Source organism: Poecile atricapillus, chromosome 3, assembly GCF_030490865.1.
Source record: "Poecile atricapillus isolate bPoeAtr1 chromosome 3, bPoeAtr1.hap1, whole genome shotgun sequence".
NCBI lineage: Eukaryota > Metazoa > Chordata > Aves > Passeriformes > Paridae > Poecile > Poecile atricapillus.
Window position 1 is genome coordinate 34,999,102 of NC_081251.1, and position 144,179 is coordinate 35,143,280.

Sequence of the window (144,179 nt, forward strand, 5' to 3'; positions counted from 1 at the left end):
TCTCATTTGAACTTCCCAGAGGCTGTGCACAATGGGTGCAGATTTACATAATCACTGTGGAAACAAACAGATGTTTCAGTTTCTACTTAGAGATAATCGGTAATAGTCCCCAATTCTGGTTGTTTTTCTTGTCCATTTGTAGCTTTCTATTCAGGTTCTTAATCAGAATGTCAAGATAATTTTGACCACAGGAGTAAATGCCTGGAAAAATGCCAGGGGAATGGCAGGTCTCCATTGACTGAGTTCAGCCTGGCTCCACTCTTGTAAAAAATAATGAGATATTCTGGGTGTATCAATCACAACCAAATGTGTATCAATTAAATCAAGCTATTGCAAGAATTTTCATTTTTTTTTAAGGAAAAAGCCTCAGAATATTAAGTGCTGGACAAAGTAATTTGCTGCCTACTCTTTCCCTGGTCACCCATGTACACTTTGTCATGGAAAAGGTGAAGCACAGATCATACTCTTTCAGCTTGTTCAAGAATTTAAATCAAATTTAAATTCTTTGAATCTATAATAGCAGCAATTACTGGCAAAATTATACTACAAATCTTATTGCAAATTAATGAAGGCTTTATTCTGTGTACTCACTGCGATGGGCTGTGGTTGAACTGTTTCAGTGATGTTTTCTTGGCATCTAGTTACTTATAACACAGAGACATGGCAGGGATAAGAATGGGAAAATTCAGACACGTGCCTGTGAGCTGTCCAATTTACCTGAGGAGAAATTTGTATTTGAGGCACTACAATAAATTGTTTGCTTCTTCAGCAGTGCAGTGGAGGGAAGACTTAGATTTGAAGACGGGGGAAAAAAATCCCCCAGGTCTTGTTTGAAACAATCCCAGACCTGTCTGACTTTGGATGAACAGCTCCATTTCAGTGAGTGCTTAAAATTGTCACTGAACCATAAAGACAATATTTCTGCATTAATTTGTAGAATAAGTCCAAAAGTTAAGAAAATATTTGTCATATAGGTGTGGAAATTTTAAAGAAAATATCTATAATTTTGTTTTATTACTTCTTGATGAAATGTAATATGTGATTCAAATGAAGAAGCTCATGTGTTACTTTGCATCTGAGAGATTATGGCTTCCAGACCCTGTGTGGGTGAAAGCACAAGCTGAAGTCTTTTCCACCATAACACTGTCAGACCCCAGCTGTGAGATACCTGAGTGTGGGAGTAGCTCTGATAAATTTATCATACTGTTTTGTTTGGGTTTTATTTTCATCCCTCTCAGCTGGTTTATCTTGCTCTGGCTTCAGCAGGGGCTGGGAACAGAGCTATTTCTGCAGGGAGAACATTGAGAAGTGAAGAGGTGCTATGGGAAGCGTGCTGTGGCTTGTACTTCAGACCAGAGGAACGCTGTGTGAAGATTAGAGAATTATTTTGTAATGGGAGAGGGGGAATTGTCACTGGATTCCGCTCCACTTGTCAGCCTCAGCTTTGTGGTGACATTTCACACATGCAAAGCTGAAACAGAGCTATGAAATGAGGCCTGAACACACTCATCCATTTTCTGGGCTGTGCAACCCTACAAGCACTGCATGAAAGCTGGAGCCTGGCATGCTGCAGGTTGGTGCAGCTGTCTGTGCAGCCCCAGTGCCTCTCTGGGGCCCAGGCCACTGACACCAGGGGAGCCCAGGTAATTTTAGCTGTGAATCCGTCCTGAGTTTCCCAGGATCAATCACACAAGGGTGGTTCCTTCCTTCAGCCTTGCCCCTGTTACAAATGGTTGGTTTAGGTGGGGTTGTTTGAAGCACACCTGGGTGTCTCTCTTCTTGGGTACGGTTGGGTTTTCTGGCTGCACTGAGCGCTCTGCTTCCAATATTCCTTCATGACTTGCACACTAACCAGATAGAGTCAATCTAGTTTGGTAACCCTCTGCAATGAAACAGTTTCTCAAGAGAGGTTTTTCTGCTTTCAAATTGAATGCCATCTTTTAGTTACAAAAAGTGGCAATGTTTGTTCTGTCCCTTCTGTGCAAACTGGATTTTTTTTCAATAGGTTCTTACTTGGTAGCACAAATAGGAGGTATTTTAAAAGCAGCTCTCACAGGTAGGTCCTATTCTGATGGAGCCATTCCAGTTGACCTGCAGTGTGCTGATCAGTAAGAGTGGATGGAGGGAGCTTTCCCTTCTCTCTGCTCAGAATAAGGCATTGGATTGACAGACTTCAGCGCTAGAAAGGAACTCAGAGCACCCCCCATCTCAGCACTGAGCTTTCTGTGAGAATACAGCTAATAAAAAGAAACATTTAATAAAACTTGATTTACAGTTTAATCTTACCTCATTTGTAGATATGTCAGGGATCTTTCACTGAAGGGTTTTCTACAACAAATCAGCCTGAGAGGTTAAAAAATGGTAGTGAGAAAGGTTAAAGTAAGCAATATGGTAAATAGCTGAGGGAAAGGTAGCCTTTCTTTTGGGAAGTGTTGAATATACATATATATACCACTGATGTCAGGATTTATAATATTATAGGACTGAAAAAGTCTCAGTGTTTTAATGCTTACTGTTAGGGCTTCCTCTAGTCTGGTTGGTCTTGAGGGAACTTGGGTTTGCAGCTGCCATACCCATACATCTAAGAGGAGGCTGGCTTTTAGTGGGGAGAGTAAAACGGGCTCAGCACTGATTATGTAATCCTGCCCTAGATGCAGGAAATAAATGGAATTATGGCTAATCTTTATTACATTTAGAAAATGCTGTCTCTTAAGACTGTATGTTCTGGCTGTAATCCAAAGCTTTTGGTACTGGAGTTAAGCTAAGCTTCAGTGTGCTTTGGGAGCAAGTCCCTGCTAACAGTTCCATGTCCCTTTACTGTCAGTGCAGGCCTGAAACTTCTTAAGAATAATGCAGACATTCTGTGATACCATGCTAGGTATAATTCATCTGCCCTCTCAGACAAGGCTAATGAGTGGTCTTATGTAATATTTGCTTTATTTATTTTTTGAATCATAGAGTTGTCAGTGAACTCATAGTATGGTATGATTTTATATTAGTTTCTGCCTTAACTTCCAGGTGGCACCTGCTGAGTTGTACTGCTAAGTGGGCATTATTGTTTGCTTATATTGTTATTTTCTATAGGAAAATAGTAGGCAAATCCTTTTAGCCTTTATTAAATTTCACTTTAAAGTCATAATCTCATCACTTTTTAACTAGGTACAAACAGTAGCTATACAGTTAGCATGCAAATTGTATATAGTGGTGTGGAGTTTGTGTGGGGTGTTTAAGAAGTTTGTTGTTGGAGTTTACATTGCACAGTTATAAGGATAATAAAATTCATGTCATATGATGTGTAATGTGGTGGTATGAGGCAAAGATATCTGTAACCTCTCATCCTTTGTTCACAGTTTAAGCAGTGACTAAACCAGCTTTTTTCCTTTCTGTTGTTATAAACTCCTTTTGTGATGGATCCAACATTACTCTTGTGACTTTAGTGCAATGGCTCAGACATTGCTGTTTGTGAACATCAGTAGCAAACATAACCACGGTTAACATGGTGCTTTCTTTTCTCTCCAAGAAAAGACCTACATATCAGAGTTGGCACCCATGATTGATTTTCAATTGTAAAGTCAGTTTTCAGATCTTTCTCTCCCTCTTTCTCTCCCTCTTTCTCTCCCTCTTTCTCTCCCTCTTGCTCTGCCTCTTGCTCTGCCTCTTGCTCTCCCTCTTGCTCTCCCTCTTGCTCTCCCTCTTGCTCTCCCTCTTTCATTTTTATTGCTTGCTTTCCTCTCTTTTATTGCAGGTGGGATTGGGCATTCCCCTGAAAAGACCACAAATTTGAACTCAAACCCTGCTCACCTAGGGTATTGACAATTAGCAAGAAACAAGGACCCTTAGGTGAAGTATTTCCTGCAGACTTTCCTGTCTGTGCTTGGGAGTGGCATAGCTTGTTCCAGGCCATGTGGTAGGGTTGCAGAAAGATGGGGTCTGTATTGCTTTTCAGCTGATGCAGTGCAGCAGTGTAAATAAGTTTGTGCTTGTTTCTTTCATTTGATTTTTTTCTCTGACTTCACCTCCTAGTCTTTGGGATGGAGTAAAGAGGAATGTGGGGGTGGCTGACTCCCTTTTCCCTCATGCAGAATATTGGTGCTGGTATGGAATGCAGAAGATATGGGAAGCCTGAGTTTTTAACTTCTCATAGCCAACAATTCTGGGTTAACTGTGCTGCCTAGCTGATGGAGCTGATGCAACAGGGTGTAGTACTAAGCTTTCTCAGGCTTGGACTCCTTACAGTTTGCAATGTTCCTTCTTTTTTGCCCCTGTCTGGGTCTTGGGATCTTCAGAGTTTGCAAGAAGACTTTGGTTTGTTCTTTTAAAAACCATTGAGTGCTTAGATTCTGTGTCATTAAGCAGAATAGAAGTATTTGGAAAAATAGATGTAGTTTGTGACTGAAAATTCACCACGCTGCTTGTGTCTACCATCCTGGCAGTTTCTCTTGCTCCAGAAACAAACAATACATGAATAATCCACATTATTTTCTTTTTGTGCATGCAGGTCAGCTTTGGAGGTAGTTGTTGCTGGTTACAAGGAGAGTTTCAGACATTCACAAAACCAGATATGCCTTTGTGGTCTCAGTGGTGGTGTAAGCCATGAAGTTGTGTTGCAGACGTGGTGTATGTTCAGTTTTGCTTTCATTTTGAAAGGTAGGTGGCTGAGAGTCTCATGTAATGTATCAGTGATGTCCAGATTGGAGAAAATAGTCCAGCTGCAGAGCATTTGATAGCCTGCTGCTGCTGTTCAAGGGCATGGGTTTGATGCAAACATAGCCCAACAGCCACACTAGCTTGCTCAGGTGCCACTGGCAGCTGCCAGGCCAGCTGAGACCTTACAAACTTCACACAGGTTACAAACAAGTTCTCATGAAGGCATAGTTCAACTCCAGGAGTTGCAGTTGGGTCTCCATGGGGAACACCTACTTACATTTATCTTCAGAGAGCAACCCAATGCTCCAGAAGAAAGCCCTGAGCACTTGCCATTTCTAGTTTCCAGGATACCAGCCTCCCTAAATTTCAAAACAGAGTCCTGCTTTGGGGTTCCTTGAATAATCAAAGTGAAGCTTTTTGTTCTTGACTTACTTGCTCCTGGAAGAAGAGAGCCAGAGTGAGGAAAGCCTGTCTGCATCCATACACATCAAAATCAATAGAGGGGCTTTCATGTTTGCCTCAAAAGACTCCTGTACCTTCCAGAAAAAAGCCTCAGCAAAGTCAATTATAGGAGATCCCTGTGAAGCTTCAGAGCTGTGGGATGAATCATGGCTCTCAGAAAGAGTGTTTGAGAGCATCTTCTGGAGGAGTTCCTTATTGGAAACGCTTACCTCTTACCTGAATCCCTGCATGACCTGCTTCAGCCAGGCAAGTGCACCTGACAGGTGCTACTGTGCCAGCTCAGCCGGCTTTGCTCTTCCTCAGGAGGTGCAAGGTCTAAATAGTCACTTCTTTCACTGTGCTGGTCCTTGTACCACCATGCTGGACTGGCTTCTTAAGGAAAGTAAAAGGTTTTTGGATGCTTGAGGCTGAGTTTTTGGAGGTATTTGGACAGAAAAAGCTTATAAGTGAGCTGGAAGTTGGTTTGGAACAGTGCTTATGCTTAGCCGTACTGGTTGATTTAGCAGCATATTTATATGCTTCAAAGCACAGATTAACCAGAGAGCTGGTGACTCACCTTTTCATTAGCACCTCTCCCTCTGATAGTGGCTTGTCTGCAGTGGAAGCAAGTCTCCACATGCATGCAGCCAGTGGTGAAAGGCTGGAGCTTCTAATCCCAACCTAATGCTATACTGGGACAGATTCCTTGTGTCCTGGAAGTGGCTATGCTCCCTGTAAATCATAAACAGACACTAGTGACTAGACTGGGAGAGAGCTCTACATGTGGCCCAATGAATCCCAACTGCTTTGAGGTGGGAAGAAGCACTTGAGGTGGAAGAAACAGCGTTTTTCAGATTGCTCCAATACTCTGTTCTGAAGTTTGCTGCAAGTGGATTTCAGCTGTTTTCGCAAGACTAAAAGGAGGGAGGTGACAGTGGCCATTAGTGATGCCATGTGAGGAATATTTAAATGAAAGGCTTCTCTGGAAAGTGATAAAAAAAGAAAAATAGCCTTTAAACGGGACTAATCAATGTTGTCAAGAGACATGTCATCAACGAAACATTGAGGAAAAGGGGAAAAAAAGATGTTGGGAACCCTGTGTAGTCTGGAGCACCGTCACAAAATGAAACAGAGTCTTGTAATAAACAACTGACAGAGCTGAGATGGAAGCAAATTAGCACAGGGATCCTAGGGTTTTCTCTGTGTCACTTCCTTCTCCCAAAGCAGCAGTTGCTTTAGTTAATTAAAATAAGAAAACTTCTGTCTGAAGCTTAATCAGACATTCTGTCTTTAATTTGAGGAAATGGAAAAGTCAAGGAGGATCTTTACTGCCAACACAGGCACATTTAGTTAGACTTACCTCTTTCTCTCTCTCCATTCTGAAAGGGTTGGAAGTACAAGATGGGAAACATTCTCAGCCATGAACTGGGTTGTCTACAATATCCATGTTTTTTTCCTTCTCCTCTGTGCTTCAGGCTATTGTTTCATTCTGGAGGCTTTCTGAGTGGCTAAGGGGAGGGTGAGGGTAATGTGAAGCTTCTTACCCTGATCCAAGAATGGAGTTGGTCACTTCTCAGCCCACCCCTTCACCTTTCCTGCTGTCAGGTTGCTCATTCTGAAAACTAAATTGGTTTGGGTTGAAGAATAGATCCATTTGTTGTTTTAAAATATTTATAACTTGCCAGTCAAATTTTTTGGTATGTGTTTAAATTTCTGAACGTTAAATTTAAGTTGAAGTTTACTTTTTCAGGCATACTGCTTATTTAAAATTGCTTTGAGGCATTGCTGCCGGCATTTGGTCATGGTAGAATAGCTGCAGAAAGCTATTTTACAAATCTGAACTACTGTTCATATTCTCTGAGTGAAAGTATTTCTTATTTTTTGTTCTTTTTGTGTGGGCCTCCTAGTACTTGAAGCTTTAGTCAATCCTGCTGGGTTTTAATTGAATTCAAAATTACCCAAAGCTCAGCTTTCACAAGAAAGTATTTTGTAATATGTTTCAATTTGGATTTCCTGACTCCAGCTACTGCAGCAGATGTTTTGTGCAGAGATGTGCTTTCTTTTGGTGCGCATAAAACTGTCTCATATTCTGAGAAAAAATTACTCTGCAAAATGCAAGGCTCTAATACAGAATGGTGGAAATGACAGAGATACCAATCAAGACAATTTCATGACGCTCAGTGTTGCCTTGCAATTTTTGTTAATTTATGAGGGAAATCACTCCTGTTTTATTTTCCTTCTATAGTGGCATATTGAGCCTGTTTATCAGCATAGAGAAATTTAGGTTGGAAGGGACCCCTGGTGGTCATCTGGTCCAACCTCCTACTCAAAGCATGTTCGACTAGATAAGGTAAATTTTTCCTTGTATCTAATATGAATTTCCTGTTTCCCAATTTTTGTCCATTGCTTCTTGTCCTCTTACTGTGCACCTCTGAGAAGAGCCTGGCAGCAGCATCTCTGCACCCTCTAAGTGCAGACAGCACTGAGGTCTCTCTCCCTGGAGTTGTCTCTTCTGCAGGCTGAGCAAACCCCGAGGCTCTCGTGCCTCCTGTGCTCTCTGAACACCTTGGTTGCCTTTCACTGGGCCCTAGTGCCTGTGTCTATAATTAGGGGAAGAAGTGGGAGGGGATGGGATAGCCTGTCTGGTGAGGCAGTACCTGCTTCTGGGAACAGTGATGAGGAAGTGGTCCAAGAGATGAGAGAACAAAACCCCGAAAGCTGTGCTAGGTGTAGCCTCCATTAACGCGTTTCATATCCACAGGTCTGTGCTTGCTGAGGTGCGAGATGTCTGCCCTGAGGCTGGTCTCTAACAGAACCTCCCAGCAGGCCCTGTCTAACTCTGATTACACCTGGGACTACGAGTACTATGAGTATGGACCAGTGTCATTTGAAGGCCTGAAGGCTCATAAGTGTAAGTTCAGTAGAGACATACGTCCTTGCAGCTGAGCTTCCTGTCTGCGTGTTCCTGTTCTTCATTTGTGACTGGACATTGTACAAAAACACTTCCAATGCCTTCCAGTGCCTTCTCTGCAATTAGCAATATCCCTGTATTTATTAGATCATCATTATTGCTTATTATTCGATATCCTTTTGCTGATTTTTTCCTTGTTCATGTGACAACCATGGATTTATTTGCTGTGGTAGAAATTTGTCAATACTGAGGAATCTGTCTGGAAAAGTTAACCACAAATACAGATAGACTGCTGCTTCTGCTGACTTCTTGTTAAGATAAGTGTTGCTTTGTTTTGGTTCTATTTGTTTGTATTTGCTTCTATTAATGGTAAAAAGGCAGTGGTGGGGAGCCTTACCTGCACTACCTGTGTTTGGTTTTCCTGATAGAAAATAAATTTTAGGTTTTTAAAAGGTTGAAAATAAGAGAAGAATTTTCTCCTTCTGAACAAACTTGCTATTGGTACTTTCTTCATAGGAGGAGTGCTAAATTCAATTTTCTGTTAATACTAGAGTTTTTTACATTAGAAGCAAAAAATAGAGGATAGGTAAGAGAAATATGAAAAATGTGGATGAGAATTGGGAGAAAATCTAATTAGGACAAGCTAGTACAGCTGGACCAGTGTTTTTCTAAAAGCTAGACAGTGGATTTGATGATCTTTCCTTTTAGAGGAGATGATTGTGAGGGACAAACAGTAAAAGAGGGGGAAAAAAGTAACAGAAACCAGCTAAATTACCTGATGGTAATTGAGTAATTCTGCAAACACTTTGCAGAAGAGAAAAACCCATCCTGTTTCTTTGTTTCTGAGCTAGGTACACTGTGAAGGGGTTTGATTCCCAGACTTTAAAGTTTTGGGGAAGGGTCCCTATCCAGTGCTGGAGCACTGGTCCAGGATGAATCACATACTTTGTGTCTCATTTGTCACGATGAGCATTCTGACTGGGAAAAAGTAGTCCCTGCACTGGCAAATGGCAGCCCAGGAAGGCTGATCTCCCTTGCCTCTACACAGTCAGAAGGTTTTGGGAAGGCTCTGGAAGGGACAGAAGAAACTTGCTGAAATTACTAACACTTCTGAAAAAAAAATTAGAGCAGAATTTACTTTTCTTTTTCCCCTCCAAAGAAGTCTGCTGATTACTTCTTTGGAAGTAATTTTGGAAGTAATTTGGAAGTAATGCCTGTATTTTTACAAATGATAGGTACTTGAAAAATGTGGGCTAGCTTTCATCTTGTTTTTAATTTATCTTCCATTCTACCACTCAATCAGAGGTTAAACCTGATTACAAAGATTACTAGTTGCAAAAATCAGCTGAAATGTTATGTACACATCTTCTTTTCAGCTCAGTGTCTCAAACAGCATGATGGGACAAAGAGGTATAAATGACAGCTGCCTCTGGATTGCAGAAGGCACAGTTGCAAATCAGGTCTTGGATTGCCATCAAAATAATGAGCATGGCAGCTGGGCTTCCCTGTCTGGCTGTGCTGTTCTTAGAGCAGAAGGTCCTGGACAGCTCCTAGAGAACAGGACAGAAGTAACAACTGCTTTTCAGGTGGAGCTTAATGAAAGATATCATTGGTAGTACTTGAATCAGAGATCTAGGAAGTACCTTCCAGTTATGGTGGATTTTCTTTAGTTTTTGTTTGTTTCTTTGTTTGTTTAAAGTGCTGGATTGGAGTTGGCTCTGTTTCCTTCACTTTTATTGCATGCATTCCCCAGAAGGCAGAGTTTAATCTACTAAAGGAATAGTCTGTGTTGTGTATGGAATGATACTTCTTGATGTGGTGTGTTCTTGTTCCAGCTATTGCTAGCTGAGCTGAGATCATTGTGAAATGTGGAGGCAATGTGATCAGACATGAATGTCTCTGAAATCCTAAACTGGGCAGAAGGAGAGGAGATTAAACAAGGGTTGTATGAGGAGGGATGCCTTGAATACCTACAAAGAAAAGGTGTCAATGAATGCCTGTAACTTATGTTGGAGAGCTCAACAGGGAATGGACTCCAGTTTAGGTGATTTGATTTAAATATAAAGGAATTCAGAAGCCTGTTTTCTGAAAGCAGAGAAAAATTTATTCAAAGTGACCTGTGAGAAAAAGGATTGCTAAAATAATCTACTACACAAAAATACTTTTCTTTGAACAAACAAACAAAAAAGATGCCACAATGATGTTTCAAATATATGACTGCAAAAGAAGAAAAAAACCCCAAAAAGTATGTTCTGCTGGAGAAGTGAAGGCCGGAACTAGAAATCAAGAAATCTGGAAAAACAGAGACCAAATATTTTGTACATTAAAGATTCAGAAAGTATACAGACAAAGATAGCCAGGAGAGACTCATGACTGGCAGAGATAAGGAGAAAAATCACTTTTTGTGCCTTTGAAAATGAGGAAACCTCAGTTATGTTAGCGAGAGGCAAAATAGGAATGATCAGAGGAGCTGAAACTGCTGACAGGATGAGTCTGTATTATGAAGAGAAGGAAGGCTGAAACTGCACTTGAAAATGTTAAAGTATCCCATAATTGTTTATTTGTAACTTTGGGCAATGTAAGTGTCCTTCATACCATATTTTTTGAACAAAAGTTGGGTCAATTTTGAGTAATTGTTTAGAATTTAGTAGGTTTGAATAATTTCCACTTAAGTGAGTGAGACCTAAATGAAATATTGAATAGAACTCAGGACACCTGCTTGAATTTTAAGCAAATTCAAACAATGTAATTTATACAGCAGAGGGTTGGAAGTGTGTCAGAAGCCACAATAAAGCAAGGAAGATGCAGCATTAGGCTCGGTAAACTTAAGAATTCTGCTGGGAGCAGGAACACCAAACCAACCACAAAACAGGCTTGTTACTCAGCACACAATAGGCAGTGTGATTTTTGTGGGAATCAGTAGTTTATCAGAGCCTTGATTTTCTTTTTTTTCTTTTTTCTTTCTTTTTTTTTCCTTTTATTTAAGTTTTTCAGCTTGAATGATATAACCTATGTGCATATTTTTTAGTTATCTTGATTGGATTTTACCTTCTGGTTGCTAATGAAGCTGCATACCATCCAAGCATGTCTCACTGGAAGGTACTAATAGCTGTAAATGTTTAAGTAGTAAATTTTTTAAAGGGAGTATTTCTTTTTAGATGAAATCTGCATGTACTACAAAGTCCAGCAGGATGAGCTATTTTATATTAGGAAGGTTGACCATTAGGTATATCTTTAACCAGTGAGTCCGGGCTGTGGTTACAGAATGATTCTGAAAGTAACTTAGTGCACGTAATATATGGAATTACAGAAATAAACTCATGGCAGAATGCTTTAAGCAGAAAGGGATATTAAAATCTCTTCCCCCTCCATCACAGAGACCTATACTCAAACCACATTCCAATTACTTTACACAAGGTATTGAGAGGGGAAGATACAGCATAAGAGAGATGGAATAAATATTTCAGTGGGAGACTGGAAACTAAATCTCCTTAGCTTACCTGAGAAAGGGATTAAGGAGGGACTTCATTGTGATAAAGTATTTTCTCAGGGACAAAATCTCCAGTTGCAGAAGGCATTTTTGACTTTGCAGGGAAAGAGAGAATGGTTTGAGTTGATTTCCAGTTTCCACATCTGCCTTTTAGTGTGGAAGATATTTCCCACTGGGAGCATGATTAACAGCTGGAGTCAAGCACAAGGTAGGATAGCTGATTCCTTTTTTTTTGTGTCTTTAGTGAGTCCTGTAGGAAATTCAACAGTTCTGTGCTGTGCCTGGTGCACTGGGTCAGACATTACAGCCAGTGAGGATCTCTGAGGTTTGGTAGTGGCTGTGTAATGAGAGGTGAGGGTAGAAAGGATTCCTGTCCTGACCAAGCCTTCCCTCTTGCATGTTTGTATGTTCATGTTGTGGACTTCTACAGTGGAAGTTTTGAATGCTTGAATAAGCAAAGAATAACTAATTGAAATGACAGGTGAAAAAATACCTGGGTGCTGATGGGTCCCTGGTGATATTGAGTGTTGGTGCTCTGTGACTTTGGGCCATGCTAATCAGTTGATATTTGTCTGGAAATATGTTTGTCCCACTTGAACCTCTCTAAATCAAGTTCCTGGAAACTTTGAACTTCCCTCAGGAGCAACTGTGGATCCACCTTGAAGCTGTAAGTGGACATAGATTTGTTTTTAGTAGTACTGGCAAATTGTCTACAGTCTATTTGCTATAAATGGGAACAGTAGATACAGTTTGTGCACACAGGCAAAAAGCCACACTCTTCCCAATGACTGCTATATGGGTCATTCTTCCCAATGAATGCTACTGCACTGGTGTTTTCCTATTGATTAACTGGTGGTTTGACTTTTTTGTCTAAATCTGTTGTGCTTCTCTGACACTGTGTTGCTGTACTTAAGTTGGAAACCCAAATTGAAAAATATTCAAAAAAATCTTGTATCTCTTGGTTAGTGATATTTATTCAAGTAGCAAAGATTTTTATCTGTGGTTCTGTTTCATGCAAAACCCTTTTTCTTGCCACTGAAAGGTCTTCCTAAACATATTTTGTCAAATAAGTACATTTAAATCCAGAAACTTAATGGTCTGGAGCAGAAATAACTTCAAATAGCAGGAGTTCAGTTCTACAGAGACAGAGGATTTTGAGGAAAATCAAATAATCCTCTATTCCTAGTTCTAGCATTGAAGTTCCAAAGCAATGCTTGAAAATGGGCCTGGCATCACACAGGGACCTCGTCTTAGTTTACTAACCAAGAGAATTGTCTTCCTCTGTTATCTAGATAACAGAGTTTGTCTAGATAACAGTAAAATTTGGTCTCAAAATGAGATTTTCAATGGCAGCTTTCTGTTTAAAATTAGATAAAGATACATTTGATTTTATCCCTGCTCTTTGTCACCCAGAAATAAACTTCCAGTTGTTTTGGGTTTGGACTCATGGTGCATGTGGAAGGCAACTTTTTGCAAGTGCAAGTAAAATATTGATCATCTTGTTTCCTCTTTTTTTTTTTTCCCCACCAGATTCCATTGTGATTGGATTTTGGGTTGGTCTTGCAGTTTTTGTCATCTTCATGTTTTTTGTCCTGACCCTGCTGACAAAGACAGGAGCACCACATCAAGAGTGAGTCTGAAAATGGGAATGACAAATCCAGCCTGCTAAGTGGCACGCCTGGGCTCTTGCAGCCCCCAAAGAAGCAGTGACAGTGCTGACACTGTACCATTTTATTCTAGTCTGTTCTTATGAAACAGTGCAGTCTGTCTTCATTTCAAGTAATTTTAGCATTTTCATTCTAAAAGGATGTTTTGGGTAGGCTGCCAAACAGGTGCCTTTGATCACTGTTTTGCAAACAGGTGGGATAGTTCTAAGTAGGCTCAAGTTTTCATGCAGTGATTCTGTGAATATCAACTGAGTACATACAAATAAAATGCAGTGCAGATGTTGAATTAAGGAAGCTGTAGCCTGGCTGGTTTCCAAATGTTTGTGTGTTCAAGCCCAAAGACAGATATGGGTAGTATTTGCAAAATCTTCCCTTAAACCCTGAAATCTGAGAGTGTCTCAGGTTCTGCTGAGAAATTGCAATAGATGCTGAAGTAGGGATCAGCTCAACATTTCTTTAAAGCCAGGGTCCCTTGAAAGTCTTCTATCTTTTATTCCTTCTGGCTGATAAGTATGTGCAGACCATGTCTTGCCCCAGTGGTTTATCTGCATTTGCACAGGATGCAGGCTGTAAGTGTCCCTTCCTCTGAGAAAGTTTGAGCCCACTTCCCTCAGGTTTGTGTGCCATAAAGTGGAAATAAAAAGCCTCTCTGGAGCGTGCGATTTCTTGCAGGCAGACAGCAATGATGAGAAGCTGATTGTAAAAGGCAATTCCTTGTGCTTATCACTTCCTAAAGCAGCCTGTCTATGCCTCCTGGAGCCCCTTTGCTATTTAATCACATGTAAACTGGCTCTGTAACTCCATGTAATAGCATATCTTGAGAGACAAGGCCGCATTAGAGAGGGCAGGTGTGCATCCTGAGCTTCCCCTGGAGTCCTAAAATTTTGCTCTTGCGAGAAGAAAACAGAGGCAGAAAAATCCAGCTTACCAGAACTGACCTGCTGGTATTTTTGCTTCCTCTACAGACTGTTATGAAATAGCCAGATATTGCCCCCAAATAGATTTAAAATCCCTGTCATTGTTCATGTGCTGTCTCTTTCTCCTAATGATCTTATTTATTAGCTAAGCATGAGTCTGGATCTCATGTGGATAATTTGAGAGGGAAAAGTGATGATGTCAAAAATACCAATATAGAGAGAATTTAATATGGATATTTGTCAAAAATTTTTACACTTGTAAAAATTTACTTCCAGGTAGGAGAGGCCTCCTTGATATCTCTCACTTTCTTCTGCTTTTTTCATCAGTCATCTCAGAGCAGTGTCCTAGAGAGTTTGTGAAATGTCCACCTTTGGTCAGCTATCATCCAGATAACGTGGTCAGAATTCAGACTTGCCCTTGTCTTCATCATTAGACTTGAGACTTCCAGAAGTCCCTTCTGTTCTACACTTTAATATAATTTTTCTTCAGCTGCTGGAGTGAGACCGATTATTCCTTTCTGTATTTATTATAGATCTCTTTGCAGCTTTGGGAGCTGTGTGCCTGAGTGCTTGCCCACTTGCTATGTGTGCTAGTTGGCATTTTTAACAAATTTGAGCACTGTTTTTTTGATATTTGCTATGAAATGTGCATGGTACTGAACCTGGATCCTCTGGAAATATGCTAAGGGCAGTGACTACAGTTGTGTTCTCCTATTTTTGATACTTGTATATAAAAACTGGAGAACAGCTACCTGTAAAACCAGAACAGACTGGTTTCAGTTTGTCTGCATTTTCTATTTTATACCTGACTGGACACTTCATGAATTGGCATTTCATTAGTGGGCTGCCTTGAGCCCTCCTTTAGAAATAGATGTTAACGGGATTCCTTGGTCCTGGGAGAAAGCCAGCTTGATTGATGGATGAAGTCTCTAAAGTCTCTGACTTCAGTAAGGCTATTTGGCTGTTCTTTAAAGTACCATTAATGTGAGAGATTAAGTGGATCTGGGCTCAGATGGATGGATCCAAAATAGAATACTCTGATTTTTTTTTTTTTTTTCCTAGTAGTATGCTTGGCTCAATATAAAGGGGCCTGATAGCTTGTACTTTTCAAAATTACACAAGATGTTCAGAATTAGGTACATTCTCAGACCAGAATGGACAGGATAGGGATGGGGACTGGCAGAAATTTAATCAGTTATGGAAACTGTCTGTTGCATTTCTCTTTTGTTTGCTTGCATATTTAACTGTGTGTGGAACATTAGCTTGTGCAACTGAAAAAAAAAATTAGTTGGCAATATCTGAATTTCCGAAAAACGCTCTCATTCATCAACTCAGGAGTGGAAAACATGCCATATTTGTTTCTGCATTTGAAAATGTCCTTAAGAGCACATTTGTGCAACAAATGCAAGAGATCGTGCAACCTATCTATGCAAAATATTGGCTGATAAAGCAGTAAATGTTAGATAACTGATTTTTTTTTTAACAAATCAGTTGATCTTCGTTAAATAAACCTGGGATTTTTGAGGCTGCTTTTCTTGAGTGTTCCGAAAAGATATCTGCTGAGGAATTCTTGAAGATTGTAACGAGCAAGACTATGCAAATTTCTAATTTTTAAAAAATGTAATAAAATTCCTCTCTGAAATACAAAAGTGGTGTTTGTGAATTTCAAAATCCAAAAATATCACTGTATATTAGATCATGTGTATGCTTCATCATATATCCTCAACATTCTGGGTCATTGTAAAATTTATTTGCATCTTCTCTTCTTCCAGTTAAGATTAGATTGCCATTGCCAGTCTTGTGCACCCCTCTGCATGGTCAGCCTTTGTTCCTCCATAGTTCACTGGTTTATGAAGCACTTTCCACATCTGTGGAGTAATTCTACTCTTGTAGTGGATGCATTTTAAACTTTCTTCTGCAGTCATTTCTTCCTGGGCTTACAGTGCTTGTCCTTCCTTCTGTGCTTATTTGCTATCTCTATTGCCTGTGCCACAACCTAGAAACTCTTGGGACAGATTTGCCAAATTATATATGAAACTTAATCAGGTGCTTTTTACTGCATTGTAAATACATACATGTCAGTTGTCAGTTCAGAATTATTCCAGGCTGTTTTCCCCCTGATGTGTTTACAGTAGATTATTATTTAGTTACTGGTCAGTCTTACATCAATTTAAATGTTATTCTTCTGCCTGGTTCACTTTGAAATGCAGAGTGAGCCAATACAGTTTTGAAAAACTAGAGAACTGCTTTGATTTCTAGGCTAGTAGAAGCGATTTTCTGAGGACAGAATTCTCCCATCATGTAATGGAAGTGAATTAGCTTTTGAGAAGCAGGGATCTTTAACTGTGCCTGAAAGACTAATGGTAGGTATCCTGTGAACTGGAAAATTTTAGTGGGTAGATTTCTGAAGGTGTCATCTGAGGCTTTCAAAAGCTTGTAGGCACTTACCTCCTACTGCAGGCTTGAGGAAATTAAATTACACTGAAAAATTCTTCAGTGCTGAGTGGACCTTTAGATGTCCAGTTATCTGACTCCAGTGTCATTTGGAGCTTCTTCAGATGTAAACAGTATGATTTATTAATTCTTAACAAAATTAATATTCTCAGAACATGTATCATTGCTCATTCTCTGAATACCTCTACTGCCTTCCAAATGCAAATAACTTGCATTTTGTGATGATAGCATATAAATTCAGCCTGACACAGAATGAATCTAAAATTTGTTACCTAGCCTTAGCTCTTCTCACCCCCAGCTGCAAATAGCTCCTGCACAAGTCCATGTAGATTGGTGCTGGTTTGAGATAAGATTGATAGAAAAAACTGCCAAAAAACATGTGAAATTATCCTTCTTGGGCTGCCTGGATTGTTAAGACTGCCAGTATTTAAAGCAACTTTTAGTTCCAGCTCTCATAATTTGGAAATCTGAATGTCATTGATTGAAGTCAGCAGAAAAGATGGTTTGATGTCTGGACAAACAAGCACTCAATGCCCTTAGTGAGAGCAGAGCTGCCTTTGCCTCAGAAACATTCTGTCTGTCAAGAACATTTTGTTCTTACGAGCCATTTAAAACAATTGTTACTACTTGAAATCAAGAGTGTTTATAAACTCATTCAGTGAGGTGATTATTATAGTGTATTGATTACTAGAAGTGCCATTTACGAGTGCTGGCTTTAACTTATTCCCACGGAAAATTATCATGACAAATGAAGACTTAAAATTATAGTGCTGGCTTTAAAAGTCTGTGGTAGATAAAAACTGTAGGGTTTCCTTTTCTCCTGACCATAATAGTTGCTGAAACCAAACTTATTGATAAGAACTCAAATAGTTCTACTTTTGTGTTTAATGTATTTTTCTTTTTCCTCCATAGCAATGCAGAACTTTCTGAAAAAAGATTTCGAATGAACAGCTTTGTGGCGGATTTTGGAAGATCTTTGGAGTCTGAGAGGGTCTTTTCTCACCAAATGGTTGAAGAATCCCAGTCACTTTTCCATTTCTGCATTAATGAAGTGGACCATATGAACAAAGAAAAAGAGAGTCAGAAAGGTCCAAGTCTGGAGAGTAATACTCACTTCCAGGAGGTTCCCAAAAGCAGTGGAACATTCGAGGAAGACCTACATTGTCTTACAAAATTTAACATTCCTAACTTTGTGAACACTGAGCAGAACTCTTCACTAGGTGAAGATGATCTCCTCATCTCAGAGCCACCAATCATTTTATAAAGCAAGCTGGTTATGCAATCTTCCCATCGGATCCTTTACTGAAAAAATATTTTACTTTAAGGTAAACATTCCCGTTACTGTCCAGTTTGAAGCCTTTCTTGGCCTCCTGCTCTTTTGACAGAAGGTAATTCAGATGTGCTTTTTATTGTATGCAAGACTGGCTGTACTGACAGAACTGTTTAGCCAAGAAGTAAGACATTGAATGCTTTATTCTTATGCCTTCTGTGATCTAAAACTTCTGCTCAGTATTATTTTTGCTTTTTTATTTATTTTTTGTTCCTTTCTTGTATTGTTCTTAATTTTTAAATGACTACTTATGACCAGCTTCTGAAAGATAATAATTTACATGGACTGTGAAGGCTGGAGCCTGGCATTGGGAGGTCTATGAAAATTCATTGGCCAAGAAAAATGCAAATCTCAAAGACTGAAGAAAGGAATAAACAGCCCCTGGGGAGGTTCTGTAGTTTCTGCTACTCCCAATAAGGATGCCTGAAGCTGAGCAGCACAATAAGTATCTGCTTGGGACTAACTTCAATTTCTGACCCCTAACTGCTTTCTGGTGCAGGTTAAACCCAATTTACAAAGCTTCCAGAGGGAATACCTTGGAAATGAAATAGTTTGGTTACAGTGTTTACAAAATGCTATCACTAGCTGCTGCTGAGTAAAAGCAAACTGTTGCCTGTAATTATACTTCAGAATGATACCTCAGCAGCTGACCCATGATGACATGGAATTAGTATTCTACACACTAGCACAAACTGTGATTTTATTTTATTTTTTTCCCTGTTAATTGCTGATATGAACTTCCAGTTCAGTAATTACAGGATTCAGTAGTTAAGTCACAGGAAATAAGAAAAAAACTATTTTTCTTTTGCCAATAAAGTTATTACATGCATATGGTGGTGGTGGTGGTGGTATGTTAAGCTGGTGTTATGTGTTGCTAATAGTCTGAACCTTCCTATGCTTTCTGCCTTTATAAAAGATAATTTACACATTGGCCAGTAAAGTGCTAGCAGGCTTGAAGTTGAGAGAACCAACTCCACAAGTATAGCTAAGCTGTGCTTGCTCCATCTTTTGTGCTCAATTTGGGATAGTGTTGCAACCCCAGCTGTCCTCGCAGTAAAAGATTTGGTAAGGATTTGAATAGGTATAGTTTCAACCCTTATTTTTTAGAGATGGAATTAAATTCTGAACCTTTGAGAGTACTTAAAATTGTATTTCAGTTGTCTTCTAAGGATGGTAACTAATGATTAAATAGTTTTAGAGCAAGCATGTAAGATGCAGAGGTATCAGGTTCAAACCCTTTGCTGGATTTCAAGTATGCTCTGCAGGAAGTTCTTAATTGAGATGAAAAGAGTGAATTCTAGACACTGTGCCTAACTGGATTTTCTTGAAATTAATGTGCTTTATATCAAACACATGTGTGTTTGAGGTTAGAGACTTGCTGATACATTCTTCAGTCAATGCTGATTAAGTAATTCATCCCTTCTTCACCTTACAAATAGAAAAAAGATTGAGCATTTAAAGAATACAAACTGTGCAGGAAGAGTGCAGGAAACATCTTTTGTGCCCTCATTACACACCACTTACACACTAAATTCCTATTTTCAAATGTAATTCTTGCAGAACTTGCTGGTGTTTAAAGCAACAGGATTACACTTAAAACAAAGCAGAGACTATTTAAAACGAGCAGGTTATTTCTGAAAGTAGTTCCCAGAGGAGACTGAAATGAATGAGCACAGCTCCAGTAAAATATTTCAGGTACAGAAAAGGCCTTCTTTCACAGGAACTACATAACTACAAGTATGAAGGCTGTAGGTGTGACTTTTCTTAAATTTGGGAAATCTGTCTCTGAATATGGCATCTACTTCCTGCTGAGGCACCTCAATAACTATTAGCTCTCTGATGTTTAAACTTTGAAACTCAATATTGTTCTTGCTAACATGGAGGACTTGTACTAAATGGGGCTTTTATAGCTGATTTCTGGATGGGTGAGCTGCCTTCAGTAATGTTTGTGCTATTATTTTTATTTTTTTCTTTGCTGTGCTTGAAAACAGCAATGCTGCTTGAAGGAAGGGCAAATCTATGTGGAATCCATCTCCTTTGCATCTGAGAAATGAAGGGTACTTGAAGGACATCTAAAACTATGTTTCATAGATCATTTAGGTTGGAAAAAGACCTTTAAGATCATAAAGTCCAACCGTTAACTCAGCACTGCCAAGTCCCCCTCTAAATCACCTTCCCCTGTGCCACATGGCTTTTTAAAAAAAAACCACAACACTTTTTTCTTTTCCCATTCTTGAGTGGGTGACTCCACTGCTTCCCTGTCCCGTCTGTTCCCGTGCTCCACAACCCCTTTGTGGGGAAAAAAAAATCTCAAAAGTTTCGGAAGTTTCAAAATAATGCAGATGGGGTTTTAGAAAAAGAAGATGCTGCTACTCCCTGTAAGTTAGCCTATGCTTTTCTTCTGCTACCTTAAATCTCAGTGGCTCTTCTTTGGGTATATTAACTACTACTTTGGGGAGAAAAATGAAGAATTTTGTGTATGGATACTGGCAATAATGCCTAAATGTAAGGTACCTAATAACATGAGCCAGAGATGATGCCAACTTAACTTATAGCACATTTGAATTGCATAGTTAATATCCTTCTGCAGCATGTATTAATAATGTAAAGCTATTTAAGTGTTTGGTTCCTGCTTCTGTTCTTTCCTGATGATGTTTCTACTTTTTTCATCTTATCTCCCTTCTATATTTAAAGTCCTTCATGCTGCTTCTCTCAGAAAAATAACCTGTCAGTTCCTGCTGTAGAGCTCCCACACCACTTCAGAGACACTTCAGTGGCAGCAAGTCTGATTCAGATTTCTTGCTCTGCCCCTGCCTTAGAGCCAAAGGCAAATGCAGAATCATTCTGCAGTCTCAAAACCAGCTATTTTAAGGCTGTCCTTCCTTCCTTTTTATTTTCCTTTTTAAGAATGACAGACATATTTTGCCTCAGGGGAAAGGGCAATATATAACCTGTTTAAAAAAAATATCATCTTTTCTCACAAGATAAACACATTGGTGCACTAGAAACACAATAGAAAGTATTCTGATCAAAGTAGTCTTCAAAATGAGTACGTGGATTTTCAAGGTGTTTGAAAATGGAATTTTTTTGAGTTTTCTTAGTGCTTGGCCTCAAGCCTCTTCGCAAAACTCAGTATAAATGCATCACCTGTAGCAGATTTAACTGCAGAGCTCCTCTAAACCAGCTACATGTTTTTTCACCTAAACATGTCTTGTATTCTGTAAGAACTTACTAAGTTATTTATCCCTGTTTTAAAGGCAAATACTTGAAAAATGCTCCTCTGTGTAAATAAATTTTAGTTGTATCTTTAAAAAACAAAAGGCAAAACCCCAAAACCTATAATGTAAATCAGTAAATGCCTGCTCATAGAGAAGAGAAAGAGAATGGTAAAACTGTGACCATCTACAATCAAGGTGAAGTAAAGGAGGTATATTTGTCATGACACTGACATTTTTTGCCACTTTTTAGCCTTGGATATTGACAGGTAGCAAGGACAGCAGAGAAGAACCTTCTAACCAACACGTTGTCCAACGAACTGGCTGAGAACTGACTGTACAAATTGCAAAAAGTGTTAGAATTAACTACATGAACATTAGGGTAGCCCTCTCCTAATGACTGCAGGATCATACATGGGAGAGGCTTGCAGTAACCAGAAATGATTCCTCTAGGATTCCTGTCCTAGGAACCCCTATCTAGGACCTGGCCTCTCTGGAAACACAAGGGCTGCAGTAGTTGAAAAAACATCTCTCACTTCAGGTCACACACTTTTAATACAGAGTTACATAAATAGCAAATTGTACAGGAAATAAATTAGTTGAAATGATTCAGTTTTTATCCTTTCCATTTGCAGAAGAGATCCAAATCAAGAAAATGTGTAATATTTACACATAGCTGATATTTTATACACAAAGCATTTTTATATTTACACATTTTATGAATAAAGACTAATACTTTTTTAGATGGGGACAGAATAGAAATACTGAAAATACCTGGACATGGAACAACCAAGCTTACCGTATTAATTAGCAATGTCCATCCTTTTTTAATTACTATATATAAATATAATATCTATGTGTATACAGGCTCATTTTATGTTTGTGTATGGGTCAAAAAGAAAAATCCTTGCACTTCAGCACTATGTCTATATGGTATAATTTGTTATACTATTTTGTTTTTTATGCATGCTAAGCCACATGCTTGTATGAGAGAAAATGCACATTTACTGCTGGTCCCTGAAGAACACAATACGTAAACACACACACACACACACACACAGACCTGAACTGTTTCACATCTGACTTAAATACTAGTTTCAACCAATACTGCAGGTCCTTGGGGACCTAAGGAGTACATTCTAGCTTTCATCTTCTCTTTGCCCTAAATAAGTATATTTGATTGAGATACAACCTCAATATATGTGCTTCAGAATTCTTAAGGACTTGTAGCCAGCAAAACTTCAAACTAATAATGTACTGATTTATTGGGAAAGCATTCCTTCCAACCACCAAATAGACATCATCATCTATTTTGAATTTTCTTTATTTTTAGTTGCTGCTTCTTCCTTTTATCAGCAGGTTTTTCATACATGTTAAGTGTAATAGCCATGCTCATCATCTTCCCCCTCTCTCAGTCTCCTCTCTGGAGCTGTGCAGTTCCTATGGCTTCAGAGGTTCCTAGGGCTACATTTCCTGGAGTGATGATTCTTCTTTCCCTCCACTGGGTCCATCTCTTTCTTCAAAGAAGAGCCTAAAAGTGTAGCACTCTAAGGTACATATATGCACTGCAGTAGTAATTGCTCCTATGTACCTGCTCTACAGCATAGGTGTGTAACTAGGCCTGAGGAGAGGGAGAAGGCAACAGCCTCCAACATTCAGTGTGTTACCTGCCATGATGCCTGTCAGCTCAGCAGAAAGTTACCTCCAAGTTTGGTATTTTGGTTGGTTTTTGGCTGGGTGGTGGCTCTGGTTTTTTGTTTTTGGCGGTGTGGTCTTGTTCTGTTTTCATTTTGTTTTTGTTTCCCTGGCCCCTTTCCTAACTTGCTCAGTATTTTAACTCTAAATTTCCCCACCTACACATCCCTCAAGTCTGAGCTTTAGCACACTGTAATTACATCTGACTGGTCTCTGTCTGTCAAGATCACCTACAGAGGTGCTTACTATGTCAGATCCTGAACAGCCCATTATAAAAACGGTATCAGTACAGCCTTCCCTTTAAAAAGGGACACCAATAACTACTCTCACACTGTATTTCATAGGTTTTTTTCTGTATCTGCCCTATAAGAATTCAGCTAGACCCACTCTACCATCATTACCAGCACAATAGGAATTATGTGAAAAGGAAACAAAGAACAGCTTGAGTCTAAGCACCAGCAGGGAACGCCTGCCCTGCTCCAGCCCTCCAATAATTCATTAAAGTGGAAAGAAGTCTTAAAGATAAGTGAAGGAATATTACATGAATTGGAGGGAGACAAGCAAATATTGGAAAAAGACACTTTTCCTGCACTATGGAATGAAATGCATTTATGCTATAAACTAAACATACAAACCAAACAGCTTACTACTCAAATTTTTTGCAAAGGAATCCCTATAGACCAGGTTAGAAATCAAAGTTAAAAATATTCAGGCATATTCTAAAGTCTGTGGAAGAAGAAATTTTTCAGTGGTAGTTGAATTTATGGAATAACCTCACTACTCCTATTAAAAAAATACACAAATTTATTACTAATAAAATAAAAGACATACAATATGACTAGAATATTGCTCAATGCAAGTCTGCCTCTGGACATGAGAGATTTCAGAGACGATCAGAATGCAGTGTGATTTATGCACATTACAATAATGATTTTCGATAACATTTTCTATACATAACTTAGAATATTAAAATTCTGCTGCTGTACTTAACTACTACCTAATCATGCCTTCCAACAGCTGTCTGTCACTCCGAATCCACTGGAATCAGGTGCAGGAATAATAACCCCTTGTTTCTGCAGTTCACGTAAAACATCTAGTATTGAATCCAATTCCATTCGAAATTTCTCCAGTTCCTGGTTCTTCTGCAGTGCCAGCCTTCGCCACTTCTCAGCCTCCTGGGTTTGCCTTACTTCAGAAATGTGCTGTGTTAGTTGGGTTGCCTGCAAATTAGAAGAAAGTCAGCACTGTGATTTTCTATGCCAATACTCAGTCAGTGCTGCCACTTTGCAAAAATCTGCTACATCATTTCATCTGATGCTCTGTCTCAAAGCTGAATGCTCACATTAAGTTAAAGCAATTTGTACTGAATATTACAAAAAATTAATTTTGATAGCAATGAATTCCTTTAAATATTTGCATTAATGACAGAAGAGTAGTATTGATTATTGACTAATGAGTCCCAGGAGAATTTAACTTATCGTCTCCAAAGCAGCAATTAAATTTGAATATTTAAGACAAAGCTCAGCATATAACATAAAACCCTCTACAAATCAAAAGAAACTTTTTGAATTGCCACTTAAATATGGTAATTAAAATAATGCTCTGCGTAACATGAATGACCATGTTTTAGCCTACAACTCTAGTTTTAAAAACCACAAGTTCTATAAATTATGAGAAATTGTCCTGTGGTAACAAAGATCTGATGCTGCTGCAGATAAAGGTCTGAATAACTTTAACATGAATCCCTTACATAATCCTGTTAAATTACACAACATAAGAAGTGTCATAAGATATTAAAATCTCCACACCACAATTAATTGTAATAGATTATTTAAAGAAAGACTATCACTTAAAGACCATAATTATCATATTTGCAGTTTGATACTCGGGATAACCTGTTAACTTCATGCTCAGCAATTTCCTTTTCTACACTATTCATTTTAATGTAATTCATTTGGGCAACTGTTCAATGCCCCAGTGCTGATGGTTAAAGGAGAAAAACTAGAACAAAATAAAATTCAAAGCTTAATACATAACATGGGTAAGAGCACCATAAAAAGATGAAATTATTTGGTACTAATTATGTATACTATTATTTCTTTAAAAAAGCACCCAAAACATTACAAAACATCTTAGTAAATACTATTGGTATTCAGTGGAGCTAGATAATGGAGTAGGCAGCAGCAAACGCTTCACAGAAATGGTAAAGACATCCTCACATTATATAAAAGAAAATTAATAGCAAAAAATGAACTGTATTGCAGTCACCTTTAGCAGGACAGAATGTGAACAAAAATAACAAAAACAACAGTGGCAACAGGATTTGTTTTTAATCCAATGACTTGTTTTATGCACAGGTCTATTTTGAAAGAAATTAAATATCTGATATAGAAATGTACAAGAAATTCTTCTATGACAAAAAAATCTTTATATTAAAAGTATATTTCTTGAGATCTGATTTTAAAATTTAAAATAAGATATTTCTACACTTTCAACATAGCTTTTATGAATAGGGCTGCTGGGACTACATAATTACAGTTCAATTAAGGAATATATCATAGCTTAGATCTGCATTCCAAACTGTTGTCAGTTTTCAGTAGCTTGCTTTCACTGTGTAACTGAAGTATGAAATAATGATATTGACCTCAGAGGTCACACTGTCCAACCTCTGGAACAGCAAGGCCTTAAGACCAGGCTGCAAGGAAGTTACACAAGTAATTTTAATTACCACAGCAGTGTCAAGCTGACCAGGCCTGCAACTACACTCACTTGCATTAGCAGCCAAAGACAAAACCATGGCTGTATAAAAGCTACTTCCCTCCTGCAGTGCGAGCTAAATAAGCCTGAATAAATACCATAAAATCACAGTTAAACCGACAAATTGCTCTTCAGAAAGAAATGCAGTTACACAGTGGTGTACCTTTTGAATTTCATGCTCTCTTTCTGCATGTCTGCTCTCTATATGCTTGATTTTCTTTTCCAGGCACAAGAAATGTTTCATTTCAGGACTCTGGCTCTCCCTAGCCTCTCTCAGTTCTTCCAACAATTTTGTCACCTACAGTCAAAGAGAATTGATAAAAATTGTTATCATTGTGTTAGGCAATGTATAAACCAGATTCCCTAAAAAAATGTATTTGCATTGTTTAATCATTACATCCAAAAGCTGCTGAAAGGAGGACATAAAAGAGAAATCTCCTTTGTTCAAAAGCTTTAGCAGGGACTCAGGGATTTATATTCGGATTTTTCATTTCTAAAAAGTAGCCTGAGGACACAAAAGTCTAGTTCTCTTTGATAAATTCAGTTATGTTAATAATTTCATGAAGGAATTGTGTTCTGTCAAATTTTATACTTCACACAACAAAAGTTAACAGAATATTATGATTAGATCTTCTTACACTATTCCTTATCACATCCAAGATACAAACCAAATATAAAAGATACCAGTGTATTTCTAAGGACTAAATTAATTAAAGATATGTTGCTGGAGATGATTAGAAGCCTGCATTTAAGTTTAATAATTACCAGGTAAAATCAACTTGACAATGACTTAAAACTGATTTCCTAATCCTCCAGAAATTGAGGGAAGTTTCCTTATAAAGCTCTACTGGCTTACTCTCATTCTTTGCCTATTTTAAGTAACTTGATAGTCCTTCATTTAACATCCAAAGTATATTTGATCACTCTTAATGTGTATAAGTAAACTAAAGTGAAAACTTTGGCATATTTGTCCTTTATGATAGTCCTTAGCTTCCATCAGCCAATATATTTGAGAGCTGCTAACCCTCTTCAAGCACTCAGCCACCCTTGGCTCTCTGCTGTGAACTCAAGTAGCTGGAAGCATTGTGTCTTCATTGTGTTACTCTTACTGAAGTGACTCTAAGGCAGCTTATTATTATTTCCATATTTTAAGGTGGCTTTCTAAAATAACAAGGCCTATGTCAGTGCATTTTTGCCTGTCCGTTACTCCAGCAGCTTTTAACCCGTTCATCCACGTTTGTCAGAGGAGCAAGACTTAGTTTCAAAAGGCCTGTGCAACTGAGTGTCTGCTGTTTGGCTGCTAAGTTGCCCCACTGAAGGGAAGGGCTGATGTGTGGTCTCAAGTATAAAGTTAAATACAATTAAAAAAATCATAGTGGAAAGATCTCACGAGGGGAAAAAAGCCCAGGGAGAAAATGGCCTCTCTGTATTTTGCCAGTAACTTAACCACGTCAAATACAATGCAGTGCTACATGCAGCTGTTAAGGAAAAGAAGTACTCAGTTAATGGAAAACATTCATGAACAGCACTTCTGAGATTAGAATTCAAATAACAATCTTCCAAGAAGCCTCAGGAAAAACTGTCTTTTTGGACATGCCACCATTTTAGACAGAGGACTCAGTCTTATGACCAGTGAAGTGCTTTCCCCTATCACTATTACTTAGATTTGCAGGTTTGGTTGTCTTCTCAGCAAAACTTATTTAACCATTTAATGCTTAAGATGTATTTTAAAAGAAACACAGAAGTTGTGCTAGAGGGCAAAAGTGAGGCTTGACATAGATATTTCTCTGTACAGCCTTGCAATGATTTCTGTAACAAGGATACTCCTTTACATTTTCTTAAATACCAGAACCTTGAAGTTGGCCTCTACCACGTGGGTCAGATTGGATGATCACTCTCTTAAACCATCACTGTCAATAATCTGTAAAGCAGTCACAGAGGAAACAATAACACTTGTCTCACTGTACTCTTGCCTTGTTTTTCCAGGAAGAGGTATTACTTATACTGACACCACTGGAATGAAACAAGCTTTGTAAGGAAATCCAACATCTACATGAAGCCAAAGTCTCAGCCTCTATTCTGCAAACACAGAACATTATTTAGTAGGACATCTTTTTTCTCCCCCTACAAACCCACAGTTTTATACAAGTACATCACAACAGAGGTGGAATTTTTATATGTGTAAGATAAATACCCAGGTAAATCTGAGTTTCACGAGATTGAGATTAATCACTTTTAATAACCCTTGCAGGTTAGAGTATTATCAAAATTAAGTTAAAATTAGTGATGTTCATACATTAAGGAGATGGTGAATGAAGCATAGGCACAATGCTGAGACAGGCTACATTCTCCTCCTGAGCAGGAGGTGCCAACAAACAAACCAGCAGTACTTCAAGAATAACAAAAGCAGAGCCAATGATTCTAAAAGTTTGAGCTAAAAATGGACAGCCATTTGACATAACATTAACCCAAAAGTAAAGATAAGAACAAGCAAAAATTTTAGATTATATGCTATTGATAGAAGTAGAAGATTAGAAAAAAAGTACTTTTCTCAAAACCCACTAAATTCCTTAACTTTTATAGCTAACTCTCCCTTCTTAAGACACATTAAGTTTCAGAGACAGCAGAGGACTAAACTAAGAATATAACTGCCTAAGTCAGTTTTATGGCAATGGAGGATGAAAAAAGAAAATCTTTTGAGAACAGTAATAAAAAATCTTAATAAAGAGGAATGAAAAAAAAGTTCATAACTCAGAGGGTATGAAAATCTGGATTAACCTGCTGATTAAACTTCATACAGATGTCAGACATTTCAAACAAAATAAAAATACTAATAAAAATATTAAAATCAAAGAAGGTCAAAGTTCTGATCTGTATTGTTCCCCTGGTCACACTAGAAAAACCTTGCCTTCTCAGGGATAATTGATGTAGAAGCAACTGATGGAGATTTTGTTTCTAAGACTTATTTTACTATATATTACTTGAGGCTTGACATGAATTAGGATGCAAACTCTTACTAGACTAAGATACCCCCATTGGAATTTAAATTTACCTCTTTCTGTAGGAGCTGCTCTCTTATCTGTGAAACTAGAAGTGCTTCTTGACGTCTCTCTTGTTCACCAAGTTGTTCTTGAAGATGTTTTATTAATATCTACAAAAGGTTTAAAAATATTTTGTTGTTAGCATACACACCCATGACAACATGTGAAAACCTAGGCAGGAGAAGTACAGAAAAAAATAAGCAGCACTGAGAAAGCTGGGGCTGTTCAGCTTGGAGAAGAGAAGGTTGTGTGGAGACCTCACAGCAGCCTCCCAGTATCTGAAGAGGCCTACAAGGAATCTAGAGAGAGACTCATCATCAGGAACTGTAGTGATAGCACAAGGAATAATGGGTACAGATTGAAAGAGGGGAAGTTTATATTATATATTAGGAAGAAATTCTTCACTGTGAGGGTAATGAGACACTGGAACAGGCTGCCCAGGAAGGCTGTGGACACCCCAAACCTGGCAGTGTTCAAGGACAGGCTGAATAAGGCCTTGAGCAACCTGGTTTAGTAGGAGATGTCCCTGTCCATGGCAAGAAGGGCTTGTGAGTAGATGATCTTGGAGGTCCATTCCAACCCCTTAACATTCTGTGATTCTGTGATTATAGTACTGCAGGTATAAGTGATGTGTGTATTAACAACACTGCCTCCAACATGTGTGTGGGCCTGGGCTGCTAAAGAGCATGCAGGTACATATGCAGTATATGAAAACAAGCCTCAGTCTTCAAATTCCTTTCCTCATTTTACAATGTTCTTAAATAATCTGAATGAAACAGCTCTTTCTACCCTTTATACCATGTGTAAAGCAGCCAAGAGAAGTGGCTCTACTTAAAGATACTCAAAAGCCATGTGGACATGGTCCTTGATGACCCTCCTGAGCAGAGCAGTTGGACAAGATGACCTTCAGAAGTCCCTTCCAACCTCAGCCATTCTGGGATTCTGTGAATACTGTGGCACAGAATGATTTTTAAAACAACAGATCCTACTTCAAAGAAAGTAAGTTTATAGTAATACAGAAAGAAATAACTTTAAGATATATCTACATGTAAGTAATATATCTACTGTATCTTACCTCCTGTGTTGAAATTCTGTTCTTTAGTTCAGCTACTTTAGAAGTAGAATGTTCCTTTGCATGCTGGCAAACAATCTTCTCGACTTCCCTCTGGTGGGAAGCTTTCAGAGATGCAATGTATTCTGCTGTGTCTTCCTGCATCCTGAACAGAGCAAGAGAAAAGTGAGATGTAGTAAAGCAGCTACAGACAGTTCTTCAAAAATGCAGCAGCTTCTTACTTGAACACACAAAATAAAAAAATGGTAAAGGTGGCATATCTTTGATATTTCATAACAAAATCTTTCAAGACAGGCTCACCATTTATTCTCTCCTATGGAAGGAGTAAAAGGTGGGAAACCTACAATGGTGGATATGTGTATCATCTAACTAGAGGCAGTTAGGATACAGAAAATTCAATCATCTTTTCTTGTTCCTCTTATTAAAACAGTGGCAAGAAAACAGATGCTTTTTAATCATAATGCACCTATCTTCTTTTAGGTATCTATTTTAGAAAAGAACTTGTTGCAATCTTAATATGCTAATTTCTTCTGCTTTGTGAAGGGATGCAAGGGAGACTAAGGCAAGTATAAGGTTTCTACGGTCGGCCAAATAAATCCCACTGAAAGCATATCCCAGGTTTGAAGGAAAGAACACAGACCAAATATTAATGCTATACAACACAAAGCATTAAGGACATGATGATTAACACTAAGATAGTTTACTTAACAGCATAAGAAACTGTAGTATTAATAAAAGCATTAATACAGGTTTGCCTGTAGAAAGAACTGTGACAGTGCATTGCTTAAAAAACCCACAAAGTAACAAAAAACTCCCCTAAACCCCTCCCAAAGCCAGGAAACAGTATAAATGAAGGGATAAGCAACCTTCACATATGGCTGACACGTTAATGTGCTACTTTAATACTATGTTTGACAACACTTTAAGAAGGTTTTTAAAGGAATATGTCGAGCATTTACCTTCGGATGTTACTTTCAGAATAAGCCAGCGCTGCTTGAGACTTCACCCGCTGCTGGCTCATTTCTAGGGACAATCTCTCCAGCTCCTCTTTCAGATGTGCATTTTCTTGCAGAACTTCCGAGAGACGAGAATCAGAAAAGATATGTGGTTGGTGTACTTTGTCATCATTGAAAATGCTTAGACAGGGTTCAGTGTTGGAATTCCTTCTATCTGTTGCTGAAGTACTCTTTTTTGAGACCTCTGTAGAGTTTCCATAAGTGTTTGTTTTATTTCTCAAATTATTATCAGACAACATCACCATCCTTTCTTTTTGAAGTTTCTCTACTGTTTTTGTGAGGTCTTGTATTTCTCTATTTTTAGTGACCAGTTCTTCATTTAGTTTTAACAACCTGTCTTTTGTGTTACCTTGTTTCATCTTAGAGTCCATGGACTCTAAGTCTTTATTATCATTTTTACTTCTGAGTTTTAATTGGGAATTTTGACTTTTAAGATTTTCAATTTCTGTTTGGAGGTTTCCAACAGTGATCTGATGGGTTTTCTTTAAATTCTGAAGCTCCTCTTCAAGTTCTGCTGAAGTGGCTTTATCACCATTCAGTTTTGGTGTTTCATTCATAAATTCATAGGCAAGTAGCTGCTCAAGCTCTGCAAGTCTTTGTTCATACTGTATCTAGGAGGGGAGTATAAGGCAGGGACAAAAAAGCAATTTCGTAAGTGTACTGTTATTAGCTCTTTCTGTTATTCTTTAAAGTTACTGCCCATCTGAAAGAAGATTTCAGAAGACAGGATACAAATCAGGATTACTAACAAACTACTCAATCAGTTTAGAAATTAATTCCGCTGTAAAACAGGATTACTTGAAACATTTACTACAAAATAATCTAATCACAATGGATGCAGTAACTATGGGATAGAAAATTAGATTGACAAGAAAATATTTCATTTTTATGTAATTGAGTTCTCTTCAGATGCTACCAATGTTAATTTTATCATTATGTACTTGTTATGTCAGCTGGCAAACATTCATGTTATATGTCCAAAACTGTACTTTACATTTTTCAAAACATCTTAATGTTTAAAAGAACAGATCTTTCTTTTTAGGTGTTCATAAGTATGAACACAGAGAGACACAAAATCTTTCCTCCTAATAAGCTGAGGAAAACCTAACCTTCTTAATAGCTTGGATGGCCTTTGAGAAAAGTACAATGAGCAACTTGTGGAGAAAAGGTGGAACAACTGGCCAATGCTTTCTTTCTTGCTCATTAGGCACCTGTGCAGTTCACCTTTTCCTTGAAGTAAAATGCCAGACTTCCACGCTTCCTAACCCGAGTCCTTAGGCTCACTATCACGTGATTTTTGGACAGTATGTTTAGTGGTTCCCAATGCTCTCTGCAGAAATGCTCAGAAGACCTTTGAAGTCATAGTCTTTGGTACAGCAAGGAATTAGATAAGAAGCTACTCTGACCCAGAGGGTGAAAACCACTTACCTTAATTATTAAATTATTATTATAATTAAATTATTGTGCCTCAAGAACATATCCTCTTTGTTTCAATACCACCCTAGCAATTTCAATGCTATTTTTATCTTAGGTGCTGAAGGTGCTGAAATTCTGGTTCTAAATCCTTTGAGTATTTTGTTCCCCTTGAATGTGGTCTTTGCCTTCAGTTTTAACCACTACCCTATCTTAAACAGCTGTGAGTCTTACTTGCGAAGTAGACAACTCAACTTTTACCTTTATTTTTTGAAACTGTTGTTCCATGGCACGGAGGCTTTTCTTAGCTTCATCATCTTTACCTTCAAGTTCTGTTTCTAATTTCTTTATTCTTCTCTCCAAAAATTCAACTGTGTTTGTTTTAGCTGAAAGATCATTTGTTTTCTCAGCAGCAGCAGCAGCAAAAATCAAAGCAGGCAAAGAATTTGGATACCTTCTTTTTAGAATTCCTTCCATTTCTCGGATCTATTAATAAGAAAATTAAGTCAAAGGTCAAAAATAATAAAGTTCTAATCAATCAATTAAGGTGGAAAAATTAAAACTATAGATGCATATATTGAGAATTATTTTATATTCCTCCCATTTATGTTTTTGTTTACAGAAAAGCCAGACTCATTGTCTCTTACTGACTAACTTACACATGATCTTAAACAAAATATTGCTCTGGTCTTCAGACTGCCTTATGTCAAGAGCCTAAAGAAAGTCAAAAAAAGGGATTTGAGTATGGTTTTTAATGCTGTGAATATGCTTTTTTTCTGGATTTGCATTCACATTCTACTTTTCCAACTGTTAAAGATATTTCATAGCAATACTGGAATTATTGTCCCAATAACAGATTATATGCCTTTTATTTTGTAGTCTGCAATAATATAAAACTAATACTTTGCATGCAACATTAATAACAAGTCCCCCTCTTATCTATGGATAAGATATTCATATCAGAATTCTGCAAAAGCAAGAGCTTGCCCACATCCCTAACTAAAGCAACCGCCACCTCCTAAAATTCAGGAAGGCCCACTTCCACTTGTTGTTTCTTTGGTGGAAACACTGGAATCCAATAGAATTTAAACCCGTACTCTTGAATCAACTTGGTTGAAATTCACCATACTGTTAAGGAATTACTGAACATGGAGAGGAATCTTAGAGGATAGATAGCAAGCTTTGGCTTTTGCCCTCTTGCCCCTTTCAAAGAGACTCTGAACAGTTATTTTAAAAGATTTTATAAGGGATATCAGCTTGTTAGAACACAGTAGCAAGAAGAGCTCTTTCTAAGTAAGTAACTGCAGCTTGTTGCATTTTTAACACAATAACACAAGTTCAATTGTTACTGTGTTCAATAACACAAGTAACTTCATCACAGAACTTCATGCTATGCTTTATCCTTATGAAAGCACTAGGGTTTTAAGAGACCTTATCTGAAACAAAGGTTAAATGAAAGACAGTTCTTTTATTGCATACCTGTCGCTCAAGATCCTGAATTCTTTTAGCATCTGCTGCTCTGTCTCGCAAACGTTTCTTCTGTTGCACACACTGATCTCCTGCTTCAGCTCTGAGCTTCTCAACCTGTCCAATTAACAAGGAGACAAATTGAAATATGTATTCAGAGACATTGTCCTGTATTACAAAAGCATTTCAAACACACACAATACAGTGGAAGTATTCTACCACTTAAAAACTTGTAAAGGTAATTTCAGTACTAAATGATTCTTCTGACTCTTAACCCACATGACAGCTTCCTTCTCCAAAGCAATTGAAACTAGATACGGAAATACAAAAGAGAATTTCACCTCTGGGACACTCTTGTCTTCAGTAAAACTCTTTCTTTCCTTCATACTGCCAGTATGCAGGCTTGATTAATAAGCTGTCATATAAAGTACTACAGTGCATTCCATGATTTCATGATGAATTTAGGAAATGGTTTGTGATTTGCAATGCTACACTATGTGGTGAAATATAGAAACAGCCGAAAGGCAATCTTATGCAGTGCCTAAATAAAAACTCAGTCCCTGAATCAGGGGAAGGAGGGCCTGGATAACTCACATTCCTGCACTTCTAAGCCTGGCCATGGGGACTCAAAGCTATAGTCTAAAATTGAATTCCCTACCTTTATTAGCCACTATGATCTCTGTAAAGGGATATTACACCCTGGATATTTAAAAATATTCCTATCTTGAATTCTCTCCCACATCAGTAATATTAGCATAAGTCAAGCTTTTATGCCAGCATTTTATAGTTTGACTGATTTGATTATTTCTATGAAGTCACAGCTCTAGGCACCAGAATTTTTATACACCAGTCCAGCCCAGAGAAAATGCCAATAAAAATATTTTCTTTCACAGGAATGGTATCTTGATCAAAGTTTGATATGGGGTGTCTTCTGAAGGCTGCCCCTTCAGAAGCAGCTCCTTTCATCTGCAATCTCTCTAATAAAACACCATAAAAAAATCCCAAGATCAGTTACATTTTAGCATTGGTGAAACTTTCTGGTTTTGTGAATCCTAAGTCTAATGTACTGACAAGTAGACAATGTAAATCTCAGCAGTATTCAAGATTCATGTATTAGTTTTGTTTTAGATTTCAAGTGTTGGGTTTTTCCTCCCTACTGATGTAACCAGGGAGTTTTTCCTGAGAAAGAATTTAGAACTGGCACTTAAGAGAAAATATAAGTGTTGCCTAAGTTACTATGGAGCACAAAGGAGGGAAAGAGAATGAGAAGAGAGGTGCTCCTAGTTCTTAACATAACAATATACTTCTTTCCCTTAGGTCAAGAAATTTGAAGATTTTAGGGAAGTATGTTACTTTTGTTCGCAGAAGCATAGCCAAGATGTCCAACAGAACCAATCTAATATATTTATGTAAAAAAAGGGATTATTATGAAAGAAATAATTACATTATACTCATCACCAGGAAAAGAAACAATTTCCAGTTCCAACTTTTACATAAAGCTAGATACTATCACCTCTAGTCTTAGTTTTTCAACTTCTTCTCTTGCATCTTTAAGACGGGCTGCATCTTTATCCAGAAGATCTTGATTTTCTGCATACCACTGAAGTCTTTTTTTTAAATTAGTAATTTCCTGTTTGTATGAATCTTCCATAACTTTAAATTCATAAGACTTCTCACCTACAAAAATAAAACATTCTTAGAATTGTTTTATTAGTAATTGTGTATTGAAAGAGTAATTAGTCAACACTGTCTTCCTCAACATAATTCATACATTTACCATTTTGACAACACTGTTACTATAGTAGCTTTAAAACCAGATCCTAGTTAGGATTTTAAAAGCAACAGTATTTGTAAAAACCCCTTTATTTCTCTCATACATACTCAATGGCTCAATGTACTCAATGGCTTACAGTTAACCACAGAAAGTATTTAAAACAGAATCTATTCTTGATCTATTCTTGATCATGCTCTAGTAAACCAACCTTCAGCATCAAGATGAATGACAACACAGAATATATTCTTAGATGTGTATTGATCATACTCCTCCCATTAAGGGTTCAAACATTTTCAGAAGAGACATGGAGGTAAACAGTACTGCACTCAGCATTTGTGCTACCTGACACTGGAATTGAGAGAGTCCAATTTTGACTCTTCTCGCATTAATTCAAACTGGAAAAAGCCCTGGTAAGAATACTGAAAAAAGTCCCAAGGCGTATGTTATAGCTGAAAAATGGGCAAGACCTAAATAGGAGACTAAGATGTAACATGGTAAATCTTTTCTGATGAACAGAGTTGTCACATTATTGAAATAATCTGTTTTCCATGTCTAGTGAAAGATGGGCAAGAAATCAAACTTAACAGGTCATAACAGAGTTTGCTTGGATACAGGATGGCATGCTTCTAATAGCACACCAGAAGTACTGCAGCATGCCCTTCACCATATGCTTTTGTTAGACATTGTTTGGACATTGTTAGACAATGTTTGGAAATGGTCTAGATGCATTTCACTAAGCAATACATTATTAAGAAACAAGTTTTTGTTACATATTTATTTACTGAAATGCAAAGTAAGCAAAATTATTCAACAAAATAAAGGTGCTTTACTTGATGCAGATGCAATCTGGACTTTTGCTAAATCTCTCTCTTTCTTGGCTTGTACCAAGTCTACCTCAAGAGCTTGTTTATCTTGTTTTAGACGTCTTATCTCTTCTTGTAATTTAGCTTCTTCTTTCTGGGTTTTAGAGAAAACATTAAAACATGAATAACTAAACATGTAATATCACACAAAACCCCTTGCATGCCTTTTCATCATACAACAATTAAATCACAACACTTGCATCCGACCACAGCAACAATAAGATCTTTTAATTTTGGTATTATTCTCAGGCCCTGCTATAGCAGAGCATGGGAAAACATATGCTAAACATTAAAACAAACACCTGAACTCCAGATTTTTTAAGCCTTACTCAACTGTCATAGAAGTAGGAAATAATCTGCCTTTTGAGAGGGCCAATAAAAAAAATGGCTTCTGAGACTGGAGACTGTAAGTTACATGGAGAGATGTACTGTCCAACAGTTCACCTTACTACATTCAACCTGCCATTTTCTGCAGGCAGTCTCTCTTCTTTTTGCTACACATGAACACTACCAAACTTCAAGACCAAGTAGGACTCAGTGCCAGAGCCACCTCTAGAGATGGAGGTTCTTGGTCCTAAGTATGCACAGGTACAGCAAAGATCAGCTGGGGGGCAGAGATTTTGGGAGCAGCCAGTAAACAGACTGAGTGTCTAGGCATGTACAGGTAGGTTTGTTACTGCTAGTGAGCTCCTATCCTGATCTGCTGAGCAGGCCACATCAGGCCTGTGTGCTCCTCATGTTTCCAGCAGTTATTATTTGTATCTCTGTGCTACAAGCAAAGGCACTACTCTGTGATCTTATAGGCTTGGTATATACCTACCTGTGCTGCTCGAAGCTCTGAAATCAATTCTGTGAAACTCTGATTTCTGGCTGACTCAGAATCCTGCATGATTCGTGACTGGTCATTGGTCTTCTCTATCTTTTCTCTAAACAACAATAGCAAAAGCAGTTATGCAGAGTGCTGACTCAGCATACTATCAGTGGCTACTGAAAAACAAACACAATCCCCTGCCCTCCAAATTGTACCAAAATTATATAATATATATAATAATATATTATATATATTATTATAATTTACCAAATTGTAAAGTCAATCTGTGCAGGTTCAAAACAAAAAGAGAAGCAAACATGCACAACATTTATATACAAACAAAATTCACTGTAAGGTGAAGTCTTCTCACCTCCAAATGAACTAGTTTATTTGGACTACACAAGGGAAAGAAATAAAAATCGACCCTGCATCAGTGGAATTCATTTACAGGCCTGTCCAAAGCAAAGATCTGTAGATTAGGAGTACACAGAATTACTAGGTTGTTTTTCCTCATTACTAGCACAGGATGCAAAACTCACAGGACCTACAATGCAGTGAATAGAATGGTTTCTCCACTAGCAGAACCTCTTGTGCCCCTGATCTACTGTGTATCTTACAACAGAATCAAAACATCTTAACAATATCAGCAGAGCCATAATATCAGAACAAGTAGTGTATAATGTATTATGCATTCTGATATGAATAAGAACACTGAAATATTTCCCAAGTGGAAGTCTCTAGTCTTCCCATGGGCTTGCAACACCATCAAGAAAACAAATAATTAAGTGCCCATAATCAACACAAATCAATTCTCAAAAGAAACAAAAACCACAAACCTGAGAAATGCTAGAAAACATGCATCTGATAGACTCTGCAATGGTGTATCATAAAAAAAAATAAACAGCAGAAAATTCCAGAGATTTTAGGTCAGATATGTAAATAAGCCTACCTTAAGTGTATTAATTCAGACTTTATGCACTGATTCTCCTTAAACATTCGTTCCTCATTTTTTTTATTTTGGATTTGTAGCTCTTTCATTTGTTTGTATAACCTCTCATTTTCCTAAGTTGAGACAGACAAAGTTAAAGAATGTTCATAAATGACTGTTTTCTACAGTTATAAAACAATTTTGTATGGATCAGTTTCCCTGCTGAAACAATGGAAGAAAATGCTACATATTTCATTACTGAGCTTCTAAAATGGGTATCTACTTTCATTATCTACAATCTCATCCAAGTATCTGCTCACTCTGCAGGAAAGAGCTAAGACAGATCCTCCACAACCTATCCCAACTATATTCTAAAAACATGTTCATGGGTGGGTGCTGATATATCAGAGCTCAGCCTGCCCATGCTCCAGTCCTGGGGGCACAAACCATCATTGTTTGGGATGCTCACAGTCATATTGGAAAGACATTATGTTTATTTCAAGGAATTATGCTGAGCATCAGCTGGAAGCTGCTTGAGCTACCTACTGGATTTTACAGCTGCAAGTATTCAAAAGGATTACTAAACTTGAATTATCTATTTCTCCACTTGACTCAGTAATACAAATCAGGCATGCTAATAATGTTACCCTGAAATCTGCTGCTCAGACCTTGAGAAAAACATTTTAAAAAACAAAATGTTCCAGATTTCTTATGTTGCTTAAATGTACTGATTTTAAATTACATTTGGGCAAAAAAGTTTGTGGTTCTTCATTGACCATAAAGTATTTTCCCAGTTCTCAGCTGAAAAGTTACTGACTTTTACAATTTAGAACATTCACATGGAACTGTGGAAAAACTTAGTCCAAACTAGATGTGTGAAAGACTTTTTAAATCTGCAGTATATTTGCCCTTCACACCCTAATTCCATCCACTTTTTAGAAAACAAGGTACCTGTTTTCAACAGAAAAATAGTAACCATTAAACAATTTTGTTTCTGAAACTGGATAGAACACAGCTCAACATGATGTGTGGTGTTACCTGTTGATAACCTTGAATAATGACCTCTTGATCTTCAATCTCTTTTTGTATTTGTGCCAGTTTTTCCTCAGTTACAGGAATTGTTGCTGCATGGGTCAACCTCTTTTCTTGGGCCATCTCTTCCATATTTCTTAGCTTTCAGAAAAAGGCACACAAACAATAATAAAGTTTTGTTAGCAATATGCAATTTTCTACAAGACTACAGTCCATTCTCTTCATTAAGCTATGAGAGTAGACCAATGAGTGGCTCTTACTGGAGTTTCACAGAAGCATTACAAAACAGAAAAAAGGTATACAGTGTTTGGGAAAAGCTAGAAGTTTCTGTTCTCATGTGTCTAGAAAAGAGGGTACATTACGAAGCAGGGAGTTATTTGCAACAAGGATATAGTGGAATAACTGGGAATATTTCATACAGATGAAACACAATGTTTTCATGAACAACATGCATCAAGAACTATAAACAATATCTCAACATAGTACCAATAGTACTTATCTATAACAAGTGGTATCTGTGAGAGTGAATTAAATCTTTGCAAAAAGCTTGCTGCAGGACTCTTGAAATAGCAAAGTAAGGAGACTCAAGATAACATGGTTTATCTCCAAGGGAAAAAAAAATCATGTCCTACAGACAATAAATGTAACAGCAGGTATGCATTTATAAACTTGCAGTGTCTGTGTAAATTTGGATTTTCTGCTCATCAACAACTCATGTAAAGCAACATTGACTCAATTTTCAGAAGCAGTATTTCTTCTCTTCTATAGGCACAGGATACAAGATGATAAAGTACCTTGCTCTGAAGAACATAGTTTTCTTGACCCAGATGGGAAAGCTCCTTCTCATGCTGTGTTTTCAGTTCCACTACCTTAACCTCCATCTCCTTCTCCTTTTGTGAAAGCTTGCTGGCCAGCTGTTGAACCAAATCCCGAGCTGTGTTCAGGTCCTCCTCTGCTGCTTGTACTCGTTTTAACAAATACAGCTCTCTATCACAGCTTTTGAAAGGGGAAAATGGTAAATCCTAGGGTAGATAATTCAGGGAAACATTACACTGAGCTGATTGTTTACCAGAACTCTGCTCATCAGTTTTATTTAACTAGTTTGTCTGGGTCTCAGCAAACCACTTGAAAACACAACCCAAAATACAACCCCCCCAACATTTTAATAGCAAAACTTCCTATATTTATTTTAATGAGCTACGTTCTAATTTGCAAAATATATATGAGGAAAACAAGACAAAAAACCCAACAAGAAACAAATACATCCCATATGACAGACACTAGATTGCTACCAGAATTATTCTATTATGCATCTTACTTTTAGAAAAGCACCAATGCTTTAGGTATTCAATGAATAGCTTTTTCATGCGGTTAATAAGGGAGAAGGAAAAACCATTATGGTACTGTAAATTCAGTCATCTTGGAGAAGTCAGAAGGTACTATTAAATATTTAATGCAATGCAAATAGGAAAAAATCCCTGAACAGTAGTACTGTTTAAACATTAATACCAGAATATTATATGTAGAAGTTCTATTTAACCGTAACAGTTAAATAGTAATTTTTAGAATTTAATAAGCAACTTTTATTATATAGAACCGCAAAAACAACAGCATTATGCAAGCAACTGAAGAGCAGTATGATTATATTTGCGTATTTTAAAAGCAAAAATTAGTGTTTGACCAAAGGGAAGTCTTCATTCAGTATTTCAGTACTTGCCAACCTTGTGATAATTGTTAAAAGCCTTGAGAAAATAAGCTTGCAAACCCAGTTGTACATGCTATAATTAAGAGCATCACTGATTATTACTCACATGATGATATTGCCTGTTATAATCCCCAGCCTGGTGTCCAAGATTACTAACAACTGATTGGCCAGACAAAACTCTGTTAATACTTCCCTCCAAAGTTGGTTCATTTGTTGCAGATCTTATTATCCTAGTAGCAAATAAGGCTTCTTCATTTAGGCAGAAAGCAAAATAGAAGAAATTAAATTCAGAATTTTATGTCCTTTAAGAAAAATATGTATTCATGTGATCCAACCTATAGGTATATAAAGTATTCTACAACCTGAATTTTGAATGAAATATAGAAACTTGAGAACAATTATATACTATGGAGAAACTGAAGGGTTTTGGTTTTTCATTTCAGTAAGGAGCTGATGACAAGATACAACAAAATGCAAGAGAAAAACTGAAACAAGTAGTTGGGTAATAAATCCTTCATGAAATAAGGTTAACCTCACTCCTCCACTTCAGAAGTGGACAGTTACTTAAGTATACAGAAACACAACATATTTCAAGCTATGAGGAAGATAACAACAATTTTCAAAATAGACTCTGGAGTGCAGACAGCATAGAAAGGAATGCAACATTTATTTGTTTCATCCAATAATGACTTGACAGGAATAAGAAATCATGAAAGTTCCCCCTAGAGTCACTAATATACATGGAACTGTTCACATCTCAGTCTTCTGAAATACAGATAGTAACTACAACTGCCATTTCAACTGTTTCTGCTTAGGAATGTTACACCTGAAAAAAAACCCATCAGACAATTATTCTTTTCCAAATTTCATGTGTTTTTAGTGTCACACACCCCTCAGAAAGGTGCTCGCTTAGCACTGATGACTTGGGAATTGTTTGATTCAATGATACTCTCCCCTTAGCCGTAGAGAAAGCCCCTACAGAATTTGGCCAGATGAGATTAATTTAAGAAATCACCTAAAATTGCTATAATGAATGGCTATAGCTAGGGAGGAAAGAGCAAGTTTGAATGAAGCCAGTGGTCTTAATTCCTCAGTAGTTGTCATTCACTTTACCATTTTCACCAGGCTGTAAAAACCCTCTCTTCCCCAGGCAGAGACACAACAATGTACTGAGGAACTGAGGTCCTTCAGTTCAACACCTGCCACTGAAGTATCTCCCTAAGACAGATAATGTAATCCTAAACTGCTTATCCTGACTACCTGCAGGGTTTTTAAAAAGCACTGCATGCTAGAAGTGCACTAAAGCTTGGGTACCTGTAGAGTTACTTGCCCATGCCTCCGGGATAGCAAACATTGTCTGCAAAGACACTAACCTGAATTATCTCATGAAACTCTTCAGGCTTCACCCCAAAATAAAAAGGTTCAGTCCTCTACTTGCAACCCAATTTTCACAGAATTACACTGCTATTCTCCTTTCCATAGTGTTTCCAAGAGACATGAATAGAAAATTGGACTTCCTTTTTAGTACTTTTTTTGCACTCCAGGAAAGCAAAGATCAGAATAAGCTGAGAACAGGAATTCAGCCTCAAACATTCAACTAGTGAGTCAGTGAACCTTTGCATTTACTATCATGAAAAATGTCAACTTGTAGATATTAAGTTTTGAACACCAGCTTTTTTTATTCTTTTGGTCCTACTGGTGAACAATAGGTAAGTCTCAAACATAGTGGTGGTAAATGTGAGTGGAAATGAAGCAAGACTACAAAGATTTATATAAAAGTCTCTCTCACAGCAACTTCATGCTAATACATAAAAGTATCAGTACTTAACTGCATTTGAGTTTAGATTTCTCTATGACATTTGGGGTGTTCTAATGTGAAGCACAAAAACCAAACCTCTCTGGTTCTTAAACTCAGAATTAAAACTCTTAAAACTTAGAATTACCTTTAGATTTTGCTCTATCTGCAGGACTTTTGGCTTTAATACAGGCATTTTTGAAAGTTTCTTTTGGTGTTTTCTTTTCACTAACTGGAAAAGACTGCTTTGAAAGTAAACTGGGTTTCCCATAGCCAGAAGTTCTAACCAGTCCATGAGGACCATGTGAAGGTTTCTTTTTATGTACAGGTGCTGGACTTCTGATATTCTTATATGACATTGGTTTAGTTGTCATTGATCCTGATCTTTCATTCTTCAAGGAACAAGACCGAAGAGCCTGTGACAGAACACAAGTTTTAGGCTCTGCTGTAAACTGAGGTATCATTCACCAGTGAAAAACATAGAACCAGTTACCAAAATTACACAACTGTAAGACTCAGGGTGATGGCAAGCATTATTTTTAACCAAATTAGAAAGTAATTTTGCAGAATTGTACTACTTCACAACTACATAGGGCAAGTGTTTTGTATTGGCTCTGTTTAACTGATCTGGGAAATTGGGAAATTTATTTTAATTGTACTGTACATTACAGGATCTTTTGCTTAACAAATAAGGTAGTTTATGAGTAAAGGCTAATAAACACAGTGAATATAGAAACCCAGCCATTAAGAAAGTAATAGTGGTAGGCAGAGGAACCCTGCTAAATTTGATCATCGAAAACAAAGCACACAACTCCCAACACCAACAAATAAAAATGTATAGCCAGTTTGCCCTAGTGGGCAATCCACTAGTATAAATCAACCAAATCTCTGTCCCTACAATGCCTTGCACACACAAGAGATGATTGCCTAAAGCAGTGTGAAGCTAATTTAGGGGATGGAAGGAGGAAAGAATTTGGGGATTCAGGGAGAAGATTTGGGATTATGTAAATCTCGCTATGGAATGTCTGAGATGATTGTAAGAATGTGTAAAATTTACAGGATCTTTAGGGAAAGAACAAAAAATAGGTAAAAACAAGTCTGGGAAATGGAGAAAAAATCAGATTAAAAAAGCTGGTGACATGACCAGGTTGCTGGTCAGCACACTTATCTAACTCAGCTGGACACTGACCATTGCAGTCTCTTCTATATTCTTACTGTACTTAATTTCTAACTGTTCTCTCTGTACAAATGTTCTGTGTTTTGAGCCTGTTGTGTGTTTACATGTGTCCCTCCAATGCTCACATGCTCAGAGACATCACTATCTTGAGGATATCTTGCTGGAGACGTGGCATTGAAGCAGCCTTGCACATATTGGGCTGGGACAAGAAGAATCCCACTGGTCCCAATGTCCACTGGATTTAGTGACCTCCATCAATAGCAGTAGCAACAGGAGAATTTCAAGAAAAAGAACAACAGTCTCTCAATTTCTTAATATCAGAGCATAATCAAGTGACAGGCAGTCTAAACTACATACCTTTAAAAATTACTTCCATATAACAAAAATTTGGCTGGTAATACTTACTTTTTTAGTTTTGCTTCCCTGTGAAAGCAGAGAGTCTTGTCCTATTTTTTCTCTTAGTATATCAGGCTGTACTTCAATGGTCTGAATTTTTTTCTCAGTCATCCTCTGAATGGTATTGTCATTCACACTTCTCCGTAGAAAGATGTTTTCTTCTCTGTTAAACTTTTCAACTAAGTTTTTCTCCCAAGCTGCATTACTCGGGGGGTCTTCAAGGGGTGAGTGGCTAATGAGGTCATTTTCTGTGCTGCCTACCAGTTTCACAGGACTACAAGAAAAAAGAAGTCATACATAATAAGACTTTTGCCCTTTGCTTTTCTATCACTCTGGAAAAAGCAGAACATTTTTTCCTTAGGTATCAGCTGTAAAGACTGCCTGAATTTCAAAGAGCTACTAAGCCTCTTTTAAGACCCATCTTGCAGATTTAGTCATACGGGTTTGGCTCCCAGGCTGTGTAAAGAGAACCACTTCCCAGCAGAGACTGTTTTTGTGTAGGCAGCAAAACTGGCTACAAGATAAACACCTGTAAGCCTGCAATTAACACTAATAAAAAAATGAAGTATTTCTGCTGAGTGCAGCTATGTGATAAGCTCCCTGAACTCCTCTGCTAAGCATAAGCTGTATTTCTGACAGTTCCAAGGCCTGTGCTGTCTGCTTGAGACAGAACAGTTGCAGCAAATAAGGGCGATGTATAGACTACAGGTTAGTAAGAATCACAACAGTGGGGTTTGATCTTAAGAGGATTTGAATTTAAGATTATGGAGCTTGGAGAGCTAGGATAGGATGTGGGCTGAAATCCTTGAATGGAGAAGGGGAAAGAGCAGAAGACTGGGAAGGCAGAGAGCCTAGCTGTGAGAGTGATGAACACTCGTCCAAATTATTTGACAAACACGGCTGCTTATTACCCAAAGTAAGTATGGGAATCCCTGGTCTATACCTATTGACACTGTATAACTCATTTAACAGTTCACTGCAAATGCCATAATGCCAGTGCAGGATGTAACAAAATTTCAGTATTTAATTAGAGAAAGAGATAGATGAGTTATTTAGTAAGGTATTTTTCACAAATCATTAGCAGCTTTAAGTTACCACAATTCTCAAAATGCATCTTGAAATAAATACCTTTCAGTGTCAACATCAAAATTTCTGATACTATGTCCTTTAATTGTTTTCATCAATTCCTCCACAGTAGGTAAATCTAAATAATGAGAAATAAATATAAAATAAATTAAGTAACAACCTAGAAAAAATATCTGTTGCAAGGACATTTAAAAATGTTTCGTAAATGGAGTATTATAGATATTACTAGCTCACTTGTTTTACAAGCTTGTACAATACATGCCTCCCGTTGAGCTATTTACCTGAATCAACAGTTGACATGTTTTTTGCAAAGATGTCATTATTTTGTGAACTGCTTTGCCCTAAGCCTTCTGAGACTGCCACTGCAGAATTGTGCAGCTTCTGCTCATCAGTGTCTCCCAAAGACTGACCAATGTGATGATACGCCTGGTGTAGTGCTTCCATGTCACTGGTGGTTTGTCCATAGGAAGTACCTGAAAAAAAAGCAGACTTGTAAGAGACACTACTGGATTTTCTCTTTTGGGAAACATCCCTCTTGAGCCTGTGTTTCAGTTACTAGCTTGGTCTATTATGTGGGGAAAACAGTGATATCGCTTACATTAAAAAAATAACATAAAATCTCATTTTTCCTATAAAAAGAAACAGTTGCCAAGTTAATTAGTGCCTACTAAATTGTCTCATCTACAGTTTGCATTCCTCTCCCCCATTCTCTCCCACCTCAATATTTTAACAGTACTAAAATTAACATTATAAAATAATATACGTATATAATATATAAAATTATATGACTGTTTTAACAGGTGCCATCACATCCATGATCTGGATATAAGTGACCTGTACCACTGTGCAGTTTGATAAGAGAATGTATTTAATAATTCAGTTCAGTGCTGTCAAAGAAAAATTTTAGATATGAGAAATAACCAAAGGAGATGGTATTTAAATATGAAATTGCAGCATCAAAAGCTACTTTGCAATAACCAAGTGTAAAAAGGGGTCTTTTTAGCAGAAACATCACTTTTTCCTGAAATGTTTCCTCATGTTTCAAGACTTGTTGGCAAAACCAAGGGCTTCATGTTCCCCAATAATCTAAGAACAAATGAAGACATTGGAGTCACCTACTAGTAAAGTAAGATTTCAGGTTTTGAATTTTATTATGTGGTGGGGTTTATTTTGGTTGCAGTTTTGTTTTTTTTTTTTTGTTTTGGTTTGTTTTTTTTAAAGCACCTCTTACCTGCTTCATTTATTTCAACTGCACTGACTTCTTCAGGCTGATCATGTTCACCTGGAGCTACATCTGATGTTTCAATGGCCTTCTGAAGTTCTACAGTGGAATCTTGTGAATCAAGCAATACAACTGAGAAGATAAATGATAAAGAAAACACAAATCTTATTTATACTTCATCACATTGGAATTAAAAGTATACCAGAGCTTATCTTAATGTCTTAAGCATACAAAAAATACTATGTAGATTATTTTTTTGCCATTAATGGAAAACCAATGAACTCTGATTACAAATTTGAGTTCTGAGGAGATGCAATAAATACAAAAATACATTGATAATCACCTTTAAGTGTTAAAAGTAGATTATTTTAACTATTTCAATTCAACATATTTTCAGTAGAACACAATATAATAAGGTGAGGAATACCAAAATAGTAAGAATAAAGTAAGCACGTTTCAAACAGTTACATTTAATCATCTTCTACGGATCAAAGTTTATATTTTACCTTTAGCCAGCATGCCAGTGTTTGCTTCTTCCTAACAAAAAAAACCAAAACAAAAAACCCAAACAATTACTTCTTGAACATCAGGGGGAAAAAAGAAATTGGACAAACTTTAGAAGTTGGTCCAATACCTAAAAACAGTTTTTAGAACTTAGAACTAAGCAGTTATTCATTCTCCAAGAATATGCACTTCTCTAAAACCCTCCCTAGGACGCCAAAAAGTTCACAACATCCTGTACTCTATAAACCTTTTCACAAGTGAACAGAAATTAAATGCTCCTCTGCACAGAGGAGCATTTTTGCAGCTTTCTGATTTTCTTTCATTGTAATTTGAGAAAAGAAAGTAGCAGCAAACACATTATTTACAATTCTATTCTAACATTTCAAACATTTATTAGATATACCACTCTAAGAAATTTATTTAAAAAGAACTAAAAATCAAGTAAGTTTACCTAGTGAAAATGAGTACATGGTGCTCTATAAATTTCTTTTGAGAAAAAACCCTAATCTGAACATGTGCTCCAGGGATGCACCTATGTGCTCCAACCACATGTGCTCCACATTACACCTGACTAAGCCAGCTGTGCCCTCACACCTCACACAGTGAAGATTTTTGGGTCCTCTGTCCTCCTCTGAACAGAATTACTTCCAGTAGTCTGTGTCACTTGCACCTCAATAGCTCTGATAGATTAATCACTAGCCATTCTGAGGCTGAGTTTCCACCTGAGCTCATCATTTGTGCACTTCCACCCTCATTTCTTAACTCAAAGGAGGAGTAAGCAGGAAATCCTGTGAAGAACTTAACCCTTTCTATGATCTATTGTATCATTCACACAGGAAAGTGCATATCCTTAATAGAAAGATATAGTCTGAGGGCCACTACATTCTTTCTGACAGTATGTATCATATAAAGGTTTACTATATTTAGTTACATATTGCAGAGCTTTTAAAATTCCTGCAATAGAGACATTTAGCAAGCTATACCTGTTCTTGAGGACTTAAATCAACTTCTGACATGACTTTTTGATTCACCTGATCTCCCTCAGTTTTAAGGGCAGAATTAGTATCTGTTTCTTCTTCAAAATCTTCACTGTAGCTACCTAAAAGAGCAAAATAAACATCAAACAGAATGAATATTTAAGGAAGATAAAGTGGTAAGAGACAGCTGTTTCCTTTTCCCCAATGCCTCATCTAAGGACAGCCACTGCTAATGTTAGTCCTTTTATAAGGGCAACAGGAAGTTTCCAAAACTGAGTGTGGTACAAAAACCACAGTTGAAGTCGCACATAATACCTCTAAATTCAAAGGATGCATGCCTTATGATCAGATATGCTTTGTCTCCTTAAGGTGTACTTGAACTGACCCCTTTTGTTCAATTACTCTCTCTCACTTAGAGGTGAAATGATGCAATGCCAGCCCTGCAGGTAAAGTACTCCGTGCATTCACTTTGACAACTCCAGCAGTTTTGAGGCTCAGAATCTGTAATTTGGCTTCTTATGACCTGCTTTGGTGGGTCAAAAGCCACTCTCAAGAATAAGCACTCTTTAAAACCAAGTGTGTCAGAGAATGAACTTTACAAGCAAGCCAAAGGCTTTTCTTACAGTTACCTAGATCCTTTCACAATTTTCACTTCTCTTTTGCTGTATCTTTCCCTCTCAGCTCCTGTGGTTACAGGCTCCAGTGTCTGCATCATCTGTAACACTTAAACCTAGAACCCTTGCAAAACACTGGTTCATAATGTGTTCTTTATGTGTTTATGGTTTACAAGTACATCCTCCTTATGCTTGGCAACAGAACCCCTCAAAAGTTCAACTAAATATATAAATTTGAAAATACAATCCATTAAATTTCATGAATACACTCTATTACATGCCAGCAATGAAGTGTGAAATAAAGAGACATAACAAGAAAAAAAAAAAAAGCAAAAATACTGCAGATTACAGAGATTAAACTCAGGCATGAGAAGATGGCACAAAAATAGAGATGACAATTAAGGTACTGGAGTAAATTAAACATTAAATCAAACTTCAACAGCAGAGTTTTTTGGTTTTTTTTTTTTTCCATTTATGATTTATGCAGGGTTTTTACTGCTTTTTTATTTCCTTCTTTTTTTTGTCTTTTGGTTTACAATAGATTAAAAATCCACTTAAGAAAAAGCACAGAAGCAAAAGTAAACCCCTTGCGCTCTTTGTATGAATAATAGCTGCACAGTCATAACACAAGGACAGCGTAAAAGGCTGATATAAGAACTACAGGTAAAAGAAAAGATTATATTACCAGATTTCTCTTCATGTGCAGATTCTTCTTCTTTTTCAGCTTTTTCATTTCTGAGAAATAAATTGAAAATTCTACTCTCTTTTTGCACAGCAAATAAACATACTTTTTTTCTTGGAACTCTACATGCTGATGCTTCTTACAATCAGTTGAGTTTTATTACAATCAGTAATAAAAGAAAAAATTGTAATTTGTCCAACAAATTAAATCAAAGGTAAGAAAAGTGGTAAAGTGTCAGCAATTATTAAAATAAAGTATTTCCCAGCTAAAATTCTCAATCTAACTCTTAAAACCACTCCCTTTCTGCATCCTCTTCAACATTTACACTAACTGCTCAAACAATATTTTTATCATCAAGGGTTGCCTCCTGTTCTGACTGTGTCATTCTGGATTAATAACATAAATTTAACATCCACCCACCTCCCCTTTCTTTCCCCTTTTCCCATAAAACAAGAATTTTGTCCTTATCTAGAGCTTTCCCGAATTCTGCCACTCCAACTCTTTTCATATCAGAAGTTGTCTCTGAACTCAGCATTTTCAGCAACTGCAGCCAGAAATTCCCCTCATCCATTTCTCCCACAGATGTCTGGCCTTATTTTCATGTTACTGATTATAAATGGGTTGCCCTAGTCTATGAAGATTAAGTATCTTTCCTCTAGATTAATTTGTAATATCATGTCTAAAGGGACACAGAATCTTTCCTGATCCACTTCCTTGTTATTATCAATTGTTACCTCTTCATTTAGTTATTCCTTACAATTAGGAATGTTGTTATTACTACTGCATTAGAACTTTTCTTCCCTCTAAATTACCGTATAAATGGTGCTAGTATGACAGAATCATTGGAATCCAGCTCTTTATTTAATCTTGAATAATCAATAGTAGAGGAAGCTTCTTGTTCTAGCTTGGCAAAGAAGACCTCTTTTTCTTCTTGTTCTTCCAAGGTATCCAATCCAACTCCCATGACACTTTGATTAGGCCCGGAAGCTAAAACTGAATCTAAATTTCAAAAAAGAGAATAAACTGTGTCTTTGCTGTATGTCCACAGAGAATAGCCATAACAGTTAACAACTACAGACAGACTTGTAAAATATTAATGGCATCAAATCATCACAAACAAGTACTAGGAGACTTCAGTTCATGACACAGCTGACAGAAGTGAAGAATCCCATCTAGAAATGAATTAAACTGCTTTTAATAGTAACTTATTCAGATCTAGTTAACTCAATGAAATGGTTGGGCTCTCAGTTCTCACCATTTGTTTCCAAGCTGTCTCTACTCAAAGAGATGGCATCTCCGTTACTTTTCTGAAGCTGCATCTTTTCCACATCCATATTTTCATGACTTTCTCCCACAGGCTGTGAAGTGTTCCGCATCTTGACAAAATTTCCATTGGCTTCAAGCATTCCTAGGAAAAAGTTGCAATATTCTTGACTACCACCCAAAAGCTATTTGTATGACACATCAGTCTTCTAGTCTCCTTCCAGAACCACGAGTTTTAATCTCACATTGCAATTGCAAAGACATGCAGTCTCATGTATCACATTCACCTAATTTCCACTAATTCTATAGGTAAATCTTGTTTAATTAAGCTATTATAAACATTATCTTCAAATTCTTCGTATTTGCACACATACCTAAAGTTCAGCATGAGCCAAATGCAAAATCTGAGTTACCATCACATTACTCATGAAAGGCAATCTCACACATAGACCCTATACAGAAATTGACATTTCTTTCTTAAACCCCAGTTCATTTATTTGATCTACCATCTCAGATCACCACAGATTTTTTAAACTTCCTAAGCCATTGGCTTAGCAAGTACATTTCATTTGTTGCTTAAAGGTTGTAAGGAAAAAAACAGAAATCAAAGTATCTTAAAAGTCACTGAAGAACACCCAGTTCTTCCATTCTCTACATTTATGCAACTACAACTTGTAGTTGCTCTCCTAATTGTAATTTCAGTGTTGTGAGGGTTCAACATCACCTTAACAATTCTATGGTGGCTCTCAGGCAGAATGCTGCCATATCTACTTCCCCATGGAAGACTAAAAGCCAGATATTGCAGGACATTCCTAGCTCAAAAACTCCTGCCTGTATGCATGCAAAACACATACGTTTATACTTAGATTCTGAGTAAGATCTTGTTGGAGAAGGGATAGGAGAAAAAATGCTTATGCTTTTTATGAAATGACAATGAAATTATTTAACAGTTCTCACAGAAGGGAACAGAAACTAAGTCTGTCTTTTCTGACATGAACTGTCAGTTGGTAACACTCAGAATTTTTTGTTCTGCCTAGCCACATGATGTTCAGACTGTAGCTGTGTCCTTGTACTGAACACACCAGAAGGAGTGAAGACATTGACAACAGCTCATTTCCTGCTGCAGGAGACTGCAGGAGATCCATATATCAATAACACTAAATCAGTCTTCCATGTGCTGACCAAGTGCTTCAGCTGCGGGATCTTCCTCTGTTCTCTACACAGGCCCACACAAATCCCATTTAAACATGCCATAATTGCCTACATCATGACAATGGAAAATCCTTTCCTCTTGGTACTGAAAATGCACTTAGGGTGAGGGAAGGTGGGAAAGTAGGAGTCTCAACATCTTTTCCCTCCCTACCAGGCAGCCCTCAGCATGTTCATACTGATTGTAAGAGCCTCCTTTTTAAAAAGCAGACTAGGTTTATTTTCTTGATTTTAATGACAAATTTTCCTTGCACATCTTATTGGGAGGCTAAGTGCATAAGACTCCACATCTTGGAAATCCACATTACTCCAGCTCTGTCCTCAATAGAGAGCTCTGAATGACTTGCATGCATGCAACAAATGAATGTCAGAGACACTGTCTAAAAGTCAAGCTCCACATGTATAGAAAGTTAATGCCTAAATAAATATATATTGCTACATTGAAAAGTAGAAAATGGAAAGCTCAAAGTGCTGAACAGAAGTACAAAACTACAAATAGCCCATTTCTCAGGTAGCTGAATGCAGTAATTTGAAGCAATTTACTCAGATGGCAGATGGCACTCTATTCTAGTTATCAAGGCAGCAAATAGAAGTCTGTTTGCAGATGGGTCACAAGTTAGTGTGCTATTAGCCGTAATCCCACCAGAGCTCCAACACCCTATTTTTCATTGAGAATATAATAGCAGAATCAAATGCTAATTGCAACTGACCTCCTATGCAGAGATTTGCAAGAAAGAAGAAGGGATTATACAACAGTAAAAAACCCAGTTAGAATGCTTAATAGAACAAAAGGTTAAAGAAAATATTTTCCTGTGTTTTTTTTTATTTAAATCACCTCATATCCAGTGAAATTTCTCAGCAGATGTACATTGATCTTGAAGGCTTCACAGGGTTTATGTAAACTATCTAATAATTTTTAAATATTTTGCTAGTCAGGGTTTGAGTCAAATTAGAGGGTTTTTTATAAAGCACCTTCCATAATAATCTGAAAATCAAATACTGCTTCTGCAGCCATTAAACTTTGCAACTTAGCCACTCTCAACACCCAGGCATATCCCCATTTGCTACTGAAGGCAAGAATATTTGTTTTCTCTTGCCCTACACAATCCAAACTCTGAGAAACATATCAAACTTGGAGAAAATATCCTCATATGGATTTAACAGTCTCTTCACCATGTTTCTGGCTGTTTGAACAGTCACACAGATTTCAGTGAGACTAGCAAGAGCTGTTTTTGTGGAAAGGGTATTTATTACTTCTCTTAAAAGCTTCTTAAATAGTTATCTTGAATGAAAAGATTTCACTACTTGTATGTTTATATGCAATATTTTTTAAGGCTAAAGATGTATGGTTTATATTTTAAAGTACAGCCACTTGAAATTAATTAAAATAAGAACCTGAGTTTCACTTTGAAGAGTATTTCTACCTACCACACTTGCTTAGTAACATTTAAAAACACAAATACAAAGGACTCAAACTGATGATGACAACCATCTACTTCAAAAAGTAACTTATTCTTTCCTAATTTGACCACGTCTGTAAGAACTGAGTCATTTTACCTTTTTAATACCTTATAAAATACAGTAAATTTGTTACCCTCAGAATTGTGTGGACGGTCGGAAGTGAGGGCTCCTTCTTCTTTGTTTAAGGATGAACCTTTCTTGTCCTTATGAAATTTTTCCAACATTTTGGATTTAGACAAAGCCTTGCTGTGAGATGCTCTTGAAGATTTAGAGGGAACTACTTATAAGTGTACATAAACATTATAAATTTTAATGCATAGTGGACAGGGAATAAAGAGAAGAATGAGATGTGAGACTTGAAAGTGACACTTCTGAAAAAGTAACACAGTTCAGTTTCTTATACATTGAATTTCCTCTAATTTTCTACCTATAAATAAAAACTAAAGTTAATACTTTTAACTTCTGGAAATAGAACTACTCTTTCCCATCCTTTTTTTTTTTTTATTTTTAAAAAGATTCTTGATCCACGTATATTCAATTTGTATTCAATTACACTGTTCTAGGAGCTCAATAAATAACCTGAAAACAGAGAAAACTAGTAAAACGATTTCAACAGTAAAAGGTTACTACAAGGTTTGAAAGAAAGCATCTAGACTGGTTCAAAGAAAAGTGGGGACACATAGGTATATAAGTATAAATTACTAATGTCTTTATCACTGTCAGATATAAGAACTGCATTTGTTTGCTCAAACCATTGTGGGGACTTGCTCAGCAGCAAATACAACAAACGCCTTCCATTCACATTAGCAGAATTATTTAGATAACAGCACCTATGCTGAAAACTGCTCTCATGATCAGAGTCATAGAATGGTTTGGGTTGGAAGGGACCTTAAAGATTATCCAGTTCCAATGCCCCTGCCATGGGCACAGATGCCTTTCACTAGACCAGGTTGCTCAGAGCCCCATCCAATCTGGCCTTGAACACTTCCAGGGATGGGGCATCCACAACTTCTCTGAGCAACCTGTTCAGTGCCTCACCACTCTCACAGGAAAGAACTTCTTCCTAATACCTAAAGCCACTCTCTTTTAGTGTGATACCATTTCCCCTTGTCCTGTCACTACATGCTGTTGTCAAAAGTCTCTCTCCATCTTTCTTGCAGGCTCACTTCATGTACTGGAAGGGCACAGTTAGATCACCCTGAAGTCTTCTCTTTTTTTGGCTTAACATACCAAATTCTCTCAGCCTTTCCTTGTACAAAAGGTCCTCCACCCTCTAACCATCTTAGTGGCCTCCTCTGGACTCCTACACAACAGCTACACTACAGCTTTACATACCTTAGGCTAGCCAGATGGTCAGGGTTAGACTTTGCCATGTTGAAATTGTCATAGTGGAAGAGGCTTCAAAACTGAATAATTCAGATAAAACTCTCAGTTATGAGTCTTTTGAGTTTACCTTGACACAAGAGAGAGTAGTCTAGGACATCAAGCCAAATACTCTTGCTATTTAGAACAGGAGTATGGGGCTATGTGACCAGAACTTCATACAGCTCATACATCCAAGATAACTAAAGGAAGCTGGTGCAGCAAGGAGAGAAATTGTATTAAATACATTCTGATACAATGCATAGGTCCTTTATTCCCTCAATTGATGTGCAAGTTCACTAGCAAGGCACTACTTCTCTAGATCTACATTCTCCTACATTCACTGGTAAGCTAGAAATGTTAACAACATACTATCTGTTGTAAATAATGCAAACACCTGACACCTTTTAAAACAGTAATTTGAAATAACTACAGATATAACTATGAATATTGCTCATATTTCACCTAATTTGAGGAATAAATTAATTTTTAGTATTTATCTCCCAGACCGAGATGCTTTACAGCCATTCTATGCAAACAAGGCTTATGAAAACATACACATACATTTTCTAGAGCTGCATATACACTCTAGAAAACTAACACAGGGAGATGTTCTATAGTCTACAAACTAGATGACCAACATGATCCAAAGACCAAGTGCCAAATATTTCATTGTCATGGCTTTCCAAAATATTACTGATCTGCTTGAATTTAACACCAGTGCCATGCTTAAAGCAGGACAAGTTAATTGATGTGGTCTTTTATACAGAAGTATTTAACAGATCAATACTTATAATTCCCACTTACACGCTGGAGTTTCTTTTAAGATAACATAAAATGACTCACATAAAATGCTGAATCTAAAGTTATACTGACTTAAATAATCCTGCAGATTAAAGTTTAAGTTTTTCACTTATACCAACTGCTGTTTCGATTCCAGGGGCAGTATGCAAAAAGCAGCACAGTCATTAGCAAAGGGAAAAGAACCATATCAATAGAAAATAAGTAAAATGCTTATCTGACTGTTGTCTTTGAAATTAAACTAGCAGAACAATGAATATTAATATTTATTAATATTATATTATTATGCAGTAAGTGTAAGAGACTTTCTATTTACTGAACACGCACTTAGTACAGGTGAGAGCTTTTTGTACAGATTTTCAAAGTTATTTCCACCTTTCCCCAGGCTGACATTCAATACTGTCTGTCCTACTATATCACTATATGTAGTGATATATGATGCTACAACAACTGAGCAAAAGCTCACACAATTATTAGTTTCTTCTGAAAATAATATAAGTATGTGGCAGCTTGGTCAAATGGACAGTTTGCTAAAGATTTTCTATAGGAAACATACTAGTAATACAAGGTTGATACTGAATAAATATATCAAAACACATTTAATCAAATACCAGACTGGGAATCTGAATGGGGACTCCTTTGTTCAGTATTTTCCACTACTTCGGAATGGCTTTCTGTCAGTTTCTTCTCTTTTCTCACTTTAACAAATTTTATTTGAAAATCTTGAAAAGACAAACAGCAGAAACAGACATGCAAGCAACACAGGACAGGAATTCTTAGTATCCAATTTCTTTTTATCATTTAAGTGACAAAAGCAAGTAGAAAGGACATTACCCAGGTCTCTAACTTGTCCAATATGGGAGACAGTGTCTTGAATCGTAATTTGAACATTTGTTTAAAGCTGAAGAACAAATAGTTTAAACATACCTAGAATAACTAGTGGAATTATTTTAAAGTGTATTTTAAACTTCTCAGCAAAACAGGCTATAAATTTAACTCTCTGCCTATTTTCTGGCACTTCTGTAACAAGATGCCTTGGGAAAAAAAACCAAACCAGGCAAGAAGTAAGTGTAGAGCGTATTTGTAGCATATTTAATCTTTTTGTCTTTCAAGAAAGCATGATAGAGATAATGAATAACTCAAAATCAAAACCTCAAAACGCAGGCAACATATCAGCTTGGTGTATTACACAAGCTAACTATTCAGGCTTTCTTCACATAACATTATCTCTATGCAGTCGCACCCAAGGACATCAACTTATACATATGGAACATGCATTTGTAATTAATGCAGTGCCACACTCTGGGTGAAGGTAAGATTTATGCATTTATTTTGCATTTACTTTGTAATCACGTTTGATTCATGACGATAAAACAACTTAAAAAATACTAGTTCTATTATCTGACAGTCTACTGATTATGTCCTATCTGCAATCAACATGAAGTTTCAAGCCTAGAAGGACACAGGATCTCCACAAAATTTTGAAGCACGCTGACATTATACTTCCCAAAAACTGAATTCAGCTTATTTTCATGCTAGTTAGTATCACAGCAGCGTTATTATTTACTCCCATAGGAAATTATTTTGCTATTTAGGGGACACTTACATATAACCTTACAAAAAACTACAAGTCTGAATCCTCATCTTCTCAGTCATCCAGTGCAGTAACTTACACTGCAATGCTGCTGTGCCATCATCTACTTTTAAGAGGTCTGAGCAATACACTACACAACGTACACACACTGTGAATATTATACATGGCAAAATGGTATTTGACAAAGTACTTGGAAGCACACAAGACAGAGATACACAGAGGAAAATATGAGCAGTTCTGGAAGCCTATCCACGCTAAATGCCTTACCGTCACCTGACCTGTCATTTTAAGACACCACAAATCCATCTACATGAACTGAAATTATCGCCACATAAAACTGCAGAGAAAAACTCAATTTATCCCAAAGGTGGCCAAGGTGGTCTCTGCAAATGGCTCTCTTTTGACTCTAGGTTAATTGCCCTACAACTAGATCCTGTCTTGCAGAAAGGCATTCATCATAGCACACATTTTGCAACTGCAAAACTGCAACTGCAACCATTTGCAAGTGTCCAGAGTGACAAATATAGCCCTTTCCTCATGGGATGACACAACCAAGAGATCCACTTCATGCCATGGAGTTACCACCCTCTTGCCAAGACAGAAAGAGGAAAACTTTCTAGTAGGAATTAAAGGCCCCTCTGCTTGGCAATATTAAAGTAGTAGGAGGGATATGGCTTATTGTAACTCCTCCACGAATGGGGTATTCTATGCAGAATGGGCTATTCTATGGTGATAGAGCAGTAAATGAAATAAAACTGATAATTCGTCTGGCAAAAATTGTGCTCAGGGGAGAATTCCTTGCACACATCTGGCACGTTTGGTGTACACTCCTATATTCTCAGTTTTGTTATGGCCAGCTGCCAAGATGTTGGATCTTGGAGTAAAAATGCATTACATAGAGATTACTTGCAACTCTCTCCAAAAAAAAATGAAACCAGACCCTCATCAACAGCATGAATATGAATAGGCTAGCTTCTTTTGCATGTAAATTGATTTCATACTGGCAGAACTGGGTAGGCTCACCTTCTGAATGCCTTTGTGTTAAATGAGAATATTTTCTTAAGAGAGACCTTGAAAAGTTTATGATATATTTCATACATCAGTAAATTGTAGATCTAGTTTGTTTCAGTTCTAATAGCTTTAACTTTAGTTAACATGCACAGCTGAGAAGATATTCTTAATTTTAAAAATGACAATGGTGGAAATAGTTTAGATGGAACACCTTGATATAATCACATTGTTTCTTATGATTCTATTTTGAAATTTACTTAAACCACACAAGCACTGTTCTATAAAACTTGTAATCACCCTGCCCTTTAGGAATCTATTCCATTGTATTTTCTACCATAAGAAGCATCAAAGTTGGGCTGCCTCAAGCATCTCAGAAAAACCATGGAAGCATGCTGAACTTCTAAAGTCACCAGAAAATTTTCTACGATAGTATGAAGAAAAATGAGGTCATGTTAACCTCTTAATTCTCACATTGCACAGCAAGAACACTCCATCCTTACATTATTTGAAAGTAAGGAAATCATCATATCTCACAACCACCTGATAAGAACTTTCTCATATCCATCTGAGTTTTACATCAACATCTTAAAAGGCCACAGACAGATCAGAAGTCCAGCTACCACCTATTAGGATAAAGCCTAAATGGTACAACTGCTGACTAGGATTTGACTCCTCACTAAGACAACACTGACAGGATACAGCTAGTCTTAAAATCTGAGACTACCAGGAGTATTTTAACTCTGTCAGATGAAAAACTGATTTTGTAACTTTCTGTTAAGATCCACTTGCAATTAATACAAAAATTAAGATACCACTAGTTACTGCAAGAAGAGAGGAGGCAATCACCCTGTGGAAGCTCACTACTCATAGGCTTTACTGCCCAACAAGAAGACAATGTAGAAATTTAAAAAATAGAGGTGGAAAGCTTGCAAACGATTATATATTTTCTTCCAGAACTATGCAACCGTGTCAATTCTGAACCAGCACCCATGTCATCACAGCAAATTTTGCCTTGAGACAGGGTTCTTGGCAAGGGAAATGTTGAGAATACTGAAGACATACATCTTGGCTTCAGCTGGTGTTGAAAAGTTTTTCTGTGCTTTTCCAACCTACTACAAATGTTGCAGTTAGCATATGTTTATACAAATTGTTAGTTTTCCACAACAGTTTTGAAAACAGAAAGCTCTAAAAAGTCAGTATAAAGAACAGGTTGGCTACAAAACACATATACCAATATTTCTGCAGAGTTCCTAAGTTATATTTTCTAATTATTTTACCATTTATAATGTGCTCATTTTTTACAAGTTTTATTAACTCAAAAGCTACAGAAAAAAAATCCAGCAGACAGCTTGCACAGAGCTTGAATATGAACCATTAAAAAAAAATACAATTCTATTTGACTTTTATGCTTTACAAACTTGCACTGTAACATTCTAAAACACTTGAGTGGCATCAGCTTAATCTGAAACCAGGCCTGACACGCAGTATAAGAAAGAACTAGCCTGACCCCCTGTGGCCAAAACATTGCAAAACTGTAAATTTACCACCATCATCCGAATCTTCTTCAGATAACCACCATGGCACTGAATCCTTTTTCTTCTTTTCTTTTCTCCTGGGCTGTCCCAATTTCTCAAGCATGCTGCTCTTTTTCTTTGAATTTCCAAGTGAATCATCTGAAAGAGACTGAATCAATTGCATACAAGATTAAAGAGAGCTTTTACATTTTTACATTGTTTCAGCCACTCAATTCTGGACTTCTGAGTCCAGATGCCTCTCATTACTCCCCACTGTTTGTCTTTTTTGTATATGCATGACAAAATTTATTAAGAAACAATAACTATATTCATGTGCTATAATACTGCATATTTTAATAACCCCGCTGAGCCAGAATTTGGATATATTAAAAGCTGACTGCTTCAGAGAATGTATGTTCAAATGAACTGCACAATCAGTTCTTTCTCAATTAGTTAAGACACATAAGAACCAAAACTGTGACTACAGCCCTGAAGATAATGAAGTAGAGCAGAAACAATTTTGCCTCATTTTTGCTTTCTACATGAACATTATCATTAATATTCTAAAAAGAAATGTGCACTAGCAACATTCTAGCTGCCAGCAAATCAGATTTCAGAAATTAATTTTATAGTTTGTATTTGTGGAATATAATAGAAATGCCAGAGCCATTCCTACCCAACTGTGTATCAAACTTTCATATGTGTTAATCATCCATGCTGATTTTGACTGATTACTTAAATCAATAGGAAAAAAAAAAAATCTATGAGTATGGACACCATATGAATTTAAGTTACTGAAAAGCAACAGGAATGAAAAAACAACTAACTTCTGCACTTTTCCTTTAATAATGCTCTTTGTGGCCTACAGCAGACTTAGAGCCACAATTAGCTATCCACACATTGAACAAGGAAATATTCATTAAACTAGTGCACTGCAACCTTATGTTCTACACATTCTTCGTGAAGCAAACTGGGGTTAATGGGAATGGAATACTTTTTATCTAAATTTTTAGCTACAGCTGTTAAAACCAATTGTCTTAAAGTGTCTTAAAGAACATGAAGCACAGAGTTAGGAAAAGCCATAAATAGTAAGAAACAAAGAATTCACAGACAAAATGCACCTGATGGGAAAATTTCAAAAGCTTCATTTTTGTAATAGTCACAAATAAGAAAATGTCATAGTATAAACCCAGTATTAGAGGCAACAGGATTGTGGATACTGAACATGCATAACTCAAGGGTATGTTTTATTAAAACAAGCCTCTGCAGTCCAGTACCTCCTATTACATTAAAAACACTGCCATAAAAACATACCATTCCTATATGACTAAACCTTCAGCTTCTCTGGGATTAACAAGAATATTCAAAAATCTAATGTCAATTATATAAAGCTATAATTTAAGAAAAAATAATAGCAATAAAATATTAGTATCTCTGATAAAGAATATCTTTAGAGCATTCAGTTTGACTAGAGAAAACTAAACGCCTGTCAATACATCTCAGAAAGAGTGCTCTGAGCCTTGCACTTTAATAAAACACAATTTTAATAAATTATGAAACTGCTAGACAACAGAATGTATTGCAATTTCTCGTAGTTGGCTCTGTGACAGAAAAAAACAGCTTTAGATGTCTAATAAATATCTCATAAATAACAATGTTCTGACACTAGTCACAACATAAGTACTAGTGCCATTGTTCTCAAAGGTCAGACTGCCTCCTGCTAGCTGGAAGCACAGACAGGTGCTTGATGTTGTCACTTGCTGTTTCTTTTACAACCAACAGTATCCTCTGCTGTACATGCAGAACTTCAGTGATGCTCATACTCCTTAGGGGTTTGTAACTAAAGAACCTGAAACACGCACAAGTTGTGCTCAAATTCTGGAAACTTTCCATGTCCAGCCATCTTGTCAACTGCACAGTAAAGCTGCAGCAGCTGGGAAAGACATGCTGACACAAAAATACTGGTGCATTTTTCCCAACATGCCAGTTGTCTCAACAGCAAAATTTCCTGATTTTTTTTCCTTCCTTTTAAAAAAAGGTAAATTTACACAAAAAGTGACAGTTGTTTAATCTCAACATAAATAAAAGCCAAAAGAGATAGTTTTAAGAACTAGAGCAACTACATGGCACATCGTCAGCTTACCACCTACTTTGCATGTGAAGGAACTTAAAAAGGATAGGTATTACAGAACTTGATCTAAAACACTAAGATTTTCATGACCAGTTGTCCTAATTAATTCATGAAACCGGTATTTTTCAATTAAATAAGTCTACTCCAAAATATGCTTTTATTGCACAATAATATGTTCATCTATTTGATCTTTTAACAAAAACTTGTTTCTCAAACATGGCTTAATGTGAGGTATTTCTCTTCCAGATACTATTCTACAGATATTCTAATAAGGATGGTATAGCCTTTCCTTTTGAAAGTCTTCCTTCTCAAGTATCCATGAATATCAAGTAGAACAAAGGTTAACTGAAAATACTAAAAGCAGACAATGGCTTTTTCACAACATTGCTTTGGGTCATCAAAAAAAGGCAATTAATTCAATTAATTGAAGCACTATGCATTAGAAAGAATTCCTCATGTTGCACCTCCCAAGAGAACATCACAAACAGCCACCACAGCAAACACTGAAAACCTGGAGCTAAACCAATATGACAGATGATGCTGAAGGGAAATCCAATTGACAATAGGTGAACCAAAACAAGATACTGGTGTTAAGGAGTGGATGGACCACAGGAACACAGACAGTGGACGAGGAAGTGTTATGGGAAGAATTATGGATGACAATAGGCTACCACGGCAAGGGATTGGAATAAGCATAACCAGGCAGAGGGAATCATAACAGGATTTATCCTACATGCAGTCACTGTTATTATATATTTGTTTTTCCTTCTGTATAATGATAATAGTCTAAAAAATCCACTGATAGCTTTTAAAGTTCAGTGGATATGCCAAAAGACTTAGTTTAATCCTCATGAGACCTGCATCATCCAGCTGTATGAAAGTCTTTAACTTCCTATGTTTTTTAATCACATACACACATAGCCTAACCCCACACACAGATTCATTAAGAGTTATTTAAAAGGGAAAAATCCTGCTCCATTTCCTCTTTGAAAGACTTGCTTAAATGATATTAAATCTTCCTCAAACTACTGACAAACAGATTTTACCATTCCCCACCCACTGTGACACTCTCAACACAAACATTACCTACAGAGAGATTTCAAGAAATGGATCACAGCAGTTTCCCATCTTTCTAATATAAAAAGGCCAAACACTTTTTATAAAAACGAAAACCAAGGAGAAGGACACAGCAGAAGATGCATGTGTAAAAATAACAGAGAGTAGATAATGCCATTGTTATTTGGGTCTCTATCTAGTTGGCAAATAATACAAGGAATATTTTTAATAATGGGATCAGCAGTTTGTAAACAGTTTTTGATTGGAATTATTAAAAAAAATTAAGACATTAATTGCTAAAGTTACATTCTCTGGGAGATTCCAAATGCTGCTTAAAATAATTCAATAGTTACTTGGATTTTTTTTTAACGAGCATTCTTAATGTGGGCAATAGATGAGGAAGAAGAAGAGCACATCAAATGAGGAATAAAATACCAGAAGCAATCACATGCAGAATTTTGACAGACGTGCATAACAAATAAAAGAATAAAACTCTTTTCTCTTCCCCAGAGCAACTCCCTTTGTAACAACAGTAAGTAAAGAATATTGAGGGAAATGCAAAGACTAGTTTTCTAATTTTACTAACATCAATAATTTCAGTGAGTTCAAGAGTGCTAATTTAGTTACATAGTTAAAATAAATTATTTTTCACAAGTCATTAAATTGCAGCACAGTTTACTTTAAAAAAAGTTCAAGCATACATTACATGTAACAGTGGAAATATTCTCTGACATCACTAGTTATGCTTATATATAGAATAAAAATTTAGTAAAGGCCTTACATAGCAGCATCTATGTTTTAGGGGTACCACACTGTGTGTCTGACAGACAAGAGAGCAAGTTCTGAAATTACTAATTGTCTATTTGCATTGAAAAAAAAACATACCTAGTCAAAGCATTTAGATAATGTCTGATAATTCTTAGCTTAAGTCAGAACCCACAGACTTCCATGATTTTGCCAGTATTCAAAAACATGAAGCACTGTGAGGAATTAAAGGACTTTAATTCAAATTTTCTAATGACTACAACATGCTTAATTATTACAAGATTTTTAAAATATAATTCAGTGAGAGTAAGCATTGCACAGAAAAATTAAGAAATTTTTAAAACGTAGCTTTTGTTTATATACAGGCAGAGTTTTTTTTTATATCATTTTCAGTTATACATCAATTTGAAGCTTCTGGTACTAAGCAGCACCAACAATAAAACTGAAACAAAAATCAAGAACCAAGGGCTCTTTCTGAAGATACAACCAGGCAATGACAAAATATTTATTTAATTACAAAACTGTTCTCTTGATTTCAATACAGCAAAATAGTATGACTTTAACTTAGCAATTGAGACCCTGAAAAGACCCATACATAAGACAGCAATGTTAATTATGCGATGAGAGCACAGCTGAATCTTACATTTCATATTCTTCCATACTCAATTTTCCCCATTTTTTAATAGAGAATAGAGATGTGACCTTGCTCTCAAACATACCTCTTTCAGAAACTCTTCAAACTGCTCATCTAATTCTTCCTTTGAAAATCGATAAGCCATGTTTTGCAGCTGGATTTTACCTTCCAAACAACTGAGTCTAAAAACTAAAATTTAAATTAAAGTTAATAAAATACATTCTGAAATTGACGTAATCTAATGATTTGCTTGAATAGAGCTATAAGCAAAAAAACCCCAATCCAAAACTTGAAAGATGACAAACACCATTCTCCCATCCCTTACAAAACTATTTACTGAATGAGACAATCAGTTCAAATGTACTTAGATCACCCAAATTCTTGATAAGCAAAATAATTCCAAAACACCAGCTTCAGCATATAATCTTTGAGGGATAAATGAAATATTCACTTCAGCATCTTTACATTTTTCTTCAAAAACCAGCACACTTAGGAACCCACAATTAAGCATTTTGATAATAATCAAACGAGAATCTACTGTAGTAGTATTTCCATTTTAAGGGCTTTTAATTCCTTTCTATGTTTCTTCTCCAACACTAGGGACATCTGGCATTGTTAGTTTTGTTTCATCATCTCTGCTGTGCTTTGGATTTAGTAAACAATAAATAAAGGTAGATCTTTTTAAGGTTAGGGAATAGCATTTGGTTTGATCTGCCCTGGCACAGAAAGCCAATGACACTAGCCCCACTCTCCTTCCACTAAATCTGCATCAGTTTCTCAGGTATAAAATATGCCCCACAACCAAAAGGCTGCAAAGCTCTTGTGTATCACACTGCTCAACACATATGGCTGCCTTCAAAACTACATATGTATGGCAGCATTAAACTGCACTAGCGTCTTCCAGGCTGAGAAGTGTGATGTAAACATAAAAGGGCTAAACATTTGCAAAAGTGCTTTTACCGTGAAATAAAACTTCTCCCAGTATGGAGCCCACTCAGTACACAGGACTGTTACCTACCTAGTGAATTGATTTTGACAGGCGAGTTGTGACAACTGTTTCCTGCTTTCACTCCTTATCCATCCATAGACCACCCGACACTTTGGTTTTGGCAGTTCAAAAAAAAAGTTATATAGCAGACTGCCCAGCAGCTGAATTAAGCACGATATCCTTATGTAAGCATTTGGACAATATCTCTGAAAACATGGTAAGGAGATTAAGAATGTTACCTCTCAGGCCACACGTAATCCAGTATCCTTTTATGCTTTCACATCAAAGAACACTTGATGTTAAACGCAGGATGCTTTAGCAATTTACTAAGTGCGCCAGCTACTTTAGCAAGTGGGGAATATTTAATTCTAGCCTTGCAAGAAAAAACGAAGTGATTCTTCTGACACTATTCATACTTCTTCCTACATTAGAATGACGGCTTTCTTCTGCCTACCTTATAATTGAATCTTTTATAACAACTAACAATACGTAACTTAAAGGACAACAAACGTGTTTACAATTTCAGTAACAGAAGATCATAGGCAAACATTAACCTTAGCAAATATACTTTTCAGCCATAACTTCAGACCTGGCGGCTCACAAATGACTTTGTGCACAAAAGAAAGGCGGCACTTGCTGGGATATATACTACAACACAGCGCAAAAAGCGGAAGTTTTGAGGATGTACGGCTAAACCACGGGGGTGGAGGAAAGCTTAAACAGCCTAGCACATTTCACCTAACCTTTTCATCATCCCAGCCGTGACCCGATCTTCCTCCTCCTCCTGCGGCTTTTCCTGGAGCACACGCACGGCTGGCGCACGGCAGCGCGGGGGCTCGGGCCGGGCGGGCAGGGCTCGGCTCCAAGGCCCGACGGGCGCCCCGGGGAGCAGAGGGGGAGGAAAGAGGACACGGCTCGGAGCCGAGCGCTGCCCCGGCCGCCGGGCGCGTACCTGCACCGCGCCGGGCCCCGCTCAGCCACGGCCGCCCCGCTCGCCGGCGGCGCGGTTGCCCGGGAAACCCTCCCGGCCACCGTCCCGCCCGCCAGCAGGGACCGCGCCACGTGATTCCGCCAAATCCACCGGCTTCCCTCCGCTCTGCCCGCCCCGCCGCGGGACACGCGTCATGGACCCCCATGACGTCCACGCGGGACGGGAGGGGACGGGAGGGGACGGGCCGGGCGGCATGGCCGCCGCGGGACACGCGGGTCGTGAGGGGATGGGGACGGGGACGAGCCCTGGCGCCATGGACGGGCGGCAGCGGCGGAAGCGGCCGGCGTGCGGAGCGGCGCCCCCTGGCGGGCTGGGCATGGCGGTGGGGATGGTCCCGGGGCGGCCGGGCCGGACAGGGCTGGGGGAATTCCCATGAGGGGATTTCCGTGTCCGAGCCTTCGGGAACCAGCTTGGTGTCACACTCGCACCACCTGGGCGGGGACCGACCCCCCTTAGCAGCTACAACAGCCGGCAGTCACACGGTCAGAGCAGGTTTCCTTCCGCCTCGACCCCAAGCGCTTCTCCAGAAGTCGAACAACTGATCTTTAGGAAAAGCAGCAGGGAAAGAGTTAAAATTGTGTTGCATTCCGTAATGCAAGGGCCAAACTCAAAGCATCCCTTCTCGCTTTTTCACAGAAATCCCTTTCGAAAGTTTTCCTAATGTTTCAGCCTTAGATCTCGGCCGTTGTGCTTTTAATGCATTTTAGCACATCTCTGGAAATGTTTAAAAGACGCAGGGAAATTAATGACCCCTGTTTCCCTGACCACTGCATCTCAAATAACCACAGAACAATTACAGTTTGTGCTTGCATGTGCTCTCCAGCGAGGGTCTGACAGTTGTGTTTGTTGTGAGAGTCACGTTGCTTCAGGAATTTTTATGCCAGCATTTAGTAAATGGCAAAATAAAACAAGTTCACTTAAGAATACAAACGGACATTGTTCACACACGTACACACACACATTCACACACACATGCATTTTGATTCTCTGTTCAGCAGACTTGGAACGAAAAGATTCTGAAAGGAAGTTTTCTTTGACGAGTGTTGGATACTCATTGCAAGTGAGAAACCAGTTAAAGTCTTATTGCTGCCTCTCATTTCCTGTTAGCTTGAGAGATAAAGACAGAGCTTCCAATATGGCCTTTATGTATCCCAGATTTTTTAATGCTCGCATAAATTATAGTTTAAATTCAAAGGAGCAAAGAAATATGGGCTCTGTATTTTCCACACGAGTCTATAGGAATCACTTTGCTAAAGGTGCTGCAGCACTTCTTTCAATCAGGCCTATTGTCTGCAGATGTAGTATTATGTTTCCATTTGCAAAGTGTTTTTTTTGTCTTTATGTGCAGCTTCTGCTGCTGTCTGTAGGAAATGTGGGAGCTGATCAAGGACAGAATGCCCACATAAACTAATATACTAGAACAATTTGTTACACACGACAGCCTACAGATGGTGAAAACATCAATTTCCAGCATTTACTCTTTTCTCTTGTCACATGAAAATGCATGGAGTGAGGCATGAGAATTTAAAAAGAAATATGGAAATTAATTAAAAGAATGCCAGTCATGGTTCATGCCTTCATCCTGCTCAGATTTAAGCCAATGCAAATTTTACTGTTAACTTCAAAGCGATAGCTGTGACATCATTCATTGATCATGAGAGTTACTTCATATATGATCAAATAATCACATCAAGGGCTCAGTCCTTCAAGCTGCTAAAAAACTGTTGCACATTGAAGCTTTTCTGTTTGCAGAAATATGTTCAAAGCGCCTTGCACAAAGTATAGAAAAATGTGCAGAGGGATCAATGCTGTTTGAAACCTCAGTGCCCATATGGGAAAGAAAAAAACCTAAACCACTCTTGATGACTGTGGTGGAGAGGAGGCATTGCCTGGTGTTGAAATGTCATCTAGAGCATTCAAATAACATGCACAATAGCCACTTAAAAGATTTTCATTTCCTTCTAATGCCAACCAGTTGGAGCAGTTTTCTCAAGAGCTCTTAACAGCAGAACTTTAAAAAATGGGTGAAGTGGGCTAGCCATGAATTTCAGCTAGGATCATGGCAATTTGGGCAGAAGTGCTAATAAAGCAGAAGGATGGATGCAAATTCTAAAATAGGTCCTGCTGGACAGAATTCCAAATTATAAGGTAAATTTCAGGCTCTGCTCACGTGGGTGGGAAGCCTTTGTTGACTTCTATGAAACCAGATTTTGCTGCTGTAATCATTGTCTTCTCATTTAAATATGTGGCATGTGCACACATAATACATATGTTTTTCTTGCTAAACAGGAAAAATATGAGTCTTTGTGGATTATTGTAGTAATTTCCAAAGTTTGATGGCAAAATTAAAAGGAGTAAAATATCCACACTTCTATTCTGTTGTCTGATTTCAGTTTTGTATTGTCCATAAAAGTCAATGGGGAAAAAGATACCAAATAAAAACCAAAAAACCTCTGCCACATTCACTTTGGCTGAAGCATTGCATCAGATAATATTTCAGTACTGAACTTGCAAATATGTGAAATATGAGATTAAGATAATAAATATTTCACCATATTCTTGGTTATGTTTTTTTAAGGGTTAGCAGTTTCCTATGGAATCAAAAGCAAACAAACAGAGGTGAACTAAGAAGTTAAAATTGCATTCTCTGTGTATGCTCACTGTGATGAGACTTCCTTAAGTGACGATGCAATAAAAGCCCTTTCCAGAATGCACATCAGAAAAAAGAAAAACCTTCTATAACTAGAAATTGCACGGAAAACAAAAATAATCACATGGAACTGATTCTCTCCATGTGGGAGAAAAAGGTAGTAAAATTAGGATTAGTTATAAAATAGTTCACATCAGTATAATTGTAGTTTAAAAGAGCATTTGTAATACTTTCACTTCTGGTTCACTGCAGGTCTCCTTTTGTTCTGCCACTGATAAGAAGTCCTCAGATCCCAAGGGCTGGATTTTTGGTTGATTCAGTTACAGTAGCCTGAACTCAGTGTCTCACCGTATGGGTTTTTTCCATCATGAATTTTCTCCACGGATTGGGGACTAAATTCTGTGTCATGTTTCAAATTATTCCAGAGACTCAGACTGGTCACAAATCTTATTTCTTCTTGCATCACTTGAAGGGAGCCGCAAAGTTTGGAGTTTGGAAGCTGGGCTGTTGCTGGCTCTTTCCCGTTTTCTGGAAGTTAGCAGACATGCACTGTTTCTCATGCTTTTTGAAAATGGATCCTCCCTCTGGCTTATTTGTGTAAATGTTTAATTGCCTTAATGTTGTGCCCTGTACTGCCAAGTTTCCCTGGAAGAGTGCAAAGTTGCTGTAATTACTGGCTGCAGAAATAAATCCTTCACCATCATAGAGGAAACTATCACCAGCAACTGTAAGCAATTAAAAATTCATTCAAGAGGTGATTGTTTGCAGTCAATAGTTAAAGGTGCTTATCACTCTCTCAGATTAAAGTGTATTTGCAAACACTTAACGCTGCTTTTTGTTTCATTTCCTGATTCTCTATAAACTTGTTGGAGAACATTGCTCTGCTGTGTAATCCAGCTAGCGGAACAAGATTCCTTCTGTTGCATTTGAGAAATCCTGAGAAAGTTAATATGCAAACATAGATACAAACATGGCTGGTTTGACTAACTGTAGCACTTTTGATTTACTCTAATGATGCTGCCCTGTGCCTTCTGTAGATCCTTCTTTGCCAGTGAAAATTCTCAGTTCTTGGAATCAGGCAACGTGCTTACAATACCTACTCTGTGGGACTGGAGAAACAACTTGGGTTGTTTCCACCTGAGATAATTTGAACTGCAAACCCTCATCTGCCTTGAATATTCTCCTTTGCATATAGAAAGTTTTGTAATAAGTTTTTCTCTTTGTGTGAAAACACACTGCATGTGTTCTGTTCAGAAAAAGTTAAGGAAAATATTTTTATAAAAATTTCTTGGTGGCTTAGGAAAGATCAAACTCAGAAAATTCTGCAGAGAAAAATTAAGTATTCTGATTTATTAAAATTTTTCAGATCTGTAACATCTTTCGTTTATCCTGACAACATATCTGCTTAACACTGGCAGGAATGTTAGCTTTGCATTTCAGATTTTCACTTGGTTATTTTTAGTTCTTCTGAAGCCTGGGAAATAAGAAATATAACCGCTTTGAACAGTCTGAAAGAGCCAACTCTAGCAGGGCCTCTGAATCTGATTAGATAAAACAACAAAGAGGTTCTGTTAGGGCAGAGGCAGGAAGAACTAAGGTGGGTGGCAATATCTGTCATAACTCAGGGGAAATGTAGCCTCAAAGCACTCAAAAGTGGGTGAAAAAAATAACATAAGCAATAGACAACTTTCCCACATCTTAGGTCACTCTCCAAATGCAGATTGAAGAACTTTCTCTGTGCTCCACTTTTTTTTTTTTTCTGTATTTTTAAAGTACAATAAACAGCACATGCATGTGTGTTTATATTAAAAAGCTGATTTAGGGGAACATCGTTTCTCTTCAGATAAGTATCTGAAAAAGTACAGCGTGGCAAGTGCAATTAGATTTGTTTGTACAGAAACGGTGTAAGATCTTAAGGGACAGATTTACAATTTTCAACATTTTCCTCAGAAAGTTAGGTAGCTTAGGGATGGACACAGGACATTTCTGCCCTTAAATAAGGCTAGTCATAGCACCACACTTTATTCTACTGTCCAGGAAAAGAATAAAACTATTGTGTTGAGTGCAACTGGGAGGTGTTCAGTTTTTGGGGAGCTTGATTTAAAAATGCTCTGCTGTTGGAGGGGTGGAAACTGAAAACACCCTCTTGGCCAAGGAATATGCCTCCCTTCATTCAGTGTAGGATGATTATTTCGGGTCGGAAGAGATTGAAAAAGAGATTTGTGCATTTCCTTAGGAAAATCAGTGAAAATGTTTTTGAAGTTGCTGTGCATCCACGATGTTGAGCTTCATCTATGTCGAAGGCTGGGAGTGTTACCTTTTTGAAGCCCACTGCTAAGTGTGCCCCAAACTAGTCCTGCAGCTGAGGAATGTGGTGCTTGTTCCTCATATTGGAGACATATGAGAAAAGTCCCTCCAAGCTGCTCTTTCCCTGTGTGCAACTGTGGCATTCCTCCAGTAACTCCGTCTGTCTCCCATGGGACAGATGTGGTGTGGAACAGGAGGTGCATAAAGGTGTGATAACTAATGCTAATCCAACACCAGTTTGCACTGTTCCAGGCACCCTGTGCCAGGCTGGGGGTGTTCATGTGTGCATGCCTGTGAACTAAGTGCTTGTAAGTGGTATTTTTCATCAGGTTAAAGGCAGTCACAGTGTACATTTGGGCTGGAGAGCTGGAGTGTGAATGAAATTTATTCCTATGACCTTTCTCCTCAAGTTTTTTCTCATTGTAAGTTCATCAGAAAATAATCTGCTCCCCAGTTTTTAATTTTGTTTGAAATCTCTCTGGGAGGTTCAGTCTTACATTTCTGCACAGGGAATTGAGCATCAGATCTGAAAAGCTTGAGGGGGCAAAATCAGATTCTTGACAGGAATTTTTGTCTATACAATTTACATTCCACCAGCTGATCTGTGGACTGCCCAGATGAATGTATTGGAAGACTTTTTCCCATGATGAATGGAAAAAAGATAGATAAGTGGACATGGATATCCCTTTTTGTCTTTGGCTAGTGAAGGAATAACCCCCTCAAAACCGGGTTCATATGTAATAACAAAAACCCTGGGATGTGTTAACCGGTATTGATGGGGGGAACAGGTCACTATTACAAGTCTGTTGTCTTGTGAGAAGCAAGTTTACATGTTTTGTCAATATAATATAGCTCTCTCACTCATCATCTTCTCACTTGTGGAGACAGAGGGCACAGTCCATGCTGTTTGTACACATGCTGTTACTGCAGAGATGGGGGATGAGGAAGTCAGGGACATCTGAGGTCTCCTTCTCTGCGACCACATCCGCAGCTCTGTTCAGGGACATTTCAGTAGGTGTAGGTCCCTCATCCTGAGCATATTTCTAGCATGACACCTTTGTTGCCTTGTGCTGGCATAAGGAGTTTTCATTCTGCACCAGGTGAAGCAGCCTTTCTGGAGTCAGCATCTGTCTCCTGCTTTTTGGTTTAGTTTTTCCTTACCTGGAAAAAAAAAGATAATCTAAATTGATGTTCTGCATACATGAAACGAGAGCCAACCAGATAGGTACTATGGAATAGAAGACCTCACTACTCTGGAATTCAAATGTAGACAGGCAGATGTATTTATTTCTTTTCCCTATAAACAGTGCTTTAGGGATATGACCTGTCATTACTTAGAGATTTCCAGCAGTGGAACCTTTGTTGTCTGTCTACCACCCACCTAGTACCAAAAATGCCACCAAGAGATCGGCTTGTCGCAGGACTAAAATAGTCCTTAAAGCTTAGCCTCAAAGGTATGACACCTGTTCTCCTGTGTCTTCTCTTTCTCTCCATATCTACCCCACTAATCACCTATTAGCGCCTAAGGTACCAGAAATAAACACCAGCAGTCCCAAGGTTCAGACAGTGTATGTTAAGACCTATGAAAACAGCTTTTTGTAAGCATTTGTCTGGAAAATAATACCTAGCTTAAGGATTTTAAACCTACTGAGGTTTCTTTGTTATTTCAGGCTTCTGGGAATGGTCATTTTCTTAATGTGATAAGAAACTGAAATGTTTTCAAAGAAAAGACACTTAGATGTGTGGCCTGCCTGGATTAGTAAGACTGGAAGCTGCTGTTCCACGAATCCCTTAATTACGATAAATCTTCCCTGGCAAGCTGCTATACATATTTAATTGAATATTAGACTATGATTTTTACATGTATACTGAAGGTATTTAGGTGTCACAATTGTCTCACTGTGTAATAATATTTGAAGTGATTTAATTTTAATTTGGGTAAGCTTGGACGTTGTGTTCATTTCCTCCACTCTGAGGGATAAAATAGCATGGTGTGAAAGCCTTTTAAGATTCAACAATATTGTTCAAGCATAGCATCTGCAACTAATAACTATGTAACTTTGAATGAAAAAAAAAAGTCTAATTATCATGGAAAAGGGAAGACGGTTGACTCATCTTCTGCAGTTTGGATTACATGTGTGGGATTGTGTTTTGGATGGAGCACTCCAGAATAGCAACACTCCATCAAAAACACAGTCGTGCACCTGTACTCCAAATGGCTGAATAAGGCAAAACACATGTCATCTGAACACTGTGAATCAAATTAAAAAAAAAAAAAAAAAGAAAAAAAGAAAAGAAAAGAAAAGAAAAGAAAGGAAAGCTGGAAGAGAAATAAAGACAAGTACCATAACACTGGTGTGTGTGAAGCGTTGTTTCTTTAAAGCTCCCTGAGTGATTTATTTATCGCTAAACCTCTGTTCGCAAGCCATGTTTGATTTTGCTCGATGCTGATATAGACACTGAAACTGGATATTATGGAAAGGGCTGCCAGCAACTGTTTGATCCTGATAAATTACAATAACAGGCACAATTTACAATGAGGAGCTATTGCTGCTTCTGGCTCTAATGTGTGATGAGGTTTAAAACATGGTGGGCCAAAATTCCCTTACCTGGTGGCCCCCTCAAACCATTTACAGAAGAGCATTTAAAAGAGCCACTGAGCAGAAGAAAATTACATTCACAGCAAGGACCAGGCCAAATTTTATATCAAAGGTGAGCATGTGTGTGTATGTGTATCTGCCTGCATTTGGAGTGAAAGATGTAGGGAAAAGAAGTAGAAGAAGTGTGTATAATCCACATGTTTGGAAATTTGTGTGTTAACTGAGCAACCCATTCCCTGGTTCCTTCTACATGTGCACACACCGCCTCAACACCCCCCACACCACCACCCCTCACCACCCCCCTTTATGCCTGCAATGCATATGTGTTGTGTATATTGAAGTATTTGTTCTAGAAAGTTAATTGATGACTGGCTGCTTATTTGATCTTCACAGTGTCGAGCTCAAAACGTAATGAATGATAAAACCCACCCAAAGCTGGGCTTGGAAAGAGGTGCAAATCAGAAAAGTGGTATGAATTAGAATCCCCTGCATATTTTCTTTGCAGTAGCATTCCCAGACACCTGCCCCTCATTTCAGAAACTTATACAAGCCACAGTCTACACCCAGGAGAGTAAAGACAGATTTCTTGAGATATTTCATTGCCTAGAAACTTTTGATAATCTCATCAGGTGCTGTTTTTGTACTTTAGGGGACTTGGAGTCTAATCAGATTAACATACACGTTCTTACTGATGTGCCAAAAGTTAGCTGTCATGGGGGAAAATGAAGAATGGAGTGAAGGGGATACTGCAGGAAAAAGAGGAACAAGAAAAATATATCAACTACATGTACATGAAACTGCATTCTCTGATCAGCTCATGTTGCTGGTGCCTTCTGTAGTGAAGTACAAGGGTAGAAGCAACAATTTCATACACTTTTGTTGGTGAAATGTTGAATGAGGCTTCAGAAAGTCTTTAGGAGTTGCAGTAATGTTCATTGTCTCTGGCAGATTGCTTACTCAGCTTCTGAAGGACTGTAAAGCACCTCGCCTAGCACTGGATTCCTGCCTTTGGGAAGTGTTCACCTAACCAAGACTGTATCATATCTCTTGCCTGACTGCATCTTCTGTTAGTTGCCTCATCAAGCTGCTGTTAGATTCACATGGGATGTGTCCAGAGATGATCAGGAGAGGTTTTTCTGTATTTGCAGCATGCTTCTCCCTTAATCCAACATACATAAACACTTGCACGTGAGCAGCAGAAGCTGTCCCCAGTTCCATATTCACAAACGTATTTTGTCTGAGTCCTCTGCCTTTGACAAGTAAACTTGTCCATTCCTTTATTTTTCCTCTCTGGTTTTCCATTTAAAAATCCTATATTTATTTCACTAATCATTCCTCTTTTCCTTTGAATAAATGTATATGCCTACCACCCCCTCTCTCTGCCTTTGCTTCCTCAACCTTTGCATAGGATCAGCATTTCCAGTGTCATCTGCTGGAGAGAGGCAGGCAGAGTTGCTGCATGTCTTTAAAGAGTGAGTGTGTCCATGAACATAGACATGTGCACACACATGCTCTCATGTATAGGTACACCCCTGTCCTGAGGAGTGAGGGGTTCCCTGGATCATGGAGAATGAAGCAGAGGAGATGAACATGGACTTGTTTCTCTCTAATGTAGACAAGGTTTAGCAATGACATAGTATGAAATACAGATCTTGAATGCAAGGGGGTCAGGCATTGAGGACAAAGGCACACTCATTCCCCCAATTCTAAATATCGACAAATATTTAATGTCAGTATCTGCGGACTCTGTGTGAAGGTGCAAAATACCTAAGAAAAGAAGCTAAAATAATTTCTAAAAAGGTGCCCATTTCTATACTGCTGGAAATTTTCTGCCAAGAATTAAGTTGGATAATTCCAGGCCAGGTTCCAAGATTACATGCCTACCAGGGGGGCACACATTAGAAATTGAAATTAGATATGACAAGCTGATCACAGGAGAAAAAAAAAATATTTAAGTCAAAATATTTTGGGAAAGAGATCAGCTTGAAATTAGATTAATAGTTGCAAAAAGTGGCCTAAATACTCAAAATGAGGGCAATCTATGGGAAATGCCTTAAATAAGTATTTTACTTTTTTTTTTGAGCAGGCTGGTCAAATTGCCAAAAATGACCAGAATTTAAGGGATTTGTTTTCTCCATTGATGCTGTAGTGAAAGAAGCAGCATGGCTGTCATTGCCCTACACTTCCAGGGAGTGTGAGTTATGTATCTACAGCTTGGTGGGCTCCTAGAACAGATAGGTCTGGTCTTCTGTCCATTGGAAATTCTGTGGTACTGGGATGGGTAACTTCTGTGACTTGCCCTCTAGGAAAGCAGCCGTAACGATGTTGCTTTCCCTAGTGACTGGTCAGTAATAATGATTACTTCTTTTGATAAAAATCCATCTAATTCAGCACTTAAATGTGTTTGACTTGAGCCTTCCAACTTGTGAGACCCCCTCTGCTAGATTAAAGAGCTCAGAAGTGCACTCTATTTCTTTTCTGTGGCAGTACCAATATATTGAAACCAAACCTCTTCTTCTTGACCAGCTGTGACTTGAGGTCAGCAAACTTGCTGTGGGGAGCTACTGATTTCGTTTGAAATCAGCTTCTGTGATAACAGAGCAGCAGGATGTGCGAGTCACTGGATGGAGTTTACCTCTCCACCTGCTTGTGCGGGCTCCGAGCAGCAAATGCAAGCGATGAGAAAGTTAACAACCAGCGACAGCAGAGCTGGCCACACGCAGTCGCCCCGTCTGTCAGCTCTGCTTCAGCTGAGCCGACGTTGCCACAGGGGGTGTCGTAGGTTTTAAGAGAGAGATTTCCATGTGTCCCTCCTGCCTTCTCTAGGCGGCAAACTACCTTGCATAGTTCAGGTTTCACCACGAGCCATGTTTACTGAGTTGTCAGAGATAAGCCTGTCTCTAGAGGCAAATGTTAGGACCGGGAACAGAAATGCCAGCAGTGAGCACATATGGCACTGTTTGTACTCTTAAGTTTGAAAGAACTAGACAAGTTAACAAATACAGATGTTTAAAATCAGTAAGAGTGTTTAATGAAAACAAACAAAATACTGTAGTCTATAAAGTTAAACCTGTTTTTCTTTTGCTCCTTTTGACAAGCTGGGATTAGTGTTTTTCTGAACCTATACCCTCCTTGACATATGGGACTTTTTGAGGGACTTTAGCTCCAGCAGATGCTGGGTGGCGCTTGGGTGGATGCCTCTGATTTTTAGTTAGTTAATAAATCAGCTTTTACAACCATGTGTATCCTATGATTTAACACATGCGTAACAATAATACTGGATTAGGAAGAACAAACTGTTTCACTGCAAAGGATATTTTATTTCTTAGCAATATTGCATACAATAAGAGCTTTTCTGTAACATAAACAAAGGATTCATGCTATTTTTTCATTTAGCCAGTGCCCTTCATCCCCATGGGTCAAATTGTACTCAGAATTGTGTTAGTACAAATGCAGAGTACCTCCACTGAGCTCAGTAAAACTCTTTCCATTCACTTCAAAGGGTGCTGCTTCAAAGCTCATGCAGCCTGCTTTCCACAGACATCAGCAGCCACTTCCTCCCTAGTAAACTGCCTAAGTGATGTTCCCTCAATTAAAAGACTCATGTAATGCTTTACCTAATCAGAAGGTTAAATAGTGTCACGTTGCTTTCCTACAAAAATCTTTTTCCTATGTGTCCTACTCTTGTTTTTGGAAGGAAAATTTTCTTTTTAATCTTTAAGCTCCCACTGCAGATATGTGCTAAGCTACTAGCATACATGACATCATCCTTGGCTTCAGCCTTTGAAAGTGAAATGGTATTTAAAAAGATGAAATTCTGGTAGCAATGTCACACCCGAAGCTGAAGTTTAAAACAAAGCTGACAACAAAATCAACTGCCAGGAAACAGACAATTTTTTAAATTAGACATCTATCATGTCAACTTTGAGTTAATCTCTGGAGCCAGCTCAAGAATGGATGAGGTAATATTTGCACATGTTGTGGATAAGATAGAATGTAAATGGACTTTTTTTTTTTTTTTTTTTTTTTTTTGGCTAATGTGCTACAAAGATTATGAAGCCTGATGGTTGGAATCAGGAGCTGTGACTGGGGGGTTATGTATGAAGCAGCAGGTTAGAATGGCTTTAATATGTTACGTGATGATCTGGGAAAGTCCCAGGCTGTATACAAAGTGTGGTGAATAGGGGCACTTGCAGGAGGTAAGAAGATAGGTGATAAGTGGAGGGTTGACATAATTCTGGAGAAAACTCTCAAAGCCAACACATTCAGTGAATAAGTTTAAGGACTTGGTCTTACTGCTTTAGTTATGAGAGCCAGAGGTTGAGGCTTAAAAGGGAGTCAGGACTTGCTGACAAAGCCAGCTAAAAGATGGCTGGATGTAAGTTATAGCGCATGAAAGAAAATGAAACATTGAGTCATAACCTGTTACAAGAGCAACCTCTTTTGCTATTACAGAAACTATCTGAAAATTTGTTTTTGTCTGTGTTAATAGTGCTTAAAACACATGTGAATTACAGCTGGGAAAGGAATTTCACTAATTCCTGTTTTCTGTGCTGTTTGTGAAAGATTTTCTTAGCCTTTGTCTGTGCTGTTCTCTAAAGCATATTCTTGGCAAAGGTCTACATTCCATGCTCAGCATTTGTACCCAACTGCCTGTGAAAGGTTGACATGCAGAAACTCTCAGAGGCCTGGCTTAGGAAGTGTTTGGCTCAGGTGTCTTGTTCTACCTTGCTCTTTTTTGGTGGTCTCAGTGGTCTTTTCTAAAATCTTGGCAGTTCTGGAGACCAGTTAAGTGAAATCAGTTCTTTCCAAGACCCTGCTCAGAGGTCCATGCTGCAGCCTTGTCTGTAATTGAACAGCTGTTCAATTGCTAGTTACATAAATAACTAGCAATAATTTCAACTGATAGCTATACATAAATTGCTAGTCCTTTGATCTATTTCTCCATACCACTGGGATAGCTTTGCACCTCCTAGAAGTGTGCAGGAGCAGTGGCAGGAGAGTTCTACAGGGTAGGACCCCACTCTCCACAGGCAGAGACACAAGTTTTTTTGGACTTCTTGTGCCAGTTTCCCTTGGGGATGTCAACGGAAGAGGACTGAAGAACATACAACAAGCAGGAAGGAAAAGATGTGTTCCTATGGGAATGTGAGGGCCAGGAAGAGAAGTGAGATGTTGGTCTTTGAATCAGAGCAGGAAAGGTCTATCCCACAGCCATCTCCATCCCTTTTGAGAGATATGCAGACAAGAGGTTGATTTCAGTCATTAATGTCTGGTTTACAAGTGTAAGAGATGAATTTTCTCTCAGGCATTTTTGCTGTGGGCAACTATGAGTTTGTTACAATCTTCTGGAAACCCCACAGTCAGGGGTGCTGCAGTCTTTACTCACAAATGACCATTAAATATCCAGCTCCATTCATATCTGCTCTCCAGCTGAACAAGAGGTCTGAAAACTGATTACCTGTGTTTTGGGAAGGACACTGTTCTGCCAGAGGACGTTCAGGTGAGAACCAGAAAAAGGTGAAAGAACTTAGTGCCAGCCTTACCTGTGGACATGACTCCACCAAGGAGCTCAGCTTCCTCCAAAGAAGAGGACACTGAAACTTCTTGTAGGACCACACAGAGCAGGACACAACACAGTGTATTTTCACATACTCTGAGCACAGAGTATTCAATAGCCAGCTGCTATTCTGTCAGTGGATAAAAAAATAAAATCACTAATTAAAATAAAATAAAAAATCAGTGCTTTTGAAAGTTTGGCGTTTTTCAATAGAATACAAAATGAATACACAATATTCACTACTTTCAAAAGAGTCAGTGGAGAAAATATGAAGTAACCATGACTAGGATTGGGAAGGAATGGAAGTGAAGTTTTGAAAAACTTTCAGTTCTGTGTTTTTATTTCCCTAAAAGTCTTGGTTTTTTCTGTGTTCATTTTAATTTGTGGAAAGCTGTTTACATGACATTTACGCTGTATACCTCTTGTGAAGAAAGTTATACAACATATGTGTTAGTCTATGCAGGTGTTTATAACTGTAAATGTTACTTTTGTAGTTTGCCAAATGGAAAATACACCCAATGGCATCTTCTTGAACCTGTAAATAAACTGTTTTCCAGAGCAGCCATCAAGCACATCATGAAAGGAAATGGCAGAGCAATTCCACTGACAATAGCATGAGAATTATTACAAACCAGATGTGAAACAATACAAATATTAGTGAAAAGAATAGTTTCTGTCTACCCGAGCATGACAAAGCTTCAGGAAACACAGGGATATGGATTGGATGTGCAATGAAAATAAGAGTGTGATTCTCTGACTGGAACTGCAGGCTGGAATTCTTCTGGACAAGCTCACGGGTGACATGTTGTTGGTATGAACACTAACCAAAAGCCACTCATCCCTTTGACTGGGGCCAAACTTTTCTTGCTCCCCATGGGTGAGGAGCTGTGGCATTCCACCTGGGCATCAAACCCAAACCCCTTTCTGCTCTGCAGCCACAATGCTGTTATGGGTGCCTGTAATGCCTGATTCCAAAGGGATCTAGATTTACACTACAGATGTAGAGGATTTGATTCAGTGCTTCAACCTGTGGTGTCTGGCTCTGCTTTGTGATGCTCATCTGTTTGTGTGTGCCTCCTCGAGGCAGCTGGGCGCTGCTCTGGCAGGAGAGGCAGGGACACAAAGAGCAGTGGGTTGTGCACCCTGCCTACCCAACCCACTGGGGATGTCTCAGACACAGAAGGGCATTTGAACGGCACCAAAAACTATTTCTGGGCAGCTGAATCATGCTCTAGGTGTTTCACACAGCAGTAAGCTCCAGCAAGCTTGGATGTGAATGTGAATAGCAGCACTACACTATGGGCTATGGCTGAGGGTTGAATATAGTGCAACACTGGCATTACAGAAACAAAAGATAAGGTTTCACTCTGGAATTTACCAGGGTACCAGTGTTAACATGTAAAGTAGGTGGAATAAACACATTTTGTCTTTTTAACTAAGGTTAGAGCTCTTCCTTATCAGCAAATGAAGTGTTTACCAACTGACCAGGTTTCTGTTGAGACTGGGCAAGGGCAAACTGATGTGATTAAAATCTCACACTTTTTTTTCCTCCTCCAGTGTTTCATGTGAGAACTTCAGCAGCCCATCTGGCCTCAGCTGGTGGTTTTTTAAGTTGCCAGCTTTACTTCAGCATATTGTGATAATATTATTTCAAAATAGCCACATCATCAAGTATCTTTCAAGATGTGAAATACTTACAAAAATATATATTCCTGTTTCAGTTTATACAATCCCTGCCATCCTTTACCTACCAAACTTGTGTCATGTGAGCTTTTATTCCATTATTAAAAGGGAGATGTGAAATCATGTGGCCATCCTATCACAAGATTTGCCAGCTGTAAACCTCATCACAGTTCCTGTAAAGTACATTTCCACAGATCAAGTTACTGCCAGGGAAGACTTTAACAATCTTCTACCCTACTTTCAACCCTCAACAATTAGTATTAGCAAATGGTCCAGGCCACTGCCTGAATCACATATGATTTCTATTCAAGAAAGACAAACTTTTATTCAAACCAGACCCATAAGCTAAACACATGAGTTTCCCTGCTTAAAATAATGAATCTGAAGTAGTTTCTATCATTCATTTTAAAAATCACTCTCACATTTGAAATCAAGTTGGCTATTTTCCCTTGTCTGTATTAGCCATCTGGTAAGGGTGACTTTTCTAACACTGGTGTCTAGAGATAGGATTTATTCTTTAAAAAAAAAAAACCAAAACCAAACCAACCATCTTTCCCTTCCCACTTTAGGGTTTTTTTTTTCATTTTTGGAGCTTGTCCTTGTAATATAGACAAAACTCATCCTATCTTTGAAAAAAGGAAAAAAAAACCCCTCCACACATGGCATAACTTCCTCTATAAGATTCTTAATATATTTTACAGTCAAAATGTAGTTTTGTATGTGATGATTTAAGAAAGCGCACACATGCTTTCAGGTCATTAAAGTGCATTGTAAAAATAATAGAGACACAAAGGGCTTATTCTCAAGAAACGACGCACACCCTCTTCTCCGTGGAATATTGAAGATCTGTTTCATTTTTCAGTATAAGGCAAGTTCAGGATGCTATTTCCTTACCACATACCTCAGGGGTGCATGACCCCTGAAATAAAAAAAAGTGAGGGGATTTATACACAAAAGAAAAATCTTGGCACTTCTTAACATTTTGTGCTCTTCCTAAATGAAAGACCTTTAGAACAAATCCTCTTACTGCTGTTGGAAGGAGGTTGTTTTGTCAGAGAACCTCATTTTCTGTGGATGCTCCCTGAGTGAGTCAGGGAGCTTGTTAGATGCTGCTTTGTAACAAGCTCTAGTGAAACAGCATGTCTTTAAAACAGCCCTTTGTCCCTATGTGATGGTTGGCTGTTCACAATAGATGTGGATGAGAGATGGTATGTGTGGTTTTGATCCACTGACTAACAGAATTGTAATTAAAATCTGAAAGCTGGAGCAACCAGAATATTTTTCCAATTAAGTGTACCTCAAGGTCTCTTGACAGGTACTTTTTGGCCGTCTGTATGCTTTCCACCTTCTTTAAAAGTATTACATGTCTTGATACCCTGAAGCGGGGATCAGTTGGCTCTCCATGCAGTGCAACATACACAGTATTTCTTATCGTGCTTGGTCTTGGCCTAATGTCTGTCCTTGCAGTAGTTCAAGTCTCTCCTCTGTGAAGGTATTGGTTCTCCCTGGATGAGTGAGTGGGAGAGAATTCGGCATTTGCCACAAATCTTTTTGTATCCCTGCCCTGTTAACAACAGATCACCTAGACAAATTCTACCATACAACCATAGAATGTTTGGGGTTGGAAGAGACCTTAAGGATTATCTAGTTCCACCCCACCTACAATGGGCACGGACACCTTCCTCTAGACCAGGTTACTCAAAGCTCCACCGAGTCTGGCCAGTAACACTTCCAGGGCTGGGGCATCCACAGTTTCTCTGGGAAACATGTCCCAATACCTCACCATCCTCACTGTAAAGAATTTCCTCCTAATACCTAATCTAAACCTACCCCCTTTCACTTTGAAGCCGTTTTCCCTGTCAGATGGTAGTCTGAGAAAGCAGTGTAGTGACATTTAGTAACAGCAGTCCCTGCAGGTATTTCTGGTTGTTCTCAGGTGCTGTGCATGTGGAGCAGTGTGTGACAGTGTGGGAGCATCAGCACAGCAGCTTTCATGTGTCACACCACTAGCCAAGGCTGCCCAGCTATACCTTCCACCTTGCATCAGCCAGCTGCATCCCCAGCACGAGGACAGCAGGAAAGGACAATCTGGAGCTCACAAGCAGCAGTGTGGAGGGAGGGACAGCCTACCTAGGGTCCTGAAGCTTTGGCCTCCATCCTACCATGAAGGATGTCCAGTGACTGTTCATGGTTTCTGCTAGTGCAAAAAGGGGCTCCTGTACCACAGACTGGAGATTAGCAGCCAAAGGTTTCAGGCAAGAGGAGGTCAGTTTGGTTTTGAACTGAATGAGGAAGTGCCTTTATTGCAGATTTTTAAACCTGCCCTTCTAATCTGAGTAATAAAGGACTGCTGGTAATTACATTTCCAACGTTTTGATCAAGGTTTGTAAGGGAGTGAAATATCTTTTATTACCCTAGTCTGAAAAAGCAGACAAGATTTCAATAGTCAAACTCTTCCTCAGGTCAGTAAGGGTATGCCTAGAAAGCCATTAATGTTTTGTGTTTGTAATCACTTTTGTGGTAAAGAATGTCCTAAGATGTAAGCAAAATTGAAAGAAAAATGAAATTGCACAGTACCCCAGAAAGCTTTTCTGTAATATTTATACCACTTAAATGCATTTTGGGAATCTGAAATTAATCATCAGTTTAAAATCTCTTAAGGATTCCTGATGAGCTATATAGCCATTAGCTCACCAATTAGCAAGCACTTAGAAAGTGTTTAGAATATTAAAAAAATTTCTTTAAAAGTGAAATAGTAAATAGACTTACTGTTCATAGAGATAGATGTGGTAAGAGAAGGACAAGCACTTGCCACCAGCTCTCTTGAGCTACACAATGGTTCTTTATTGAGCAGCCATTGCTACTCCACATTGTTTGTTTATGAGGATATAGTCCACACATCCCTGAAGGAAGATGCTGTTTGACTGTTCTCACCATTATTGCTGCCATTTGCAGCTCCAGAGCTGTCACAGTCATGAAGGGTGTTGCAGATCCACCCAGTGCACACTCCTAGGGAGACACTTTGCAGTCTCTGACTGTTGGCCCAGAGCACCAGTCCCACATCCAGAATTACCTGACACGGCCCACACGCCTCCTGTGCTGCTCTCAGACCTGGGCTCAATTGGGAATACAGTATAATACACACACAAAGGCCTAATTTCAGTTGTGTCTGTCTAGACCATTTCCTTGTGCCTTTGGCTCAAGAGGAGCCTTTTCAGTGTGACTGCTGGAGCGTGCACACAGAAAATACACTGGGCTGTGTGCAGGTGATGCTTCACGAGTTGGAGTTGCATTGCATGGCGTTCCTGTGGGTAACAGGTCAGTGCTTTCCTACTTGAGTCCTTTTCATTTGACCTTTGCTGGGACATTAAGCTTGGCTGTTTGCTGCAGAGCAAGGCTTTTAACAGTCCCTGTGACCCTGGAGAAGCTGAGACGCAGTGTCCCTGCAGCGGGGGCTGTCCCGCAGCAGGTGCCCAAGGTGGCCACCACTGGCCTCAGGGCTGCGGCCCCTCTGGGAGTCAGCAGAGGGTGCTCCTGCAGCAAGGTAGCGCTGCCATGCAGCCCTGCGCTCAAAGTGCCCGATAGGAAGTATTGCTTTATAAATTATTAACCGCAGCTCTCTGACACACTAGCAGACTCACATCTGTGGGAATTTTATATAAAAGACAAGTAATGGGAGAAGGTGAGATCTTCAAAGTGTCTTGTAATCCAAGAAGGTCTGTACTGTGTAAGCACAGGAGGCAGCAGGGATTACAATAAGTTGTGTTTGTTTGGGCTACAGGGACAGCCCCTGCCCTTGGGCCACTGTTTGATTCCTGGGGCCAGGACGGAGCCTTTGTCAGCAGCAAATTTCCTGATGGCGATGCTGAAGGGAAACCCTGGAGGGAATAATTCAGCTGCTCCCTTTTGGGTAGGCAGCCCATGGCCAGCTGCTGAGTGTTTGCTGGCTGCTGCAGGATGTGTGGCAATGTACAGGGATGTGCAGGGATGTTTGGGGGTGGGAGGAGGGCTGTGGCAGAGAGGTAGCATAGCTAAAAGTTGAGAGCAAGAAAGGGCCTCTGCCAGGAGGAGAATAAAATCAGAAGGAAAAAGGAAAAAAAAAAAAAAACAGGGAGGAAATACTCCAGTGGCCCCAAATACCCATGGACTTTGTTGTAATTTTTGCTTCACGCAGTGGTTACTTTTCTGGGCCTTTTAAAAACGATGTGTGTGCCTTGTGTGTATGTGGAAATAGGAGGTTGTAGGGATGCTTTGAAATGGGTATCTCAGAGCCTGCTGTATGGAGACTCAGTTTTATAACTTGGAGGTACGCTCAGCTTGATGATCTGGAAGATTTGCTGTAGACAGCTGGGTTTTGGGTACTTTGTCATCTCATTAAAGCCAGTTAGTGAACTGTTGAGGTCACAAATGCTTCTTTCTGGCTGATGTTTTTCTACTCAGTTATTTGCTTGTGTCCAAGAAGTTGGGAGTTGGGGAAAACATGATTTTTTTGTTTCTTAAATAATTTTTGCTGTTAAAATTCTCACTCAGCATGTTCCTCTTGTCATGTTGAAAAAACCTAGTACAATTATCAAGCATTTGGGTGTAGGCAATAATATAAAATAAATAAAAACATTTTTGTACTATCTCACAGTGTTAGCTCCCGAGGGAGACTCTCATAACAATGAGAATGGAAACGAACATAAATTAGGCTGTTACTACAGCTGACTAAATAATAGCTGGAGTTTTTTGTCAAGTAAGTTGTCCAATTAATATTTTTGTGGTCTTCAGTGGGCAGAAATTACTTGACCAGTATTGCATTGTTTTTTTTCAATGCAACACTGATACATAGGTGCTCCGTTTCCTGGAGACACTCTCTGGATTTGCCTTTATATTCTTTTATTGTAATCACTTCCTTAAAATGCTCTTTTCCTAAATGGTTTATATGTGTTCTTTTTGAATAGGCATTTTTAAACCAGAGGTAAAAATCACCCAAACTGGCTTCCAGACCCTTGTAATGAACATGGCTTCTTCCAATCCATTTTCATTTCTCCTTCTCTTGACCCATCTCTTCTATCTATAGAGGTGTATCTGCACTTTTTTTTTCTGTTTCTACATATAGGGAGACCCAGCTGCTCCTCCTGGAGCTCCCTGATCACAGAGGGATGCAGAGTGTGTGTGAGAAGATGCATCTGCCCCTGAAGACAGGGCCTGTTGTTGGAAAGCTATTTCAGTAGTGACCTTTTTCTTGTGCTCCACAGTAGAGCCTCCGGCCAGCTCTCAGTGCTCATGGAACAATGACAGCAACACGCACAGATATTGAGGTAGGTCGGCACTCGTGTGTAGCAGCAGACATTGAAAAGCAGCTGCAAGTCAAAGAATATGTGATGGCTGGGAGTGAGCAGGAATGTCTGGTGGACATGAGGAAGCTCAAGTCTGCTGTATCCATTGTTGTTGAAAGTAAGTGCAGATTTTAGAAAGAAAACCAAGGTGTAATATCAGCTATCCATTAAACCAGAGACATTTCACCTCCTATTTATCTAAAACTCCTTGGATTATCTTCACCAGTGACAGTATTAACTTGTCCTGTCCTCAGACAACACCCAATCAAAGCATTTATCAATTTATCAAACGAATTTCTTTGGATATTTCATTATCCAGATGAAACAGACTCTGTGAAGTGACTTTTTGTTCCCTGGATTTACAGAATTAGCCAGGAGGATGTATTTTGTGAGGAGTTAGGAGAAAAAGGCATTTTAAACCAATTCAAACATGGAACACCTTTAATTCAACTAGTTTCAGCTTTACCCCACTTTCATAGTGTATCCAAGCAGACACTTGCAAAGACTGTAACTGCAGTATTACAGAGTGAAAATGCAGATTTTGCACGCAGAAAGCTTTTCTGTAGCAGAACATCAGTGCTGGGTTAAACCACAGATGGTGTGGTTAAATGCATGTTTTCCTCCATGTTGTTACAGACACTGAAGTACCTCCCAACACCAGTGGAATGGCAAAATTCCCAAGTACTGGGAAAGGACCAGTCCTAAGAAGGATGGGATCCTTGAAACCAAAATCTATCACTGCAGTATTCCCATCACTGCAGTATTCCCATTAATTCTGAGGACTCTTCACATTAATCAAGGTTTAAGAGCCTGCTATGTGTGCTCAAAAAATTGCAGGATCAACCTGCCTGCCAAATGAGTAATGGAGGGTTGCAGATGCTTGACTTGGCCAGATTCACAGCAAGGTTGGTGTGAAGTGGCAGTGCTGCCCCCAGGAGTCTTCAGGCTCTGACTCACCTGTGGCAACAGAATAATACTGAGTGGCTGAAGGGGTTCCTGCCCCAAGCCATGTGCTGAGGGGGCTGCATTCTAATGGTGCCACCACCTACCCTGCTAGTGGCATTGAGGTGGGCTGAAATTTCAGCTCATTTCAGACAAAAGGTTGTGACTGTCTTGTCTTTCTGTAGAGCTCTTCCACAACTGATGATTTGTCTGGACTTCAGTGGCAGAGATGGAGTGACAGGGTGGGAATGAAGTTATCCCAAACCTAAACCATTCAGATAGTTTTGGTGGATAGCCAAAGTTAAAATCCTAAAACATTAGAAATTATTATTAATCTGTGTACTTTTTAACCTTTTTTTATAAAAAACAAACTGAAGGATATTTTGAAATGAAACATCCTATTTTAATTAGGAAACATAAAAACATTTGTTTACAATTTCACTGTGAACTATTGGCATTTTTTAAAGATTTCCTAATATATAAGTGATTTGTTTAAAGCAAAATGTGTTCATAAACTGTGCATTCATAAACCTGATATGTTTATAAACCTTATGCTCTCAAGTCTCATTTATTAAAAAAATGCAACAGCACAAATGAATGTGATAAAAACTCCTTTTATTTGTTATTTTAAAGTAGAAACGATGCCAAAAAACATTTTGATGTTCCTCATGTGATGACTTCCTTGATCCAGCTGAAAGCTTAACTACTTGTCTTCTACATCCGTAAATATAATGATATTATATAGTTAAATTATAAATTATAGTTAAATTTCATGGGAACACAGGTACTTAGTCTACTGCTTTGTCAGTGATGACCTGAAATCTTAGCTCAAATCTCAGATGGATTTTTCTTGATACTTGCAGTGAATATTCTGTGTCCAGTCTGCAACCTGAAATGATATTACTTTTCATTAAAGAAATAAGCAGTCAAATTACAGTTTTTTCATAGGATATTTATAATTAGAAAAAAAACCAGCCAAAACCTAAAATCTGTAATTATGTTGTTAGCTTTGGACACACCAAGGGTTTTTCATTTGTCTGTTTCTCGGAAAGTCAGGAAAGCCTGGAAAACATAGAAGCCTCCATCAGAGTTTCATGAAAATGCCTTGAGTTTTAAGGATTTGGGGTTGAATTAATATCTTGGATCAATGACAAAATATTATTTTGGTGTCACAACCATTTTTTTGGTAAAATTTTAGTTTGTGCTTACCCAATATAAAAGACAGCAACTGGAGTGTTTTCGAACTTAATTCCATTTGGCCATTGGCAAATTTTGTCTCCTGACAGTTGCAATTCTGAGTGTTTGCATGCTCTGCATGAAATTGGCTATTTTACAAAAGAATTATACAAATCCTAGAATTTTCAGCTTGCAAATGGGCTGGAATGAATTATGACCTAGTTGTTGTGTATAAAATTAACTAAAAACCAGACTAAAGCAAAGAGCCTTCAGCAAATGTGCTTCTGCTACTAGGTTTTTTTCTAAGAGATCACGTTGAATTAACTGTTTCTTGAACTTCCAAGAAATGGAGTGGCTGGATTATTACAAAAGTCTTGGCTCTATGAAACTGGGATCCTTTTGTTTTAGGAAAACAATAGGAAGACTTTTTTTTTTTTTTTAAATGGATAGAGTCTCCTGGGCTAAGCAGCGTGATGCCTGTGCAGCTACATCATGGTCAGCAAAGCCTAACAAAGTGAAATTAGCTGATTCTAATCCAAGTGAATTTATCCCTGTGTGCTTACATGGAGTCACCATACATAGGAAAACTGAGGGGTTATCATGTAGCCTGTGTGACAAAAATGAAAATTTGAATTCTTGAGTCAAATCACAGAAAAAAAATCCTATAATTGGGAACAGATAAGTACCTAATAGGAAATTTAATAATTGGAGCAACATTAGATACACTGTATAGATTAAATTTGTATTCTAGGGAATAGTTCTTACCACAACAAAAGATTATGTCTTTATTCCTTAGAGACTGAGGGAAAGAACTGGGGATTATGTATCACTTAAATGTGCCACACACATTGTCTCTGAACACTCTGGTAAGGAGAAAAGTGCTTTCTAAGGCCATGGTTTCCTTGTTTAGTTGGATAGCTTTCAAGGAAAAAGGAAAAAAAGAATGAAAAATTAATAAAGGAGGGGACTTTTTGCATGTTTCACATTACCTTTGTTTGTTAAGATGGAGTATGATGTGTGGAAAAATTTCAAATCTTTAAGGCATCTTTTAATATTTTAGTTACCTGAAATATTAACTGATTTATTAGGTTCTATGATATTGGATCCAGGTCAGTACAGGAAATACTCAGCTGCAGTAAGTCTCTACAAAAAAATAGGTCAGACTATCCATATATCTTCTTATGTTATTGAGAAATTGCTTCCCAGATAGCACTGTAAGTAGAAATGTGAGGCTTTTTGCATTTCACCATATCCCCAGTGGTTGCACTGTGACTTCCTGCACATGCTGTTCCAATGCCCCTCTGTCCTAGTCCATAAAAGAGCTCACTTCATATTCCCCAGGATATAATGAAATATGGAGACAGAGATATTTTCCATTTTAGGAGCAGGGCATGTTGTGACATTCTAGGAAAAAAAACCTCCTGGCTACACATTTTTTTTTCCAAAATATTTTGGAAAACACTGTATATTTATTTTACTAACAGAATGAAAATCAAATTCTACTACTTCACAGATCTGTGCAAATCATTGTACAAACCCACACTGTACTATTTGCTCCAGAACCTTCTTCCATTTCACATTGTATATGCATGCACAAAAAATCAAGAGAATGAGTGAAAAATCTGCAATGTCATAGATAAAAATCTGCAAAAGCCTAGTCAAGAGTTCTATTTCAGGTACTGGATTTTGGGATTCTCATTTATCTTAGACCTTCTCAGTACATCTGACAGAAATAATCCCCAGATGGTCCTCTTGTTGCATCCAGTGGAGGCTGCAGCTTTCTGGTGATGTATTGTGGAAAATAAAATGGAAGAGCAGCAGTTGGATCCAGAGTGATAGAACTGAAAAGTCTCCCTGAAAGTCAGGTGCTTGTAGCTCAAGCTAGTTGCAGCAGCTTGGTCTGTAATTTGCTGTTATCAGGGACACTTCCTGCTAATCTTGGTGATTCTGTGGAATAAAGCATAAAAATAACCCCCCACACCTTTAGGAGTGGAAATGTACAGGCCTAGGGTCAGTAAACCCTATTTGTCTCAAAACCAATTTTTAAGTGTTTTTGTATTGCCTTGGATACCTGAAGGCCTACAGTCCACCACAGGAAACCCTAAGCATTGGGATTTATGTGAAATTAGGTTGCCCAAAACCTGGTCCAAGGGGCAGAAGGGAGCTCTTCCATCTTAAGGATGCGCAGGAAAACAGTTTTCTCCCTGAATTATGAATCAGGTTCAAAGTGCTGATTCTTGCCTTCAAAAAACAGGCAGGACCTGAGCTCATGTTTTCCAGAGGACTTGCCAAAATGCTGGGGAGGAAAGATCATGGATGGCTGTTGGTCTTCACCTTGAAGACTTGCTGAGGCAGGGACCTTCCATGCGCATGGAATAACCCACTACCAGAATAGGGGATCATCTGCACCTGACTGAAGATGAGGGTATGTGTCCTTCCAACACATCCAAACTCTCTGTTGCACCCAAAAGCAATGAAAAGGAAGAGCCCAACAACCTGCATGCACTGTCACATCCTAAGCTCTCGTCCAGACAATGGGCCATATATGACACTGTGCTGAGGAAGGAAGCTTCCAGACTTGCATACCCCTGTGATGACCAAAGTTATGTGGAATATAACAGGTAAAGTTATTTTTTCTGGCCTCCAAGTCCAGAACTTCTGCGTATTTGAGGAGTTACTTTGCTTACATCCTCACTGTGGCCCAGGAAATGTTGGGGTCTTATTATATTTGCAGAGTGGGAGGACCTGATCTGTTGTTTACTCATTACTATTTGAAATATTTGTTTATACAGTTTTAGTCACCATATCACAGGAAGAGGATATAATTTATCAATTTCTAAAAGAACAGTAGGTCTTAAGAAGATCTGGTGATAAGGAAAAGTTACATAAGCTACCTTTATTTTTTATCTCAAAGGCAAAGGAAATCTTTGAAATGCTCTTGTCTATTTACTCAAAATGATTAAACAAAAGAAAATATATAAGCAGGTGACCAGATCCCCTAAATTAAGTCCAAGAGTAGTTCCTTAGAATAATTAGGTGCTGTAATGCTCAGCTTCTAGACATTATCTATATAAAAATATTAGGATTAGTACTTACGCAGTGTGATGCAAGGGTCAAATGCCCATGAACCAAAATCACAAAATCCAGTTGGCTGAGTTGGAGCCGTATAAACTAAGAAATTATGAAGTTATATCTTAAAGGCTCATCCTAGTGTGGAACTAAGGTTACTATCTCTAGACTCGTTAAGACGTGTACCCTTGAATGTCCTTTTGGAGTTAGGTACTCTGTAACCCTTTCAATGCAACATCTCTAGTTTGGTTATACACAGCTTTGGGGAAGCATTTCTGTTTATTTGGCTCATTGTCTATAATGTCTTCTGGGTGAGAAGTGATTCTATCCTGCAGTACATTGATGAGGTTTGCTGGATGTAGGGATGACTTCATGGGTAATTGGCTCGATTTATCCCATAATTTGCTGGATTAACTCAGTATCTGAAACCACCTTGTAAACTGCTCAGTTCTTTGTCTTTTCACCTTTCCTATTTAAGGGTATGGTCTTTCATTGGAAAAAGGCCCACAGTGTCCTTTATCTCAGTGCTCTGTTAGATGTTTTTTTCCTCTAAAAGCTCAGCTGAGAGGGCATCAAAGGGCTTGCCTAGATCCTTTCAGATGAAATTTATTATTGTTCCTCAACAAATAGAGTAGTGGCTACCTCATTCAGACACCACAGGTGCTGCCTTGTACTGTGGCTAAGGCAAAATACAAGCAAAATGAGTTTGCTCACTTCTGTTTCAGGCCACGGAAAGTTTGCCCATTTGGGAAATGCAGTTAGCCAGTGGATGAGTTGTCATTACTCGGCGGGGCTCCATGTGGAATGGTTGGAACCTCTCCAGCAGCAAGACAGATCTTCTACACAGTGTCCAAGTCTCACACCTGCAAAGCAACAGCAGCTTTGCTCACCCTTCATCTGGTGAAGACCTCAATTCCAAGCTGGCTCCAAGCTTGCTGGGTGAGCCTGCCAGAGGCCTTTGGGATGTGAAAGACTACCCTTCTGTCAGTGCTACACGGCTATTTGCAACACATCCAAGCTAAGTGAGAACCTATGGCTGTTAGTATGGAGCCTATCCCTATAGATTAGCTCTCCAGCATGAGACAGCTTTCTTTTCCAACCCATATATCCCCTTTAAAAAAAGTTGCCTCTGGATCAATCACTGAGAACATAAAAATGTTATTTCTATCTCTAAGTGGACACATTACAAATTCTTATAGAAGAAAAGTCTCTGTTTTCTCTCTTTCACATTGCCAGTCTTCCTGCTGTTTTAATCCTTGTGGAACAGAGCAGCTGTCAGAACGTGCATGTGTTTCTCTGCAGTTGCATCCATAGTGACAACTAAAAATAATACAGGAGGGAGATAATTAACATGTTGCTACTTTTCTCTTTGTACTGTGCTGCTTACACATGTATTTACTAACATGCTGCTTTATCATGGCTCCCATTAGAGTTGTAAAGTTTTCCTACATATGGGCTTTAAGCTTTTCTAAGCACAAATTTGACTTTTATTAGAGAAACTTGATATAAGACAGTAATTTCAAATCTGACTTATTGCACACTTATTGGCTCAATTTGTGAAGTTTTATAAGATGCCATTATTTAATTCCCAGAGCATGCTTACAGCTGCTGCTGCTCTTCTTGGAACACCTTTTTGCTTTGGCAAAATTGCGGGCTGCAACCCCCTCCAGTTGGTAAACACACAAACAGACCATTGAGCGCTGAAACAAAGTATTCTGTATGCTTCTGTAAGTGATCCTAATGCCTGCCTGAAGGGTTGAGTCAATACTTTGGAAAACCAGAGTTTTCTGGGCAGGACCACAGGCAATGGGTTATCTCTGGAGCCAAGAGTGCCTGGGGTGTGTTTGGGATGGTGAGTGCAGCTGGCAGCATGATGCAGTGCAGACGTACTTAAGCCAGTTTTGAACGAGGCGCCTGAGGTATTGAGAGGAGGCCAGAGGCTGGGGCTGCAAAACCCAACTGAGAGGCTGGCTAAGCCCACGGGCAGGGACACACCTTGCTCTTGGCATCACCACAACCACTTGTCACATGTGCTGTCACCTCCAGGCTTCTCAGCAGCACAGCTAGGTTTGGCTGCCACACAGAGCACGGGGAGGAGGAACAGAGGGTGCTGCAGAAAAGCTCTGACCAGTTGTCTCAGCGAGAGGCATTGCTCCACGTGTCCACCTCAAGGACTGGGTTATGAAGAACCTTAAATGTCTTTTAATTGCTATCATCTTGCAGCTTTCACAACAGATTATATAGTTACAAACTCATCATAGGATTTCTTCTGGAATTGCTTCCTTTGAAGAACTGAGCAAGCATGGCACAGCATTACAGTGTTATGGGCTATGGGAGCTGATAATGAAAGAAGAAACACTAGTGCTCCATAGAATCCTTCTGCCGGTTGGTTGATGTTGTCTTTAATCTTGTTCACCTATCTCTGAGGAACCTACAATTATGACATTCTTGCTGTAGCTGATTTTGTTTTCCATATGTCTCAACATTCTTACATCTGGTGCAAGAAACTGTAACAGAGCAAGCAAAAACATTGCATTGCAAAAACCAAATGTGAAATGTTCTTATGTACACTGTGTATGTGTGTATTTCAAAATGTGGCCATTTAGAGAGGTATAAGAAGGCAGAAACCAGTCAGATTCATTCCAGCAGGTAAATGGAAGAATGCCTTCATTGGGAGGCTGGTCCAAGGCATTCCCTCACTCTCTAACCACTGAGAGCTCCAGGCTTTTCCAGAGGGAGATGGAGAGAAAGAGCCTTGTGCCTGAAGTCAGGAGCTCTGAGTGTAGCTACACCTTCTGGAGCACCTCTAGGACAATTGTCAGCACAGATTTTTTTCACTTAATAAAACTTCTGTCCAAAATACACCTTTGAAACTGACCCGCTAAGATGCAATTTCAGAACAGAGGTGCTGATATAACTTTAATTATGCTTCTATTAATGCTAGTGGTTCAACTTTATTGAAACATTCAAACTTATTTCATTCAATATACCCATTTATAGAGTGCATAGTAAGGGTAACCTGAATCTGTCGCTGCCCTATGGGAAGCATACCTTATTTTCTGAAGCTCAGGGTAATTTCCTCCATAGACTTACCACCCTTCCACCAGCTAATAAGTGAAGTATGCTGGAGATTAAAAGCACTATTCAAGATATCAGGTGATAATTTGGCAATCCTGTGATGGGAACATAGGTTTTCACTGCTTATTAATTTGTTTGCTTTGTACTGTTTCAGTCTATAACTTTAATGTTTAAATTCAATAACTGGCAAGATGTCCTATGAGTTGTTAAGTTCTCAGGAGAACATGAACATGGTCTTGGCAGTGCAAAAAGCTGAAGATCTCTCAGACACAGTATCTTATTTCTAACAGTGGTTGGCAGCAGGCATGAAGAGACAGAATAATACTAACACAAGGCATGTAGAGCTTTACCTATCTTCCTAGCCTTTAGTTATCAGTGCCTTAGTAATGCCCTACACTGTCATCCACTGTGATAAATAACCTGAGATAGACCTACTTCCCATAAATCTGTTTCTTTCTTTTTGGGCTGCAGTTTAACTACATGCAGTGTTAAAAACTCTTCTCATTGTAACCATGTGAAAATTGCACAGGTGGCATGTGAACTCTTTGCCATGCTACTTACAGTGCTGCCTGTTGCTCTGTAATACCGCTTTTCTGCTCTTGTTATTCCAAACTGAAGACACACAACCTATGTATTCTCTTGAATGGCAGGTGTTGTGTCAGTGATGCAGCTGACATGCCTGAGGCATGGGATCCCATTCAGAGCAACCTGCACAAGCTTGAGAAGTGGGCTCATGTGAACCTCTCGGGTTTCACCAGGCCAAGCTCAAGGTGCTGCACCTGTGTCAGAGCAACTCCTGGTATCAACACTGGCTGGAGGATGAAAGGATTGAGACCAGCCCTGCCAAGAAATATCTGGGGGTGCTGGTAGATGAAAAGAATGGACATAAATTGGTGCTTGCAGCCCAGAAAGTCAACTGTATCCTGGGCTGCATGACAAGGAGAGCGGTCAACAGGCCAAGGGAAGAGATTGTGTAGTGCTGCATCTGGCTCTGGGGTCCTCAAACCAGTAAAGTTGTAGATCTGCTGGGGAAGGTCCAGAGAAGGTCCAGGACAATGAGCAGAGGGCTGGAGCACCCTTCAAATGAGGGAAGACTGTGAGACCTGGTGTTGTTCAACCTGGAGAAGAGAAGGTTCTGGGGAGACATTATTGTGGCATTTCAATACTTAAAGAGCACTTATAAAAGAACCGTGAAAATAGAATTTTGGTAGTGTCTTTAGTGATAGGACAAGAAGTAAGGTTTCAAGCAAAAGGGGGTAGATTTAGACTATATATAAGGAAGAATTTTTTACCATGAAGATGGTAAAACACTGGATGCCCCATCCCTAGAAACATTCAAGATCAGATTGGACAGGGCTTGGAGCAACGTGGTCTAGTAGAAGATGTGTCTACATCTACAACTACAGGGGAGTTGTGCTAGGTCACCTTTAAAGCTCTCTTACAATCCAAACTATTCTGATGATTCTATGTGTGGTTGTCTGGGTTGTTTCTCTTGGCATTTTCTCTAATTTTAGTACATAGATTCCCAACATTTGATGACCTGGTACAAAGATGTGTACTTACATATAGGCTTAAAATTAATATCCAGGCCTAGTGCCTCAGATTTTTACTTGACTTTTTCCATTGATATATTTTCTCTAGGCCTAGCCAATGATTGAGTTAACACTCTAGGATATGTGCAAAGCAGATAATATGTGCACACTTAGGACTACAGGCAAAAAAATCCAAAGGTTCTTTTAAGACAATGGAAAATAAAGTGCTCTGGTACTCCTTCAGCTTGCCTGATTACCTGATGATTTGCTTGATTGCCTGATTGATTTGTTTTGGGCTAACCTAGTAGTTTACGTGACATTTTTGAATTTTGCCTGTTGCTCTCCAGCAGAACTAATCCAAGTGTGTAAATGTTTTCACAATGCAGGAATGCATCTCCACATTATGAGCTCAAATATGAATGCCAGTGCTGTTTTCAAGGATAAGCATTGTGACTTTTCCAAACCTCTTTTCCCATGAGTCTCTTCTGGTTGAACACCAAGAGCTTCCCCCTGAATGAAGCTTGCCTGCATTCTTTTCCTACAGTCATTGTACTGTGAAGAGCAAGCATGTTATGAAAGGGGTGCTCATTTCCCAAGAAAAATCAAAACCTTTTCAGGTCTTGTGCTGCAGTTCTCTCTGTACTTACTCTATCAGACCACTATCAACTGGTGTACTTGTTTTTCCCTCCCTACGATGGCATATCTTGGCAGCCAAATCTACCATCCTCAGGCCTATCTCCAGTCACACAGCAACCATTTTCTGCAGCAATTGCATTTCCACTTCAAAGTTTTTGGAAACCTCAGGAAAGGATAAACCTGGTCTGTAGACTGCATGCACCGCAATTTTGCCTGGGAAAGGCTGGCTGCCCCTGGAGCTTTTTGGGACCTGCAACTATTGCCCTTCTCTGTGCTTAATGAGGCCTGTGGGCATAGAACTGATTTAGTGGAAACCAACAGTCAGAGTTTAAATATGCTCTGATGACAGCTGACTTTACTTGTTAGAGGTGTTGCACAAGGCTGTTGCTAATGATTAAAGCAGATGGACAGGAGGAAGAAAGCAGAAAGCTCGAATGTGTGAGAGGTGAAAGGGCAGGAGAATTAGCCCAGAGATTTCCTGTGGTCTGTGGGTGTTTTGTGTTAAGCGCTAAATCAAAGAATTGTTTTTAATGAATGAAAGTGCTATACTTCAGCAACTTAATTACAACTAGCTTTCCTCTCCTGCCACAGTGGGAGTGGGTATTATTTGAGATATACTTGTGGTGGAGTATAAAATCGCCTTGCCTTACCTTTCTGCTGTTACTCTGCAAACACTTAATTTGCAGGGACCTTGTGAAAGGCAAGGCTGTGAAGCATCTCTCCCCTGAGCAGCAGGACACTGCTCAGGGCACCGAGGAAACGAGAGGGAGACCCTGGCTGGGCTGGGTGCTGGCCAGCAGCTGCCTGCACAGCAGATGCAGTTGTTGCATCTGTTGTACTGAAGCCTTGCAGGGTTTTTCTTTGCGCTGGCCTTCAGGTGGCCGTGCTGCCGTGCCATGTCGTGGCTGTGTTGGCACCGAGCAGCTGCTATGGCCTCTGCCCCAGCAGTGAGTCTTGCCACTGTCCCACCAGCCTTGGAGGGGAGCGCAGGAAGGTTTGGGCAGCACAGCCAGCTTGTGCACAAGCATCCAGCTACACCAAAGGCATGCTCTGGTAATGGGATTAGAGGGAGGAACAAGGCCAGGATGAAGCTCTGAGGTACATTTTTCTCACCATCTCTTTCCTAAGCATAATGCACTGCATTTCTGCATAGTCTTATTATCTATATAAAAACCTTATTGATTTAAAACCCAAACATAATTGCTGGATTTTTCTGAATGGCACCCAAAAGTCCCTGATTCTACATCCAGTCATGAAAATGAGCTCATAAATACATTGTATTCTGCTTCTCTTGGCCATGGTGATACCAAAATATTCTTCTTTAGCCTCCACTGATGAAAATATTAAATATATTTTAATTGTCTCTTAAAATGAAGAGTACAGCTATACTGAATGAATGTATGAAGAGTACAACTATATTTACTCCAGCATCAACTGCATTATAAATTAAATTAAATTAAATTATATTAAATTAAATTAAATTAAATTAAATGCAGTCTTCTGTCAAGGAAAACATCTGCAACTCAAAGCAAAATTATGTTTGTTTTGGTAAATTTTATGATTCAAACATGAAAGGAATTTTGTGCAAACATATGAGGAAAAAATTTAGTGCTACCTGCACAAGTTCTTAATATTTTGCTGTTTCATGTATGTTTTTGTGATTAGTTGGCTATGTATCTGCACTAGCTTCAAGATATGAATATATTTAAATTTCAAATTATTTTGCTAGGAGAAAATTAAGTCTATGCAAAAATATTAATGAAATGAAAATAAAACTGCTTGCAACTTACATTCTACAAAACCTCTCTCTTGAAAACAACATTCCACTTGATGATTCCAAATAATAACAATGATGATGATGAAAAAAGGAAGTGCTATAAATTTTGCAATGCACGTGAATTCCAGAGTAGCAGAATTAAACTGTTTTTTTAAATCTTTCTGTTGCTATTTTATTGTTGCTTTCACATGCCTATTCCCTGTAATTTAACATTTGGAATGGTAATTTGGTTTAACCTCTTCAATAAAAGCATAAGAGTTTCCCTCTGTCTTTTTGGTTGAAAGACTGCATATTTTAGGCAAAGCCAGTTCTCTGTTCTGGAAGAATCTGTTTGCTGTGAAGAAATCAACCTTGACAAAACTGTAAGACTTTTTACATTTTGGTGAAAATAGGTAAATATTGATCAGGAAGAACCTTTTATTAAAAATCAGCATGATTTTCCATTTTAATATGTGCAGGCAGACGAAAGGCACAGATAAAATATTTTATAGAGTTTGGCTCAAGATGAAAAAAGAACCAAACCAAAACAACTTTTGTTCCTGTGAAAAAAAAGAAAAAAGAAAAAAAGAAAAGAAAAAAGAACAACAACAAAAAAATCCAACAACTTTTGTTCTAGTAATGTCTTTCCAGCTTTGATTTAAGCTTTAGTTTCATTCAAATTAATCTATTTAGCTTTGTCTGGTTTGAGAGTCATAATCATACAAAATAATAATGTTTTGCCAAACACAATAAATCAGACTAAGTTCAGTCTAAATTTGTCTCACATTTTTCCAAATTCAATAAATATTTAGCAGGTTGGACCATGGTTTGGGGTTTCTAATGGATTCCCTGACTGTGTAAAAGCCTCCTTTGATGGTTTGATGCAGAAAGAAAACATAGTTCTATTGAAATCTAGAAGGAGCTGACCAAGAGAGGCAGAGAGAGATCTGCAGAGACATGTTTGTCTAGTCGTCTAGAATTGTTTAACCATTAAAATCTCTAATGGAGCACTGTAGCAATAATTGGCCATGCACAAGGCATTATAAATATTTCAATGGCTACAAAGTCACCAGTCTGCCTGCTGAAGGAACTACTCTTTTCTAAGTCATGGGAAGTCCAAGTCCTTTGATTTCAGGCAGTATTTTTGTTTTGTCCAGGTGATGTTGGGTAAAATGATGAAAAAAATGTAGGATACTTTTAATTTCTGTTTATGTTTACGATCTTCTTGATATTACTACATTTCTGTATCTGGGTATATATTTACTGAGCCTAAATACAATATTCCCTATCAATGGAAAGATTTGTTGTTTGATGGATATTCTTGATTTTTTGATGAAGTAGGGAACCATGGTGATCATGTGACTTAGAGATTGAAAAATCCTGATTTATAGCAGTGCTGTGAAATTTGCAACAGTGTCTTTCATTTTACAACTTGGTCTTGTTATCCATTCAGAATTGCTTAATTTTAACTTCCAAATAGAAAAGTCTCTGGTTAAATCAACTTCCCTTGAGTATAAGAATTGTGAAAGTTTCCTCATGGCAATTTTGAGATTAGAGTGTTAAAATTAGCAAATGTGAAAAAAAAAAGTAGTGTTGTCATTAAAGTGAGAAACAATTTGAGACAAATGATGTAGATAGGTTGAATTCCATTATAAGCTTTTTAAGAATTAAATGTCTTTTTTTCTACCATTTTAAGGTAGTATTGTTACTACATTTGAGGGGGGAAAAAAAAGAAAGAAATTTTACTTTAATATCTGTTATAATACATTTTTGCTTTAACCAAACAATAGTTAAATGAAAACACACAATTGCAGAAGGGAAAATACTATAGTTAATATAAGTAGAAGTAGGGAGCTGATTTTGCTTTCCCTCACAAAACACACAACTGAAATGTAATTGTTCATGAAAATTAGTCCAAGCTACTGACTGTGCTTGTTTTTGAACACTCTGGTTTCCACTTTTGTGCATCTGTGAGGGACTTCTGCTGTGTATACAGTGATGCAGCATAAGCAAATAGCAGAACGGATATAAAGCTATCTTTCAGTTACATTGCACGTAGAAACATATGATGGCAATTATGAAGGACAATGAGCCTGGACAAAGCAATATGAACAGGTACTTGAAATATCCAGGCTGGCTCCAACCCTCCTGGTTTTGTTTAAACCCATGCATTGCCTGTGCTGGGGATGCCAGTGGGACCCCAAGATGGGGGAAAACTGATTTTGGGACTGTTGGGTGTAGTCTGATTTATGTTCAGACTCCACCTGTGTTCAGAGCTGCGCTTGTGTTACTGGTTTATCTCTGGAGATAACAACAGGTGACAACTAAACGTATCTAGAGCCAAAAGGAACTTTTTTCAGGTTTCTGTGTAAATCTATGATTTGAGCCAGGGAAACAAACAAAAAAACCCCACTGTCTTTGCAGCTGTCTTTTGCAGCTGTCTTTGGAAGGAGGAGCTCTGTAAAAAGCAAAGAAACTTTTTTTTCTCAAATAGTCCTTAAAGTCTGTGGCATTATTTTCCTCAAATTATCAGTTTTCTCACTTGATCACAGTTACCTAGGTCTTCATTCATCTCAGTTGTATCCTAAGTTGTAAGATAAATTGCATAAGCAAAGGGCAGAAGCACACCTAAAACTTTTGAAGCCAGGAGGACCAAGAAAAATTATATTCAGACATTAAGAGACAGTCCTAACAATTTAAATTCTGAGAGCAAGGAAGCTGGCAAAAACAGGAAGAAAAGAAAAGGTGAATTTGAGCAACATGGCCTAGTAGAAGGTGTCTCTGCCAATTACACACGATGGTTGTGACTAAATGATTTTAAGGTCCCTTCTAACCAAGCATTCTATGATTCTATGATTATACACTGCATATTTTGTTTGACGTCTGAAATGGCATACGGAGGAGGTATGGATAAGATTAAAGGAGATTGGAAGGTGCAAGGACCAAAGAGGGAAAAAAACCCGAAGTCAAGAATATGATTGATAACTTTGTTTTTTATCCGTTGCTCTGGGCAGTAGGAGGGATGGGAAGTGACACAGTTAAAGAGCTGGTATGGAGGGACTCACACTGGTCAGAGGTTGCCTTTTGTGGCCCTGAACAGGCATGGTGAAGGACAGAGGAGCCCCCCAGGCAAAGACAAGGGGTGGTAGATCATAACAAATGCAGAAAGCCCAAGGTGGAAATGAAGGCTGAATGTGTCTATTGAGACATCTGTGTTCTGTAGGGAAAGCTAAATTATGGAGGGAAGAAATGAAGTGAACAAAAAAAGGGAGTAAAACATGTTGAAGACTAGAATATAATTTAGAAAAAAGGGCTCTTGCAGAAAGGGTACAGCATTTTCTACATGTAGCCTAGGAGAATTAAGTGTGGATGTGTGGGAGCCAGTCCAAGACTGTAAGTTTAAAAAGGGTAAGAAAACATAGCAGCAGGAGTGCTGAATTGAGATCAAGAGCAAGTGTCCTTACAGGTCACTGGAAAATCGGTGTTGGCCAGTCATTACCTCATTGTAACCATTGATATCTTCTACCCAAATGTAGAGAAAAAACATACTAATCTCAGATATCCTTGTATGTGAATTCTAGATCTGTGACAAATGCTGACGATACCAAGTGAGGTCTTTAGGTCTGACTGGCTTCAGTAGAGAAATAGAGCTTTAGCCTCAATTCTGGCTTGCAACCATTTGCTCTGCTGTTTTATAGCAAGTCTGTGGGCCTAGATTCCAGCTGAAAAAAACCCAGGACTTGTCTTACATAACTGAGGACAGGAGAATGTCATTAGGCCCACAACAGAGAAAGCAATGCTCTTCTGAGAAGAGACGGTTCACTCCAGTATCCTTGTAGAGTATGCTGGAAGATGCTCGTTGTGGAACCAACTACCATCTTCTTTCATCTCGACAAAATAGCAAAAGCATATCACAAGCTTGGGACAAAATGAAAATGAAGCAGAGGCCTGGACTTCAAATGTTCTTTGTTTCATGGAATGTAGTGAAAACAATGGTGAAAGCAATTGACAGGTCATTTTTTAAGAACTGAATTTTACCATTGTTTTACATTTATCTTCATAAATACTCAATAATGTGACACACAGAGTCAACTTGTGTAACAGTTTGCCATATCTGAGGCTATTCTGTTATCCTGATCATTTTATCACTTGCACATCTGATAGAGACAACCTGGGCATGCTGAATGTGAATCTGCTTTGTTCCTCCAACTGTTTCAGTTACTCCTCTCTTTTAACTGGGTTTATTAACCCTGTATTTCTTCTGTACTGGACTGCCTGGTAGAAGACAATCTGAAGGAAGCGCACACTGCACTCAGGCTTCTGCTCTGGTAATCATCATAAACTGCTCATGTGCAACGTCTCCTTTCTATACTGTGCACACTACAGCTCATTCTCCAAGGAATCAGAAAGCCTAATGCATGATGCAACACTCATGGAAGAAAATGTAGAGATCTCTTTCCTAAGCAAGTCACCTCTAGCTTCTTTTTCCCAATATTTCATGCAATCATGGAGCTCCCAGTTCATGACTCCCTGAGATATAAAGCCTTAAGGGTTTATTTTTCTTATCATCAACCCCTGCTTTTAATATTTAAAGAACAGTAGTGGTTCAGACCACTGTTTTTTCTCAGCCACAGTACTAATGATTGATATATTGAAAGAAAGCACCTCTGTCATAGACAAATGAACATCTTGATAGATGAGATGAGGAAATATTCTGATTAAATAATCAAGAAGGCAAGGAAAGTAGAGAAGAAACATACACTTTCTCTGAAATTTTTGTGACAAAGCTTTGTTAGTAAGAAGAGAAGTCAGTATGGAAGGCTTTTGAGAGCTAAGGGGTCAAGGCTGCAGAGATGTGGCCAGTGTCCCACCCCTGCTGGAGACAAGCTCTTGCACACCCAGGTCACTGTTAGCTGAGAGGGTAGCACCAGGGACTTCATTCCTCAGCGTCATTCTGTGTGCAAAGCTGAGAAGGCTGATTGCCATTATGGACTAAAAGACACAAGGTGTTAACATGAGCTCTTGTTCACCTGTTTCGTCGGCTCAAAAGCTCAAAAGCCAAGAAGGCAAGTAGTTGTTTCTCACATATATGTGTACACTACTTCAGGTTTGCTGAAAAGTTCTCCCACTGAGTCCTTGGGATCCTGTGGGTAGCTTACACCAAGTAGTCAACAACATCCACCCCAAAACCAAGGTGGCCACCCAGCACACTGTGGCTGACATACAGCAGGATTGGTGCATCTGAAGATGGGAACCACAGTGTTGTGAAAGGGCTGTCTGTGAGAGGCACCAGGTCCTGCACCCTGCCTTCATTAATGTCAGCCCATGACAGGTCTGGAGACAGAGGCTGCCCAGTGGTCTCATGCTTCCCTAATGAACACCAGCTCATGTGTTTCTATGGGAACAGAATTTTGATGAAAGAAAAACCTCATCTCCCATAAAAATTTGCCTGCTTCGGGCCTAAACAGTCTATCTCAACTCAGTCAAGTCTTTCATTATGTAGGCTTCATGTTTTCTCTGAAGGCTTCATATCAACCTCCTTGCTTGTGAAATAAAGCAGTCAGGAAACTTAGACTGCAATTTCAGTGTACTTGGCATGTCCATTTGAGGAGCAAGGAGCCTACAGCTTAGGCTTTAAATCACATACACAGAATAGGATCCTTCTGCCATCAGACCAACCCCAGCAAATGCTCTTGGCTTGATTTCCAAAATTGCTGAACATCTGTTGTTCTTGCTGATTTCAGCGCGCTGTGCAAAAGCTCAGCAAGAGCTCAGCAAGTCTGAATGTCAGACTGGCTGCGTGACATCCTGAAGTCTCCTGTGGTACAGGGAGGTCCACAGTGGGTTTGATGCTGGCATGGGACCAGTTGTTTCATATGTGGGAAGAAAGAAGCACTCATGCTCTGTGGCCAAACAGGCAATTGATGGAGGAAATGCAGCAGTGGCACAAAAAAATGTGGTGCAAGCTGAGGCAATCATCACTCCAGCAAGCACAATGAACACCTTCTGGCTACATACATGGCTACATGTGTTATGCATTAGAGCTACACATGTTAACTATACCCATATATTTTTTCCTTCTGTAGAGATAGCCAAGCCCTGGTACTGAAGGCCAGTTGACTGACAGACATAACATGATCCACTGGATTCACAAGTCTATGGGCACAGGAAGCCCAAGATAACTGCAGAGCTGCTGACCAGTAGATTGACCTTGGGTGAGTTTCCTTCTCTGCTACTGCTGTTGGTCAATCCATTCCCTACAGTTGTAAGCTCCTGTCAGGAAACACCAGAAGGAGCTGGGGGAATAGAGGTAGCTTTTTCCAATGAGTGCTACTGCCTGCTGACAATTAACTTCACCTTAGGAGGGTCGGTGGGGTTGGGCAGGATGTCTTAGGAGGAACAACAGGTGTTGATATGGAGTTAGTCAGGAAGAGAGACAAAGGCCAAGCATAGTCTTAGAGATAGCAAAGGTGTGAGAAGCTGTGGGAGGACATTATCCATCTTTTAGACTTGAGGCAGGATCTTCTGTGCTGAAACTCTATCTGACAGATACATTTCTTCCTACAAATGCTGCCAGTACTAGAAATTGCACAACCTCCATCAGAAACACCTTCCTGTGCTTAAAGATCCTTACGGGTTTTCCTAATGCCTGGCCTCATTCTCTGCTCCAATTTAAGTTTTTTACTGCTTGTCACATCTAAATGGAGGTGAAAAAAAGCAAGAATAGTTTTTTTCTTTTTTGGCAGCTGTCCTTTAAAGCCTTCAGGGCCTATTACCATTTCTCCTCTCAGTTTCCCTTTTTTTATTTTTGGCTAAGCATTATGAAATTTTTTCTCTCCCCTTGTTTTTCAATCTCTGCTTATTCTTGTCCTTCTCTGAGTCCCTCCCTTCACATAATTTTGAAGTGCTGCGTCCAAGACCAGACTCAATACTTCAGAAGTCCTCCCATCATGCCAAATGGTGTTTCACAAATGTCACTCCTATTTATACCCCCAGCATTCCCATCTTCTGCAGTTCCCAGCACCAACAGCTCACATTTGATGTCTAAGGCAGAGTCACCCATACAGTCCTCTTTCTGTGGGGCCTGCTGTGAAACAAGCTGTTTGTCCTGAAGAATTCAGGCTGCCAATTGCTGAGGAATAAAGTACTCAGAACAAACTGGAAAGACAGGGCTTTGGCTCATGATTCATTTTGAAATGGACCATTATTTACCAAGCAAGAACTGGGGAACTCAGCATAAATAAAACTGTTCTCCCAAGTCCATGGAGAGCTGTCTGGCCCCAAAACCAGTTTAATTTCACCTCTGCTATCCAGGCCCTTGTAGCAAAGAAAGCTGCTGGAACAATAGCAGAAGTCATGGCAGCAAGGAAAACAGAAGCAGCGAGGTTTGTAGGATCTGGATGCCGGCCATACATCTGGGCAAGCCCACTGCACACAACCTGTGATGCAAGCCCTGCACAATGCAAACAGACATGTGCATTTAAGTCCAGCCTACATGTAAGCTTTTAGCAATTGGATTCCCTGGAGTGGCCCTCTTCAGCATTAAGAGACCATTCATTTTCATGCTGGAACATCATGGAGAAGGGCACAGCAAGGGTACAAGGGAAGAGCCACTGGGCCTTCCCATCAGAGGGGAAGACTCTTGGGCCTTCTGGTAGAAACTGATGCTTTTTTTCTTCACTCTGTAGTCTCTTATTTGGGCATGAGATTCAAATTCTAGAATGAATCAATATGGTGAAAATCAAACCTCTCTGAATAAATACTTTGAAGGGATATTTTGCTTTTGAACAGTGTGCTATCAATAATCAAATTAATGGCAGTGTTTCAATTGTTCTGTTTGGAAAACAGTTTGCAGAAAGTACAGCATTGCTCTACATAGAGTTCACATAAGTTTAAGGTTTACTCTTTTCTTTAGGTTTAAATAAGACACAATCTCTTGATATGACTTAAGGAATACTGTGGTTAAAGAATACTCTGTGTGTGTGTGTGTGTGTGTGTGTGTGTGTGTGTGTGTGTGTGTGTGTGTGTTTGTGTGTTTGCAAAAGAGAGAGAGAGAGAGAGAGAGAGAGAGGCACATAGCGGCTTTTATTTTCTTACTTTTAATAGGGCTATTTTGCGAGGCTGAAAAAAAATTGTTAAACTTGCCTTAATTGATTGTTTAAAGTACCATGGTGGATTTGTCTTTTAAACATAGCCCACGGTTAACGTTCCCATTGCATTGTATTTGAAGTAGGTCCTTTGTGCTTTAAAATGAAAACTGTAAAACTTTTGGTGTTTAAGGCTTTCTGACTCCAAGTTAATTGTTTTCCTTTAATATGAGCAGAATTAAAGATATTAAAAATCGACTGCTGGAGCACATAATTGTGGCCTCCCATCTATTCTTCTTGTGGAAATGAAAAGAATATTGAAAGAGTTTCTATTTTACAATACCAGAGGTGGCCATGCATTTACAACTCTATATATTCTTTTAGTTGAATTCTTCTAAACCTCACGCCTGGCTAGCAGTTTTCTCCCAGACGATTTTCATTTTCAAAACATTCACATCCAATAAACTACACGAAACATAGTGTGAGAGGAAAAAGGGGACAGGAAATGGCTCTGTTGCATGGTTATTACATCCTATTGCCTGTGGGTTGCTTTGTTATGAGTTTTAACTATGTAAATATGACGTATATGACATCAGAATTTAATCTAAAGCTACTAGGTGGGAGATAGAGTGTGACTTTATTGTTAAGGCTAAAATCAACTGGGTGTTGACAGGTCTCAAAAGTCACTGAGTATAAGCTTGAAAAGGAAAAGCTCAGACTGATAAGCTGTTCCTTGACTGACAACTTCAGGCTTGACTGCAAGTATTGAAAACAGTTGAGCAAATGGAGGGAAAGAAGTTTTATTTCATAAGAAACTACACTGGGAAATACAGGAGGATTTATAGGCTGACGTAGCACAAAAACTTAAGAAAAACAGGTGTGAGGTTTTTAAAATCTGGAAACTGGGAAAGCACATTGTCCATGAATGATTTCCCCATTATAGTTTAATTAACCTTGTAAATGCCCCTATGCAAATATAATGCCAGAATGGAGGGAAAAAAATAAAACACTGGTGTCCACTAGCTTCGACTTTCAGCAAATCATATGTCAACAGCTCATGGCAAGGAGGTGGGTTGAAAAAAATGAGAAGAAAATAAGAGAAAAGGATTTCAGTGGGAAATAAATTCACCAGGGAAAACAGCACACTGATTTTTCATCTTTCCAGTGAAGTCAGACCAATTTTTGGCACTGTAAAATCCATTATGGAGACAATAAAATAAATACATTTTAAAGTAGCTATCGTGGGTTGATTGAAATGTTATGATAGCTACACATGCTATATCTTATCAAATATTATCCATGAGGAAGCATTCAATTCATTTTGTGCCAATTATCATACTCTGTGCATCATAAACTTTTACTGCTTGTTGTGGAATGCCACTCAGCCAACTTTTTCTTCAGATATTGCATCATCAGATTCAGATGGAAAACATCTTTTAATGTGGCAAAGTGTTAAAGAAATCTAATACTCTGGGGCTGAATGAAAATGTTAAGGTTCATCTCCTGGATAAGAAAAACAATTTATGAATGCAATATTCATTTCCTGAGGTGGGCATAAGCAAAAACCTCATCTGAAACTTAAAACCAACATGTTTGCCTTCACTAGTTTCCTTAGTTTAACTCATTGATGTCATGTATTATGGTCCACTGCTAAGACCACATCTGGGAAGGACTCGCTTTTTTCAGTTCTCCAGATCACTTTTACAGGGAACTCCTTGTATAATTGCATGTGCTGAGATTTGATCCTCAAGGGCCAGTGGATCAGATTTCACTTTTAATATATTACTGGAGAATATCAAAATAATCTACTTGTTTAATCTTGATCATGCCAGCCGATTAACACTTTGACACCCTGAATCACAGATGTTAAGTACTACAGAGTAAGGTTTCAGTGAAGTGTACACACTATAATGAGGCTTTGTGAAGCTACAGGCCTGAGGTTAATATATTTGCTTAAGCATTTGCAGTACACAAAGCAGGGCTGTAGCTATCAAAAGATAAGTTGGACAACATTTGTAAAAAACACACATTTTACATGCGGGTAGGTGTCTAGATGGGCAGCAGCTTACTGGATGGGATGGCAATATGCCTCCTGGAGGAGGTGACAAAGCACTTCTGATTTCTCTTTTAGGGGCTTCATAAGTGAAGCAGGAAGGGTACAGTAATAACAATTCAGTTCAAAGGACTCATGGATAAATTACTTCAATCTAGAATTCACTAGATTCTACTAGAATCTACTAGAATCTACTACTAGAATCTCATATTCTGATGCATGTGCTATGTAGAAACACTGACAGTAGTAAAGCTGCATGGTTCCCCAGACCTGCAGGGAACACTTGTAAACACCTGAGACAGGGGACATCCCATAATGTCCTCAGTCATAGCTTGTACAACTGAGGTCCAGATCAAATTGTGTTTTCTGGTGTATTGCATCAGCTTGCACAATTTGTAGTGTTTGCCTTTTCATCCCACCAAAAGCCCCATTGGTATCAATGACAATTAATTGAATTCAGTGACAATTCACAAACATAACACAGTCCTAGAAGAATATTTCTCTGAAGAAGATTTTGATTATCTTCTTTCTAAATTCTCATGGTTTTCACTTGGTAGGTTTACTGACACCAACTGCATGGTTCAGTAAATCATCTGAGGATCATTATATGTGTAAAACATGTGACCATGTATCAAAGAAATGAGACAGTGGGCTTGACTCTGCAATCCATATCGATCCAAATACTTGTTCCAAACTTTATTAATCGGGATCATACTTGTTTAAGAAGAGGTGGGAGGCAGTATATAATGGTCAGTTTATCGAATGTGTAGGATGGGATAGGGAAAGATTTGTACTTGCCTCTTTGAAGCACTCCCTCAGGCTTCTCCATCTGTCCAGCTGTTGAAAATGAAGCTGAAGCATCCCACTGTAGGATCCTCTCTGCCAAGGAGTGGACAGTAGGTACCTCCAGGGGTTAAATCTGCCAGCCTGTCCATTAGCCTTACCTCCCTGTGTGGAAATCCTGTATTGCCACAACCATTTTCCCCAAGGAAACATCTGAATCAGGGGACAGTGAGTAGAGCAGGAGGTATTGTCTTTCATACAGTGGGTGGGGGACCAAATGGGTGTTGCTGTGTCTGCTGCTCCCACAGAGGGAGTGGACTTAAAACAAACAGAGGTCTCCAACCATCTCTGGTGCCCCACTGAATATATAAAGCTCCTCATCTAGTTGAAAAGCCCAGTGTATGTACCACATAACTCTAAAAGTCAAGGGGAGAAAGAACACTGGAAGAGGGCTTAAGCTGTGCAGGTGTCCAACTGTTCCACTGGGAAGCAAGCAACCAGGATCTCAGGAGACCTGGTGACCACCATCTGCTGTAACCTCTGATAGACCCCTTCTTCCTGTCCCTGGACATCCCAGTTACCCACCAAAATATTGCTGTTGCCATTCACGCAGAGCAGAGTCAGCTGAGGAGTCTTTCTGTCAATCAAGAGTCACAGAGCAGCCACTTCTGTTTCTTTTTCCACTGTTTTATTTAGCTGCCTGCCGTTAAAAAACCAGCAGCCTACTTCCAGAAGTGCATATTTCCATTCTGTGAAATACGAGCTGCTTCTGAGTCCTTGATCTCCCTTTCCCAACTAAGAATTCTTAGTTATTCCCTAGGATTTCCTGAGAATTGGTTGGCATCTCTAATGTGTGCATGATACCAGGCCCTGCTGCTGTAATGCCTCTGACTCACCACTGCATCCAAGAGCTTTCTAAATAAAAAATTAGGACTCCTGATATCTTTCATTTAACTTCTGTACATGACCCACTGCTCTCTTAGGGCTGCATTTTCCCTTCTTGATGACAATTAAGAGTGAGGTTTTCAGAACTCGCCAGTGGAATTTTTCTGTTCTTTTTGAAGACAGTGGTATCAGATTTAAGCTAAATCTGACCATTTAAAAAAAAAATTCTAAAAACTTATAAGCAAAAAACTATAGTTTCTTGAATGTGTTGTTGACTGTAAGAACTTCTGTAGGTTCTACTCTGGCAACATACTGAGAAAGCCACTGTTCTTCCCTCACACAGAGAAATACTCTCTATTTCTTCTTCCCACTTCAGTGGCAAGCACAGACAGCTTCCATGTAGAATAAGTAGTTTTGTTATTTTTTTTCTTTCAATTTTTAATTTTTTTTAAAAAAAATCAAAATTTTCTGGTCACAAATACAGCGAAACACCAAAGCCTTAATCACAAAAGAGAAAGGTTACAATCATTTGGCTAGGGCTGTTTACCATCCCAAGGGTCATGATAAATGCAAGTTACTTAGGGAGAAAGAAAAAAAGTTCCCCCATTGCATCTCTCAAACTTGTATTACTCTCTCAAGCTTCTACATTCATTTTTTGAATGTATTTCCCCCCTCTTTATTAAACCACAGTGCCAGAACTCCCACCTCACACCTCTGGACTCTGGACTTGGCAATGTCATAAAAACAGATCCATCAGCCACCACCAGACCTGCTCCAACAAATCAGTGACAAAAGAAATATGAATATAACCAAAATTGGTTCCTTGGGCAACAAAAAAAGAGCAAATAAGGGTGCAATGTGCAGAACATTTTTTAAAAACTCTTTTTGGAGCAAGAGTGTTTTTTTCCCATTCAGTTATACTTCAAATCTGACACACTATACAGGAACATTTATCAATGAATTTCATAATCCTTCTGACAGAATTTACCACTAAGTTGCTGCTGTTGTTACAGCTGCAGGAAGACTAGGGGCCTTGATCCAAAACTCAGTACTAAAAAAGATGTGGGAACTCAATACTAGAAATTATATGGGAACATTAGCCATGCAGAAGATGCAAAGGGAGAGAAGAAGAATGCCGATTTACCTCTGTTTGTGCCTTTCCAGAAGAGCCTGGCATTTCCCGCTGATGTGAGTTTGATCTGAGAATAAATACCTTGGCAAACCATTTGCTTCATTTGGAAATTAATGTTTCTAAAGCAAATAATCCTGGCTGCTCAAGTGGTGGATCCAACCTGTAATCAGCTGAGCAGACACATGTACTTGCAGCAAAGGCTGCATCTTGATCCCAGCTACTTGGGCCTTCAAGCACCAGGGACAGAAATGAGTGGCACGGATGCTCAGGCAGCAGAGGTGCTTATAGAGGAAATGTGATAGCATTCACTGAGATTATTAACAGTTATGTTGTGACCACTGTGTTTTTAATGGGACCATCATCTTAATTTTTCATCCTGCATTGGTAATGTTCTCTTCTCTTAATCTCACTCTTGCCAGTAAAAGCAGCTCTGCCTTGTCCTTCTGCCAGGAGTTGTAAAGTAGCAGCAGGGGCCAGGTCCCAGCAGCTGGGGTAGTCCAGAGTGGGTGTGATGGCTCCATCAGCTTTATTCCTACTGTCTTTTAGTTCCAAGGTCTCTGCACAACCTGTAGATTGCTCTGGGGCTCAGCTGTGGATCAAACCAAACCATCTTCTGCAAAAATCAGGTGCAACACAGAGGAGAGAATGGCTCCTGCTGAGGAGTCCCCTGGAGAGTCAGTGGAGATGTGAGCCAGTTTCCACCAGCAGAGATCTGGCAGGGATCCCCAGAACTGCTTGTACATATCTTCAAAAAACAGTCAGGGTACTGAGAACCGAGAGTAACTTAGCCTGGCAGCTGTGAAAAGACTGGTCTCTCCACAGATCTGGTGAGAAATGAAAGGATTTTGATAGTGGTAGAGAGGACAAGCAACAGTGTATGTGTATGATTATGATAACAGTTTCTGACAGCAAATACAGGGGAACTCTGTTCAGTCTCTTCCAGCACTGTAAGTTAATAAGCAAAAACATCTTGGTTCTTGACCCTTCTCATTCCCCTAAGCCCTCCTCATGGTTGGCTGCCAGCAGGTAGCAGCATCCCAAGCTATGTCACTATTTGCAAATTAAATGGACCATCCTCAGGCACTGAGGGAAGGGACAGACAGGGCTCAAGCTCTTGTACCCTTCAGAACAAAGAGGGTGGAAACCTTGCATTTCCTTATTTTAAAAATATGTAAAAGCAGAAAATTCCTTTTTCTTGAGTCCTGTATAACAGAAATTTTGAGTAAAACATCATTGTCCAATGAAACTGGTTAGCATATAGAGGCAGATTCTTAGACCTGCAGGATTTACACTTCTAAGTAACTTGTTGAAAGATACTATGGTGGCCTCACATAACAAAAAGACTGTTTTTGGACAATATTTACTTTGCCCCTGTGCCATTGTTTGGAGATGTCAGGACTGTGCACACTTACCTTGAATTTTAGCTTTTTGTTACATACTACAATGTAAAAAGTGAGATCAATGCACATTAGTTTGGTTTCTGTGGCGAATGCTGAAATGCATAAACAAACTGTGAGCATGTCAGCTGTGTTTGCTTAAGGATGTTAAACATAGCTCAGTTTCTAAGGACAGACATATCTCTTGTCCATCTTCTGTCTTCTTATAGATGCTTGGCTATTCTGGAATGGCTTAAATTATGTGAAGAAAAAGAAAATAAAGTGACACAGGGATCAAGAAACACAGGAGAACTAAGGAGATCCTGCTTTTTCCAAGCTGTGTACTTTTTTCAACATGACATACCTCATCATTCATTAAAAGTTATCATCAAAAACATGAATAGGAAAACCAGTGGCTTATTCACTAAATTTATATCTATGGCAAAAAGCAGCTGTAAATAGATTCATTTGTTTACTTACTGACTAAATTTTGGTCAAATTCTGCTTGGAATAACATCCATGTAAAGTTGGAAGGATTCCATGCATTTTCAGTGAGAGCAACTTTTCTCACTCCCAAAAGATCATTAGGTTCCTTCAACACTTATTCTTTATTTTGCCAAGATAAAGATTCAGATGGTTTGATTTTTCAGTTCCATTTCTAGAATGCAGTTTTTCTATGTTCTGGCAACATATGGCATGAATATGTTCTTTTCTATTTAATACAGGAAAATTATTCAAAAGTTCAGGCTTGCTTTAATGCTTTTCATTCCCTTGTAAATGCTTTAATTTTTTTTGATTGCCTTCTGAGCAATGTCAAAAGCCAGGACTGAGGGGGAAAAAAAGACATTCCACTGAAGTATCTTCCTATTGAAGTGTTGGCATGCCTAGTAAAGCAAAAATTTTGGAAAGGACCATTTTCAGTGTTCACTTTTTTGGGCAACAGGCCTGCTTTGGTAGATGTTTCAACAATGAAATTATTGTACTTATATTTGCTTTAATGTCTCTGTTGTTATCATGTTTTTTTAACAACGGTGTTGGTTATTGCCAGATGTCCTGCTCAACAATGCTTCAGCACACATGGGAATGCTTGTGATGGCCAATCAAGTGAGCTGGCAAAATAGAAACAGATGGCCATGGATGTGTGCTCTAACACATCTTTAATGAAACTGGGACCTTGTGTAGATGATTACCTTTCATTAATTGCCATTTACCTACCCTAGGCCCTGCACCTCCAGTTATAGACCATCTAGTGCCCTAGTTCTGCATTACAGCTTCTTTATTCACCTGTTCTAATTTCAGCTACACAGGATATTAGCAAAGGATGGTCCAGTGCAAGAAGAACTACTTGAAAGAGCAGATGTAAATCAACAGCCTGGCTTGAGAAGTACAAAAAATGGATTAGAAACCTGCTGATTATTTATTTTCTGCCTTTTACCTTTCGGTGGCTTTTACCAAATAACACTGGAGCCATGTTTTGTTGAGCTGCAGTACAGATCTGGTTGTGGTCCAGCATTACAGAGAGAGCCAAACATCATTGGATGTTCTGTGAGAGCAGGGATGTGTGCCAAACCAAACCCTAGCTGTACAGATTCCCTTGATTTTCCTGGGACTCTTTAGCTAAAGAGGAACTGGCTTCAGATGCAGTTATATGGGCTCAGGAAATCTTGCAAGAAAAGCTGGTAAGTTGGTACCTTCTGCAAGGTAATTGTATGTCTTTCAGTTCTTCTCTGTTTTGGCATTGAACTCCAAATTAATTGATAAACTCAGGAGATTCTAGGGTGAACAACATGCTTTGTCTCATCTATAGGAAGGCTGAGTATGCTTAAATATAAAATAATTTTATTAAATATAATGTTTAAAACAATCACTGAGCTCCAATCAAATACCCAAAGCCCTTTGATTAAGACAAATTATGGGTCTGGAAAGGGATAATTACTAAGAAGCTTTTGCATATGCATCCAAAATAGGGATTCAAATGCTCTGTCTTTTCTTGCAGCCCCAAGAGCTAGAAACTAGAAAGCTGGCTGAGATTTGGATCATGAAGGTTTCCACAGACACCCGTAGGAAGCTCACAGAAGCATGGTGAATGTCTGCTAAATAAGAGCTGGGAAAAAAGTGGTCTGATTTTTCCTCTGTTGCTTCTCTATGGGAGCTGTTCATTTTGCCTTTGGCAAGGAAACAAAGTATTTCAGTATTGCATCCAAAAGGTTAAATGTGGGCACGGATCTTCAAAAGATTGTTAAAATGGATGGGAGGAGGGACAGGAAGGTTCATCCTCCATTTGATGGAGAACTACACTAAGCTGGGGGATTGTGGTGGGGAAGCTGAGCAGGCAGCTCTTGGGGGACACTGTGCAGCATGTCCAGGTCTGCAAGGTGTGACCAAGAGCGTGGTTCCCTCCCACCCTGGTTCCATCACAGCAAGGCACAGTTCTTGCACTGCACTTAAGGTAACCCTTATGTTCACACCTCAGCATCTTCACCCCTCTTTGTACCCTTTGGGAGGTACCGGCCATTCCCTATCCATGTTTAAATTAGCAATATAGATTTTTCTCTCCTGCTTTGTGCTTTATGGAAATATTTTCACAAACTCACTGGGAAGTTTTATGCAAGGGCCCCCTATTGTAATTTTAAACTCCTGAGATTTATTTTTTATTTTTTTTTTAATATCTTACAAATAAGCATGAGAATCTTTAAGCCCCGCAATAACATTTATTTTCAGATTATGTCTGGTATAAGCTTGTTTTCGGCCAGACATAAATGGATGGTGCTCTTCTAAAGCATGCTCTCAAACCCTCTTTGCACTTTTCAAGTAAAAATGGCTCATGTATTTTTGGAAGAGTGCAAACAATAAAATGTCAGATTTCAGTTACTGCTCTTAATCTATTTAACCATTCAGCATACTGTAATTGGCTCAATCAAAAGCTATTTCAAACAAAACCCAAAGTATGGTGAAATAAATCTAAAATGTCAATCTTTCAAGATTTGGATAAGTTTTAATAACATTACAGAAATTCCTAAGGTCTCAATTTGGAAATAACAATAATACCAAGTATAGGCAAATTTTTCAGGGAAGAACTAATATAGTTATTTGTTCTCTTAACTTTAATTTTGGACTAAGATTTTCAAATTTCATGCTAATATAATTCCAATATATTCTTATATCTAACCTTACTTAAGGAAGAAGTGGAGTCACTAGTTCCACATATACGTAATTGTATTTATATCCTGGCTGTTTAAACTTAAGAGCACAACAGAATCTGCCCTGGTACTCATCTGAGTTTCTTGATGCTCTTATCTGCTAAAACATAAGGGTTTTTTTTTTTCCTTTCTTACAAATATCACTACACTGGGTAATTCAGCCTTGACTTATTCATTAGGTTTTTAAACCACAAATACATTGAATCAATACAACAATAATACCATCCATGGGTGATGATAATCAGCTATTTTGTGTAGCTGCCAAGGATGATATTGTTTTATCTCTGCTATTCCAACACATCCTAAAATAAATTAAATTACTACACAGCTTTTTGGTAAGTATCTTGGAAGCAGCATCACAGTGTCTTGGGAGAGCCTGGGTCTGGTGCTGGATGAGTGGGCTTTCCGTGCTTTGTGCTCAGCAGGGTGCTGGGTAGATTTAAATTTGCTTCTGAAAATATATAAATACCACTTAATGGAAAAAAGAGATAGCAGAAAACACAGCAGACTCAAAGGATTTGATTTTTACAATTCCAAACTTCCACAGTGCTACAAACTGTGACCCCTCAACTGTATTCTTGCATTCTGAGCCAGGACTGGAATCTGGGTCAATACACTTCTAAAATATTACCCAAAACATCTACATATTTTGTTCCCCATCCTTATAGTCTTCTCTATTTATATGTCGAAACTTTACTGCTAAGAATGCCTTCTTTCTTCTTATTTTGTTTAATGTAAGGGGAAAAAATTATGGAGAAAAATAGAATGCTCCATACTCCCATTTTGCAGGGCTAATTTACATTTCTTCTGGATGTTATTCTAGTTTTGACTCTGATGGCACAGAAGTTTAATTTTTATGTGTTATTGCAGAAGAGATCTAGAAAGGTGAAGCAACAAGACATTAACAGGATGAATATATATTGACAGCTAACCAGCAGTGAGAGCTTTCAACAGGGCTGAGGAGCTGTTGCTCAAAGCTGTGTAAAACTGGGATGTAGATTATGAGAAGAGGAAAATGCTTCAAACAGCACCCATACCATCAATAAAGAACAAGAATGTCAGTACCTAACTCATTTTTTTCTCGTGGATAGCCTGTAGCTCACTGGTGCTGATGCTTGAGAGCTGCAGCTGTGTCAGAGGCTCCATGCTGGGTTCTGAGGCATGTCTGGTATTGACCTGGTCACACTGGCCCTGTTAGCCATGGCCTTTAGCTTCAGTTACAAAAATACTGTTGGTCTGAAGCATGAATTTCCCACTTCAATCACATGGGGCTTCAGTCAGCTTCTCAGCACAGCCAGAAAATAACAGCCTTCCAACATAACCTCTTACATAGGGGAGTCAGAAAATTACTTGGTGTTTATAATTGTCTGCTGCTCCAAAACTTGAACTTCAGCATTGTATGTGAACAACCAAATTACTGCTGGGCCCTTGATACTCTTGTCCACCCACACTTGCTATGCTCCTCACAGACACAGAGGTGTCCCTGTCAGGACTGTGAACAAGATGCCATTTACTTGACCCAGTTCAGCACAGGATGCAGCATAACCTTTGATTTTCATATACTATCTGTACTAAAAACCAGCAAGTATTTTTGGTGCTGCTGTTCGAAGATGGCAAGAACTGATGCTCTCCATGGCTATACTATTAACCAAACCAAGCACAAGCACTGGCCACCTTTAAGGGCTGAGGTTTCAGAACAGTTTGGCCAAAGCAAAGGATGAGCTCCAAGTTGATTTCTTGCAAAAGCCATTGTAAACTGGAGGTCCTAGGGCCATGCAGCTTCAGCAAAACATCTCAGAGGCAAGCTGCTGTGTGGCTTCATGCATTTGTCCTGTTTGCATTGCTGTTATAAATTGCATCTTTTGCTATGCTTTATTTGTGCTACCAAAACCTAGAAGCTTTTGTGATGAATCTGGGCCCTGACTTACATGACAGAGCAAAGTCTGTGCCAATGGGTGCAAAAGAAAAGTCATTTGGAAGAGCTAAATTATTTTCTTTAGAACTCTGTTATGGTTACCTTCCTTGTAACACCACTACCTCATAACAACACCTTAGATGCCTGGGATAGTGTTATGATGAGAGCGAGCTCAAGTATATTTATAACAAGAATAGGTCAATGGTCCAGAGGGTAGTTTCCTATTATGGGAGGTATAAAATAACTAAAATCAATAAATCTCCAGATCATAAATGTAGCTACAGTCTGGGCAAGGTTGAGAAAATTATTAGCAGAGCCTCATGATGTCTGGATATTGTAGCTTGTAAATTTATACATACATATGTGTGTGGTTATGTACACGCTTGCTATTCATCCCCCATAGAATTCATTGAAATGCTAAGAGGAATGTGCATTTGGTGCTCCTTTCAGTGCTGGTAAAAGAAAAAAAAAAAACAAAAAAAAAAAAAAACAAAGGGAAAGAGAAAAAAGAAAAAGAAAAGAAAAAAGGGGGAAAAAGGAAAAAGAAAATAAGAAAGAAAAAAATTTAAAATAGGAAAAAGAAAAACCAAAAAGAAATAGAAAAGAAAAAAGTTTAAAAATAAAAAAGGAAAATGAAAAGGGAGAAGGGAAAGAGGCAAGGAAAAAGAAAAATAACTTCTCAAAGGACTTGTATCTTTCAACTCATGGTGAATTTTTTCATATAACTGACTTCAGAGGCACCACAAAATGGATTCATGTATTAACCAGAGGCCTGTATGCTTTGACGTGCACGAACTGGTGCCTCTTGTAAAAAATATATATTAAGTCTCATCAACCATTTCCATAATTTACACCTTTATTGTGAGCTATCATCTCCTTTTTCAATTCCCTAAATTTTATTCCAATGAAAGGACTTCATCTCTTGAAACTACACTTATCTAAAGGTCTGTTGTTTAAGTCTGATGTATTCATTTAGTCTCCCTTTGTTATCTGCCAGTAGAGGAGATAGCTCCAGGGAATGTTTGGTCTCAAGGGTCTAAGATTGTTTTTTCTCTAGACCTATGTCTTTCTTCCTGTATCATTTATCCAATAATGTATTATTCTATTAGTCTCCTTTGATATTAGGTTGGATAAATCTTACCTACTTAGACTAAATTACTTCCTGTTTTGATGTAACCATAATTATTAGGACCTTCAAACTCCAGTAAAAATGTTAAATGTAGCCGAAATGCTATGTTTATGCTTTTGTTAACATTAATATGTAGGTGATTTTTGTCATAGTATTGTAGAACTGTTTATATTGGAAAAGACCTCTAAGATTTTCAGATCCAACCATTAACCCAGCACTGCCAAATCTACCACTAAACCATGTCCCTAACTGGCACACCCACACATCTTTTATGTATGGTGACTCCACCACCTTCCTGGGCAGCTTGTTCTAATACTTGGCAACACTTTTGGTGCAGAAATTTTTTCCTAGTATCCAACTTAAATGTGCCCAACATAACTTGAGGCCATTTTTCTCTATTGCTTGTTACTTGAGAGAAGAGACTGACACCACTGTCCATCTGCTACTTAGCAATGTGGTGCAAGAGTTCAACAGGAAAAAGCCCAATATTCTCAGTTCACAGAGCAGTTAAAAAAATATGAGGTGTGGGAACGGTGTTTTCTACAGACTGTTTGATATGTTTTCTAGAGATGAGCTCGGTCTAAGTTTTGACTGAATTCAAATACTCACTAATTTGAGAAAAGTATGAGTCTTGTATTCAGATGTGAGCTTTGCTCCCCAGGCAGCTCCAAGATTGAACTGATTAGGCTTTCAAAAGACATGACTGGTTTGGAAAGCTTTAATAAAATAAAGGAAAAATGATGGAGAAAGTCATGATGCTCTGATGTAGCTGGTGATTCCAAGGCCATAGTCACCCATGTTTGTATTGATTTTGTGTTTGCTAACCCCTTTATTGTGTTCTTTTCTGGTTTAGATTAAAAAGTCCTGTGAGAGGAGAAATAACAAAACCTGGTTTCCTATATATTCTGCCTAATGCACCCATATACTCCTTCTGCAGTTTTAACATACTCTCACCTTCCTGTTCCTCTTGCTGGTGTTCATCCCAATGTTTTAAGCAGCCCCCTGTAATGCAGAAGTGTTCCCCCATAACTCTGCTAAATCCTTCCTACATGCCCATGACCCTACCCCTGGCAGTGCTTGTGGCTCTTCCCTCTGCAGGCAGAGTCTCTGCCTTGCCCAAAGATGTCAGAAGAGCCAAGTGGTCATGTATCATCTTTTACCCATTTGCCAGTGCAAACTGCCCCATATATATAAAAGTCACCAGGAGAGTGATGAGCAGGCAGATGGAGAAGCCCCACCAGCAGAAATATTTGTAGCCATTTATTGGTTATGGTAGATATTTTTCTACACCACCACAGTGTAGTAAAAAAATCGCTGAGAGATGAAGATACAGGCAGAAGTATTTCATAAGCCTGAAATATGCTCTCCTGTTTGCATATTCATTACAAAAAATCATTTAAAAGATCAATGATTTTTAAAAGGGCTTTAGGTATTTGTCCTAACAAACTGTTAGCAGTTATAAATAAGGAATGTGTTAAAACTCTTGCCAATTATCCCAACCAATGAAAAGCTGTGTATGAGCCTGGAGAGGCAAGAATTTCTCTAGCTGAGGCATTTTTAAAGGAACTTAGTTTAACAAGGGTGTAGAAGAAAGCATGGAAAAGGAGCCAGAAAACTTATGAGTAAATGAAATACCTCAATGTTCAGAGCCTAAGCTGGTGTTTTTAGGAGCTGTCAGAAGATTTATTAAGTCTTTTAACTTTACTACATGCAACAGAGAAATTTAAAAATTATAGACCAAATCAGAGGCCATGAGGGGACTTGGGAGAAGCAGCAGGCTGAAGAAATTGCACAGCACTGACCTGTCAGGTCTCAGACGGTCAAGGATTACCTTGGGACAGCTGCTGCACTTCTCTAAATGTCAGTAATGAATTAATATAAATGATTGCATTGTAGAAACCTGGGTCCTGTCCGTCCCTCTCTGTTAGGGCTGCAGTGATGTCAGCAAAGAGAATGGGCCAGGTCCCAGGGAGTGGGGAACAGGAAATAGTAACAATCTAAGACCCTATTAAGTTATCTCAGTGGTCTTACACTTCTGGAAAAAACTTCTCATGTCAGTGAGGTATAAACCATGTGTGACGCTCCAGTCCCAGGAAGAACCTTACCAGGGTCCCACATGCAAAAGAAATGGAAGGTGTTTTCCACTTTGAAAAAGCATTAGAAGAGTGTGAAAGGTCACCAAAATCACCAGTAAACTAAAGAATGCAAATGGCAGGAGATTAAGAAACAAGGAGGACAGGAAAAAATACCCAAACGAAAACAGTGGAATGATAAAGCAATGTAGCAGGAAAAAAGAAAAAAGAAAAAAAAAAAGAAAAAAAAAAAAAGAAAAAAAAAAAGAAAGAAGGTGTTGTAGAAAGTACAAATGGGAAATGCATTTAAGACCATTTAATGTTGATTTAAAAAACCTCAATGAGCAAGCAATGAGCAAGCAATAGTCTCTATAACAGACAAGCAAAAATTAAAAATATTATGGAGGGTCTTATTGGACATTCAAAAGTCAATAAATGAATTCTGGATGAAAACTGTTGAATAACGGGCATGAATCAATTGCCCAAAGGAAAAAAATAATACTGCTTCTTGTCTTTGCCAGGAAAATCAAACAACTATCCTGAAGAGTACAAGACATTTCCCAGAGATCCACATTTAAGCAGCAGTTGCAGATGAGATGAAGCCCCCTAAAAAAAAAAGTACCAACCAAAGAAAAAACCCAGTTAGGAGAGAAGTACTGCTTGGAACAGAAAATTAAAACCATCAAAATAAAACATATTTGTCCTTTCACAAATACTGCAAATTCAGTGGAGATCAAGAAAATTATGCTGATGGCCAGCTAGTGAGCATGGAACTGGCCAAGAAAAGGTTACATCAATCTTTTGATTGAGTTTATAATAAATGCTAAAAGTTGATAAGTCTCTGTAGTTTTTTACATAAGTCAATAGACAAAACTGGGAATATATTACATGAAATAACGTGGCATCAGATAAGCAGAAGGTATTCGTGCAGGTAATAGCATTCTGGCATTGCAATATTTCCTGGCCATGGTTGTTTTTGTATTATTTCTTCAGTGAGAGCTTGAAGTGGTGTTTGGCCGCCTGGCAGGAAGTGTGTGCCCCAGCATTGTGAGGGCCTGTGGGTGAGAGGCTGGTGCAGCTCTTTGGGCACACAGAGACACTGGCACCATGCTTTGAGGGGAGATATGGATGCTGCCGTCCTGTGGGACATGTGCTGACACTCTGGGGCAATCCCTGCTGTGTGTTCCTGAAAGGTGGGTGGCATCCAGGTGCCTTGGTGCTGCCTTAGAGAGGCTGAAACCTCCTCCCAATACTCTCATCTGGTTGCAGAAATGCTTCTGCAGATGAGCAGGAGAGCCAATGTTGTGGGTGGTCTTCAGCTGCTCTCCAAGACCATGACTGCAGATCCCATGAGAGATCACTCTGGGCACAGACATTAAAATTCTTTCCTTGAAAGCCAGGGTCTACTTCCAGTGCAGCAGAACAGCTCATGAGGCTGCTAGACCAGCGGTTCTTGGGGGAAACCAGTCATTATCCCCCTATTAGGTTTTTCCCTAATCTATTAAACTTAATCCTTTTATTAGTAAGTAATATTAAGTGCCCAAGGAAGCAGCTGGCGTTCACTCTGTTCTGTGGTTTGTAGTAATTTTGCATGGATGAGAAGTAGGAACTTTACTGAGTTCATCCCCTTCACTACCATTTATAAGCATGTCTTGAGCAGAAAAAGGCTCAAAAAAAAAAAAAAGACTTTGATGGTCTTGGAGAGAATCTACATTTTGTTGAGATTGACCAGATGGTCTTACTTCCAGATGGCTGAAACCATCTCCAGGCTTCTCCCTTTCAGCCCCCTCCTTCTCCGTTTTTTATGCACTGCTTTTTATGCCACCCACTTTCATAGTAACGTTTGAAGGCAAACCTGAAAGTACTTTTCTTGGTCTAATGTGATAAACAGGCACCATCCAATTGTGTTCACTTCATAGTTAGGTCAGCACCTGGGATGGGACTGTAGAATTTCCTGAATGTGCTGTGGAGTGCTTCTCATAGGCATTAAATAAAATGCTGCAGACTATGATCCATCCTGGCATTTCAGGAGGTACATGTCACTTTCTCAGGAATCTTCTCTGGGAGAAGTTGTGTAGGGTTACTTTGGAAAAGCTTGTACAGTCATGAGATCACAGAGAGGTGTAACAGAGTCTGCTTTTGAGCCTACAGTGCAAGAGTTGCTCCAAAACAGTTTCACAGGAAACTTTGCATATCTGCCTCAGTTCAAGCTACAGAAAGCACTTGATGAAATTTCTGACGAGGTGGTGGAGACCACTTACACTTTTTTCAAGAGAATGGATATGACACAAGTGGATTAGTAGTGGGATCAGGAATGTTTTGCTGCCTACACTTATCTGTTACTCCTACAAGTGTTTGTGCATTAATGCTCCTGAGAAAAATGCTCTTGAAATGGCCTGATTATTACTCCTAACTTCTAATATTGCTGCATCACTTTGTTTTGGACTCAGCTGTTCATTGCTATTGTGTCAAATATTCTTATTGTTTCACTTTTTCAAGCATTTGAAGAGATTTTGAGGGCTGTCTACACATTTTTTGCTAGAAAGTCTAGTTTGGTTCAAAGATGATTACAGTACATTCAACAAAATCTGAGAAATTACAATATTGGCTGTACTGATAGATGTTGTCCTTTGGGATTTAAAACAGAGGTATGGTTCCAGTATTTTCCTTTCAGCATATGTATGACATAAAAACATCCTATGCTGATGAGATACTGTGGGAAATAAGGTGACCTTGTGCATCAGAAAGTGAATCCAGCTAAAAAATGTAAAGCAATATAATCTGTTTTCCATGTAGTCATTAGTGCTCTTTAATCTAAATAAAAGGAAGGCTCTTAGTTAATGTAAGAAAAGTTTCTCCCATATTCCTTTGTAAAATCTAGACTTACATAACCAGACTATAAAATGTTCAATGAAAGATAGTCAAAATGTGGTGAAAACCAAAATCAGGCATTATATGTCAGAATTATTGATGATATCCATGGCATACTATTGATGAGTTATTATAAATTATTGTTTTACTGTTTTTCTTATTTTTTCTCTGAGGCTCAGAGGCCTCAGTCAGAACTAGAGCATTATTGTTCTTAAGTATAAATAAATGTATGTATCCACATATGTATCCTCATCATATGCACAAAGACAAATACATAAGGGCATGAAGTCTAGTCTTTAGAGAAGATCAAAATAGTTAAAGCTTTCAACTCTCCCGTGTGGCTTTTTACGGGTATGTTTTTATGAAAACTAAAGAAAAGAAGATTCTTTGAGGGAGGTGAAGGACAGGAGAAAGAGAAAGAAATCAGTAACCATCACTTACAGATCACAGAGCCTGGAGAAGTAAGCATGAAAAATTACTGGATTGACTCTTGAGGTACTTAAAACCAACAAATGCTGAACCTTTTAGAGCAATTTAACTACCCAGATCATTATTTAGTAAAAAATATAGCCAAAGCATGCATAATCAAAGAGTACTCTAAATTGCATGGAGACAGCTTTATGGTATTTGGCTTATACATCAGAGAACTGGCCTGTCGCCTGTAGATGCATTTGAGACATTTGGCAAAATAAATAACAAATAATAAATGCTCGAACATTTGATGTAGGGTTTTATAAAACTTTGCCTCAAAATTAGTTCAGAATTGCCTGGGATAGGAGAGACAGCTTTCAAAATATTCATGAAAGAATTCAAAAATATTTACAGTGCTTTTCTTTAAAACAACATCATCTGGAAGGGGAGTAAACCTGGAAAGTGTTAATGCTGCACTGGGCTGTTTGCAGTTGTGGTGTGGGTAAGGAGGTTGCCAGGAACATGGCTTGTCCCAGGACCCCTGACGTGGGGGCTGTGCTAGAGACAGCTAAAGAAGGCATGAGTGCTGCCTTAGCTCCTCAGACAGACACATGCTGGCTGAAAAAACTTGAGAATGAACTAATTAAAATGGCACTTCCAGCATAGCTGGGTAGCAAAGTTGGCTCATGTGAAAATCTGTCTCATATTTTATATACAAAAAGATCTTAAAAGATCCTGGAACTCTACCCTGATCTGTTGTGTACATTTCAAGGTCTCCCATCAAACACATGTGCTGCATATTGGAAGACAGAAGAAGAGCAGCAGAAGATATTGGAGTAATATCGAGACATGTTGATAGGTCACCTGTGCTTACAACTCAGTTACAGGAGTGGGCAAGGTGGTTTGGAAGATGTGGCAAAGTGATAATGGAACTGGGTGAACACTGCAGGCCTGTAGGATGAACAAGGAGCCAAAACTTGACAGAGAAGACTTGAGGTGGAAAATAAGGGCAGTTTCCCATCTATGAAGTCTACAGATGTAGACTTAGGAAAAAAAAGATGGAGCTCCTGCTTGGGGAGTACTTGAATGAGAGATGACATTGAGCAAAATAATTTCTTGGAGACACTGTACTGCTGAGGTGTCCCAACAGATCTCTCATATTTATATCTCATATTTCTGTGTGCTAAAACCAGCAATCATGATAACTGGACACTTGTTTGAAAGGAAAACCAAAACCCTTCTCATGCTTCAAAGGTTTATGGAAAGGACAGCTTAGGTACTTTATTTAGTTTCAACATTTTGATAATGCTGATGTGCATCTGCAAAGGGCCAAAAAAGGTGCTGGTGTAAATTATGAGGCCAGTACATCTATCTTATACTGGTAAGGGCATGAATGTATGTGCACACAGGGAGATAGAGGGAGGCAGATATTCTAGCTTGTGTAAATTTGGCTGCACTCCTCATGTTCACACATGCAGATTGTAGCACACTGATGCAAAAATCCTCCTCCAGCTTATTTATAAATGTTTCCATTTAGCATATATAAAAACGAAATTTAAATTGCAATTGTTTGCTTCTTTTTCCAGCTTCAGTCTTTTTTTTCAGGGGTGAGAGTTGTGAAGAGCATTTGACCAAAAATGAAAAATGGGAGGAGACAGATAAAACAGTGAAGATGTTGCACATCCAAGGCTTAGCTGATCTGTGAGCACATACTTTCCCTGCTGGACAGAAAGCTTCAAAGGCAAGGACAGTGCAAATACAAAGAGTGTTCCCTTTGCCAATCTTTAACAGTGCATTCCACTGATGTGGAGAGAATGGAAGTGCAGAAGGAGCAGAAAAGAAGCAGAAGATGTCTTCCTCCATGGCTGGATTTTGTTGCTCTCAGCCCCAGATCACTTCCTGGGCAAGATTTTCCCCAGAAGACATCTACAAAACACTGCAGTGTCAGGATTACATTGCCTTCAGGCTGGAGCAGTGCTGCTCTTCCCCTGTCTGTGCTCAAGACTGAGCTCCAGAAGAGGGTCAGAGACCTTCCACTGCCCCTTGAACACAAGGAACCTTCCAGCCATCCCAGTCCTCCACTTCATCTTGGGGAAATATGGGATTTTGGCTGTGCTCAGAGCTGTCCCATGGGGTTCAGTGTTTAGCACCTTTTTGCCTGTTTTGCCATGTGAGTGAAGAATGCGAGAGTGGTTTCTGCTGGGAGCCCTGGCACAGAGAGCCCGGGCTCACAGTCTGCGCCAAAAATCGCAGGGTTGCGCATTACATGCAGGTTATTAAAGATTCTGCTTACTTTACAATGGTCTGTTAACAGCTCTAATGTCTTTAACATGTGCAGTCCATTGACTTTTAAGTAACATTTTATTGAAGTAACTGCCGTGGTTATTAGGCAGTAAGATTTACGCTTCATTTTCAGTCCTGGATCTGGAAATCTGGAAAGAAAAGAAAAGGAAAAAAAAAAAAAAAAAAAGAGGAAAATCAGAGGGGTGACATCTAGCAAGAGATAGGGAAGGTGCTGTTTGGGACAGCACACACCATGGACCCGTGAGATATCATCCCCAAATTTTCCAGGAAATGATTCTTCCAAACACTTGGATGCTCAGTGAACTGGTCACAGAAGAAATATACAGAACAACCTCTTCCTTGGTGGAAATTCAGTATGAGTTGCTTTCTTTCCCCCTCTTGGTATGAAATAATATTTGCAGATGTGAACTGTGAGAGAGGTTTGTGGCACATTTACATCGCAATGTGGTTTGCATTAATGAACTGGCACTTGACTTTTGTCCGTTGAAGAATTAGTGTAAGTCTTTAGCCTTCATAATCCACTGGCATGGGTGGCAAATGAGGAATTTCAATGCAATGCTGTGTGCTTCTACTGGCTGGATGTTTTCAAGTCTCACATCTTGCATAAATCTTCTTTTAATGTGAAATGAAATGTTTAAAATAACTCATTAAGCAACAATGCTCAGAGATTTTTTTTTTTTTTTTTTTTTTTTTTTTTTTTTTTGTATCTGAAATTTTATGAGGTGTGTTTTTTCATTCTCTACACTGTTTCTTTCAGTCTTGTTTTTTTTCTGAGCCACCACTTAGGGCTGGCTGGTGCACCCAAGAGCTGCAACTGCTCTCGCACGACTTTGTAAAACCAAAGATAAGACATTTTTGTACATTTATGGTAAAACAGAGATTACAGCCTAGTGGCTGGTCTTGGCCTGCATTAGTTTCTTTGTTTTCAGAGATGTAATCTCTTCTTTTTCATCCCATCACCCATGTCTGAACTGATGGAAGATGATTGTCTGTCATACTCCAGGCTTAAGTTACTAGCCTTTCAGCTGCACAGAGGCCTTGAGAAATGCACTAATATATTCACAACAGGAGGAAACTGCCAACAGAAACAGATCCTGAACTGGTTCCCAAACAGGATGACAAAAAAAGTCCACTCGGACCACACACAATCCCTCTGCTTTGCATGTGGGTCCCGTTGCGCACATTCGCTTTGCCTTTTTTTGTATAAACAGCAGACAACCGAACTCTTTATGTTGGTACACAAGAACGTCTCAGTTTTAATAAAATATTGCATCTAACTCAGCACCTCAGAATTTGCCCCAGTAAAAATCCCTGTTTTTCATGAAGATGATCTGTGTCCTTCGGAAAACACCACCCCAGCCTCCTTTCAACAAACTGCCCAAATTCCAGAGCAGGGCACGGCACCTGCACACACATTATGTTTCCTACAGCTCTGAGGAAATCTTTGATCTCAAGTTATTCTTATTTGTATTACTGTGGCTAAAGCAAAGCAAAACCAAAACAACTCCATATTGAACCTGTAGAATAAGCCCAAATTGTTCTCTTTAAAGCAATGATTAATCAAGCTGTTTATAAAAATATTACTTCAATGATACCATGCATTTAAGCTAGGCATAGTTATCTGGAAAGAGAGGTTTTCAGTGTGAGTCCTTTCCTCAGCAGGAGAAATAAAAGTCCTGGGGAAAAAAAAAAATCAGATCTCTATGAAAAGGGATGGTGAGTCTCAGGCACAGAGGCCTTTTAGAGGTCTAGAGCCTGAAGTACCTGCAGAGCTATTTTCTGGTTTCAAAATTTCACTAATTGTGAAAATGCTCTGCCTTGTGCCGTGAAGAAAAAAAGTTTATTATGGGCTCAAAATGCTTGGCCGTTCTAAATTCCCAGGCTATTATAAAGCTTCTATAGGGGACTTTTCCAGCACTGGATAATAGCCTGGCCCAACACCTTTAATAAAATCAAGGTGACAGACCATGAAAACATTTGCTTCAGCACTATAAGCAAATCTGATACTGTTGCTGAAAGATGCCTGGAGGCATCTGTACAAATCTTCAGCAGAAGTGGTGGCGGTGCCGGTGTGTGGGGGGGCTCCAGAGCAGCCAGTCCAGAGCGCCTCACGGACAATGCCTGCACCTTTGAAATTTTAAACTGGCTTCAAACGCAAAAAACTGGGCTCCACTCCTATGCAAAGATTAGGGGTCAAAATTTGTCATTGAAATGCAAAATTTATTTTGCTGTTTAAATTAAAGTGTTTTTTAGTGCTTGATCACATGAGAGATGTGGTTTCATAAATTAACACTGGTAGAACATGAAGGAGTCCAAGAAACAAGCATGAAATAGTTTCACACAGCAGTTCACTGCTCACACTTCATCAAACCCAACACTGCAAGTGTAAGATATGCAACTTCACATCTAAGGCAAGAAAAAAAGAAAGAAAAAAAAGACTAATACAGCTCACTTTTGTTACTTTCAAATGTTGTTTACCATATAAACAAATAGAGCTGGTTTTGTAAATCCCTGGACAGGAAGCGGACAATAATAAACCCTAAGCTGAATTCAGAGTTCTTTTGGGACAGAGGAGTTCTGTTTAGTTAAGCCCTCATTTTTGTGTTGAAATCTAGGGCAGATTTATTTTAAACAGCTTCTTAATTTTTCTGCTTCCTTTTTATTTTTTTCTTTATTTTTAATATATACACCCAGCTTCAAAGCTTAGATATCTTATATGATTATACAAAAAAATTTTTGGAACAATCTCTTCCCAATTATTTTCTTTTTGTGTCATTTCACTGCATGTCCATCATGAGATAATATCACAGCTGTATCTGTATTGTGTAGTAGAGGAGAGACTGATGGACAAAATTTACACTAAAGAATATGACATACAACTTTTAAAAAAATCCTTCCAAAATATACTTTAATTTTAAGCAGACTAGCAACCAAACTTCCACTGATTTGCAAATAGTAGCTGGACACAATTTTTCCTATTTTCCATCCCAAAGTCCCGCAGAAATCTCATATGCATGAGGGATAGTTTAAAAGAAGAGGCTTCTCAGGGAAAGCAGGGGAAGGGAGAATGGTAGACTGTGGAAATGGTAATAGAAGTATAGTTTTGCTTAATCAAGGCAGCATTTTATGCTTTTATTTTTTTTATTTTTTTATTTTTAGTGAGACAAACAATTTAAACCCATGTGGTTTTTTAGAAGTAAAAGAGAAAAATGTTAAATCTTGTGTGTCAAGTACTAGATCTGTAACATATCCTACTTAGAGATGGGTGTGGAAAGTGCTAATGCAGAATGCCCTTTTAATCTAGTTGTTTAAAGATGGTTGTTAAAGCAGGGTGAAAATCAAAATTATTTTGAAAGATCTAAAATGCAGCGGAACTTTCTGTCTTGAGGCCACTATGAATTCAAAATTCAGCCATGTGTAGTAAAGTCCCACAAGACCTATAAACTCCTTAACTCCCTCTTAATCAGTTTTTTTGGAAGTTTTAAGAACTGCTTAAGTTTAGGGCTGCTCCTCTGTGCAGAGATAACGTGTCCCAGACAGAAGGTAAATTGCAGTAGGTAGACTTCCTCATCAGGAATGAAATTAATCATGTGACATAGCAATATTTCACATTTATTTCCAGTTTCTGGAATTCCCCTTTCCTTATTCTTTGAGCACTAAAAGCAAGATAATGAATTAGTGAGGGATTAGTTATGCTATGGAACCAGGAGGGTACCAGACCCCCTTTGGGGTTTCGTTTGAGCAGCTTTAGACCATGTTTAAGTAGAAAAGCCCCTTAGGTGCACAGAGCCTGCTATCAGTGCCTGGTGTCCTGAGGCAGGGGGAGGTGGGATGTGACTTTCAGCATTTTGAGCATTGCAGATGCTCCAAGACCCGCTGCCTTCTCTGCTGACACCTCCCTGCTCTCTGAGCAGCGTGACCGCAGCATAAGCTACTTTGCCACCGGGCTTTCCTGCTGGTGCCGTGAAATCATGGCTGTGGAAGGGGTTAAAGCATATTTAAATCATGGCTGTGGAAGGGGTTAAAGCATATTTCCTGCTGCCTAAAGCATGCTGAGCATTTATAGCTGCTGGAGATGGGCACTGCTGCACAGTTCTCAGACACTCAGGTGTTTTGGGACAGAACTGAGAGAGGGTGAAGAAGTCAGGTAGCTCTGTCTCTCCCTGGTGCTTGCCATGGGTGTGCCTAGCTGTTTTTTCTCCCACTTCCAAAGCAGAAAGTACATTATGGCCCTTAACATTTAAGAAGACTTAGGTTTTGGTCTGTGTTTTTAATTTAAACATCATTTAAATGTTCTGTTCAAACACTGTGTGTTAGAAGTGGATGTGGCTCTTTCTGCCTTTGGAACTCTGGTTACTTCTGCTCTCTCAGTTTTCTGAAAACTGAGAAGATGAAAAGAAATGCTTTATTTTAATATAAGAGAAAACCAGTTCAAGCATTTGGGCAGCCATGCCTCTTCACTTATGTGTGAGAGGAGGTGTTTTATTTTTTCCTTCAACTGCTTTATGGAGTCAGCAGGCACAAAGCATCTTGATGAGAACACTGTGAGATCTGGGGGCAAGGAGTTGTAGTGATTGTCATTATTTTAATTCCTTATCAAAATTTTATTCTGGTTTGAAATGAGACAAGAAAGTTCCTAAGTCTGGTTTTATGTCTTTGTTCACTTTTTTATTATTTTACTGAGCTTTGAAAAGACAATATTGAAGCTGAGGGGTACTATCTTTGTCTTTATCTATTTCTTTTTTAACTTCCACTAGCTCCTGGGATTTTTAATGGCAAACAGTTCCAGCCAGCACCTAGTGCAGATTATGGGAAAAGAACAAAACAAAAAAAAAAAGAGACAGCTTTTTAATGTTTAGAAACACCTCAAGTCAAACGTGCACTTTCCAGTGTTTTTCCTGTGGATTTTAGCGCGTGACGAGCTTGTTGCCGCGAGCAGCTGAAAAGCGCTGAGATATAAGAGCCTGGGTGTGCTCCCAGCAGCAGGTCCTTGCACCTCAGGTCAGAGCTTGGCTTTTAAAACTCCCCAAATACATATTTATTCACATGTTGTTTCTGTTAAAACTCCGAATGAGGCTTCCAGGTCTGTAAGAAGAATATGTGTTGGGAATCCTATTTAAATCACTGTTTATTGGTGCAGGCTGGAAGCGAGCTTGGAAAAATCTGTATCTGTGGCAGTAACGACATCAATTTGCAGTGTACTTGACAAAGAAAAAGGAACAAAAGGGAATGGAAATATTTTCGCAGTTGAAGATGTTTCCATCAGATGTTTAAATGTTTCTGAAAGTAATATTAGCAAAAAAAAAAAAGAAGCTCATAAACAATTGTGTTGCAATAATGAATGGTCTCATATAAAGTATTTAAGTATTTTAGATGGTGGACATACTGCATGATTTACACTCTTTTCCCCAAATATATAGAATGTTATGTGTCCTGAAGCACCTCTCATTCATTCGTCAAGGAAATTTTTAACTCCACAGTTATACTGGTATAAATGATCTGAGGAATAGCTTTTTAAACTAATGAAGATCAGGTGTAACTTTATGTTAAAAATACTTTTGACCCTGGAATTATTTGCGTTTCCATTGCTGTAAGTAAAAAAAAAAAAAAAAAAGGCAATTAAATAAAGAAATTAAGTTCTTCATGCAACAGTATAACAATTTTTTAAAAAAAATTAAATTTCTCCCCTTCTAATGTCGGTCTGTGGCTTGCTTGGAACCATGGCAGGAGGTATTTTTAAGATGGTACGTAAAATGAAAATTTCTTTTACTAGCACTAAAAGGACACTGAAATTCATGATTTTTTAAAATGTCTCACGTATTTTAGTCCAGGCACTGGGGTACAGTTACAGTTTGAACTTTAGCCACCCTATGTCCCTAAGAATTCTCCCAGCAGTTGCGACCAAGGGGAAAAAAATGTTCCCTTCATGTCTAAAAAATTTTTAATTGTTTTTACTATTTTTAAATAACATTTATAGAAGCCCAGAAGCATGGTTTTTCTCATAAAAATATTTCTATAGAAAATTTGCACTCAAAAATGAAATCTTAGTGTCTTGAAACAGTTTCCTTTTTGCTTACTTAGTGTCAACATTTACAAAGGAAAAATTGCAATAATGTGGAAGATTACCCTTTATTTTTTAGCATCTGTAGATGCTAGAAACAATACCTAGGACTTAGCATATGAAAATCATAACACTGGGGCAGGGCAACAAAATGAATTTTTAAAATCATTTTATGAAATAATTCCTGCCTTAGTACTTTTTTACTCTGACAAGATCTCATCATACAAAAAATGAAACAAAGAACTGACATAAGGAGGTTCTGGAAGAAATGAATTTATAGCTAATAAAACAAATACAATTTCTGCTTTTTCCCCTCGAGTTAGATTTGAAAATAAGTTTGTCTCAGTAAAAGCTGTGGGAACATCACAATGCAAGGGAAATTGCAGATAAACCGGTAACTTCCCCTCATTCTCTACTCTCACCATGTGGTGGCAGCCTAAGGCATGCGTTCACCGGGCATTTTCATCTTGGTGACTGGAGCCAGAAATAAAATATCCAAATGTTGCTTCACTGGTGCTTTCTTATTGCAGGCAGCAAAGGAATTGCTTGTCAAAATGCTGAGCCATATGCCCCATCTCTGTCAGTACTGATGATTCTCTTTGAAAGTGCAGTAAGACAAAAAGTGAGAGGTGAGGTCAACATAATAGCAGAAGCCAAAAGCTCAAGAGAATGCGCTGAAATAATTTTGGAAGATAATTGACACAGCACCTTCGTTTTCCATTGTGGTTTGTTTGAGCATTGACTGAAATATTTGGGCATGTTCACGAGCTGTTCCCTCTCTCCCTTTCCATTACACCCTGCCTTTTTCATTTTTCTGCTTGCATGTGGTTTGGTTTTTATCCCCCTGCTCCCAAACATGCCAGGTTAGTCCCAAACTGCCAGCAAGCTTGCAGCCTTTGGAGTGGAGCAGATGACTTTGTGCACTGTGTTCTGTCCCTGTGCTGCATGAGACTTTTGTGACTGCTCCCTTTGTCTTTGTCTTAGGTTCCCTATGAAAATAGTTCATGGAATTTAAAAACAACAACAGCAACAACAAAAGACAATCTTTTTTCAATTTCTAAACATCATGAAAAAATATATTCCATCTTTCTTTAGGTCTCAAACATGTAGAGAGAAAGTATTTTTAATTGAATTTGCTCATGGAATGCTCATTTTGGTATGTCTGTGCATGTCAATCCTGCAATATCATTGTCTCTGGCTATTCAATTTTCTCTTTTTCTTTTTTCAGTCTTCATCAGGCAAAGTCACTGTTCCTGTTCATCTATCCATCTGTACAGCTTTTCTGTAATGGTCCATGTCTTGTGCTCATGCTCTTCACCCATAAAACTTCCCCCTTCATCTAGCATTGTGGGATATTTAGACTGCTAGGACTTACGTTATATGCTCCTTAACTAAATTATGTATATATTTAATTAATAGAATTCCATTTCTGTGTTCTCATAATAAATTCTATTTATTAAGTAATTCCTTGAAGTCTCACCAGTGTTCCCTGGGGTAAAGAAGGTAGTTTTCAACGGCCTGCTTAATTTGACCTCCTCCTTTAAACTCATTGACAATAAAGTCAAATAATCCTAATTTGCTCAGACCTACGCTGAACATTTCTTCTCCTTGCCCTAATTCAGTGTGAGCTGATTTAAACCATCTTCCAATATTTTTTTGCTCATGGTGCATCACTCAGTTTCCATTCCACGTGACAGTAATCATATCCAAACGAAGAAAGAATTAAATAAATGTGATGTGTCGTGACACACTGTATCAGATGCTTTCCGAAATTAAAGGAAACCACCCACAGCTTCGGAATCCCCGCTAGGCACATCACCCCCTTTTTTCCTTTGAAGCCAGGAAGCTGGACGTGGATCTGTGGCAGAACTGTCATGACTCCCAGCCCATCCTTGGTGCCAGGGTGGCCATTGCGTGCCTTGTGCTGCACCTTCATTTGTGGGTACCTACCGCAACCCAGAGATGGGCGTGTGCGCGTCCACTGCCACCGTGGGCCCAAATCGCCGTGCCTTGGTGTTGTGTCTGCACGGTGTTGATGCTGATTTTGGCTCAGCACATGCCCACAGCTCCTCCTGGGTGTGCCAGACCTGTGTGCCACGCCTGTGTGCCTCAGAGAGGGAAAGGGTCACGGAGGGAACCATCTCTGGGGTGGTCACAGTGGGGGAACGGGCTGTTCCTGGCAGCAAGGGGCTGAGGAGGTGGAGGGAGCTCCGGTCCCCACCTGGGTGACTGCGAGGCGCCTGCCGAAGGGAGCTCGTGCTGCACCATGGCTCACATGCATGTGACTCAGCCAGCTCTGTTCTTCCAGTAATTCAATCAGGACAGTCACGTCTTAGCCATGTGGAGTCAGTTACCGAGTCACAGTGAATTACTGAGGAAAGGATTTCATAATTAAAAAGGACAATAAAACGAAGAGCTTTCCACAACAGTGGAGTCCAGAATCACAATGATGACATATGAGGAAAAAGAAAACAATTGCATTTGGGCTTGCATTAAGGCTGGGCAGCACCTCATCAGGGGACAACCTGGTCCTGTTCTTGCCCCAGCTGCCTGCAGAATCTCAGAATTAAAGAGGTGACAAAGAAAAAAGGTGGGAAGGAACATGTCCCCTCTGCCCTTGATGGTTAGACAGGGAAAGAGTGCTCTGGGGGCATCACATGGGAAGTAGGCCCAAGACCTGGTATTAGCTGAGGTATTCGGACAGAAGGAGGGATGGATTTAGGAATAAACATGTCCATGAGAAGGCACAAGGAAAATCAATACTAGCAGTGAATGTTATGAACCAGCAAATCTGCTGTTGGTCCCAGTGCCCAGACCCACAGCACCCTGTGGAAGGAAATACCTGATGTATTTCAGGTACTGTCCATCTTCTTGCACTGCATTTTGCTGTGCTATCCAAAAACCTTTGTGCCAGCTGACTTCAAGGCACCAAACTGAATGACTTTCCTGGCAGGGTGAACAACAACAGCAACAACATATGAGCAGGGTTGAGCTCCAGTTGTCCTGCACTGATCTGCTTTCTCCCTCACACTCCAGATGGATAATCAAAATGTCCCAGAGAGGACCATGCCAGGTTCTCACCAGCTCCTCCTTAATCTGTCCTACCTGGGCACATGTGGCTGCAGACAAAGTGAGACCTTTGTATTGGGTCATATCTTCTTTCTTTGAAAACAAACAGAACAAACACAAACTCCCTAAAACCCAACTCAAAAAGTAGATTAGATGATGTTAGCTGCTTGCTTTCCTTGTGGCACCCCTTGCTTTATATCCCTGTATGTCATACATAGGGTCATCTGCTGTCCAGGACAGAATAGCTGGGACAGTTGTTAATCTCTCTGAGAACTTTCATATGCAGTAGAAAATAGGGTATTATATAGATCAGATTATAGAGAACAGAGATTATACAGATCAGGAGACTTACATTTTATCCCAACCTTTCTTAATTATGAGAAAATCCAAATCTCTCAGTTCTGTCCTCTAAAATACTTGGCAAAGTTATTTTGGTAAAGCAATTTGAGCTTCTTCAAATGAAAACATAACCTTTACTGGATAATTATTATTGTGATGCTCCTAGGTAGTTATGGGGCACACATACTTACACTTTATACTGGAACAAAAACATTGATTTTATGTGGGAACATCTGTTTTCTCCTTTGTTTCCTAGACTAAATTAAAACTCTCATCTGAAGCCCAAATCTGGAATTAATCCTCCCTTTTGAGATGAAAAGAAGGTGAATTGTGTCCTTATCTGATTATTAATCAACTGGGCAAAAGAGCTCATCTCTTGACTTGTTGTTGGAGCATTCCTTGCAGGTGACAGTCGTTTCCATACTGTGAGAAACTGTCCTACTGGGTGGAAGAGCTTACCTGTCTACAAAGACCACCATGGAAAGAGATGAACACTGTCAAGTGGCAGCAATGAGGGCTAAATTGCTAATTGTACCCCTTGCAGACACAGAAATAGGATGAAGAGCAAGCCAAACATTGCAATGTTTTAGCTGGAGAAAGATCCCAAATTTCAGAAGTTGGTAAATCACACTGGAGACTCTGAACTATTTTCAGACCAACCATGTTCAGATGAATATTCAATACTCTTCTTCAATATTTTCACATTACTAAAGGACCACTAACATCAAGTGAGTGAATAGTTAACCTAATTACTCATCAATATTGCTTTGTTGATAGACTCTCACTTATAATTCTTAACCGTTTTCAGTAATTTCCATGTAGAACTGAACACAATTTTTCCTACATCTTCACTTATGTCCACAGTTGTTTGGTATGGAACCATGTAATGAAACTTATTTACATCAGGGAAAAATAAAAACACACCCACATTGTGTAGACAGGCTTTTCTCCACACAAACATAGCTATTATCCAGGTGGATTTCCTACGAAAAAAAACTTACTAATAAAAAGATAAATAAAGTCTATGTCTGATCTGAATGTTGAAAATCTTACACAATGAAATCTCTCCCTAAATTCAGAGTTTAACTCAATGGTGGCTATCATTAAAGCTGGGTAAGACCTACTGAAATTAAAGCCTGAGGCACTTGAAAAAATAATGGTTTACTGACAATTAAATAGAGCAAGAATTCCCACAAACTTCCCAAGGATATCCTAGTGATGTTAATGGAAGTGGACCAGGTTTCATCTAGGGTAGTTCTGCACCCAGCGCACTTCCTTTAACAGTGTCACAGGTAAATGAAACCAAAGTGAAACACAATTAAAGGTTCACTTGAAGCCATCAGCCAGGCATGACATGCACAAAATAGAGCTCTGCTTCATGTCTCAGTGAACATCGTCAAACACCAGCTGAGGCTAATTTACAATACAACCTGAAACCAGGTGAATATTGCACATCTCTATTTGTTAAGTCCTATTGTTGCTAGCTAGTGTTGCTGAAATGAATGATACTACGCTGCACTAACCCATTAGGACAATATTTAGGGTGTTAATAGAATTAAACATATTCCATCTATTCCTCTATCCACCTGATGTAAGAATTTACACTGATTCTTCTAACACCAAGATGCTGTTATCACACCTTAACAACTAGTAGTGATCACCTGTTTTTCCAAATGCTTTGTGAAGAAGTACAGTACCTTTAAATATAGTTTTTAGTACCTGCTAATTCTAACATCTAAGTGAGAAAAAATGTATCGTAGCATACATTTTCTTCCTTGATCTCATGGACAAGTGTTTTCTGAAGACTCTGAGGCATTCAACAACACATCCTCTCCTGGATCAAAGAAAATTCACATCTGCCTCTCAGCTTGGCATGGTCATTTAAAACATCCTCTCCCTCCCCCAGTTCCAGAAAACAACTGTGAGACAAAACCCACACACAAAAGCCATTAGAATTTGTTCAAATTAATTTTTGTTGGCATTTAAAGCAAATTCCATGGAACTGACCACAAATATTTAAAATGTCTCTCCTGGGTAATGGTAGCACAATGGGAGTGGAAAGGGAACGGTGTACACCTGGATATACAAACTCCCCAAATCAAAGGGTTAAAAACAAGGGATCGTTTGTTCTTAATGGATACAAAACCCACATTCACCATACAGCTGCTGTGCCACTTGAAACAAAAGCTTGCAAGTGGCAAGTTTTAATATAAAAATATGAATGACAGGGAGCACAAAGCATCTCTGATCCTCACACACCTTAAAGCATTAAACCACTTCTTCCTTGCACTGGCAACAACAGGCTCAAACAACCATGGCTAGCAGAGCTGAGCTGTATCAGCTTGCCTCACCCTCCAGCTTTGTTTGCTGCACATGGAAGGATATTAGTGCCTGGTTTGTGACCACTGTAGTTAAACACCTTAAAGCCTATAAGTAAACTTGCCTGTAAATCAAAAAGGCAGAGAGTTTTCTCATTTCATCAAGGGTAGTTTTACTGTCTGCTGTCACCACAGCTGTCAGCAGGATGCTTAACTGCTCTAATTGTCTAAGGGCTCATTCTCTCACCCTAACTAATTGTTTAGATCTGCTAATCTGCATCCATCATCTGTGAAGGGGCTAAGGCTGTTCTCATCTTCCAGTTTATAGGAATCGGCTCTAGCGAGTCGTAACAGGAGCTGCAGGGTTTCCCTGCTACCCTGTTGCTTGCAGTCAGGTCAGTGATGTCCTGTGAGCTGGTGAGGATGAGGAGCATAAAATCTGAAGGAGTTAGTAAATCACAGCAGCCACCCAAAGGATGACAGAACAAGAAATAACAGCACAGTAAACTGCTATGGCCCTGTAATGTTAAATCCAACTAGGGATGGGTAGAGAGACTATGTCAAAACTTTAAATTAGAGAGCCCTTCGATAGATCTCACTGTATGGCAATGGTGTGTGCTTTGTTTGTGTTAGGTATGAAAAATTAATGATGTGAACATGCATTGCTCCTGTATATCAAAACCTTTTTTTAAATGATTCATTGCATTGCAAAGGACTTTCATCTCAACTTATTTATACAACTTTCATACAGTTCATAGCACTTCATTCAGTCAAATATTTATCAAAATATATTTATTTAAAGACCCTTTTCTGCACATATTGTTTACATATGTAATGTCATCAATTTTTTGTGGCTTTTTTTCCCTTTATTTAGTTTTAGTAGCCTTGGAATTAAGGCTTGGGAGTCCTTAGGATTTTCTGGTCATGCACTAAAAATTTCCCTTGAGTTAGCCAAATACTTGTTGTAATTTATATTGAACTGAAATTATCTGAACTCTGTAAGCAGAATTCTGGCTGAAGTGAGTATCATCCGCCAGTTGGCAAATCCCAGGTTGCATCTGTGATCAGTCTCAAGTTACCAGCTGCTGATCCTAAAGTTCAGACTAAAGTCTTGGCCAAATCACAGAAAATTATTTTTGTGACTGTAAGTTAGCATCAAAGTTTATTTACATCTTACTTCATATAATTCAATCTGCCTAAACTTTAATTCTGGTTCATCACATAGGTGCGTTACAAAGCTGGCATGCTGGCATCTCTACATGAAATTAATTGTAAATGTTGCTCTAGTTAGTTGTCAAGTAACATCTTTTCCCTTGTTTCCCCTTTCTATTTTGGACACTATTTTCTGCTCTTTCTTGTCCTTGTTGCCTTCTTTCCCCTAGGCCAGATGCCACAGCTGCCTTGAGTGCCTGACTGAGGACCCTAAGCTGGAGAAGTTTCTCTCTTCCAAGCTGGAGAAGCCACGTGAAGTCCAGCAGCAGCGCAGCCCTGCTTCTGGCCACAGACATGCTATTACCACCTACAGGGATGGAAAGGCTCTCACCAGGCTAAGGAAACACATGAATGTTATTTAAGGTCTTTGGCCTTTGACACTCTCTCGTTCTTCCAATTAAGTATGTGCAAGCACTCAGGCATAACCGCAAGATACTTGTCATATCTGACACTTTTCTTCTACAGTCTCCTTCCTTACAGCAGTTGGAAACTGCTCCAAGGGGCGTTCAAAACAGTTTGTGTAGTTATGTTGAGCCCTGTGTGGAGGGCACACTGAAAATGCATAGAACCCAGTACAGATGGGTTTCTCTAAAGGATTAAAGATTAACTGAAAAGAAAGGTGGAGTACGGGAAGAAAGGAACATTCCAGTTTAGAAATGGGCAATGAAAATGCTTAAATGTCATACTTATAAACATTAAAAATTAAGGGCACTTCTTTAAAGTATGTAATTTAATAAATTCCTCTATTGATGACTAAACCAGGTAGGGTTTGCTACATTTGCTGAAGTGAAAAAGACACTGTAGGGTAAATGAGCTCCTAATCTCAGCACTTCAGCTAAGTTTCTGAATTGTGATGGGATGACTTTTGCCCTAAGAGATTAACTGAATTGGTCTCACACAGGAAATCTATGGCAGAGCCAGGAAGCAACTTTACTGCAGAGCTTTACTTCTACGACAGGACCCCATAAAATCAGTAGCCATGATAGCCAGGAGATGACCTATTCTCTCCCACGTTCACCGCTTCTCTGTAGACTTTTATTTTCAGGGGAAGTGATTACAGAGAACTCTATAAGACCTCATTCCTCATTTTATAAATGTTCAAATCTTAATAAGGGCACAATTATGAGAAAGGAGGTTTTAAATGAACCAAGTCTGTGCCAAGTAGATGAAGGAATCTTTGAAGTGATCCCACCTTTGATTTATGTACTGGCTAAACCTGGATTTTCAATCTAGATTTCCTCAGCAAATCTCTTAAATCAAAAGTTTCATTGCACTGCTGTTCAGAAATTAATCTGACTGTGAGACTAAGGGGAAAAATATTGTACCGCAGAACAGTAAACTGCTGTAACTCTGAAGTTATACTGAAACTAAAGAAAAACATGCTTTGCCTTATTAGTGTGATAGGGCTTTAGCCAGCCCACAACTTCCCCCTGACTCTTGGCCTGCAATCTTTTTCTCAGGGAGGTTTCTGATTTTGGCTGAAGGTTCACTGAAATAAGCCCTCTCTTCATGGCTGGAATCACAGGCTCCAATCAGCCTAATGTAAGGACAGAGCAGTATTTTAGATTGAACTTATCCAAATATTATTGGTATATTACGTTTCATAATTACTTTGGATCTTTCTTCTTCTTAGCACAGAAATATATTTTGGCTCTACAGTCACACAGTTCTGACACCTCAGATGTAATGGGTCTTACAGAGCCATGAGGTGGTTGTTGATCTCTTTTCTTTATGAACCTCGTTTAGCAGAGCATTTTAACAAGTGTTAAAACTCATCCCCCAACAGCAAAATGCACTGGGTAAGCTGTGTTTGACCTCAGGGCAGCAAGCCTGGTGCTGAGGGCTGAGGACTAATGAGCTCTTTCTGAGCCACTATAATTGCATAGTTTCTGGAAAGCAAGAGAGTTGTGTCTGAGTTTGCCTGGCAGAGGAAGGAGCTGAGCCCCAATCTTTCCCTCCTGGGAGAGGGCCCTTACCACGAGGGCGTGTGAAGCAAGATCAGTGCTGTTTGCAGAACAGGTCAAAAAGACCAGTACAGGACTGACATTCCTAAATCTAGTCAAAACTTAAACCTTGACTCTTAGGCATGCTCAGACAAGATATAGAGAAGATTTCAGACACAGCCTATTTCAGGACCCTCAGCATGTTGTGGGTGTCTGCAGCTCTTCATGTTTATGAAACTTATTTTCCTGTCTTTGCTCTCTGAAATCTTCTCCCAGAGCTGGGCTTTGCAATCCCTTGCTGGATCTGAAGTTCTGGTACCTAAAGTCCCTGGGAGAAAAATGATGCTAACTACATTTTCAAACTAGTTACTCACTGGGTTGAATGCAACCTCATAGAAAATGAAGACTTGTACAATTCAGCAAGCAAATAAAGACACTTTAAATTAACTTTTAAAATTTCTCTAGTGATATAACAAGTAATAAGTTTTGCAACTGCCTTTAATAGTTTCCTGTGCCAGTCTTGACATCTACAGTAGATGGGCAGAAATTGTATAGTACACGTGAATAGATCACCTCTTGCCATCAAATCTGACTGGTAGAGGGTTCAAAACACTCATTGTGAAATAAAGAGGTCTGTATTTAAGAATTAGAAAAAACAACTTGCTTCTATCAGATCCAAGATCAGCTGGGCTAAGACACAGGATTATTTCTGAGATAATCAAAGGGATGGTATGTTCAGTGAACCAGTTGTCCTCCGCTCAGGCTGGTGAAGTAAAGCAATGTCAGCAGAAGAAAGGTGGGCGAGTGCAAGGAGGAAGGGCCTCTGCAGGAAATGATCAGGCATGATTCTGCTGCTGAATTTGGCATGAATCTGGCTGCTTTCCCTGAAAGAGGGGGAATGGGAAGAAATAGCAGAGAACGATAGGAATCAGCAGGGGCAGAGGACCTTCACAAAACATGACTGAATATTGCAGCTGTTCAGCCTTTGATCAGAAGTCAGACTGTAGAAATATTTTGTGCCATCCCCTTATGGGAATAAATGTTGAAGACGTCAAAAGAGCACAATAATCTCTCTGGAACATGCTATTGCACCAGAGAGAGGAGTCTGACTTCTCTGTTTTATTAAATTCTGCTTTCCTCTGAGCAGAATGTCTCTTAAGGATTCCTTGATGCTGTTTCTCTTAGGATTGTGTAAATGCAGTCAGATTTCTTTTCATGTCATCTCATATACCACCTGCTGCCTTCCAAACTGGCCAGTGTCTTCAGTTGTTATTACTGTGGGAGAAACTATATAAGAAAAATGAAGAGCATAAGAAAAATGAAAAATTTGGGAGACATGATGGCTGGAACAGTTGTGAGATACAAAGTTCTTAAGGCTGGTGGTTGTTTTACATGCAGGACTCCTTTGTGCAGTTCCTTCAGTCAGCATTGCATGCTGTTTGCATACTTTTGATAATATGTGTATTGCTGACATCAGTGAGGGTCGTTACACAATGTTTATTCATTCTTAACTTATAAGTGCCTGGATATAACTGTTCATGACAAATTAGAACATGCTAGAATGACACAAAACTGTTTTTTTCTTTAGAATGTATTTACATGCATTTCCTTATGTTTCAGTAGCAACAAGTATATTGGTTAGACAACCAATATATTCTTTTCTCATCTGCAAATCTAGTGTTACTGTTTGAAATAGATTTAAAAGGCACAGGGGAGTAGAGGAGCACCTCACCTGTAGTAGCCAGCAATGTCTGTGGGAGCTGTAGGCTCCAGTTGCCCTTGCAGCTCTGATGACTATGATGACTGCTACATGAGGAGTCAGTAAAAACTGTCTCACATTTGAAAAACATGAGAAATTTTGAAGTGCTCTTACCACAACTCAATTTAAAAATAAAGGAGTTGAAACTCAAGAAGTCTTAATGCTCTTGCCACCAACGCAGTGACTGCCATTTTGAAGTGGCACTTTCCCTGATGGCTGGAGGAGAGAAAAGCAATGGAGCTGCCAGGGCTTTTGCTTTTCTATTGGTGTGCCCTGGAAGCACTTGCTGTCTTGGTCACAGATCAGCAACACAGTGGTCCTAGAAAACTCTGGTGAGACCTCCTTTCCTTGGTAGATCTGATATCTCTGAGGGTGGTGAGGTATTGGAACAGTTGCCCAGAGAAGTTGTGGATGTTTTATCCCTGAAAGTGTTTGTGGCCAGGTTGGATGGAGCTCTGAGCAATCTGATTTAAAGAAAGATGTCCCTGCCCCCTGCAAAGGGGCTGGAACTAGAAGATCTTTACGGTCATAACCCTGGCCAGGGGAACCAAAGCCCTAAACCAGAAGCCACGTCTACTAGAAGCTTTGCCGGCAGATACGTGCCAGTATTTGCAGCCAGAGCTCATAAAAAAACAATCACCTGAAGTTAATTGTATCATCAATGGAGATGAGTCAGGTCTATACCAGACTACTTTCTTATTTTGGCCTAATTTGGCTTATTTCTGAGTGGCAAAAAAGCTAGTAGTGGCAAGCCAAGAGGCCCTGATTCAGTGGAGTATGCTCTGCATCAGCTGAAATCCCTCCTGATTCCTCAGCAGCTGGGTGCTGGATGCAGAGAAGTCTCTGTGATGGGCTGAGTCACTGTTCTCAGAAGTCCTGATCCTTTCTACAGGGATGAACAGCTTTGTCACAGATCTGGGTGCTGGTGTGTTCCTATGTGATAGGTGTTCAGGTCTGTGACTGTCCTAGCAGTTTATTTCTTATTACATTAGTGGCATAGCTCAGTGTAAATAAACAAAGCCTTAGTTTCCTGGGAAAAATGATGCTTACATAGCACTTACAGTTCTCAAA

General features: G+C 38.9%; 2 protein-coding genes across 3 annotated transcripts; one reads left to right on the plus strand and one right to left on the minus strand.

Annotated features, from left to right (window-relative positions):
- Positions 1 to 4,090: 4,090 nt before the first annotated feature.
- On the plus strand, positions 4,091 to 18,629 carry MRAP2 (melanocortin 2 receptor accessory protein 2). Its single transcript, XM_058835791.1, has 4 exons — positions 4,091 to 4,647; positions 7,850 to 7,999; positions 13,020 to 13,119; positions 17,440 to 18,629. Exons 1-4 carry the CDS (start codon positions 4,620 to 4,622, stop codon positions 17,789 to 17,791), a joined length of 630 nt encoding a protein of 209 aa, XP_058691774.1. The 5' UTR covers positions 4,091 to 4,619; the 3' UTR covers positions 17,792 to 18,629.
- Positions 18,630 to 21,617: 2,988 nt separating this feature from the next.
- Positions 21,618 to 65,926, minus strand: CEP162 (centrosomal protein 162). 2 transcript variants are annotated; one of them, XM_058836617.1, is made up of 28 exons: positions 65,632 to 65,926; positions 64,919 to 65,094; positions 63,986 to 64,089; positions 59,345 to 59,483; positions 50,355 to 50,507; positions 49,912 to 50,098; positions 49,103 to 49,152; positions 47,810 to 47,925; positions 46,829 to 46,859; positions 46,332 to 46,454; positions 45,382 to 45,573; positions 45,143 to 45,218; positions 44,024 to 44,288; positions 42,590 to 42,857; positions 40,753 to 40,895; positions 39,736 to 39,963; positions 38,948 to 39,082; positions 37,931 to 38,043; positions 36,991 to 37,096; positions 36,138 to 36,264; positions 35,047 to 35,210; positions 33,546 to 33,650; positions 32,328 to 32,552; positions 30,597 to 31,264; positions 29,641 to 29,782; positions 28,577 to 28,675; positions 25,688 to 25,822; positions 21,618 to 23,987 (listed from the first exon to the last, which is right to left on the minus strand). In XM_058836617.1, the coding sequence occupies exons 3-28, from the start codon at positions 64,043 to 64,045 to the stop codon at positions 23,769 to 23,771; spliced, it is 4,269 nt and encodes a 1,422-aa protein (XP_058692600.1). In that variant the 5' UTR covers positions 64,046 to 64,089; positions 64,919 to 65,094; positions 65,632 to 65,926; the 3' UTR covers positions 21,618 to 23,768. The 2 variants fall into 2 exon arrangements, with proteins under 2 accessions (XP_058692600.1, XP_058692601.1); XM_058836618.1 differs by lacking the exon at positions 64,919 to 65,094.
- Between the last annotated feature and the right edge of the window lie 78,253 nt (positions 65,927 to 144,179).

What these genes read in the sequence shown, in the direction of transcription:
- MRAP2 (XM_058835791.1), top strand. Translation starts at nt 4,620, where the DNA reads ATGTTCAGTTTTGCTTTCATTTTGAAAG. An exon ending in AGGCCTGAAGGCTCATAAGT is followed by an intron (nt 8,000 to 13,019) that starts GTAAGTTCAGTA and finishes TTTCCCCACCAG; the next exon opens with ATTCCATTGTGATTGGATTT. An exon ending in ACAGGAGCACCACATCAAGA is followed by an intron (nt 13,120 to 17,439) that starts GTGAGTCTGAAA and finishes TTTCCTCCATAG; the next exon opens with CAATGCAGAACTTTCTGAAA.
- CEP162 (XM_058836618.1), bottom strand. Translation starts at nt 64,045, where the DNA reads ATGGCTTATCGATTTTCAAAGGAAGAATTAGATGAGCAGTTTGAAGAG. An exon ending in AGAAGATTCGGATGATGGTG is followed by an intron (nt 50,508 to 59,344) that starts GTAAATTTACAG and finishes ACTTTTTCCTAG; the next exon opens with GAATGCTTGAAGCCAATGGA. An exon ending in AACAGTTTCAAAAAATAAAG is followed by an intron (nt 31,265 to 32,327) that starts GTAAAAGTTGAG and finishes CTCCCCTCCTAG; the next exon opens with ATACAGTATGAACAAAGACT.